The sequence below is a fragment of the Puma concolor genome, chromosome B1, assembly GCF_028749965.1.
Source record: "Puma concolor isolate L17-30 chromosome B1, mPumCon1.1.hap2, whole genome shotgun sequence".
Taxonomy (NCBI): domain Eukaryota; kingdom Metazoa; phylum Chordata; class Mammalia; order Carnivora; family Felidae; genus Puma; species Puma concolor.
In genome coordinates this window covers 34,312,573-34,456,751 of record NC_141670.1, presented here as the reverse complement: position 1 = coordinate 34,456,751, position 144,179 = coordinate 34,312,573, and positions in this window count along the sequence as shown.

Sequence of the window (144,179 nt, the reverse complement as noted above, 5' to 3'; positions counted from 1 at the left end):
TGGATTAAGCTCAGAGAATGTTCCAAAAATATTATCCCCCCTCTTTAAAATGAGTCCAAAAGTTCATTCAGCTGATGATGATCTCATTGCCTGTTGAGTAGAGAGACACCATCTAGTGGGATTTGTGACTATTTCTTCCCATTCTCCTTGGTGTATTTTCAGATATTTGCCCTAATGTTCTCTTTTTGTTCTGGTTGGAAGCATGTTTCTCTTCCAATCTAAGGTTGATGTCTCAAAATCCAGAGATTTCCACCTAAAATTTTGAATCAGTTGTCAATTTTGACCAAAAAACCCCCCAAAACCTGTTGAGATTTTGACTGGGAATTATGGAATCTATAAAGTCATGTCAATTATTGCATTAATAATTATTGGCATATCTGTTTGAAGACTATTTTTTCTGGTATTATAATGGTCATTTCAACTTTCTTTTGATTATTTATTGGCATCCTTTTTCTCTCCTTTTACTTTTAATCTAGTTGCATTTTTACATTTAACATGAGATTCTTTCAGATGACATAAAGTTGGATTATCCTTTTTTATTTGGTCTGAAAAATTACTGTGTTTAAATTGGAGGGTTTAGGAATTTATATTAATGCAATTATTGATAGGATTTGGTTTATATTTACCATCTTACTTTTGTTCTATTTGTTTCATCTGTTCTTAGTCCCATTTTCCTAACTTCCTACCTTCTTTTGAACTAGTTTGGCATTTTATTTCATCTTGGGTATTGCCTTCTTAGTGTTACTCCTTGTTTTATTTTATTTTGTTAAATTTTTTTTTAGTTTATTTACTTATTTTGAGAGAGAGATAGAGAGAGAAAGAGAGAGAGCGAGCAGGGGAGGGGCAGAGAGAGAGAGAATCCCAAGCAGGCCTCACACTGTCAGTGCAGAGCCTGATGCAGTGTTCGAACCCATGAGCCGTGAGATCATAATCAGAGCCGAAATCAAGATTTGGACGCTTAACTGACTGAGCTACCCAGGTGCCCCATTTCTTGTTTTATTTTCTGAGTGATTTTTTAGGGTTTGCAATATTAATCCTTAATTTACCCAAGTCTATGATTTCATGTGTAATTTAAGACCCTTTCTACATTTATTTCTATTTCTTTCATTCTGTCCTTTGACTTGTACAAAGTTTAAATCAAGATTTATTCCTGGGCTCAGGGCCATTGCCACTACACCAGCTGGGAAGATATACCATGATGAATGTCAGGGATACTAAGACATAGGCTCCATCACCCAAGTGCTTACTTGAAAATATGGAACATATTTAAATGGAAAGTAATTATAATAGGGCAAAGAAATACATGTGGTAAAAGTCTAATGACCAGAATAGATACCAAGTACAAAATAAACTGAGGGGGAGATCAGCATGGATTGAAGGGTCCAAGAAAAATCCCAGAAAGAGGAAAGGAACCCAAAAGAAGGATTTGCCAAAAGAAAAGAAGAATTTTATTAGTTGAACAAGAATGAGCAAGATGGCGACTCTGGGATTTTGTAGAAGTAGCTGGGTGAAAAAATAGCTTCACTAGAGGGAGGAATTTAAGCTGCCAACTATAGAATATGAATTTGGAGAGCTTGGCATTTTGTAAAGCTAAGCACAGTATTTCTTGCAGAATGTTATCTCATTATTTGACAAATTGTATTTCTGTAGCTTTGTCCCTTCATGCTATTCCATCCCACCCTTTTAGGGAACAGTACTTTGCTAGACAGCTTTCCAAAAGCAGCTTTACTTTCATAAACCTTGTGTCTCATAACTTTGTTAATGAGTTACTAAAGTGAGGAAAGTAAGAGGCATAGAATGTAAGTGATGGAGAAAGTAATAACGAGTCTAGCAGAGAATATCACTTTTAGTCGTGAGAAAAATCTGCTTGACAAGGAAGGACATATATTTCTTCGTGTCGTTCTCTCTTCCCTCAGTCCCTCCGCTTTACTACATGTTAGATTTGCCTCTCTTTTCAACGTATCTCTAAGTCATCTCTCATGTCACAACTTGTACTGCTTCTCAAGCCTTGATGGATACTTCAGTGACCTACCCAGTGACATCATCTCGGAGTTGTTGCCTGAAACCAGATGTGGAGGCGGTCTATCACCTCTCTGCTGGGATCATCTTGGTGGCCGTGACAGCATTCCCCTCTTTCCTCACTATTTCACGGAACTGATCATCCAAGAATCCTGCATTATTGTCCTTATGCCACATGAGTATGCTGATTATCACAAAGATTAGGTCCAAAGTCAGTGGTGAGTAAAGCCAGGAATTCAACCTAGGTTTGTCTGATTCTAAAGCTCAAGTTGTTTCAGCCATCACAAACAGCCTATCAAGCATCCTCTGTTTAACAATTCATTTTGCAGGGGTGCCTGGGTGGCTCAGTCGGTTAAGCTCCCAACTCCTGATTTGGGCTCAGGTCATGATCTCATGGGAGAGAAAGAGCAAAGCCTGCTTGGGATTGTCTCTCTCTCTCTTTCTCTCTCTCTCTGCCTCCCTTAAAAATAAACTTTAAAAAATAATTCATTTTGCAGAGTCTACACTGGACGCCCGCAGTGCCTATGTCTAAAAGCCTATTATTGATATGTTCACAAATGTCTTTCTGAATGTCTTAATTTCTTTTGTACTGCTTTCATTTTCTTTTTATTTCTTTCCTTGCATTCCAAGTTCAATGTCCGATCTGTGATTCGGAGCCTCTGTGTCAGTTGGTGATCACTCTAGCAAACATTAATTATATTTTAAAAGTGCCTTTTAAGTGTTTATATCACCATTTTCCATGGGAGGTCATGAGATAATAATAAAGATTTGGCACTTAAGTAGCTTAACGTTCTTAGAAGTGTTGACATTTGGCAAATCTAGTTTGAGCCTTTTTTTTGAGGGGAGGGAGATGTGATGGTGCATGACGGTACAGGTTGCTAATTTATTTTAAGCATAGGTACACAGAAACATTACCCCACCAATAAATTCCCAATAGTATTTGCTCTCAGGTTACGCCATATATGTGTTCTTTTCCAAGCACGCTACAGCTGCTTGCTTTAATTATAGTCCATGTTTTGTCACCCTAGGTCTTATTCCATTCTTAAAACTTCTAACTTCTTGGAGATCCATGGTTTCTAACTTCTTGGGGATCCATTTTGTCTTGCTGTGTTTTGAATTTTTATCTTGCCTCCATCAAATGAACAGATACTGTTGGCTTTTGTAGGCAGGGTTGCAAGCTTGACTTTATCCCATCAGGGAGGAATGCTGATCAGTTTTAATCAATCATAGGTAATTTCGTTGTCCTTGACAGTAAATGATTTAAGCATTAGCATTAAATATAATTTTGGTTAATGAGACACGAGGGGAGGTTTTTGAAGGATTTTTGGCAAGCTTTTCGTCATTGGTAAATATTCATACTGAAGCAACTTTCTTTTTCTTCTATCCTCAATATTTTGGTGACTTCTGTGATGCCTGGAACTGCAGCAACCATGTTGTGATGATGAGGGACAAGCATAAGATTGAAAGGAAACAGATCGAAGACGTAATGCCGAAAGCTGGGAAGAACTGGTGTCTTTAAGAACATTTTTGAGCCACTGCGTAACAAATTCCAAGGCTGAACTTTAATACTTATATGAGATAATAATAATAGCAGGGGTGAAATCTGCTGGTGTTTAAAAGCTACCACACTTTGAGAAGTGACCAGTTTTTTTTCTTTTTTCTTTTTCCTTTTCCACAGCAGCACTTGTCAGAGATTGAAAAACCAATAGATCAGTGAGGAAGAGGGTCATTAAGTAGGAAGAGGTGGGGAAATTATTTCATAACAATCAGGATTGAATATCAGCAATCTTGTTGTTGCTGTTCTCACTACACTGAGTGCCTGATGTATGCGTTACTATTGAATGTGATCTAATTATTCTGGCCTTTATGTCCACGAGTATAGAAATTTCCAGAAGGAAAACATGGTGATAAAGTGTTCTGCTAACCTCAAAGTCTTCCACAACGTGTATTAGACTCCTAGCCCCATCAACTCTGCTATATCTGCTTCTTCAAAGGAGCTTCTTGCAAGAGGCATAGTTAAAAAGTTAGTTATTTAAACCTTTGTGACAGAATTCCACATTTACGTCGAAGTTGTTTTGGAGAGAAGAAACAAGAATGGCGTATAAAAGGCTCACTGACATACAGAATTTTTAAGAAACAAATGAACTGATCAGCCAAATGCCATAATTATGTAAGTGACTAGTATGAAGTAATAATAATAGCTAAACAAATAACTAGAACCATGAATAGATGTGCTTTATTTCTTTCACAGGGGCCATACTAGCCAATATTCTTGTTCTCTAGTATTGTCTTCAGGATCTAACTTTTCTAAGAACCGTAGGTCTGTATCTTCTTCCTTTTCTTGTGAAATAATCTGATAAAAATATAAAATCATCTCAACGGAAGTCAGAGGACCTGGGTTCCGGACTCAGGGCCATCACCGACTGATTGCCTAATTATAGACGTGTTAGGTAAGTTCGCTTTATTCATTTTCCAAGTGACATCATCCCAGCGAAATGGAGCTGATTTGGGGATAAGCACAGTATCCTCTGGTAGTAATGAATCACTGAGAATTGACTATAAACTCAAACTTGTCTGGCCAACCATATTGGGCAAATCTAGCACTATTTTCTCACCATAGGTTGTTAAAGGCCCTTAACCTTCAGTGCTAATAAGACACAGGCATAGCTGATCAAGATATGGTCTGGATCCCCGGACCCTGGATCTCTTCATCCCATAAGGACAGGTGACACTGTATTTGTTATTCCTACACCTCCACCAGCTGTGTTTATTGGCTTCGTTGTATATCTGCTTATTATGGGTATTCATGCCAGAAACTGTTGAGACGGCTGCAAGATACTGAGCAAATGCAAAAATGCCATTAACGGATCTGCTCTCGATGTCGAGTTATAGAGCTGAGTACACGCGGCATGTCATTTCTAGGTTAAATGCTGACTTTGAACATGGCAGCAGATCCAAGCTGCCTGTCCTGCTTGTCCATGGTTGATTTATAACCTATTGTCAAGTGATAACTTGATGAGATTAAATTATGCTTTCTAGAGACATAAGCCTGCATTGCCACACCTGAGAAATTTTTATGTCACACTTGTATTCTGGACACCTCACATAAAAATCAAACCTGCTTGTACTGGGCTTTTATTATTTATTGGCAAGGCCTCCATTGGTTCTCTTCACATAGCTCACAAACAAGAGTTTTCATGTCAAGTTCAGACCAGCACAATAGGATGTGTGTTTTAAAGGGTAATGCAAAACCTGCTTTACTTATGACGAAAGGGAGGACTTAGAAAGCCGAGGAGGAGAGGACAGAATGAAGGGCGGAGGAAAAGCAGAACAGATAAAACTATTAGGAAAATTTGTTCTACAGAAAGTGATAGGGAGGAATTGTCTTTTTAAGAATTAGCAGATAATGATGCCCTGTACGTTTTCCCCTTACTTATTCTGGTCCTGCTGTTAGGTTTATGAGGCCAGATAAGTTTATGTGCTGAATTCAAGTATCTCAAGGTCAAGGAAACACGAAGATGTGGAGATTCTTAAGCTTCAGAAGGCAGGGTTTTTGTCTTTGTTGTTGTTACATTTGCACCTGTGGTGGCACCTGTGTTTGAGGCTCTATTCCTGGATATACAGTTGTCACCCAGAAAAACCATAAGGATAAAGTGAGGTGATGGGGTGGAGAGAGAGATTGTTCTTACTAATGTTGTTCAGGCCAATTAGCATGACAGTTTGAATGAACAGAGCTTTGTAGAGAGGATATTATTGGAGGTGTCTTCATTGAGCCACAGAATGACAGAGCAGGAGTGTGGGCTGTCTTTCTCCTTTTATAGACAGAAAAATTGGGGGCTTTTGGTCTGTCTTCATCTTTTTAGAGACAGAAAAACTGGAGTTAAAAAAGAGGAGATGATGTGCTTAAGATCACACAAAAAAATCAGTGTCAGAGTCACTAGGATATTGGAGAGATCAAATACCAACACGTGTGGATATGTCGGTTTTGGAGTTGAACTCTTGGAGCTAAAACCATGGTTCTGTCACCCACCGGCTATATGTCCGTGAATAAATTGCCTAATCTCCCAGGAATCATCCTCCTGATATATAACATGGAGTAGAGTACCTACTCTATGAGTTTGCTTTATCTACTAGGTGAGGTGATTATATATTATGACGTATGTACAGTTATCCATACATGTGAAGTAAATAAATGTATCTTTAGGCAATACCTAGTAGGTGCTCAGTAGATGCTAGCTACTATTCGTTATTATTATAGCAATTAGCACTTTATATTTATTCAAATGGGGATAACAGTAAAGATGATTCAATGTTATAAAGACCACGTGACATTATTTCTGACTGTAAGAAGTTTATGGTCTAATTCAGAAGTCAAGGAATGATGCCTGATTATCTAAACAGCAAGGAAAGGTAGTGATATAAGCTGGCTTGCAAGTTGAGGCAAATAGGGGCCTTTGGGATGATGGAGCTATATAAGTGAAGGTGGCCTTTCAGGGAGCTTTCTTTCAAATACTAGGAATAGCTAGTAATTGAGTATAAGCATTGGAGTGAAGGTATCACAAAACACCCCAAACAAATATGAAGTTTCACAGGGAAAAAGGCTCCAATTTCTGCTGGCCAGAAGGTAGCTTATGTTGGTGCAAGTCAAATGATACTGTTTCTGTTCACTATACTTATTTTCTCATTTTTTTCTCTAACCTCAGAAGAAGGGGTCAGAATTGGCAGCTGGTGTGTGAGGGATAGAAATGAGGAAGAAAGAAGGGTTACCCCCAATCTTTTTCCCAAAGGCAGATGCCTTGTCTTCAATAAGGCTTAGCTTAGGAAGAACGTGGGGATAAGTCTTACTTTTGGTCAATGTAGGTAATGAGGCTGGATAATTTTAATTACCAAACTGAGAGAGTGTTTGTGACTCAGACTGATGATAAGCGTTTTTCCTACCATAAAGCATCTGGGGGAGCTAACTGAATCTCCTTCCAATGGCAGAAAAACCCCTAGCACTTAAAAATTTTTTTTAAACATTTATTTATTATTGAGAGACAGAGAGACAGAGCATGAGCAGGGGAGGGGCAGAGAGAGAGGGAGACCCAGGATCGGAAGCAGGCTCCAGGCTCCGAGCTGTGAGCACAGAGCCCGACACGGGGCTCGAACCCACCAACTGCAAGATCATGACCCGAGCCAAAGTCAGTCGCTCAGCCGAGCCACCCAGGCGCCCCTGAAAAACCCCTAGCATTACCGGACACCATTAAAAGTACAGTGGGATACAAAAATAAAGTTACTTTATGATTATCTGCATAAGTCTTCTGTGTTTGAAAAGTCATTTAACATTGGCCCAGGTTTGCTATCAACTGCCAAATTATCCCATCCAATTTTGTCCGTGGAAGCCCTCATGGTAAAATGGCATTTATTCTTTGAAACCATTTTTAGAACAAAGAGAGGGCAACATTACCCACGTACTTATCTACCTGTATTCATTCATAGGTATATATTTGTATACACACAGCACAATCATCTAGATTTTCCTGTAGTCACTTCTGCAGTGGCCATTTACAATATATGGTATGTGTCAGGCCGGCACTTTGGGTGAAAGAAACAGTACAGAAAGAATATCTGCTTTCATTGGGCAAGCAGTATAGTAAGACAGAAATTTTTGACAGTTGAAAGAAAAGTGAACTAGATATTGAACTTCTGGAGTGGCAGAGTAAAGACATTGGTGAACTTCCTCTTCCTCTAAAACAACACGATTATTGGAAAAATAACTAAGATCAATGAACTAAAATCAAGTGCAAAAATCTGGTAATATTCCAAGGCAGAGAACAAACCGAAGATCATCTCTGCAAGAGAAACTCTTGAAACTCAGTAAGAAAGTAGGGTCTGTGACATTTTAACCTGGAGCTATTTTCTTTCCTTCTCCCTCCCTAGTTCAGTGGTATGGTAGTCAAAAGCTGACAGCATTGCAGATAATGGAAAGATCTGACTGCTTTTTGAGATTTGTTAAAAGTATTATTCCCAGACTACAGTCCTATTCTGTCCAAACATGAAATACTGTGGGAAATCTCTATTCTCACTTTAGTGACTATTTGATTTCACCAGGGTCCAGCTCAGTGTGTGTGTGTGTGTGTGTGCGTGTGTGTGTAGAGACTTACCCCAGATGGTTACCAACACTGCTGGTAAAATCCCAGTTGTCTAAGGGTGTGTATTTCAGCTGGCCAAGCAAGATACTGGGGGAGGAGTTTAAAGGGAAGTTCTGGAAGATGGAACAATCATAGCAAACTCAGATACGTTTTTGGGAATCTAAATGGCTGCCCATGTGCAAAAAGGAAAAGGAGAAGGCACAGTTGTTTACCTCTGGCTAAACTTGAGGTCTTGAACAATTAGAAAGTAAAAGCTAAGACTGTTTCATAAGTGGCCTGAAGTTTTAAGGCTTTTCTTTTCTCACAGGTCCCCTTTGCAAAGGGTGGAAGTTTTAAAGGCAAACTAATGAAATTTTTTGACTAACTATATGTTGGTGACTCAATTATACTGAAACAGATATGGCTTTTAGGAAGTCAGACATAAAAATAAAAACAATAATTCAATAAAAGCTAGCAGAGAATTCAGAGGCCACACACTTCAATGAATACAGGAAGTTGCTAAATAATCAGCAACAAGAAAAACAAGAGTAACAAGAAAACTTGGGGGTGGGTGGGTGGAGGAAACTGATTTCACAGATGTTACAATATATTATTTAGAAAGTTGAATTTAAAACAATAAATTAAGTCTTTTTCTAGTAACTCCCTCAGGAAACCAGAAGTTGGACCTACTAGACAAAGATTATGAATCAGCTTTTTTTTTTTTAACATTTTTTTTAACGTTTATTTATTTTTGAGACAGAGAGAGAGCATGAACGGGGGAGGGTCAGAGAGAGGGAGACACAGAATCGGAAACAGGCTCCAGGCTCTGAGCTGTCAGCACAGAGCCCGACGCGGGGCTCGAACTCACGGACCGCGAGATCATGACCTGAGCCGAAGTAGGCCGCTCAACCGACTGAGCCACCCAGGCACCCCTGAATCAGCTTTTTAAAATAAACTGAAAGAACTATAAGAAACTATGTCTAAAGAATTAAAGGAAATGGTTACAATAGTGTCTCATTAAATAGCAAACGCTATTAGAGAGTTAGTATTAAAAAATGCCAGAGAGAAATCCTGGAGTTGAAAACTACAATAACAGAAGACTCAAAAATCCTATTCAAAGACATAAATTGGTTGCAAGTAAAAGGATGGAAAACAATATGCCACGTAAATCACACTCAGAAAAGAGTGGAGTGCTTATACTAACACTATTCAAAATAGACTTTAAGACAAACAGTGTTATTGGAGACAAATAACATTTTAGGATGAGTGTCAATCCTTCAGGAAGATGTAGTGATTATAGACATGCACCCCTTGGCTCCCCCCAAAACTCCTTCAGATCCTGGGAGCAACAGCTCAGAATTAAAGGCAGACATAGAAAATGTAACAATAATATTCAGAGACTTTAGTACTCCATTTTCAATAACGGGTAGAACAACTGGGCAGAAGATGAACATGGAAATCAAAGATTTGAACAACTATATCTAACAGACATCTATAGAAAATGTTACCCTCTGGGGCGCCTGGGTGGCTCAGTCGGTTAAGCATCCGACTTCGGCTCAGGTCACGATCTCGCGGTCCGCAAGTTCGAGCCCCGCGTCGGGCTCTGGGCTGACAGCTCAGAGCCTGGAGCCTGCTTCCGATTCTGTGTCTCCCTCTCTCTGCCCCTCCCCCATTCATGCTCTGTCTCTCTCTGTCTCAAAAATAAATAAACGTTAAAAAAAAAAAGAAAGAAAATGTTACCCTGTCATGGCAGAATTCACATTCTTTTCAAGTGTACACAGAACATTTTCCAGGATAGATCCTCTTCTAGACCATAAAACATGCCTCAAACGACTGGAAATCGTACAAAATATATTTTCCAACCAAACAGAATTAAAGTAGAAATAACAGGAAAACATTTGGGAAGTTTAAAAATATGTGGAAATTTGGGGCACCTGGGTGGCGCAGTCGGTTAAGCGTCCGACTTCAGCTCAGGTCACCATCTCGCGGTCCGTGAGTTTGAGCCCCGCATCGGGCTCTGGGCTGATGGCTCAGAGCCTGGAGCCTGTTTCCGATTCTGTGTCTCCCTCTCTCTCTCTGCCCCTCCCCAGTTCATGCTCTGTCTCTCTCTCTGTCTCAAAAATAAATAAACGGTAAAAAATTAAAAAAAAAATATGTGGAAATTCAACGACAGTCTTCTAAATAACTAATGGATCAAAGAAGAAATCACAGTGGAAATATCAAAAAATACTTTGAGAAATATGAAAACAAAATACTGAAGCATATGGATAAGAGCTAAAGCCGGGTTTAGAAAAATGTGTAGTTGCTAACAAATATATTAAAAAAGATCTCAAAACAAAAACTAAACCATTCATCTTAAGAAATTAGGACAATGAGGGGCGCCTGGGTGGCGCAGTCGGTTAAGCGTCCGACTTCAACCAGGTCACGATCTCACGGTCTGTGAGTTCGAGCCCCGCGTCGGGCTCTGGGCTGATGGCTCGGAGCCTGGAGCCTGTTTCGGATTCTGTGTCTCCCTCTCTCTCTGCCCCTCGCCCGTTCATGCTCTGTCTCTCTCTGTCCCAACAATAGATAAACGTTGAAAAAAAAAAAAAATTAAAAAAAAAAAAAAGAAATTAGGACAATGAAACAAAACAACTAACTCAAAGGAAGCAGAGAGAAACAATAAAATGCAGAGCAGAAATAAATGAGATAGAACATAGAAAAATAATAAAGAAAATCAATGAAACCAAAAGTTGGTTCTGTGTAAAGGTCAATAAAATGGACAAACTTCTAAGTAGACTGAATGAGAAAAAAGAAGAGATTGAAGTTATTAAATCAGAAATAAAAGAGAAGACATTACTACTGACCTTTCAAAAAAAAAAAGGCTATAATGGCTGTGTGCCAACAATTGAAATAATTTACATAAAATAGATAAATTTCTAAAATGACACAAACTACTGAAAGTGACTCAAGAATAAATAAAAATCTGAATGGATCTATAACACGCAAAATTCACATAGTAATTAAAGACACTTCCAACAAAGAAAAGACCAGGCTTCAAATGGCATAAATTGTGACTTTTACCAACCATTTAAAGAAAAATTAGTACCAGTCCTTTATAAACAAACATTCTCCCACCCCCGGACTCAAAAAAAAAAAAAAAAAAAAAAAAAAAAAGATAAAAAGAGGAGGCATTACATTTTTTTAAAAAAATGTTTATTTACTTTTGAGAAAGAGAGAGAGCACATGTGGGAGAGGAGGAGGAGAGAGAGAGAGACACAGAATCTAAAGTGGGCTCCAGGCTCAGAGCTGTCAGTACAGAGACCAACATGGGGCCCAAACCCATGAACTGTGAGATCGTGACCTGAGTCTAAGTAGGACGCTTAACCGACTGAGTCACCCAGGCCGTCTGAGGAGGTAATACTTCTCAACTCATTCCAAAAGACCAGTATTACTTTGTACTAAAACCAAAGAAATCACAATGAAACTATATACCAATATCCATAATGAATGTCAATGCAAAAATCCTAAACAAAACACTAGCAAGCCAAATCCATATGAAATGATTATACACCACGACCAAGTAGTATTTATTGTAGAAGTGCAGGAAAGTTTCAACATTTGAAAACCAATCTGTGTTCATAGAACTGAATTCATAGAAAAAAGGACAAAAAAAATACATGGTCAACTTTGCAAATGAAGAAAGAGCATTTGATAAAATCCAAAACTCTTTCATTAAAAACAACAACAACAATGACAACCAACCAAACAAATGAAAAAACAACCAACACTCAAAAAAACAGGAATAGAAGAAGTTCTTCAACCTGACAGATATCTACAAAAGACCCACAGTTAACATACTTAATGGTGAAAAAATGGACTACCTTTCTTCTAAGATCAAGAGCAAAACACAGGAGAAGCTAGAGGGAGAAGGTTCAAGATGGTGGTATAGGAAGATCCTGAGCCCACCTCCTCCTCCAAATACAACGAATCTCCGACTACATATAGAATTCCCTCCGAAGGGGCCCTAGACATAAATGCAAAAATTCTCATATATAGCCAAGATATAGAAGCAACCTAAATGTCCATTGATAGATGAACAGATAAAGGAGATGTATTTTGTGTATACAGTGGAATATTAGTAAGCTATAAAAATGAATGAAATGTTGCCAATTGCAACAACATGGATGGGCTTACAGAGTATTACGCTAAATGAAATAAGTTAGAGAGAGACAGAGAAACGGCATGTAACTCCACTTATTGCGGAATCTAAAAGACAAACACAAAGCAAAACAAGCCAGAAACAGACTCGTAGATACGGAGAAAAAGATGATGGTGCCAGAGGGGAGGGGGATGGAGGGATGGATGAAATAGGTAACAGCCAAGATAGAATGAGGAGGTACAGACTTCCAGTTCCAAATAAATAAGATATGGGGATGTAATATACTGATGGAGAATACAGCTAATAATAATTGTTACAATTTTGGGGCGCCTGGGTGGCTCAGTCGGTTGAGCGTCTGACTTCGGCTCAGGTCATGATCTCATAGTCTGTGAGTTCGAGCCCCGCATCGGGCTCCGTGCTGACGGCTCAGAGCCTGAAGCCTGTTTCAGATTCTAGGTCTCCCTCTCTCTCTGACCCTCCCCCATTCATGCTCTGTCTCTCTCTGTCTCAAAAATAAATAAACGTTAATAAAAAAAAATTAAAAAAAATAATTGTTACAATTTTAACAATAGATGATAACTAGACTTACTGTGTTGACCATTTTGTAATGTATATAAATATCGAATCACTGTTTTGTACACCTGAAGCGAATCAATATAGTATTTTACTTACTCTTCAATAATAATAATAATAACTAAAAAAAAAAAAAGAGACAGACAAAGTCAAAGATGCTACTCTTGCCATTTCTATTACACCATGTACTGGATGTTTTGAACAGGGCAATTAGATAAGAAACCAAATAAAAAGCATTCAATTTGAAAGGGAAGGACTATGATTTTCATTGGCAAATGATTCTGTATGTAAGTTCATAATAGAAATTCGTAAGAAATCCACTAAAATGTTTGAACAAACTAGTTCAGCAATGTGGTAGGATACGTGATTAATATACAATTAACTGGGTTTCTACACACAGTAGAAGGAGGAACAATTAAAAAATGAAATTAGAGGCACTTGGGTGGCTCAGTTGGTAGAGTGAATGACTCTGATTTCAGCTCAGGTCATGATATCGAACCCCGTGTTGGGCTCCTCGCTGGGCATTGATCCTGCTTGAGATTCTCTCTTCTCCCTCTGCCCTTTTTTCCTGCTTGCTTTCTCCCTCTCTCTCTCTCTATCTGAAATTAAAAAAAAAGAAATAAAAAATAATCCCATTTACAGTAGCATCAAAAAGAGGAGAATATTTAGGATTTTTTGAATTTATTTTTGAGAGAGAGAGAAGGCACAAGTGAGCAAGGGAGATAGAGATAGAGAGAGAGAGAGAGGGAAAGAATTCCATGAGGAGCAGAGAGAGGGAGAAAGAATCCTATGCAGGCTCTGCACTGACAGTGAAGAGCCTGAAGAGGGGATTAAGCTCACCCAAGTGAGGCTCCAACTCACAAACGATGAGATGGTGACCTGAGCTGAAGTCACATGTTTAACCCAGTGGGCCACCCAGGTGCCCCATGAGGAATAAATTTAATCAAAGCAGTGCAAGACTTGTACCCTGAAAACTTCAAACATTGTTTGCAATAATTAAGGAAGGCCGAAATTAATGTAGACATCTGTGTTCACGTACTTAAAGATTTAATATTGTCAAGACAGCAATACTCCCCAGACTGATCTACAGATTCAACAAAACCCTAGCAAAATCCCAGGGTTTTTTTGTTTTGTTTTGTTTTTATTTTTGTTATTTTTTTTTTGCAGAAATTGACAAGCTGATCCTAAAATTCATATGGAAATGCAAGGGACCCAGAGTAGTCAAAGCAACATTGAAAAAGAACAAACTTGGAGAACTCATGCTTTGCGACTTCAAAACCTACTACAAAAACTTATAAAAATCAAGACAGAGTGGTACTAGCATAAGGATTGACATATGTAGCAGTGGAATAGTATTGAGAGTCCAGAAATAAGCCCTTACATTTATGGAAAATTTATCTTTGTCAAGGGTGCCAAGAAACTGAGAGGCAGAATACTCTTTTCAACAAATGGGGCTCATACAACTTGATATCCACATGCAAAGTAATGAGTGTGGTTCCCTGTGTGACATCATATTCACGAATATTACTCAATATGGATTATAAATGTAAATGTAAGAGTTAAGACTATAAAACTACTAGAAGAAAACCCGGGCATAAATCTTTACAACTTTCAGTTAGACCATGGTTTCATGGGCATATGTGAAAAACCAAAGGCATACATTAAAAAAATGTGGTAAATTTGACTTCATTAAAATCAAAACTTTTGGGATTCAGACACTGTTAAGAAAGTGAAAAGATAATACACAAATGGGATAAATATTTATTAATCATATATGTGATAAGGAATTTGTATCTAAATATATAAAGAACTCATAACTAAACAATAAGAACACACATCACCAAATTTAAAAAATGGGCAAAGGATTTGAATAAACACTTCTCTGAAGAAGGTATGTAAATTGTTCGGGTGCCTGGGTGGCTCAGTTGGTTGAGCATCTGACTTCAGCTCAGGTCATGATCTCGCGGTTCGTGAATTTGAGCCCTGCGTCGGACTCTGTGCTGACAGCTCAGAGCCTGGAGCCTGTTTCCGATGCTGTGTCTCCCTCTCTCTCTGCTCTTCCCCCGCTCATGCTCTTTCTCTCCTTCAAAAATAAATAAGCATTTTAAAAAATTAAAAAAAAAGAAGGTATGTAAATTGTCAAGAGATACTCACACGCTTAATCTTTAGGGAAATGCAAACCAAATCACAGTGAGATATCATTTCACACTTAGCATGATTGCCAAAATAAACAAAAAATGGAAAATAATGTGTTGGTAAGAATGTGGAGAGATGAGAACTATCACACACTGCTGGTGGCAATGTAAAAGAGTGAAGCTGCTTTGGAAAACAGTTTTATGGTTCTCCAAAATGCTAAACATAGGATTTTTATGTGATCTAGCAAGTCCACTCCTACATGTATGTTCAAAAGGAATGAAAGTGTATGTCCATAAAGACTTGCATGTGAATGTTCACAGCAGATTTATTCTAGATAACCAAAAAGTAGAAACACCTAAACATCCAGCCACAGATGAATGGATAAACAAAATACGCATATCTATACAATGGAGGTTTTCCAGCAATAAACAAATAAGATATTGACACATGCTACAACATGATGAACCAACCCCAAAGCATCTTGCTAAGTGAAAGAAGACAATCCCAAAAGATTACCTGTTGTAGGATTCCATTAATGTAAACTGTCTAGAATATGCAAATATATAGAGATCGAGAGTAGATTCATTGTTGCCTAGGGTTGGAGCTGGGTTGGAAGCAAGAATAAGGTGTGACTACTGATATATGTGAGGTTTCTTTTTGGACTGTTGAAAGAGTTCCAAAATAAGAATGTGGTTATGGTTGCATAATTCTGTTAATATAGTAAAAACTACTCAACTGTTTACTTTAGGTGGGTAAAGTTTACAGTATGTGAAGTATATCTCAATAAATTATTTCAAAAATGAGTTGGAATCTCAATTCCTACAGACATCTCTCTTTATGTGTATAGTGAACCTTTGTGAAATTAAATGACTTGTACAATGTTACATATGTAGGATGTGGCATATTCAGGACAGACACTAAATCTGCTAACCTTAGAATTTATGTTCCCAACTGTACCTAGATCTTTCCTAGGTGAAAAGATCTTACCTAATGGAGATAAGTAACCATTTCATCCAGAGTTGCAAAACACTGAGTGGTTTAGAAAGAGCCTTTGGGGGCGCCTGGGTGGCGCAGTCGGTTAAGCGTCCGACTTCAGCCAGGTCACGATCTCGCAGTCCGGGAGTTTGAGCCCCGCGTCAGGCTCTGGGCTGATGGCTCAGAGCCTGGAGCCTGTTTCCAATTCTGGGTCTCCCTCTCTCTCTGCCCCTCCCCCGTTCATGCTCTGTCTCTCTCTGTCCCAAAAATAAATAAACGTTGAAAAAAAAAATTAAAAAAAAAAAAAAAAAGAAAGAGCCTTTGGTATCGACCACACATTATGCTAATGATGAGAGGAAATTGATATAAATCAAGTCTGCTTAAAAAAAGAACATAAATTTTAATTTTCTCTACTCATGATTTAGATTCTCTGTTCCACATTCTTTTCCACATTGATAATGAGAGTTTGATTCAAAAGTTTAAAAACAAAAAACAGTTAAAAAGACCGCATAATAGAGGCGCCTGGGTGGCTCAATGAGTTGAGCGTCCCACTTCAGCTCGGGTCATGATCTCGCAGTTTGTGAGTTTGAGCCCCGCGTCGGGCTCTGTGCTGACAGCTCAGAGCCTGGAGCCGGCTTCTCATTCTGTGTGTGTGTGTGTGTGTGTGTGTGTGTGTGTGTGTGTGTGTTTGTGTGTGTGTGTCTCTCTCTGCTCCTTCCTTGCTCTTGCTGTCTCTCTCTTAAAAATAAATAAAGATTAAAAAAAAAGACTGTATAATAAAGATTCCAACTAGACAGATGTTGGCAAGCACGTCTGCATGCATGGGGTATGAAATGTAGGTTAGTATCTGTTTTTATGTCATTTTTTTTTCTTATTGTGTAAAAAGATAATCTTCCTAGAATTTATTGAATATGGCAGTTTCTTTCCTTTTTTGATTTAAATTTTAGTTAGTTAACTTACAGCGCAATATTGGTTTCAGGAGTAGAATTCAGGGATTCGTCACTTACACACAACAGCCAGTGCTCCTCATGAGTGCCCTCCTTAGTACCCATCACCCATCTAGCATGCCTCCCACCTACCTTCCTCCATTAACCCATAGTTTGTTCTCTAACATTTAGAGTCTCTTGTGGTTGGTTTTCTCTTGTGGGTGAAATCATATTGCATTTGTCTTTCTCTGATTGACTTCTTTTGCTTAGCATAATTCTAGCTCCATCCAGGTCATTGCAAATGACAAGATTTCATTCTTTTTGATGGCTAATATTCCATTGTGTATATATGCCACATTTTCTTCACCCATTCATCGGTCAGTGGACATTTGGGCTCTCTCCATAGTTTGGCTATTGTTGATAATACTGCTATAAACATCGGGGTGCATGTACCCCTTCAAATTCGTGTTTTTGTATCACTTGGGTAAATAAGCCAACAGTGCAATTACTGGATTGGTGGGTAGTTCGATTTTTAGTTTCTTGAGGAACCTCCATACTGTATTCCAGAGTGGCTGCATCAGTTTGCATTCCCGCCGACAGTGCAAGAGGGCTCCTTCTTCTCCACATCCTGGCCAACACCTGTTATTTCCTGTGTTGTTAATTTTCGCCATTCTGACAGGTGTGAGGTGGTATCTCATTGTGATTTTCACTTGTATTTCCCTCATGATGAGTGATGTTGAACAACTTTTCACGTGTCTGTTAGCCATCTGGATGTCTGTTTTGGAGAAGGGTCTACTCATGTTATTCATGTCTTCTGCCCATTTCTTAACTGGGTTGTTTCTTGGGTGCTGAGTTTGATAAGTTCTTGATAGATTTTGGATACTAACCCTTTATCAGATATGTCATTTACAAATATCCTCTCATTGTGTCGGTTGCCTTTTAGTTTTGTTGATTGTTTCCTTCGCTGCGCAGAAGCTTTTTATCTTGATGAGGTCCCAACAGTTCATATTTGTTTTTGTTTGTTTTTAAACCCCTATAACATTCAGTAGAGTAACGTATACATGAAGAACCATCAGCAGCCCCTCCTGCTTATACAATCAAGACAATACATCATTGGTCCAGTATTTCAGGCTTTTTAAAAAAATTTTTTTTACATTTATTTATTTTTGAGAGAGAGAATGAGACAAAGTGAGAGTGGGGGAGGGGCAGAGCGGGAGGGAAACACAGAATCCGAAGCAGGCTCCAGGATCTGAGCCATCAGCACAGAGCCCGACGCAGGGCTCGAACCCACAGACCATGAGATCATGACCTGAGCCAAAATCAGATGCTCAACCGACTGAGCCACTCAGATGCCCCAGTATTTCAGGCTTTCTATTAGTTCATCAACTATTTCATCCTCATTTCCTACAAATGTCCTATAAATGTCCACCTATAAATGTCCACCTCCTATAAATGTCCACCTCCTATAAAATAGCACATGTTATGCGGGTGGTTCTTTGGTCACACCTTGAGTTTTAAAGGTCTTGATCAAGGGCACAACCTCGGGAAATGTTTCTATAGGAATGGGGAAAGTGAAGGAGAAGAGAAGTAGTCTAAGAGGGGTAGCCTCATAGGCAGACTGCAGGTACTTACTGAGTGCCTACAATGTGCTTACCTTGGTAATGTAACAGAAAAAGAAAAATATAGGCAAATGGGAAGACAGACAATTTAATGTGGAAAGACACTTTAATTTGGGGATGAATGGATGACTTAGTGGGGCGCCATTTCAGTAAAGATGAGAAAAACAGACTGATTGTGGTGGATGGTGAATCTTGGAAACATTCAATGCATGAATTTATAAAAGGAAAAAAAAACCCCTCGCAACTAAAAGAGGGACAAAATATTCTGGGAAGGGCTTTTTAGACTGTAAAACAAAGTGTGTTTAAGCAAATTAGGAGGAAATAAAAAAAAATGAAGATTGCAGATTCTGGTTGCAGCCTGTTTGGAGGACACTGTTAACAAGGCCATGGTCAAGGGTTCGGTTGTCATCCAGGCCAGTTAGTCTTATATAATGAATGCTTGTTTTTTTGGACACAGCTGTACCTCTGCCCTTGAGCAACCATTTAACAATCTAATAATTTTTGGCACGAGGAAAGTTGGGCTGGCAAGAGCTGCGAATGGGTTGATGTAGACCCATCTCAACACCTGAAAAGGAAACTTGGACCAATCCTCTACAGAACTAGCAACAGTAAAGTGCTTTAACAATCCCACTAGACTTGGATTACAAAACTTGGATCGCATCCCCCCTGCCGTCACTTGTTTCCTTCACACTACCGGAACATTCCAGAATATTTCAGTGTTCTCATTGCCCTATACAGCTGGAAGTAGCATAAAAGTCCTCATTAAGCCAATCTACTCTGTCGTTTAATAAAAAAAAAAATAGTGGGGCGCCAGGGTGGTGCAGTCGGTTGAGCGTCCGACTTCAGCCAGGTCACGATCTCGCGGTCCGTGGGTTCGAGCCCCGCGTCAGGCTCTGGGCTGATGGCTCAGAGCCTGGAGCCTGTTTCCAATTCTGTGTCTCCCTCTCTCTCTGCCCCTCCCCCATTCATGCTCTGCCTCTCTCTCTGTCCGAAAAATAAATAAATGTTGAAAAAAAATTTTAAAAAAAAAAAGTTACTGCACAATTGGGGCACGACAGAGAAGGTGTAGCAATCCTGGTTCGCCCATTGGCTTATTCATTTAACAACTATTTATTGAGTGTCTCTTTTCTGCCAGACTCGGGACTAATAGGTAAGGAGCACAACAGTTGAGAAGATAGACAAACTCCCAGAAAACCAAATAGAAAATACGTAAACAATAAATAAACATGATTTTTAAGGACTGTGGTAAATTTTATGACGGAAATAAAGTAGGTAATAAATTTGAGTAACTGAGGTGGCCACGAAGGGCCTCTCTCTCAGTTTGGTTACTCCAGAAACATACTCTGAGGTAAGAATTTGAGCTCAGTAACTTATTTGGAAGGTAATCCCAGGAATCACGGGAAGAGTAGTGGGTGAGACAAGGAGGTAAAAAGCCAACCAAGCGTGTTTTATCAACCACATTGTCTCTTGGGCAATGGCAGCCGAATCCCCCTGGGGAGGTCTTGGGAATGACCTTAAACAGGGCCTCTGAGTTTTCTCATCCAAAGGAAGCAGGAGCTCTGCTATTTATAAAACACCATCAGCTATTGGTTGAGAGTTGTTGGGGGTGGAGGGCATTAAAGAGGGCATTCCTTGGCATTTCCTGCCTGCTGTCCACGTGGCTAGAAAAAAAAAAAAAAAAACTCAGGTAGAGAAATGCAGGTGTAAACATTTGGAAACTAGGCCAGCAGGGGAAAGGGGAGGAGCTACGGGTGGGGATGATGGAGTCTTCATAACTTCTAGAATATGAGGGATGAGAATGATGCCATCTCATGAAGAGCTAGAAGAGGCACATTACTGGCAGAGGAAATGGCAAATGGAAAGATCAAGAGGTAGGAAAGGAGTGATATGTTTGAGACTGAAAGGTAGGACATTGTGACTACGTATTGATGTGCCCTCATCATTCTTGCTCAGTGGCTTTGCACATGCACACCCTCTGTTCAGTCACTCTCCCCGTTCTTGCTGCTGGGCTCTTTCTAGGTATGCTCCAGGCCTCAGCTTAAATGTCCCTTCCTTAGAGAGAGGTTTGTGATTCTCCAGGCTGGTGTAAGCCCCTCCCAGAATAGGCTCCCATAACACTAGTGTTTTCTCTGCAATCAGTATTTAGCGTCTGGTTTTCCCTCATGCAGTTCATTACGTATAATCTGAAGACTTCCTGGATCATTTATTTTTTTTTAAAAATCAGGTTTTCAGGGTGCCCTGTGTGGCTCAGTTGGTTAAGAGTCCAACTCTTGGTTTGGGCTCAGATTATGATCTCACGGTTCGTAGGTTCAAGCCCCCTCATCGGGCTCCTCGCTGATAGCAAGGAGACTGCTTGGGATTCTCTCTCTCCCCTTCTCTCTGCCCCTCCTCTGCTTGTGCTCTATCTCTCTCACACACACAATAAATGAATAAATTTAAGGAAATCAGATTTTCAAACCCAATCTCTAGGAGTACTCTATCAGGATCTCGGGGAATGGAGAAGGTGAAATACCATTTTTATCTAGCTCTCCAGGTGCGGTTTATACCTTGCAAGTTGGAGAACCTCTGCCCTAGTCAGCAACATCTGGAGTGCTAGGGTCTGTGTATTTCGTGGTCCCTGTGCATCACCAGAGCCCTTTATGGTGCCTGGAGATGCCAATAAATATTGAAGAAATAAGTTCCTTGGTCATACTCCCTAAATGATAGAGATGAGACAAAGCCTAGGGCTAAATAATAAGGTGAAGGAATGAGATCAGGATACAGGAGAAGAGAGTCAGAGATATTAGTGGTACTTGATAAAGAAATCAGTGAGGGCTCTTCAGTTCTAAGTGACAGAAACCAAAGAGGCTTAACCCAGAGAAGCATTTCGTGGGTCACATAGCTAAGAATTTGGCTTTAAGCATAAATGGATTCACAGGCTCAAGGGCTGTCACGATTTCGACCCAGACTTCTCACGCCAGATTAAAGCTCAATTTCCTATTTAGTGCGGGTTCTACCCCCTTGGTGTTGAAATGGTTACCGGAAGCTCCAGGCTTACATCATTCAACTCAGCAATCTTAGCAGAAGAGGAATGTCTCTTAGGTGTGATCTCAGAAAAAGTCCCGAGTCTGAGTCCATTTGACCAAAGTGTATTTATTTGACTATTCCTCCATTAGTCATGGAATCGATGGAGGGAATTTATTGGCCAGACCAGAAACATGTACTCACTCCTTCAACAGTGGAGCCAAATCTACCTGGTCTGTATGGGTTGAAGGGAAGGGTGGGTTTTCAAAGGAAAATTGAGGATGTATTGAATCTCTATTATTTGAAATTCATCCATCCAATTTGTTAATCCCCGCGCTGTGTGCCAGATTGTTTTATGCATACAGCAGGGAATAAGGCAAATCAAATTCCCTAAATTGGTGTTCTTATGGAGCTTATAGTCTGTCCAGTAAGACAGACAACTCCATTATAATTGCAGTAAAATTGGATGAGTCTTGTAATAGAGGATTAACATGGGGTATTTTTAAAATTTTTAAAAAATATAATCTATTGCCAAATTGGCTAACATACAGTGTGTAAAATGTGCTCTTGGTTTTTGTGGTAGATTCCTGTGGTTCATCGCTTACAGACAACACTCTGTGCTCATCCCAACAAGTGCCCTCCTCAATGCCCATCACCCATTTTCCCCTCTCCCCCACCCCTAAATGTGAGACAGGAAACCATCAAAACCCTAGAGGAGAAGGCAGGCAACAACCTCTTTGACCTCGGCTGCAGCAATCTCTTGCTCGACACATCCCCCAAAGGCAAGGGAATTAAAAGCAAAAATGAACTATTGGGACATCATCAAACTAAAAACTTCTGCACTGCAAAGGGAACAATCAGCAAAACTGAAAGGCAACCGATGGAATGGCAGAAGATATTTGCAAATGATATATCAGATAAAGGGTTAGTATCCAGTATCTATGAAGAACTTAACGTGGAGTATTTATAGAGAGAACTTATTTAGGCTAAAGAAACAAGAAAGACGTCTCGGAAAGAGGGAAGTTTGAGCAGACTCCTGGATATTGATCAGGTGTTATCCAGAATTAGTCAGGGAGTAGAAAAGTTCTTAGGCAGAGAAACTATTCCAAAGAAGAGAGGTCATAACACATCTGAGGACTTGAAATAAGTGCAGTATGAAGGAAAGAAGGTCTCTATTGCTGTGGTCTGAGCTCTTGTGGAACCAGCTTTCCCAGACAGCCTGGCTCACGGGTTCTGGCAATACTACCTATCCCCTGGATCTTTCCTGCTTTCGAGGTGGCATTAATTCCGGCTGGGGTTAAATGTCCAGATTGTTTCACCATCCCTCCTCTGGCTTGTCAGCCTTTCCCATCACTGTGGAACCAATTTCCTTTATTAAATATCTAGAGTGCCTTCTATTTTCCCTATTTGACTGTGGTAGAATTAAAAGCCATGAATAGTTAGCTTGGTTCAGTCTCAGTTCAGGAGCTAAAGGCTTTTTAGAGTGGATTTAAGACAAGAAGAACTCTGTCTACAGTTTTGCTTAGATCTGGTTTTTTTAAAGTTTCCTCACTGATGTGCTGGAATCTGTTACGTATTGATATCCCGATACTAATCTTTTGCCCGTTATATATGTTGCAAATATGTTTTTCAAGGTATTGCTGACTTTTCATTCCTTGTTCGCATTTCTTGAACTTCTCAATTTTTTAAAGTTTTAAAAATGTAAATAAACCATGTTATTTTATGTAATCGGATCTAAGAAAACACTGGGAGTATGTACTCATTGAACAGGTTTTCATTTCTTTCCTTTTTTCTTCCTCTCTCTCTTTCTCACTCTCTTCTTTTAAAGTTTGATCTTTTACACACATAGAATATTTTATGTTATACGGGGTGAGATAGAGAGTTAACTACCCACCCCCAAAGAGTGAGCTAAAATTATTTATCATCACTCTATTCTTGTTCTACTACTGCACATTTGGATCACATTTCTTCATCCAAGTTCCCTAAGGTTGACATTTACTAAAGGTCAATAGAAGAATATTTTATGGAATGGTTTCTATAACTTTAGAAAAACTAGTTGGAGATATTTTATATAAATCACATTAGCAGATACCAAGACATTCAGGGAATAAGTATTTTCCTGAATTTAACTAAAAATGTTTATTGTATTTTCGGGAGATTAACTGGAATGAATTCTTTTCTCAAGATATGAAAATCCATATAACACAGTATATAATTTGACCCAAAAGTAAACATATTTAGCTCTATATTATCTGACATCTAAATATTTAAGGCTTTCTCTTTAGAGGCCTTAGAAAAATATTCTTTCTGTTTCTTTAAGAAAGATTTGGTTCAGGTTACTCTTAGGAGTCATGACTGATCTGCAAACGTCCCTTAAATGAAATAAATTCAAAGGCAACAAATATTAGCAGTAACCAAGTCCCTTAAGGTACCAGTTTCACCATAAGTCATACGCTGAAAGCTTAGAGAGAGAGAATTTTTGCAAATTTCTCAAGTGAGTAGAAATTTGTTTAGCTTGTCTTTTATATAAAGATTTCAATGCTAAAAAGCTCATATGGGAATAATCTATGAACTTAGTATCAATCAAATCAAATTAACAATTTTAAATATCTAGAATGCATTAATTCACTCAGTCAACAAATCAACCAATGATTTTTATGCTTTTCAAGTGATGTTAGGTGCTAGGAATTCAAGAGTGAACAATATATACATGGTCCTTACCTTCAAAGTAATTTCCCATCCGGTGGGGCAAATGACACATTTTCAATGTCATATGAGTAATTAATGGTTGTTACTTACATGGGAAGCATATTTTATCTAGTTTTGGTAGGTCAGGGAATAGGTCTCAGAAGAAACTTGGAAGTCTGAAGGACACAGTAATGCTGGGTGGGATATATATATATTCTAAGACAAAGACAACGGCATAAATAAAGGCCCCATAAGAAAGCCCCTGGGATATTTAAAAAAAAATTTTTTTTAACGTTTTATTTATTTTTGAGACAGGGAGAGACAGAGCATGAACAGGGGAGGGTCAGAGAGAGGGAGACACAGAATCCGAAACAGGCTCCAGGCTCTGAGCTGTCAGCACAGAGCCCAACGCGGGGCTCGAACTCCCGGACCGCGAGATCATGACCTGAGCCGAAGTCGCCGCTTAACCGACTGAGCCACCCAGGCGCCCCAAAGCCCCTGGGATATTAAGAGAAAACTTCAAGTAGTGAGTACAGCTTGGCCAGAGAAGATGATGAAATCGAAGGTAGTGAGTATGGTTTGATGAGGGAGATGACGAGCATGAAACCTGGTAAGTCAAAAAGAACATTTGTCCTGAGGGCAGTAGGGAGTCACTGAAGGTTATAACCACAGGGGAAGACACAATCAGATTTGCTTTTTATAAAGCTCACCTAGAGTCAGCTGAAGAACGGATTGGAGAGGGAAGGCAAGAAAGGAGGCACTTGATTAGGATTTCAGCATGGCCGAATGAAGCGAAGTGGGCAGATTCAAGAGAGCTTGAAGGAGGAGAATCCACAGGGCATGGGGACACATTGGAGATGGAAAGAATTTCGGATTATTTTAGTTTTCAGCATTGGGACAATGAGTGAATAATGGTGCAGTTACCGATGGGGTGACACCAGAAGAAAACGTGTTCCCGTAAGAAGGTGCGGAGTTGTCTCCGGCAGGTGAAATCTCACGTGGCCGGGGGACGCCCAAGGACAGCTGCCTTCTGGATCTCGAACTTCAGGATCGAGGTGGAGATTCAGGAATCGGCAGTGAATGAATGGAGAATGGCATCATGGGAATGTCCACCATGGTGGGCAGGAAGCATCACGGAGCAGATGGCACTAAGCCTTGCCACAGGTTCTGGTTCTGAAGCACAGGTAAGTGGGTAGCATTCCCACCTGAACAGTTTTGCCTGTGAATGAACAGACGAGGGCAAAGCTACAATCTTTTAAATCCTTGGCACGTTTGCAAAATTAGAAAATTAAATCTATTATTAAGAAAAGAGGGGCGCCTGGGTGGCGCAGTCGGTTAAGCGTCCGACTTCAGCCAGGTCACGATCTCACGGTCCGTGAGTTCGAGCCCCGCGTCAGGCTCTGGGCTGATGGCTCGGAGCCTGGAGCCTGTTTCCGATTCTGTGTCTCCCTCTCTCTCTGCCCCTCCCCTGTTCATGCTCTGTCTCTGTCTGTCCCATAAATAAATAAAAACGTTGAAAAAAAAAATTAAAAAAAAAAAAAAAAAGAAAAGAAAAAAAAAAATCAAAACACATTGTGTTTTGCCCAGGGATGTTCCCCCAAACTAGAAGAGTATCTGGCATATAGTGGGCCCTTCCTGAATATTCGATGAACAAATGAATGTTTACAATTGTTAGCCAAAGAAATACAGTTATTTACTCTATCAGTGCAGAATGCTCTCCAGGCTTTTAATGTTAATTAAAATTCAGTCAACGCCTCATGGAGTGTTCCTTTTATTAGAATTTTTAAGTATGATTTTTAAAATTATCATCATTTTTAAGGGTCTAAATAATTTATATCTAAAAAGTGAATTTTAAGAAAACGTTTCAGAGCCTGAGGCACAGAGCCCTAAGTGGCAAAGCTGATCCTTGTATCAAGTCTTGCTTGCACCGGCCCCCACCATCCCTTCCGAGACGCCAAGATCCAGGGAAAGGGGAAAACAGATCCTATCGTTTTCCCACGAAGGCATCCAGAGTTTTCCTCTCTGGTTTCCGGGCCTCGCCAGCCCTCCAGATGCCACCTTTGCGATCTCCGCCTCCTCCCCTCCTTCAGGGTCCGCGAAAACAGCTCTTCACCGCACAAACGTTAGCTCAGGACTTTTATACCAGTTAGGCACGTTTAATATGTTTCGCAGACCTGTTACAACCTCCTGCCCTTTGTTTGAACAGAGCGAAACAGCACGGGCTTTACTTTTTGACCTTTGAGCATTCAGGAGGGAGACAGAGCGGCGAGGCGGCAACGAGGCCTGGGAGAGCCACGGCCGGTCAAGTGCTGTCAGAGTCTGAGCCTCTAAAAGGGCACGCCTGTTGCTAAGGAAACTGCTGCTGCGGGAGGGCGAAACACACAGCGAAATCGCCAGGAAAGGAAGGTACAAACAAGTCAGATGCTTGGGGGAGGGGTGGCCTGGAGCCGCCTGAGAACTTCCATGCCGGGAGCGCGTCCAGGTCTGCGTGAGGCTGGGAGCCCTCAAGCATCTATATCCCTTTCTAGAAAACCGCTAGCTGGAGTCTAAAGGGGTCGTACTCACCTGTGAATTTAATTCTGCCCAGCGCGCAAGCAGGAGGACAACGTGGCTGTCAATTTTCCATCAGTCTTCAGGAGGGTTATAGCGATTTTCAAGTTTAGTCACCATCATTTGTAGGATGCAGCATCACCGGAGCAGATTTAAAGTGCTCAAAAGCCTTTTGATGTGTTTTGCACCCGGTGTTCACCTGAATGGGATAAAATAACTATAGATGTAGCCATTTTGGAAATTAGGAGCTACGCTTTTTTAAAGATTGCATAATTCTCCACCTTTCGTAGATGAATAGTCCTGTTTTTAGTTAGAGAATGATGTTTGACATTTACTTTCTGTTGCTCATTTTTAACACCATGGGTCTTGAATTGCTCAAGTGAATAAATTAGCTAAATTATGAAATATTGGAAAGATTATTTTTAACTTTCTACTAAAAAAGTAGGGAATATAACTTCAAAGCCATTTCCTATTATTATAAAATAAGTCTCCTTTTTAACCAATGAAAAGTTGGATTTTTTATATACAATGAGCTGGCACAACATCTAACATGGACAATCGTTGGTCTTTCCATTGCCCTTGCTTGTAAAAAGATTTGCTTGCATCAATAAACATTTCCTTCCTTCCATCCCAGAATAAAATAAGTCATCAGTTCAGAGATATGCTATCTAGATTGCTACATTATTGAAGCTAGATTGTTGCTTAGAGATCTTGTAATCCAAGCTTTTCCTTCAACATGTGACTATATCTAAATGCAACTTTTGTTTCTTGTTTCTGGGGCCATTTCCAAACACATTTATGAATAGGCGCCGACAAAATTCCAACTTTAAATTCATATGGATACACCTAAAATTTTGGCTTAGAAAATATCCACATCCGTGTTACTATCACTGAGAACCACACAGATTTTCATCTCAAGGCATGTTTTACCAAAACAAGCGTGTGCCACGGGGCCATAGGAATTTTAAAATAAGGAGAATGTTTTGTAAGTAACAAAAAATTAAGCCAAACTGTGCAGGATTAAATGAGAATGTGGCAAGAAGGTCAAGTAGCATTCATGTACCTTGTGCTTATCATCATCTATATAGATGATGCTTGGGTGGAGTGTGTGTGTGTGTGTGTGTGTGTGTGTGTGTGTGTGTGTGTGAATGAAAGAGAAATCAGAGCTATAAACTTAGTTTTGTTGGAACCCAGAATCCAACAAGGTTACTTGGAAGGAAGCCAGCTCATCAACGTGTTTTAATTCAGTAGATGTTTACTTCAAGAGATATGCGAGCAAACTTCAAGCGTGCACTTTGATGAACTCAACATACCAGGTGCTAAAAACCCTCATCCTGATTTGCCTTGACCAGATTTCATTGCCTGTAAGATCAGTATTTGACTTCATTACACAGACGAAGTATATTTTATGGCAAGAGGAGAAGTCTGTTTCCTTTTAAATTGCTGCTAAATTTCTAACTGAATATTTTCTTGGAGATATTTTGAAAGAAGCTTTTGAATTCTTAGTGATATTACTAAGCAGTCTTAAGAAAATCAAAACAGACAAGAATCCTAAATAGTGTTAGCCGATTTAAGTTAATTGTGAAAATGGTAAGGGCAGGAATGACTTAAAAGAAAAAGGAAGGGTAAAGAGTGATTTTTTTTTTTTTTTAGAAGGTGGATTTAGAGAGATACCTGAAAACTTGTAGATTAACTGAGTCAAAGGCAGACTGAAGTTTCACTCATGTTGTTCTTTCTTTTATTCACCATCAAACAATTACTAAGACCTAACCAAATTCCAGGCACTGGTTAGGTACTTTGTGGGAATATGATGTTAGTAAAATCTAGTTCCTGTCTTCACATAGGCCACAATTTAATATGTGAAATAAAGACAGAGTTTATGCTGGTAATAACGTCTAACTTTCTATGGGATTTATTTTCTACTTCATAACATTGAAATACAGAGAAGTATTAGAAATCATCTGTTACAGTTCATTTAAGGAAAGATGAAGATGATATTTGTTGATTAAGAGACACCCGCGTGGCTCAGCCGGTGAAGCATCTGACTCTTGATTTCAGCTCAGGTTGTGATCTCATGGTTCATGAGATCACGCCGACAGCACAGAGCCTGCTTGGAATTCTCTCTCCCGCTTTCTCTCTGCCCCTCCCCCCTGCCCTTCTCTTTCTCAAAATAAATAACACTTTAAAAAAAAGATCATATTTGTTGATTAAATGAAAATCTGTTTTGCAGTGTTCCTTGCTTGGTCAGTTACAGACTTCTGAAAAACATAAGCGACAACAAAAATATATGTTAATCAGGTTTTAGAATATACAAAATATTTTTTCCTGCTTGATTTGCACAGCGTCACGGTAGGATTTATTATTTCATGGTATAGACATGGAAACCGAGGCAGTGAAAGTGCCTGGTGTTCTCAGTCGTTTGGCCACTGAGAATTGCTGAAGAGTCTCTCTCTTTGGGCCACAAATGCTCTTATTTCTGTAATATACACTGCCTCCTGGAGCTCTGTGGGCAGTTTATTTTTCTAAAGAATATTTATTCCGATTCTAAAAAATATCACATTGTATACATTTTAGAGTAAGAGTAAGCCGTATTTTATTATTGACTTTTTAATTAGAATCTAAAATAGACACAACAGGGTATGTAAAGTACCCAAACCATCAGTGTGTACAATCAGTGAAATTTTAAGCATATCTTGTAATCATCATCCAAGTTAATATACAGGATTCTTCCACAGTCCAGAAGTTTCCATAATATGCCTCTGGAGGTGACAACCCCTTTTTTCTTCCCATACCAAACTTCATAAAGATAACCACCATTCTGCATGTTATCCCCATCGGTTAGTTTTGCAAGTCCTTGAACTTTGCACAAATTGAACCCTACTGTATATTAACAATTCCACCTGGATATCCTTGCTCAGCCTTATATCTGTGAGATTCCATCCATGTGGTTGCTAGAATTCATCAACTTTCTTTTTTGTTGCTACATAGTATTTCGTATTATATGAACTATGTTATAGTGTGACCATAGTATAATCTTTAAAAAATGTTTTATTTATTTTTGAGAAAGCGTGAGTGGGGGAGGGGCGGAGAGAGAGGGAGACAGAGGATCCGAAGCAGGCTCTGTGCTGACAGCACCGAGCCTGATGCGGAGCTTGAACTCACAAATCGTGAGACCATGACCTGAGCCAAAGTCCGACGCTCAGCTGACTGAGCCACCCAGGCGCCCCTACAATTTTTAATTTCTTGCTCCTATTGGTAGACATTTCAGTTATTTCAAGTTTTTGGCTCTCATGAGCAAAACTTCTCTGAACATGTTTTCTGGTGGATACACACTTACTTCTCTTGGGTATGTGCCGATGGGCAGAATTGCCAGGCCATAGGGTAGGTAGACGTGAGGTTTCGCAGATGTTGTCAGTTTTCCAAAGCGTTCAAACCAGTTTATATTCCTGCCAACAGTGTGCGAGAGGTCTAATGACTCTGTTTTCTTACCATCTTATGCTGTAATTAGTCTTTTTTACATTTTAGGCATTCTGTTTATAGGGATATCTAATCGTGCTTTAAACTGACACTTCCCTGATGAATACCAATTTTGAGGCCCTTTTCATACGCTCGCTGGCCAGTTAGAAAATTCCCTTTTGTGCCTCTCTTTGCACGTTTTAAGTTGAACTTTTTGTCTTTTCCTTAGTTATTCGTGGAAGTTTTTTTCAATGTACTGGATATCAGTAATGTGTTTCTTTTTTTTTTTTTTTAATTTTTTTTTTTTCAACGTTTATTTATTTTTGGGACAGAGAGAGACAGAGCATGAACGGGCGAGGGGCAGAGAGAGAGGGAGACACAGAATCGGAAACAGGCTCCAGGCTCTGAGCCATCAGCCCAGAGCCCCACGCGGGGCTCGAACTCACGGACCGCGAGATCGTGACCTGGCTGAAGTCGGACGCTTAACCGACTGCGCCACCCAGGCGCCCCTCAGTAATGTGTTTCAATACGTATTGCGAATATTTTCTCCTTGTCTACGGCTTGCCTATTTTTCTCACTTAATTATGTCTTTTGACGAGTAAGTGTTCTTAATTTTGAAGAATCTCCATTCATTAATTTTTCTGGTAGGGTGGTACCTTCTCTGTCTATATTTGCCTAGCCCAAGTTCATGACGACATTCTACAGTGTTTTCTTTCAGAAATTGTCTTTTTTTTATGTTTAAACTTCGTGTCTACAGTACCTGTCAAGTTTATTTTGTATATGTTGCAAAGGAAAACTAATCAGATGGGAAAAAATGTCTCATGTTTTAAGCTTGCTTTTTCCCCCGGCTTACCAATAGTGTTGACAATCTTATCAAATACTTCCATATATTTTGTATTTTTTCAACCATATTAGTTACTCATACTGTGCTAACACCAGCCATAAGTCAGTGAACAAAACAGACAGTTATCTTTGGCTACTTGTATTTCTACTGTGTTTGCTTCTTCATATTCTTTTTCTATTTTTTATTTAGCTCTTTGAGTTTTCAGTTGATTTGATGAGTGCTGATTTTTAATTTTTTGGTTCTTAAACTTGTGTTGTTTGAGTGGAGTACTTTCCCTTAGATTTTCACTTGTCTTTTTATGTGCGATGCGTTATGATTTGCAGAAATTTTAACTTCTTTTGTGGGGCAACCCACCACACTCTGACTTAACCTTCTGGATCTTACCAGGCTTAATGTATCACTTAGAAAGGTTTTCATGGATAAGGAAAGAAAAAAAAAAACCTGACGAACACTGACTTAAGCAAACAGATCCTTGCTTCACTGTATCACAGGACATTTGGGGATAGGCAGTGTGGAGCCAGTGGGGGGACTTAATTTCCTCAGGAGCTCTAGGCCCTTCTCACTTTTTCTGTTCCATCCCGTTTAGCATGTGGGATACTGTTTTGTTGTTGTTGTCGTTTGTTTTAATGTTTATTTATTTTTTGGGGGGCGGGGAGAGAGAGAGAGAGACCACGCGTGCGTGTGCACGAGCGGGGGAGGGGCAGAGAGAAAGGGAGACAGAGGATCTGAAGTGGGCGCTGCACCGTCAGCGCAGAGCCCATATGCGGGGCCAGAACTCAGGACCCATGAGATCATAACGGGAGCCAAGGTTGGACACTTAACCTACCAAGTCACCCAGGTGCCCCTGGGCTACTGTTTTTATGCTTCTATATGGTTGTCAGATGGCAGGTGTAGTTTCCTATCTTGGGTTCATACTCCAGGTGGGGAGATGGGGAGGTGGGGAGGTGGGGAGGTGGGGAGGTGGGGGGGTGGGGGGAAGGAAGCGGAAGTCGTGGCAGCAGTAGATTTCTGTGTACATCTCCTTGGTCAGAATTGTGTCTCATGTACATAGAAAGGTTGGCAAAGGAATTGAACTTTCATAGTTTCATGATAGACGGAGGCGTGGAGGAAATGGGCTAGAAAGGAAAAAAGGATAGCTCAATACACACGGCTGCTAAATGTAGGAAAGACCGTCTATGATGGATTATTTGCAAAAGAATCTTTTAAACCCAACTTGATTTTCACATATGAGTACTTTTAATTTAGAATTGGGTTCTATTTGCTACTATTTGATTTGCATGTAAGTGATATGTTGCTTATTTTTAACACCAGCAACCATTTTAATGTCTTTCGTGTTGAGACAGTTATAAGTAAATAAAGGAAGCGATGGCAGGGACTCCTAAATTAACTACAGGGGGGAGCTGTTAATTCGTGTCAGTTTGTCTCAAATTATCAGATAATACAACTTTCCATGAGAGGTTAGATACCCAGAGTTTTATGTACAGTTTTTCTAATTTTTTTTTAGGTTAATCACAAATTCAAGTGAAAACAAATAAATACGGATATCAATATACCTATGAATATTCTGCAGACAAAACACCATCACTGGCTGGAATCAGTTTGTGATCCACTGTCACTGGCCTCTAACTTTAGTCTCTCTCCCTTCCTTCTTTCCTCCCTCCCTCCTTCCTTCCTTCTTTCCTTCCTCCCTGTCTCCCTCTCTTCCTCCCTCCTTTCCATCCATCCTACATCTCTCTCTCTCTCTCTCTCTCTTTTCCTTTCAGTTTGGGATTCAGGGTTGCTATTAAATTCAGAACTATTTGAAGCCATTTTATCTCTTTCCGCATCTTGAAAGTACTTATATATCATACGCCTTAGCTGTCATTGAAATTTTGGCAATACTTATCTGTGGAATTCAAGGGACTAGTGCCTTTCATGCTTGTTGATTGGTTGGCTTTTTTTTTTCATTTTCTTTATTTTTTAAAATTAATTTATTTAAATGCAAGTTAGTTAAGATACAGTGTAGTATTGGTTTCAGGAGTAGAACTAAGTGATTGGTCACTTAAATACAACACCCAGTGCTCATCCTAACATGTGCCTCTTAATGCCTGTCACCTATTTAGCCCATCCCCCCAACCAACACCTTTCCAGCAACCCTCAGTTTGTTCTCTGTATTTAAGAGTCTCTTATGGTTTGCCTCCATCTCTGTTTTTATTTTATTTTTCCTTCCCTTCCCCTATGTTCATCTGTTGTGTTTCTTAGATTCACACATGAGTGAAATCATACATTTGTCTTTCTCTGACTGACTTATTTTGCTTAGCATAATATACTCTAATTGCATCCACGTTGTTGCAAATGGCAAAATTTCATTCTTTTTCTTAGGTGAATAGTATTCCTGTGTGTGTGTGTGTGTGTGTGTGTGTGTGTGTGTGCACGTGTGTACACAGACATATCACATCTTCCTTATCCAGTTATCAGTTGGTGGACATTTGGGCTCTTCCATAATGTGGCTATTGTTGATAGCACTGGTATAAACATTGGGGCATATGAACCCCTTCACATCAGTATTTTTGTATCCTTTGGATAAATACCTAGTAGTATAATTGCTGAGTCATAGAGTAGTCCTATTTTTAATTTTTTTGAGGAACCTCCATATTGTTTTCCAGAGTGGCTGCACCAGTTTGCATTCCCAACAACGGTGCAAAAGGGTTGCCCTTTCTCGGCATCTTCACCAATATCCGTTGTTTCCTGAGTTGTCAATTTTATCCATTGCTACCAGTGTGAGGTCGTATCTGCTTGTAGCTTTCATTTGTATTTCTCTGATGATGAGTGATGTTGAGTATCTTTGCATGTGTTTATTAGCCATCTGGATGTCTTCTTTGGAATAGTGTCTATTCATGTCTTCTGCCCATTTCTTAACTGGGTTATTTGGTTTTTTTGGGTGTTGAGCTTGAGAAGATATTTTGGGGTTGAGTTTGATAGATTTTGGAGAGGAATCCTTTTTTAAAAAATATCATCAAATACTTTAATTATTATAATTTATTGCTGGAGAGAGAAAGAAAGCAAAATTAAGCCAACATTTTAAAAAGCAGTAGTCTACATTCTAGGAGTGTATGTCTTTGTCAAAAATGGTCAAGTAGGTGGTCCAGAGCTAGTAGACCAGGGGAAGGCATACTCAGTCCTGTTTTTTCATTTTTTATTTGTTTGTTTTCATTTTTTACACATGAGAGCTTTCAAATTATACAAAGTAAACAGAATAGTATACCTAAACATCCATTGATTGGTCACCAATTTTAGTCAATTGTCAACATTCTGCCTTTCCTGTTTAGTTATATAGTCACCCATAATCCACACCCCACATTCACTTTTTATTATAGTTTCGCAAATGTGTATATATACAGAAAATTTCCATCACTCCACAACTTTCTTTACATTTGCTAGTATGCCATCCAGATATCTTTGAGGAAGTGTCTGAATCTTTTACCCATTTATTTTTATCAAAGTGTTTGCTTTCTTTGTATTATATTTTGAAGAAGTCCTTGTATATTCCTGGATGGGGTGGTGGGGGGTAGGGGGGGGGAGGAAGCCCTTTACCAGATATTTTATTTTCAAAATTTCTCCCAATCTCTACATTGTCTTTTTATACTTTTCTGTGTAAGAGTCTTTAGATTTAATGCAGTTCAGTTTATCAATATGTTCTTTTATGGATCTTTTTTTTTTTTTTTTTGGTATAGCATCTAAGAAATTTTTGCCTAACCAAAAGTCCTAGAGATTTTCTTCCTATAGGAGAAGAAATTTCTATAGAAATTTTAGACTTTTAGGCTTTATTTTAACTGAATTATATTGAGATAATGTTGGATGCTAACCCTTTATCTGATATGTTATTTGCAAATATCTTCTCCCATTCTGTTGGTTGCCTTTTAGTTATGTTGATTGTTTCCTTCACTGCACAGACGCTTTTTATCTTGAGGAGGTCCCTATAGTTCATTTTTGTTTTTATTTTCCTTGCTTCTAGAGACATGTCTAGTAAGACGCTGCTGCGACTAAGGTCAAAGAGGTTGCTGCCTGTTTTCTCCTCTAGAATTTTGATGGCTTCATGTCTCACATGTAGGTCTTTCATCCATTTGAATTTATTTTTGTGTATGGTGTAAGAAAGTGGTCCAGTTTCATTCTTCTTCATGTCACTGCCCTGTTTTCCCACCACCATTTGCTGAAGAGACTGTCTTTAGCCACTGGACTCTCTTTCCTGCTTAATTGAAGATCAGTTGGCCATACATTTGTGGGTCCATTTCTGGGTTCTCTATTCTTTTGCATTGATCTATGTGTCTATTTTTGTGCCAGTACCATACTGTCTTGATGATTACAGCTTTGTAATACAGCTTGAAGTCCTGAATTGTGACGCTTCCAGCTTTGGTTTTCTTTTTCAACATTATTTTGGCTATTTGGAGTCTTTTCTGGTTCCATACAAATTTTAGGATTGTTTGTTCTAGCTCTGTGAAGAATGCTGGTGTTATTTTGATAGGGATCGCATTGAATGTATAGATTACTTTGGGTAGTATAGACATTTTAACATGAGCATGGAATGTTTTTCCATTTCTTTGTGGCTTCTTCAACTTATTTCATAAGCTTTCTATGGTTTTCAGTGTACAGATCTTTTACCTCTTTGGTTAGGTTTATTCCTAGGTATCTTATGTTTTTTGGTGCAATTGTACATGGGATCGATTCCTTGATTTCTCTTTCTGCTGCTTCATTTTTGGTATATAGAAATGCAACTGATTTCTGTATGTTGATTTTCTATCCTGTGACTTTGCTGAATTCATGTATCAGTTTTAGCAGTTTTTTTGGTGGACTCTTTCTAGTTTTCCATGAGGACTATCATGTCATCTGCAAAAAGTGAAAGTTTTACTTCTTTGCCAATTTGTATGACTTTTATTTCTTTTTGTTGTCTGATTGCTGAGGCTAGGACTTCCAGTATTATGTTGATCAACAGAGATGAGAGCAGACATCCTTGGTGTGTTTGTTGGTATATAATTTATACACTAAAGATGAACATACTTTATAAAGTTTGATACATGTCACCACCACCACCATCAAAATACACAACATTTCCTACATGCCAAGAGGAGTCCTTTTGCTTCTTCCCAGAAAATTCTTTGACATCTCTGGCTCCAGACAACTGATGATTCACTTTCTACCAATATTGATCTGACTTGTTGTTCTAAGAGATTAATACAAGTGTAATAACACAGTATTATTCTTTTGTGTCGGGTTTGGTTACATTTCATTGCTTAGTAGAATTCCGTGGTATAGATATAGCGATAGTTGTACATTCATCTATCCATGGATATTTGTGTTGGTTCCAGTTTTTATTTTAAATAAAGCTATGATGGATATCCATGTAGAAGTCTTTGTGTGGGTGTGTATTTTCATTGTTCTTGGGTAATTAATTACCTAGGAGTAGACATGTTAGCTCATCTGGAAAGTATATGGTGAACATTATAAGAAACTACCAACCACTGTTTCTCACAGTGGTTATATTATTTTACCGTACTATCAACAATGAATGAGAATTTTAGTTACTTCATATTCTCACCAAAGCTTAATTTTGTCATTTGCAAAAAAAAAAGTTGGTTTTTTTTGTTTTTTTTTTTTTTGCCATCTAATAGATGGATGTCTTATATCACATTATGGTGTCAAACTTCCCTGATGTCTAATGGTTTTCATTTAATTATTGGCATTTTATGTACCATCTTCGTAAACTATCCAAATCTTTGCCTATTAAAAAAATTGAGGCGTTATCTTCTTTTTATTGAGCTATAAGAGCTCTTTACATTTCTAGGTTAAGGTTTCTATTTCTAGATAAAGGTTTTGTTTTGTTTTATTTTGTTTCAAAGATATGCATTGCCAACTTTTTATACAATCTCTGACTTGTTTTTATTTTCTTAACAATACCTTTGAAAATGCAGATATTTTAAATTTTGATGAGCTCATTTAATCATTTTTTCTTTTGAAATGTGGCCTTTTTGTACATTATCAAAAAATCTTTGTCTAGTTCTAGTGTTGTGGAGATTTTCATCTATATTTCCTTTCTCCTAGACATTTTGTAATTTTAGCATTTACATATAACCTTTTGATCCATTTCCAGGTATTTTGTAGGTATGAAAGTAAAGGAACGGTCAAAGTCTTTCATGCATTTTGTTTCTATCTGCATATTCATTTATTCCAGTTCCAGTTGTTAAAAATACTTTTCTTTCCACGTTGAATTGGCTTTTTTTTTTTTTTTTGCCACAAACAAAGTGGTCATATATACATAGATCTATATCCGCATGCATTATCTAACCTATTTCCTTAATTTAAGCATCTAGCCTTTGCCATTATCACACTATTTTCATCACCTAACTTTATAACAACTTAAAATCAGGTAGCATGAGTCTCCTATCTTTGTTCTTTTTCAAAAGTGGTTCATATATTCTAAGTTCTTTGCATTTCCAAGTAAAACGTAGAGTCTATTCATCACGACAAGAAAATTGCAGGGATTTTGATTAAGATTATTAATTTTGATTAAGATTAATTATTAATTTCTTAATTATTAAGATTATTTGATTAAGATTATTATTAGTTATAATTAATAATTAATTATTATTAATATAGATCTTAATTATTAATTAAGATTATTAAGATTATTAATTGGGTAGATCTGTATCTTAGAGACATTGTGTTTTGTGAACCATGGACATAGCCCATCTCTCCTTTTATTTAGGTTCTTGATTTCTCTCGTAAATATTTTATAATTTTTAGCATATAAGTTTTTTGCTTATTTTGTTTAATCTGTCACTGTTTAATATTTTTCATGCTATTGTAAATTATATTAACTTTCAATTCCCAGTTGTTCACTGTGAGCTTATAGAACTACAACTGAATTTTCATTGAGCTGGTATCCCAGCATCTTGCTAAATTCATTTATTAGTTCTAGTAGATTAGATTTTTTTTATAGATTCTTTAGGGTTTCCTGTGCATACAATTATGTCTTCCACAAATAAAGACACTTTTGCTTCTTTCTTTGGCATCTGTATGCTCTTACATAGTTGTTGTGTTTTTTTTTTTTTTTTTTTTTTTTTTTTTGCCTTATTGCAAGGTTTAGGCTCTTAGTTAATTTCTAAATAATAATACCAAGAGTGGCTCTTCCTCCTTTTTTTTTTGGCTTTTAAGGGGGAAATCAGTATTTTACCATTAAACTAGCTGTTATATTTGCATATGTCTTCTATCAAGGTGAGCAAGTTCACTTCACTTGCTGTATTGCTGAGAGCTTTAGCCATGAATGGGTGTTGAATTTTATTACCTACTTTTTCTGTTTTAAAAATAGTTAGAATATATATGATTATATATCTTATGCATATATGATTATATAAGTGTATTATAATTCAATGTGATGAATGATATTAAGTGTTGAATGTTAAACCAACTTTGATTCCTTGACAAGTCTCATTTGATCATGTTGTACTATCTATTTCTAGCTTCAATTTGCTAACGTTTGGATACAGATTATTATGTTTATGCTCACAAGAGATATTATTGGTCTCTTATTTACTTTTTCTTACATTGTCTATTGTCTTATCTGGCTTATTTGTTTGAATTTTTTTTTTAATTAGGGCAATGCTCACTTCCTTCTCCACGATTTTCCTAAAGCATTTGTGGAGGAAGGAATTGGTATTAGTTTTTTTCCCTTCAAATCTTAGAAACAATTCAACAGTGAAGATATTTAGGCTAGGATTTTCATTATATGAAAGTTTTAAATTATAAATTCAAATTACTTAATAAATATAAAACTATACCTATTTTCTATTTCTTGTCTCAATGAGGTTTCCTAGTTTATCTTACTCAATTCAATAGCACAATGTTATTCATAATATTACTTTATTATCTTGTAAGGGATATAAGTTCAGTAGTGATTCTCCTTCTTTTATTTCTGGTATTTCTGAGATATGACATATCTTTTTGTTTTTGTTTTTGTTTTTGTTTTTTTTACTTTCAATCAACATAGAAGTTTATCAATTTTACTGATCTTTTCAAAGAACTAGCCTTTGATTTCATTGATCTTCTCTGTTGTTTTCTGTTTTCAATTTAATTGGTTTCTGCTTTAATTTTTACTATATGTATTATTCTGCTTGTTTTAGCCTGAATTGCTCTTCTCTCTCTTACTGACTATGGTTGAAGCTTATTTCATTTATTTTAGATTTTTCTTCATTTCTAATATATGCATTTAATGGTATAAATTTCTTTCAAAGCACTGCTTCACTGCATTATATGTTTTGATATGTTGTATTTTAATTTTGCTCTAAAATTTTAAAATTTCTCTTGAGATTTATTTCACATATCTGTTATTTAGAAGTATCTGGTTTGATTTCCAAATCTCTGGGAATTTTCCAGCTATTATTTTGTTCTTTATTTCCAGTTTTATTCCATTGTAGTCTGAAAACATAGTTTGTATGATTTCGCTTTCTTTAACTTACTCTTGTTTTAAATTTTGTGAAGGTATGTTTCCTGGTCCAGAATGTGTTCTGCCTTGCACAGGTGAAGCTTAATAAAAATGTGTATTCTGTTTTTGTTGGATGGAATATTCTATAAATGTCAAATTAGGTCAAGATGATTGACAGGTCTTTCAGTTCTATCAGTTTTTGCCTAACGTATTTTGATGCTAAATTGGTAGGTGCTTATATATTTAGAGTTGTTATAATTTCTTTGAAAACTGACCTTTATAGCATTATTTAATTCCTGTCTATCTCTGACAATCTTACGTGTGGTGAAGTATGCTTTGTCTAAAATTAATATAGCTACCTCAGATTTCTTTTCATTACTGTTACTTGGTATATCTCTTTCAATCTCTTTACCTTTAACGTATCTGAGGTTTAATATCTAAAAAGGGTTTCTTGTAGACAATAGATGGTTGAGCCTAATTTTTTTAATCCACTCTGACAATCTCTGTATTTTAATTGGTGCATTTTGGACTATTAACATTCATGTGGTTTGCTTAATGCCTACCAGGTTTGTAACTTTTCTATTTATTGCATTTGTTATTTTTGTTGTTGTTGTTCCTCTTTCTTTCTGCCTTCTCTGCTATTATTTCACATGACTTCATTTTATCTTTTTTCTTCTTAAGAGAGAATCATTTATATTGCTTAAATTTTTTTTTTTTACTGAAACCCTAGGGATATTTTTCCCTTAGAGTTTACAACCTATATTTTAAACTAATCTAACTTCGCCTTCAGAAAATATTTTAGTGCTTCATGTGTAGTGTAGGTACCTTATAAAAAAGTAGTCACAATTTCTTCTATCCTTTGTGATATTACTGTCATTTATTTCATATGTTTGTCATCTCTCTGTCATCTACTTATTATCTAATCATCTATCACCAATACATTATTATAATTTTTTTTGAGATATAATTTACATATAACATTGTGTAAGTTTAAGGTGTACAAGATGTTGATTTGATACATGTATATATTGCAATATGACTAACACTGTAGCTTTAGATAACACCTCTGTCACATCACATAATAATCATCTTTACTGTGGTGAAAATAGTTAAGAAATAGCTTATTAGCAATTTTGAGATAAATAATAAAATGTCATTGACTATAATTACTATGTTGTACATTAGATGTCTAAAACTTACTCATCTTCTAGTTGTAAATTTGTACCCTTTAACAAAATCTCCCCATTTCCCCTCACCTCTCAGCCCCCAGGAACCATCATTCTACACTCTGCTTCTATGCGTTTGGCTTTTTAGAGTCCACATATAACTGATACAATATGTGCCTTTTTCTACCTGGCTTATCTCACTGACCATAATGACCTCAAGTTCTATCCATGTTGTTGAAAATGGCAAGATTTCCTTTTTTTTTTAAGTTTATTTATTTATTTTGAGAGAGAGAAAGCAGGGGAGGGGCAGAAAGAGAGGGAGAGAGAGAATCCCAAGCAGGCTCCTCACGGTCAGCATGGAGCCCAATGTGGGGCTCGAACTCACAGGTTGTGAGATCGTGACCTGAGCCAAAACCAAGAGTTGGATGCTTAACTGACAGAGCCACCCAGGAATCTTTGGCAAGATTCCCTTTTTTTCTCATGGCGGAATAATATTCCACTGTGTATGTATGTATGTATGTATCATTTATCATCTATCATCTATCATTTATCTATCTAATTATCATCCATCCATCATCTATCTTCTTTGTCCATTTATCTGTTCATGGCACTCAGGTTGGTGCCATGTATCTTAGAAATTGTGAAAAATGCTGTAATACACATGGGAGGTTCTGTTTTTATTTTCTTTGGATATATACACAGAAGTGGGATTGCTGAATCATATGGTAGTTGTTTTTAATTTTTTGAGGAACTTCCATATTGTTTTCCATAGTGGATGAACCAAGTTACAATCCCCAAAACTGCACAGGGGTTCCCTTTTCTCCACAACCTTACCAACACTTGTCATCTCTTGTCTCTTGATGATAGCCATTTTAGCAGGTGTTACATAATGTCTCGTGGGGATTTTGATTTACATTTCCCTTATGGTTAGTGATGTTGAGCATCTCTTCATGTATCTGTTGGCCACTTATATTTTCTTTGAAAGATGTCCATTCAATTCCTCTCCCGAATTTTTAATCAAACTGCTTGGTTTTTAGTTATTGATTTATATGAGTTCTTTAAATATTTTGGATAACAACCACATCTGATATACGGTTTGTAAATATTTCTTATATTCAGTGGGTTTTCTTTTCATTTTGTTGATTGTTTCTTTTGCTATGTAAAAGCTTTTCACTATGATCTAGTCCAATTTGTTGATTTTTGCTTTTATTGCTTATGTTTTTGGTGTCATATCCGGAAATATCATTGCCAGGAACAATGTCAAGTATCTTTTCTATGTTTCTGTGTTTTCTTTTAGGAGTTTTGTGGTATCAGGTCTATGTTAAACTTCTTAATCCATTTTGAGTTAAGTTTTGTGAGTGGCGTGAGATAGGTGTCCAGTTTCATTGTTCTGCATGTGGTTAACCAGTTTTTCTGGTAACGTTTATTGAAGAGACTGTCCTTTGCCCATTGACTGTTCTTGGCTCCCTTGTCAAATAATAGTTTACCATATATATTAGACCATATATAGTGACCATATATTTTTGAGTTCTCTATTATATTCTATCGGTTTATGTGTCTTTTTTTTATGCCAGTACTATACTGTTTTAATTACTATAGACTTGTAGTATAGTTTGAAATCAAGACATGTGATGCCTTCCACTTTATTCTTTTTTTTTCAGGATAGCTTTGGCTCCTCAGGGTCTTTTGTGGTTCCTTATAGATTTTAGGAATTTTTTTTTTATTTCTGTGAGAAATGCCATAGGAATTTTAATGGAGTTTGCATCGAATCTACATATGTTTTTGGGTGGTATGGGCATTTTAACAATATTAATTCTTCTGGACCATGTACATGATATATTTGTCTATGTATGTCATCAGTTTCTTTCATCAAAATCTTATTTTTTAAATGCTAATGTTTATTTATTTATTTTGAGAGAGAGCAAGCAAGCAGGGGAGGGGCAGAGAGAGAGAGGTAGAGAGAGAGTCCCAAGCAGGATCTGTTCTATCAGTGCAGAGCCCTACACAGGGCTCGAACTCAGGAACTATGAGATCATGACCTCAGCCGAAATCAAGAATTGGATGCTTAACCGAATAAGTCTTCCAGACGCCCCTCTTTCATCAAAGTCATATCTTTCATTGTACAGATCTTTCACTTTCTTTGTTAAGTTTATTTCATATTATTTTGCAGTTTTTGTAAGCTGTTTCTTTTCCAGATATTTCACTGTTAGTGTATAAAAATGAAACTAATTTCTGTGTGTTGATTTTATATCTTGCAACTTACTGAACTAGTTGTTTAGTTCCGATAGAGTTTTGGTGGAGTCTTTGAATTTTCTGTATATAAGATCATATCATCTGCAAATAATGACAATTTTACTTCTTACTTTCTGATTTGGATACCTTTTTTTTTTTTTTCCTTGCCTAATTCCTCTAGCTAGGGCCTTCAGTACTATGCTGAACAGGACTAGTGAGAATGGGCACCCATATCTTGTTCCTGAACTTAGAGGAAAAACTTTTAATCTTTTCACTCTTAAGTGTGATGTTGTGAGTTTTTTTTATCAATGGTCTTTATTACATTGAGGCATGTTCCTCCTACACATGACTTGTTGAGGAACTTTATCAGGAAAGGATGTTGTATTTGTCAAGATTTTTCTGCAGCTATTGAGATGATCATATGATTTTGGTCTTTCATTCTATTAATGTGATGTTAATGTATTTATTGATTTGCATATGTGATGCCGTCCTTGCATCCCAGGAATAAATACTATTTGTCCTTGGTGTATGATCATCTTAATGTGTTGTTGAATTCAGTTTGCAAATATTTTAGCAAATATTGTTATTTCTTTTAGCAATACTGTCGAGAATTCTTGCATCTATATTCGTCATGGTTGTATTCGTCATGGTTGTTGCTCTACAGTTTTCCTTTCTTGTAGTGTCCTCACTTTGGTCTCAGGATAATGCTGGTCATTCCATTTGTATGGAATATATTTTTCTAGGCCTTTACTTTGAGCTCCTGTGTCTCCTTGAAGCTGAAGTGAGTCTTTTGTAGGCAGCATATAATTGAGTGTTATTTTTTTAAATCCATTCAGTCATGGTGGCTTTTGATTACAAAACTTAAACCATTCACAATTAAAGTAATTACTGATAGGTAAGACCTAATGCCAGCTTATTCATTCATTTCTAGCTGTGTTGTAGTTTCTTTATTCCTTTCTTCCTCTCTTGCTGTCTTTTTTTTTTTAATTTTTTTTAATGTTTATTTATTTTTGAGACAGAGAGAGACAGAGCATGAACAGGGGAGGGGCAGAGAGAGAGGGAGACACAGAATCTGAAACGGGCTCCAGGCTCTGAGCTGTCAGCACAGAGCTCTACACGGGGCTCGAACTCACAGACCGTGAGATCATGACCTGAGCCGAAGTCGGACGCTTAACCGACTGAGCCACCCAGGCGCCCCTCTTGCTGTCTGTCTTAATGAATTGATGATTTCCCCAAGTGGTATGCTTTGATTTATTTCTCTTTGTCTTTTGTGGATCTACTGTTGGTTTTTGCCTTGTGGTTACCACGTGGCTTACATAAAACATCTTATAGATCAAACAGTCCATTTTAAGTGATAACAATTTAACTTTGATTGCATACAAGATCTCCACACTTTTACTTTCTCCTCTTACTATCTGTGCTGCCACAATTTATCTCTTCATATATTGTGTATTTGTTATGTTATAGATGTTATAGTTATTTTTAATATTGTTTTCCTTAACCTTTATACTACAGTTAAGTGGTTAACGTACAATCCTATTACAGATTTAGAGTTGTCTAAATATGACTGTATGTTTAACTTTACCAGTATGTTGTATACTTTTGTGTGTTTTCACATCACTAATTATCATCTTTTTATTTCAGCTTGAAGAACTCCTTTCAGCATTCCTTGAAGAACAGGTCTAGTGGTAATGAACTCCCTCAGCTTTTGTTTGTCTGGGAAAATATTTATTTCTCTTTCATATCTTAAGAAGAGCTTCACCAGATAGGGTATTCTTGTCTGGAATTTTTTTTTTTCTTTCAACACTTTGAATATGTTATTCTCTCCTGGTCTGTAGGGTTTTTGCTAAGGATTTTCTAAGTCTAATGGGAGTTCCTTTTTAAGTTGCAATCTTTTTTTCTCCCCCTCTGGCTGATTTTAGGTTTCCTTTATCTCCGATTTTATACAGGTTCTGGAAGGTCTTTTTACATTGAGATAATAGGGTGATCTGTTAGCTTCATGAAAACTTGGATGTTCAAGTCTTTCCCAGTTTGGGGAAACTGTCAGTTATTATTTCCTTAAATTAACTTTCTGTTCCCAGCCTCCCTCTCATCTCCTTTTGGAAGCGTAATTATTCTAGTATTTGTACGATTGATGAAGTTTCATAGATTATGTAGGCTGTCTTTGCTCCTTTTTATTTTTTCCTTTGTTGTCCCCAGATCAGGTTATACAAAATTTCCTATCTTCCAGCTCACGTATTCAGTCTTCCATTTGGTCTGCTTTGCTGTATATTCTCATTTGCATTCTTCATTACGTTCATTGAATCCTGCGGTTCCAGGTTTTCTATCTGGTTCTTTTTTTACTTCTACGTTTTGTTACATTTCTCGTTTTGCTTATGTGTTGATTTCCTGTTTCTGTTGAATTGGTTTTTTTGTTTGTTTGTTCTTCTAGCTCATCGAACTTGTTCAAAGCAGCTATTTTGAATTGCTTTTCAGTTAGATCACCAAATTGCAGGCTTCGATTTTGGCTATTGGAGGATTGTCGTTACATGTGGTGAGGGCATAGCTCCTTGATTTTTCATATTCCTGGTAGTTTTGCATTGTTACTTTTGCCTTTGAAGTAGTAGACATCTTCTTAAATCTTGACTAGTTGCCTCTAGGTAGTATGCTGTCCGTTCGTACTGCTCTATCTGGGTCTTTCTCTGACTTTCTGTTGATAAACCTGCTCCACACCTGCTACTCCCTCTTGTGGCAGAATGTTTAAGTTTTTAAATTTTCTCTGGTTCTTACAACTCACCAGGCCCGAGAGGGACACTAGAGCTGCTTGTGGTTTCTCCTTGCCCGCAGAACCGGTCTGTTTCCCAGAAAGCACTCTGTTTTCTGGTGTTTGCTCTCACTGCTGCACTAAAGAGTGTGCCCAAGGAGTTGGGGGAGGTGTGGGTTTAGTGCTACGGGTGCTGGGACTTCCTGCAGGCCAGTGGGGAGATCTTCAGGTAAGGCTCTCCCAGCGGCTTGAGGGTGGACTTCTGCCGATGTCCCGAGTGCCGTCGACAGGACCTGCAACCCCTTCCTGACTTTTGATGTTCCTATCTGCCTCTCTTCCAATCTCTTCCCTCTCCCCAGTCATGGAGCTCCCACCTCAGTACTCTGGGTGTTGTTCTTCAGCCGCGTCCTGCAGAGCTGGGGTAGCCAGGCACTCGCTCACCACTTTTCTTTCCCCCACGGGAGAGTTTGCTGCTGGTTAGTTCGGCCTCGTTCTGTGTCGCCTTAGGGGAGGGGCAGTGATGGCAAAATTCCTCTTACCCTCTCCAACGTGTATGTGTGTGCGTGTGTGTGTGTGTACACATATAAATATTTATATTTACATATAAATATTTGCATATATGTTTTTTCCCGTCTCCCACAACATGGTGAAATCTCCCTTCTGGAAGGCTGGACTTATACAAGGTCTCTCTTATGGTGGGTGTCTTCCTAAGTCGGTGCTTTCCAGGTTTTCTCTAACTATGGCTGAGAGGGGTTGGGGCAGGTTCGTCTGTCCCTGCTGGGTCTGCAGCCCATAGGTAGACAACCCAAGGTCTGTCTGCCTATTATCGGACGCACAGATGGGCGAGACTCCTCCCAGGTCCCTTGGTATACGATGCTGGATCCTACAACTCCCACAGAAGCACTTCTGTTCGTGAACGGATGCCTAACTAGTTGTTAAAAATGGGAACAAAAAGGAAGGATATCTTACTCCATCATGACGCTGATGTTGCTGATGGTACCTTAATGATATTTTAGATCAATTAACAATGAGACAAAAATTTTATTTCGCTCTCATTTATTCTTTCTACAGTGCACTTCTTTTCTTCATGGAGCCCCAATATTAGACTTTTATCATTTTCCATCTGGCCCTAAAATTTTTCCTTCGCTTTTGATGGGCAATTTTGGTGGATAGTTGGTGGATGTTTTTTTTTTTTTTTTTTTTTTTTTTAAAGTTGAATCTTTTTTAAAAAATTCACTCTCTTATTGCTTGGGCTATAGCTCTTGTCCTCCTTTCTCTATAGGTAAGTTGTTTCTCCCAGCTCTGGCTTCTTTAAAGGATTTTGTCCTTGCCTTTTTTTTTTTTCCTGCAGTTTGAATACCATATACCTAGGTGTAGATATTTTTGGTATTTATTCTTCTTAATGTCCTCTGAACTTTCTGGATCTGTGATTTGGTGTGTCATTAATTTTGGGAAGCTCTCAGCCATTATTCTCCCTTTCTCTAAGTGCAACATTCCCAATCTATTTCCTTGAAGCCCTGATGAAGCCTTAATTCTGTTTTTTCCCACTTATGTGAGACAGGAAGGCCAGAGGGGCTAGAGCAGGAAGAATGTCCGGTCCTCCATCTGGGAAAGGCTCTGGAAAAGTCTTTTCACCAGGAGAGTAAAACTGTGTTATGGAGAAAGGTCTTCCCTTCACCCTTGTCAGAACCACAAGAAGATCCTCCTGGTTGGTGTTCCTGGTAGTACAACCCATGCAATTGTGAGAGGTCCCCTAATACTGCATTCCCCAGTAGTATCCTCACTCTCACTAGCCTACGTTCAGACTCGAGCAATTCATCAAAATTGCCATGAAGGAAAAGTATTTCTTTAATATATCTGTGATGACAACCTTCTTTAAGTGACAGGCTGGCTCTTGAGATGAGACAACCACGCCAACCGCCTCTCATATTCAGCAGGCAGCTCGTCCACATCTAGGATAAACTAGAAGCAATCCCCAGAATAGAAAATTTGCTTTATCAAAACTCTAGTTTCTCTGAGGCTTCTTTAAGACCTTAGAAATATATTTTCCCCAAACAACTACCGTATGAATTTACCACTCCAAAGTAGGATAGCAAAGATGTTATGCTGGTAGATTATTCCATTTATTTTTCTGGTGGATGTTCAACCCTCACCAATCTGAGATTGACTAACTCTCCAACTCTGCTTTTACTTGGCCTACATTTCTCATTTTCTGTAAGTATATAGATTTCCATTATTATTTATTATTATGTTTCCCTTTATTTACCGTAGAAAAAATAGGAAGTGGACAGAGAAGGTGATGGTTTTTAATCCTGTGGGCCCAGATTCCCATCTTGATCTTTGAATATTTTCTTGCCCACCCCCCTCCCACCTCCCTCCCCCCACCCCCCAGTCTCTAGGCCAAATCCCAGGTTCAGGGCTTTTCAAGTTACTTGATGAAGTAACTTGATGAAGTTGAACTTGATCAAGTTACTTGATGAAGTTTATACTTACAGCGTATTTAAAAATTTTAGAGATTAACAAAGCAGCCCCCTCAATGTTAGTTAGAACAAAGCAATGAATTTCAGTTTGCCTCCATCTGCCTGCCTTCTCACTTGCAAATAGACACGTAACTTACGAAAAGTTCTGTGTTTCACGACCCTTACATACATTGAGATGGTCTGCCAGGAGGAACCCAAATATTTGATTATCGTGAGTAGAAATGCAAGAATTGCGAAGTGTTCACCATGTGTTAGACTTCATAGTAGTTCTTTGCACGTGTCTTACCTTAAAATGAAATCTTTCATGACATGTAGCTCTGAAATTTCAAATTTTGCTATTGCAAAAGCTCCTAAAGTTAGAGAATTTATATATAAACTTCTAAATTTTACATTTTTCCCAGCCTAGCCTTTGTCAGCCTGGAAAACTTGTCAGAAAAAAAAAAAATTAGAAATAGCTTCACAGACCAAATTGAGAACAGAATTTGGCAATATATCTTGGTTGCCTGCCTAATAATATTGCTTGAGAGAATGTGTGCTTTTAATAAAAAATAGATTTGTGAAGCGAAGGAAAATTTGAATTTTCCCCTTGGTCAAAATTAAGGATACGGGTGAAGGATAAAGCTATAGTTTGAATCTGTATACCTATGCAATATTGAAGATCTTCTCTGAAGTCAACACATTTTATGCCTTTAAAAAGTGTACCCCTTATTTTATTCCTGTCCAACCAAACTGAGACTGGACTGGCCTTGAGAAAAACTGAGAAGGTTATTTCCAACTACTCTGTAGTAACTAAGAACACATAATGCTTCTAGAGCTGGGGAGAACACTAAGTACATCTTTCTGAGCTCTAGATTCTCATCTCTAAAATGAAGAGAATATTACCTGGGTCCTAGAACTTTTGAAAGGATTAAATGAGATTATATATGGAAAATACCCAATATTGTGCCACTTACTGAGTGGTGGCTCAATAAATGCCAATTTTTACTGTGTTTATCATATTTATTAATAAATGCAAGTTCCTTTGCCCCATTTCTTTTCATTTAAGTGCCCAAAAATGTATCTAGAAGAAGGAAGTGAAAAGAATAGAAAAAGCTTAGGACTAACAGGAGACTGGCTGTTTTTGCTTTAGACTGATGAGAAAGCAGAGAATCCTCAATTGTCTGTTTCTACACGACACGAAGCAAAACAGCCAGAAACAAACCAGCAAACGAAAACACACAGAAAAAACTTTGTGGCATGGCAAAAGAGTCAACGATAATAGCCAGTAAGTTTGCATGATAGTCAACCGGATGCAGTTCTAAATGGAAGGACATCTCAAGTTTAATTCTAATAATTTGAGAAACTTCGATGGCCAGATTTTTCCTTATTGTGGTGGATCTTTATCTATGTGGGTGCCTGATGGATGCATCAATTACAGGATGGTCCTTTTAATAGAACTGAACCTTTCCTTGAGCACGTACCAGCATGAGGTACAGGCTAAAGAAAGAGATCAGCTTTTATAACACTAGCAATTAAATTTAGTTCATTGCATTCCACCCGTGTTCTCCGTTTTTTGGATCAGGGCTGTAGTTTGGCTTGAGTTCAGAGGGAAAGGTTTTTCAGAAGTTGTGTTGTTTATATGATTTCAGGAATTTGTGTAAACCCATGGGTTGTTTGCTACAGCCTCCTTTTATTCACACTCCTTTTAGAACAAAGTGAATCCTTTTAATGTGGCCCATCAGGCCTCTTCTCTCTTTCCAGCTGCATCTCTCACTGTCTTCCCTTAGAGCCATGCGACTTGGCACTTTTCAAACTTCTTTCAATTCTCTGAACCTGTCACATCCTCTCTTGTGCTCTTTCTTCTACGTCCTCTTTGCTTTGCCTTGCCCACTCAGCTTTCTGGTCTCAGTTTACAAGTCACTTCCTCCAGGAAGCTTTCTCTGACCACCAAGTCAGGATGAGCCCCCCTTCTCTGTGTGTGCACATTTACATTACAAAACACAACAGATTGGGCTGCTATTGGCCGTCTGTAACACCCCGTTTCCTGTATCCCTATGTGCGTGGAAATCATATTCATTTTTGTGTCTTTATTGCCAGAAATAGTGCCTTGCACATAGGAGAAACCCAACAAACATTTTGTTAAATGAATGCCCTTGATCCATATCTTCAATAATAAACAGGAAGTTTGTGAAGTACTGTTAGCCCAATTATAGGTTTTATTTGCCTCTTAGCTATGCCTCGTCCTTTCTTTCCACACCTCTATTCTATCTGTTTCTGGAATGTGGGTTTTAAGTAAAATATTAAGGACCTTCACAGACAGATCTGTTTAAGGGTATCGCTAGCTGAAATTTACAGTGTATATAATGGGAAGGCAAAATAGCTTCAACGTGCCAGATTTAGAGGTAGGTGAATCTGTGTTTAAATCTACCTTTACAGGTGGTGATTCTCAACAATTTACCTTATCTATGCAAGACTGTCATACTCTACAAAGTCAGAATGATAAGGCATAAGCCATAGGATTTCATGACAGTTTCATGAAATACCTTATGTGTAATTGATTTATCAAACCTCATGGGCTCAGTAGGGCACAAACAGAAAGCCACTTAATTAATTTTTTTTCATCATTCCTTTAAAAACTTGTCCTGTTGACGCCTTCATTTCCCCTGGATGAAATCTCAAGCCGATGACCACAGGTTTCCTGATCATTCTTAAGCATTAATATATAGTCTCGTTCTTGAGACATTAAAAAGTCCAGTCCATTTTAATATCAAAACTTCCGTTTCTCGGTTAATTTTGAATTGTTTACCGTACCCAGCTTGAGGTGGCCGCAGGTGAGAAAAACCGTGATTGGGAGGAGGTTCTGGTGAACTTGCCCAGTATTGTCTCATGTTTCTCTTTTCTCCTCTCCCCCTCATTGGCCCCACTGCCTCTGCTCTTGCAAGGCTCTCCCTGAGGAAGGAAAGACAGCAAAAGAAGGGTTCTTTCTCACTAGCACGGTTTTCCCTGGTGTTGGTGCCTTGCTGATGTAACAGAAGAAAATCCTGGCCATTTCTTCTTTGGATTCTTTTTTTGTTTGTTTGTTTCTCAGAGGATCTTGGTTTGGGGAATCTTCCATTTGCTCATCCCTGAGTCTTCATGGCTGGCTGTTTAGAAGCTCTCTCAGCCCATTTCTGTCTACTTCAAACACCTTTTTTTTTAGTCACCTTAACCCTCCAAACCTACGTTTTGGACAGGGCTCCATTCAAGCTGACCCATGTCTGGCTCCTCTCCTTAGTGCCTACATTTTTTTTTCTTGTCCTTGAAACTCTAGAAATTCTCAGAATGCCAGATGTTCTTAATATGATCTCCTCATTTCTCTGTCATGCCATGCTGCTCTGAACAGTTTCTTGCCTTTAGATTTTTTGAGGACTGGTTAGATATGAAACCAAATGCCTCCCCCACCCCCTGCAACTTTAGGGGACCCATGTCAAGATTTCTGAAACCTAGTTTATTTGAATGGGGTTGGGGGAGGGAAAATAGAGCACCTTGAGATGTTCCTGCTAAAGAAACATAGACTTCTCAGAACCTTCTCTTCAGTGGTCAAGGATCCCTGGTTGTTTATGGCCTCTAGGTGGCTCAAGGTTTGGTAAGCTTGTTTGCTGGACCACCTGTTAGATGGTCTGATATCTCTCTTTAGAGTTTTAGATACTCATCACCATTTGGTTTCAAGTTTTGGGGTATCAGTACAAATTAACATGATGGGAAAACATCCCATTGCTGTCCTGTTGCACATGTAAAGTTTACATGTAATATAGTTAATTAATAAGTGGTTGTAGTAATTATCTTGTTATTAAAGCAAATCAGATGTGTCAGCATCTGTCATACTGAGTCATTCTTCCTTTTAAGGGTAGTGGGAAGATTTAAGAGCTGGATGTCAAGTAAAATGAAAGATGAAAGGGAACTATGTCTACTCTTCCATAAATGCCAGCCTAGTATCTTCCTACTCCTGTTAGAGAAGGAGGTAACAGGAACAGATTTCCGTGTCCTCCAGTATGTTGGGATTTGATTCCACATACTATTGATTTGGCCTGGAATCCCTTCCACATACTATTTTGAAGCTTTTCCCATTCTATCTGAAGAGATAGTCTTGCTCCATACTCTTTTTTTAATTTTTTAAAAATGTATTTTGAGAGTGAGAGAGTACAAGCTGGGGAGGGGCAGAGAGAGAAGGAGAGAGAATCCCAAGCAGGCCCTACACTGTCAGTGCAGAGCCTGATGTAGGGTTCGAACCCATGAACTGTGAGATCATGACCTGAGCTGAAATCAAGAGTCTGATGCTTAACTGACTGAGCCACCCAGGCGCCCCTTGCTTCATACTCTTATAATGCGCCATGCAGACCTTCGTTCGACAGTTGGCAGAATGTACAATATAGTTTTGTATTTGTGAGATTCTTAAGAGTAAGAACCACACCTTATCATTGTTTCTCAGGCATTTGGCATAGTCCAGAGGACCCAAGTTGGCTTTCAATTAATATGTGTAGAGTAAGATAAATCGGTCACAGGTAATTTGCTCATGTGAGCTCTCTGAAATCAGAATGTTAAACACAAGTTGGAAAATGCAATAGCGCTTTGGCTGGAATGTAACATTTGTGGAAATTTCGTGGTTAGTCTGAAATCTACTGTAAGAGATATTTAATTGGTGTCTCTGGTATAACTATACTTTCTACCTTTCTTGTCAAGAAGCACTGCAGCCCATCTCAACCTCAAAAACCATTTCAGGCATGCTGGCAGGGATTTTCAGTAAGTAGAGCCAATATATCCAGACCTTGTTTTATACAACAGATAGCTTAGGGGGAGATATTTTCTACTTTTGGTAAAGGATTTGTAATATGGTTTGCAGTAGGACCTTCATTATTATTTAGATCAATGTAAATAATACACTTAACATTTCCAAAAAATGCTGCTGTTTACAAAAACACTGTTACAGCCATTACCTCACTTAGTTCTTTCTACCATATGAGGTAGTGAGTTTATCATCTCATTATGGGAAAATTGAAGACCAGAGAGTTTAATTACTTGCCCAGCATCACTTAAGTAAGACGTAATTTACAGGTTCATTCTTCAAATCAGTTCTACCGACTGAAGGTTCCATGTTCTTTTCATTTTCTAAGGCTTAATTTGTATGTTATACAATTAATAACAACAGATATCTATCTATCTATCTATCTATCTATCTATCTATCTATCTATCATCTATCTATCTATCTATCTATATGATTTATCTGGAACAGACCTACTGCATAAATCTATTTATAGGTACCCCTGCCAGGCAAACAAAAATCAATACAAGAAATGATGTTAAAATAAGTCCTAAATGTTATACCAAATTTTAATATTTATATAGCACTGAGTACTTTGTTTTATTGACTGTATTCCCTATGCTATACTTTTCATCTCTGTGACTTATTTCTTTTATAACTGGAAGCACTTAAGTACTTTTTTAAAGTATTTTGATTTCCCAGCTGCTTCTCACAATAATCTACACGCTCAGGCATGTTCTTCCTTCATTATTTTATTAAATCATAAATATTCTAAAAATAGACATAAATTCAAGTATTTTGTGACATTTCATAATACAGAAACTCGATTACAAGGTTCTGAGAAACTGAAACCATAAATTACAATGCCATTTATAGCTTTGAAACAGACATCTTCTTTACACATTCTAGTGGTAAAACTACCATTCATCAATTCATTCACTAATTAATTGTGCTTCTATCATAGTCCAGGAACAGGCTTTAGACCTGCAAAAGACATGAAAATTGACAAAGCTTATTGTTTGTTCTCCAGTGTATTATACTTGAGATTAAAACATATATGACATAAAAATATATGTAATGCAAGTATTTAGTAGGAAAAGATAAAAGACTAAAGAAGTATTGATATTTTGTGGAAAATCAGTATACCACCTCAGGGAATTAAGAAGGACTTTAGAGGAAAGACGGCATTTGAACGGGACCCTGGATGATATAAGTGAGTGCAAACAAAGTGGCAGAATCTCTTAGTCTCATTAAATTATAAGATCAAAGGCAAGATAGGAAAGTCCAGGCTGAGCTCTGAAAATGATTGGTTGAATTACGGAATGTGTTAAAAGGAGTAGAGGAAAATAGGTCTTACAAGGTATTTGAGGCCGGATAGTGAAAAGCCTTGAACATCAAGGAAGGAGGTAAATATAATTTAGTGGACTGTGGGAACCTCCTGGTGGATTTTGATTAGGAGAGCATCACAAGGTGGGAGCTGTCATTTGTAAATTTTTGATATTTAAAAAGTGGAAGAGGTATCAACCCAAATGATCATAATGATAGTTCTGATAGTGTCACTTTCACTGTTGTACGTTTCGGTGGTTTTCTGTTATCTTTAGGAAAAAGTAAAAACTCCTTAGCATTCCTGGGATGATCCCATGTTCTTCTCTTGTCTACATGCCCTTCACTTATTGCCAGATGCCTGACTCTGTTGCTCAAGACACCTTCACATACATTATTTTCTCTGCCAGGAAAATGCTTTCCTGTCTTCTTCCCTGACTAATTTTTTTTTTAATTTTTTTTTCAACGTTTTTTATTTATTTTTGGGACAGAGAGAGACAGAGCATGAACGGGGGAGGGGCAGAGAGAGAGGGAGACACAGAATCGGAAACAGGCTCCAGGCTCTGAGCCATCAGCCCAGAGCCCGATGCGGGGCTCGAACTCACGGACCGCGAGATCGTGACCTGGCTGAAGTCGGACGCTTAACCGACTGCGCCACCCAGGCGCCCCTCCCTGACTAATTTCAAGGATATGTGTAAACTCATTACTTCAGGAGATTGCTTTGTCCTCTGTTAAGATCCCCCCTCTTACAGTCCCCATAACACCATGAACTTTTGTTCTGATGTGTATTGCATTTTATCATGATTAGTTGTTTCATTGTGTGTCTTTCCAGTTAGACTACCAGCTCTGTGGGAACAGAAACAATGACTGTCTTTTTGAACCATGTACCCCTAGCACCGTGCCTGGTCCACGGAGGTTGCTCTACAACTCTGTGGAATAAATGTGTATATATATGTATACCACATATGAAAGAAATCCGAGAGCATCAGCAAAGATATATATGCTGTTTTATAACTGAGGCTAAAAATGCTAATAACAAATAAACATTTTCTCCTGGTATGTTCTTCCTTATACAGATTAAAGTTACCAAGATTTTTGGTTGAGCAGAGTCAGAGCATTATTCTTCTGTCCATGGTGCTAAATATTAATATTTTACTCTTGAGAACTGTTATTTCTCTGGGAGTTACGGGACAGGAAATGTGCTCCTTTTCTCTTCTGCATGAATGCACATGGACGTGCCCTCTTTTATCATCACCATTATCACTACCATCACCATCATCATCATCATCACTGCTTTCATTTTCTAAGCACCTGCAGTCTCTTTGCTAAGAATTTTGTCTGATTTCACTTAATTTGAATACTATGAGAGAGTCTCTGTTTCATGCAATGTTATAATGAAAAAAACTGACACATCAGAGAGATTAAATAACTTGCTCAAGATTACAGCTAAAAAGTGGCCAAGCTGGAATTGAAAATGACATGTCAGAGACCCCTAAAACTTCTCTTAAACACGTGTAATGTGGCTTCCATCCGTGTAGTCGCTTATCATCTCAACACGACAACTCTGTCCTTCTTGGTCATTCTAGCTAAGAGCAGTGTCTTCCTACTCAATGCTCATGACATTCTTTACTATGTCTGTCAAACCTCACAGTTTATAAATCACTTTCACAAACTTGATTTCATGTAATAATCAATGTGTAAAATTGGTATGGTCGATATACCTTATGTATAAGAAAACCAGGGGTCAGAAGTCAGATGTCCAAGGTCATACAGTAATTGACAGATATTCCAGATGCCCACGTTCTTTGACAAATTCGTTTCTCCCTCTATGTTTCCTACATGTCTGTTCACGTAAATCTGTTTGCATAAAGTTTAATGGACACAAAAGTTAGAGGAAGAAGCATCAGCTCCACGAACATTTTCCTTTTCACGCCATAACAAAACAAAACTGTTCACAAAACAACAAACCTGATTTATTTATCTTGTATTTCCCTAAGTTTGTGTATGAGGCAGCAGCTGTTAGCTTCTGGCCTGATATTAATTCTACCCTCATCTTTACTAATAGAGCTCAGCGTTTTGTTGGATGGAGGCAGCATGCCAGCTATAAGGTCTATACGTAAGTCTCCCTTGTAGACATGGATGGACTTGTACACAGCGCATGTAAGCTAGCAAATTGGGAAAAATACTGTTTTGTTTAATGTTTCACATGGGCTGGACCAAACCCTATGAATGAATGACAAGCTGTATGGGAGATGATTGTCACCTGATTTTTAAATCGTGAAAATTGAGGCTCAGAGAGGCCAAAAGACTTGCTTTAGGTAACGTAACTTGTAGGAAAACTGGGACTTGGATTATTAATCTTAAATCCATTCCAATTATGTTTCTCCTCTCTTTTTCTCTCTCTCTATGCTTCTGTCTCCATCTCTTTCTGTCTCTCTGTCTCTGTCTCTTTCTCTCTCTTCACTCTTCTGTTAATTTTTAAATAAAGATTACAGGAACTCTAAAATGACATTGGTTTAGAATTTAATTTTCACGGGATTTGTAGAATTACTTCTTCAGCACTATTTGTACTCAACTATATGCCTCTGTAGTAGTATCTGTGAATACCATTGGCTCTTTGAAAATGGTTTCGTAATTTTTTTCTTTCTACAGAAAGATAGAAAGATCATTTAGAATTTCCTCTGGCATGGTGGATCAAAATTAATTTTTTTTTTAATTTTTTTTTTCAACGTTTATTTATTTTTGGGACAGAGAGAGACAGAGCATGAATGGGTGAGGGGCAGAGAGAGAGGGAGACACAGAATCGGAAACTGGCTCCAGGCTCTGAGCCATCAGCCCAGAGCCCGATGCGGGGCTCGAACTCACGGACTGCGAGATTGTGACCTGGCTGAAGTCGGACGCTTAACCGACTGCGCCACCCAGGCGCCCCAAAATTAATTTTTTATAATCGGTAGTTTAGAAAAGTTCACTTTAGCTCTATATCTCATTACTAGTAAAGCCACCTGTGCAACTTCCTTCACATTTTCTTACTTAGAGACAAACCCTGGCAGGACTTCAGCTTGTTTGTATCCCTGGGCGTGATTCCTGCCACATAAGCTGGTTCACATTGTCCAGGTCCCTCTCCCTTTTTTCTACCTGCTCGATGTCTGTTCTGTTGTCGAGATAGTGTGAAGCTCCAATTTAATGGTTCCTAGCGATTCCTTCAGCAATTCCTCCGAGGGGTAAAATAGATGGTCTGGTCACTTGGCTGAGGTCCAACAGAGACAGACTATGGAAGGAAGTACAGAGAATGTGGAGTTGGTACTGGCCGTTGGGAACACCAGCATGGCCCAGCAGCCTCAGGTGCCAAGCTATGACTGCTGCTTCCTCCCCATGTTCATGGGATAAAAGAAAGCAAGGCTTGGGAAGGGCTATGCAAGTGGGGCTTTCGTTTCTCATCAGCTTCTAGGGAAATCCATCTCTGTATGGAATGTAGGAGGGTAACACAAACCATTCTTGTTTTCTGGCTCGATTTACCTTTAACCATCTATACAGAGGACATTTTGGATGGGGAATTGGTAGTGTTCTTCTATCCATCATCTCCTTGCACCTCTTCCTCATTAACAGTTCACTCTTCTCTCCAGAGATGAAACCTCTTATCTATGAAATTTTCTTCCTCAATGGATTCCACAGTGTCTTAAGCCATCTGTTTCCCTCTACCAACATTCCCTCCCACCCAGGTCTGAATTCGGCCTCTTCCCCACCTCACCCCTTCCTTCTCCTCCTCCTTCTTCCTTTTCTTCTCCTTCTCCTTCCTCCTCCTCCTCCTCCACTTCTTCTCCTTCTTCTTCTTTTTCCTCTTCTTCTTCTTCTTCTTCTTCTTCTTCTTCTTCTTCTTCTTCTTCCTTGATGCTTTTTTATTTTAAGAGTGTGGGAGAAGGGAAGGGGCAGAGAGAAAAGGGGAGAGAATCCTAAGCAGACTCTGTGCTATCAGTGTGGAGCTTGCAGTGGTGCTTGATCTCATGACTGTGAAATCATGACCTGAGCCGCTATCAAGCATCAGACACTTAACCGACTGAACCACCCAGGCAGTCCAAGCCTGTTTTCTTCTTGACCTCAGAAGTCCAATGACCTGGACGTTGGTGTCCAGGAGTGGACCTCAGATCAATGAAGCTGAATACGGGTATGAGGGGAAGTGGACCTTTTTGATCTGGGGCCAGAATCAAGCATCAGAACTCTTTAAGGTGTCTCTTTTCTCCTCTTTGACTTTTATAAAAAACGATATAAAATGGACAGAAGGTGAAAGTGTAGTCCATGGATAGCTAGGCCTTAGACTCCAGGTTGGCACTGAGAGTGAGACAGAACTCAATTTCACAAGGTGATCGGGGAAGAACCTGATAGGGACAAGAAAGGACATGGTCCTCAAATAGGAAAAGAATGAAGACACAGGGATTGGAATAAAGACTTACAGAGAAGGCTAAGACCAAAGCCTAATTAAGTGAACTAGAGCCTATAGTGATGGTAAATGGCATGAGACCCAAGGATACTCTGGGAACCAGGAAGAGGCTGAGTTTTATAGTGGAAGATAGGCATTCAGAGTGGTAAGAAATGGGCAACAGCAGAGAGTGAAATCAGACAAAAGAACTACATTCAATGAAATAAACTATGTCTAACTTGTAATTTTAAATGTTTGGGAGCTTACACTAGATGCTAGATGCTAAATGCAGTGGCAGAGACATTTACGTGTATTTTACTTTGCTTGATCCTCTTACAGCTACAAGTGATGCTATTGCCCCCATCTTTTCAGATGAAAAAAAGCACAGTTTGCAACATTATTCTTGATTTCAGGCAGAAAGTGTTATGTTAAAGTAATACGAGAAAATATGATGAAACAGCAGTTTCCTTTTTACTCCGATCATTTTAGATGTGAAAACTGTCACTATCTTTCCGAGATTTCATAAGTAGCCAGAATTCTTTGGAAAAAAAAATCTAGCTTAGTCATTGTTTGATGCCTGGAAGTAGTTTTTCCTTAACACCATGCCAGAGGAGATTTTTGTTCAATGAGCTGTTGCTATGCTAGCCTTAGCCCTAGGATCAAACACTTTACATGTGTTGGCCCTGGGAGGGTGCCCATACCCTCAAATTGTTTGGTTTAGTCAAAGCTAGTGTTTGAACTCAATGATGGGTTCATCTGCTTGACCATGGTTAAGATTAACATAGGCTCGGGGTGAGATCAAGAATTTGCAACTATCTGCTCTAAAATTGAGTATTGAGAGATGAACCTCACTTGTCCTTAGAATAAATCTATGCAGTGAGCAGGTTTTTGGTTAGTCTATGGCCATCTCCTTATAGAATTATCAAAACTTGGATAGCAGAATTGAAACATTTGGAAGACAGGGAGATTATGAAAATCTTAAGATTTTTCTCATCCATCTTATTCTTCATGGTCATATTATATTATCAGGGGACTGAATGTCACAAATGTTAAAGTATTTTGTTTCTATGTAGATTTTTTTTTCCTCCTGAGCAGAAAATTATTTTGTCAGGATGCCTAGCATTGTGTTGATGAATGAAAGTTCCTGGATTAGAGTATGTGTTTCTGTGCAACAAACTGTACTGCAATATAAAGTTACCTATGTATTGAGGGAAGAACTCAATAGAAAATTTGGAAGAATTCAGTGGAAAATTTGGCTCAAGCTCTATCAGAAGTTACTTGCCTCCAGGCAGTAATTTGGGGTGATTAATAGTAAGCAACAAAGGAACTCAATCAGTACACTAATACGTCTTTATTCTTGGACTGTTTTTTTCCCCTGCTTAGAAAATGGCTTCCTAAAGTTTAGGATAATGAACCATAACTGTGTGGTAATGTAAGAGAGTCATGGAGTAGGTTGGATCTTAAAAAAATGTCTCTGAACTATAAGACTTGGTTTTATAATTTCTAAACTCTGGAAGCAGTACGTTCAACATGTTATGTTTTCCAGACCTCTATGTGATAGATTTTTCTTAAACCAGGGAGATAAATGACTACTTTATAGCCAGATAACATTTTTCCCATCACAATCATAATTACAAAATTATAATAATGTCAGAAGATAGTTGGTGAATATCTGGGATGAGAGATGGAGAGGTTAATAGAGCATTCCATACATAAATCATCTTAAACTCAAGTTATTCTGGAAGCTTGCTATTGACCAGTGGGAGGAAAAGAAAAAAGGTTAGGTAGAGAAAGAGCAGAGACATTTATAAGGATATATGAATGGCATCTAAAAGTTTTCCATCTTTGTCCAATATAGAGTCAACAAAGAATCATGACAAATGTGTGCTTTTATTCTGGCTTGAGTAAACATCCAAGATGGCACAATTTAATATGAGATATATGACAATAAAACATTTGCGGTATCAGTAATACTTTTATTTGGGTAGATGGCAGCATTGGTTTCCATGTACTTAGAATGCTTGGAGTAGGATCAGGGAGAAGCTAAAAGTTTAGGAAGCAGGTGCTGACCTTCTGGAGAAAGGCACTGATAAGACAGCTTAGTAGAATGTCTAAGAAATATTCAACCCAGCTGGAAATGAAGATAGATCTGTAGGCCCAGCAGTTATCTTAAGTGCCAGGTAGGGACCATAAAACAAAAATCTAGTTAGTGCAACATAGTAAGGAGAAGAAAAATCTTCCACAGGCTACAGAAACTATCCAGTATATTAGGAACACAATGAATTCTTAAATTTCTTTGCTGCCGAGGCTGAAGTTTCTAAAAGGCTCCTGGTCCTGAAAGGAATCATGTTTGTGAAAGGTTTTAGAGCTTAAAATTAGTGTTTTTCAAGCTTTCTGTTTAAAGATCCTGTACCACTGTCTCCCACCTACCTTCTATTCCTGCTTTCTAAAGGAGCTTCTCCCCTCCCCGCCAAAAAAATAAAATAAAGGAGATTCTCCGTATTTTTTTCTAGAAGTTTTATAGTTTTAGGTTGTATGTTTAAGTCTCTAATCCATTTTGAATTACTTTTTGGGTACAGTGTAAGATAAGGGTTGAATTTCATTCTTCCATTTGTGGTTATCCAGTCAATCCAGCACCATTTGTTAAAGAGATGATCTTTTCACCATTGAGTAGTCTTGAATCTTTTAGCAAATATTAGTAGACTGTATATATGTGAGGATTTATTTTTGGGATATTTATTCTATTAAAATGATAGATTTTTATGCCAGTACCACTCTCTTTTGCTTACTGTAACTTTGTCGTATTGTGTGAAATCAGGAAATAAAATACCTCTGGCTTTGTATTTCTTTCTCAGGATTACTATGTCTATTCAGGCTCCTTTGGGGTTCCACGGAAAGTCTAGAATTCTTTTTCTATTTTTGTAAAAAGTATCATTGGAATTTTCCTAGGGATTTCTTTGAATTTATGGATGGCTTTGTGTTGTATGGACATGTAAAAAGTATTAAATCTTCTGATCAATGAACATGGGATACTTTTCCATTTATTTGTGTCTTCTTTAATTTTTTTTTTGTCAAAGTCTTACATTTTTTGGTGCATTGATCTTTCACTTTTTTGGTTATATTTATTCCTATTTATTTTATTGTTTCTGATGTTATTGTGAATAGACTTGCTTTAAAAAATTTTTAGATCCTTTATTGTTAGTGTGTAGAAATGAAACTGATTTCTGTATGTTGGTTTTGCATACTGCCATTTTATTAAATTTATTGTAGTTCTAACAGTTTTTAGTTTTTTGGTGGAGGCTTTAGGCTTTTCTATAAATAAGATCATATCTTCTGCAAACAAAAATAATTTTACTTCTTTCTTTCTAATTTGAATGCCTTTTTGTTCATTTTTCTTGACTAATTGCTTAGGTTAGTGTTTCTAATACTGTGTTGAATAGGAGTGGTAAGAATGGAGATCCTTGTCTTGTTCATGATCCTGGAGAAAAAGCTTTCAACCTTTCACCTTTGAGTGTAATATTAGCTGTGAGCTAGCCATGTATAGCCTTTATTATGTTGAAGTATGTTCCTTCTATACTCAATTTGTTGAGAATTTTTATCATGAAAGAAATGTACTTTGTAAAATTTGGGGGCAATCTATTGTGAATCATATGGTTTTCATTTTCTTTCTATTAACGTGATACATCACATTGATTTGTGTATGTTAATTATCCTTGCATTTCAAGGATAAGTCCAGCCTGATTATGGTATATCATCTCTTTCTTCATTGTGTTGTTAAAATTCAGTTTGCTAGTATTTTGTTGAGAAATTTTGAATTTATATTTATCAGGGATTTTGGCCTGTAGTTTTTGTTTGTTTGTTTTGAGTTCCTTTATCTGCATTTGTTATCAAGGTGATGCTGGTCTCATAAAGTAAGTTTGGTAATATTCCCTCCTCTTCAAATTTTTGGAAGAGTTTGAGGTTTATAGTACTTATTTAAATACATGGAGGAAATTATCTGGTTCTTGGCTTTTCTTTTTTGGGAGATTTTTGATCATTGATTCAATCTCCTTACTCATGATGGGTCTGTTTAGGTGTTGTTTCTTCTTGATTCAGTCTTGGTAGGTTGTATGTTCTAGGAGTTTATTCATTCCTTCCTGATTATCCAGTTTGTTTCCATAAAATTGTTTATAGTAGTCTCCTATGATCCTTTGTTTTTATGTGGTATCAGTTTTAATCTCTTCTGTTTCATTTCTGATGTTGAATACTCTCTCTCTGTCTCTGTCTCTCATTTTGTTAGTTTAGCTAAATGTTGGTCTAGTTTGTTTTTTTCCCTGAAAAAACAAGCTCTTAGTTTTGTTGATTTTCTTTATTGTTTTCTTGTCTCTATTTCATTTATTTCTACTCTGCTCTTTACTATTTCCTCTCTTCTGCTAATTTTGGGCAACTTATTCTCTCCACTACTCCCCTCTCCCACCAGTTCCTTGAAATATAAAGTTAGGGTTTTTTTTCTTATTACTTATTTTTTCTTTTCTTAATGTAGGCATCTACAGCTATCATCTTCCCTGTTGGAACTGGTCTTGTTGCATCACATTTGTTTTGGTATGTTGTGTTTCCATTTGTTTTGTAATATTTTTTGATTTTCCTTGTGATTTCTTCGTTGACTCATTAGTTGTTCAGGAGTATGCTGGTTAATTTCTACATATTTGTGAATTTTCCAGATTTCCTCCTGTTCCTAATTTTTTAGTTTCATACCATTATGGTTGTAAAAGATACCTGGCATGATTTAATTTTTTTTTAAATTTGTGAAGGCATGTTTTGTGAACTAACATATCTATCCTGGAGAGATGTGTGCCTGAATGTGTATTCTGCTGCTGTTAAATGGAATGTTTTGTATATATCTGTTGATCCATTTGGTCTAAAGTATTGTATAAAATCTTCATTTCCATATTGATTTTCTGTCTGGATGATCTATCCATTGTTGAAATCGGAGTTTTAAGGTTTCCTACTATTACTGTATTATTGTTTATTTCTCACTTCAGACCTGTTATTCTTTGCTTAATATATTTAGGTGCTCTGATATTGGATGATTATATATTTGCAATTGTTATATCTTCAGAATGAATTGACATTTTTATGGTTATATAATGACATTTATTATTATTATTATTATTATTATTATTATTATTATTTTAAATTCACATCCAAGTTAGTTAGCATATAGTGCAACAATGATTTCAGGAGTAGATTCCTTAATGCCCCTTACCCATTAGCCCTTCCACCCTCCCACAACTCTTCCAGCAACCCTCTGTTTGTTCTCTATACTTAAGAGTCTCTTATGTTTTGTCTCCCTCCCTGTTTTTATATTATTTTTGTTTCCCTTCCCTTATGTTCATCTGTTTTGTCTCTTAAAGTCCTCGTGTGAGTGAAGTCATATGATTTTTGTCTTTCTCTGACTGACTAATCTCACTTAGCATAATACCCTCCAGTTCCATCCACATAGTTGCAAATGGCAAGATTTCATTCTTTTTGAAATATATATATATATATATATATATATATATATATATATATATACACCACATCTTCTTTATCCATTCATCATTGATGGACATTTAGGCTCTTTCCATACTTTGGCTATTGTTGATAGTGCTGCTATAAACATGGGGGTGCATGTGTCCCTTCGAAACAGCACACATGTATCCCTTGGATAAATGCCTAGTAGTGCAATTGCTGGGTCGTAGGGTAGTTCTATTTTTAGTTTTTGAGGAACCTCCATACTGTTTTCCAGAGTGGCTGCACCAGCTTCTCCTCCCACCAACAATGCAAAAGAGATCCTGTTTCACCACATCCTCGCCAAATCTGTTGTTGCCTGAGTTGTTAATGTTAGCCATTCTGACAGGTGTCAGGTGGTATCTCATTATGGTTTTGATTTGCATTTCCCTGATGATGAGTGATGTGGAGCATTTTTTCATGTGTCAGTTGGCCATCTGGATGTCTTCCTTGGAGAAGTGTCTATTCATGTCTTTTGCCTATGTCATTATTGGAATATTTGTTTTTTGGGTGTTGAGTTTGATAAGTTCTTTGTAGATTTTGGATACTAACCCTTTATCTGATATGTCATTTGCAAATATCTTCTCCTATTCTGTCAATTGCCTTTTAGCTTTGCTGATTGTTTCCTTCGCTGTGCAGAAGCTTTTTATTTTGATGATGTCCCAATAGTTCATTTTTGCTTTTATTTCCCTTGCCTCTGGAGATGTGTTGAGTAAGAAGTTGCCACGGCCAAGATCAAAGAAGTTTTTGCCTGCTTTCTCCTCGAGGATTTTGATGACTTCCTGTCTTACATTGAATTCTTTCATCCATTTTGAGTTTATTTTTGTGTATGGTGTAAGAAAGTGGTCCAGGTTCCTTCTTCTGCATGTCGCTGTCCAGTTTTCCCAGCACCACTTGCTGAAGAGACTGTCTTTATTCCATTGCATATTCTTTCCTGCTTTGTCAAAGATTAGTTGGCCATATGTTTGTGGGTCCGTTTCTAGGTCCTCTATTCTGTTCCATTGATCTGAGTGTCTGTTTTTGTGCCAGTACCATAATGTCTTGATGATTACAGCTTTGTAATACAGCTTGAAGTCTGGGACTGTGATGCTTCCAGCTTTGATTTTCTTTTTCAAGATTGCTTTGGCTATTTGGGGTCTTTTCTGGTTCCATACAAATTTTAGGATTATTTGTTCTAGCTCTGTGAAGAATGCTGGTGTTATTTTGATAGGGATTGCATTGAATACATAGATTGCTTTGGGTAGTATCAACATTTTAACAGTATTTGTTCTTCCTATCCAGGAGCATAGAATGCTTTTCCATTTTTTTTGTGGCTTCTTCAATTTCTTTCATAAGCTTTTTATAGTTTTCAGTGTATAGATTTTTCACCTCTTTGGTTAGATTTATTCCTAGGTTTTTTGTGCAACTGTAAATGGGATTGATTCCTTGATTTCTCTTTCTGTTGCTTCATTATTGGTGTATAGGAATGCAGTTGATTTCTGTGCATTAATATTATATCCTGGGACTTTGCTGAATTCATGGATCAATTCTAGCAGTTTTTGGTGGAATATTTTGGGTTTTCCATATAGAGTATCATGTCATCTGTGAAGAGTGAAAGTTTGACCTCCTCCTGGCTGATTTGGATGCCTTTTATTTCTTTGTGTTGTCTGATTGCTGAGGCTAAGACTTTCAATACTATGTTGAGTAACAGTGATGAGAGTGGACATCCATGTCTTGTTCCTGACCTTAGGGGGAAAGCTCTCCATTTTTCTCCATTGAGGATGATACTAGCATTGGGTCTTTCATATATGGCTTTTATGATCTCGAGGTATGATCCTTCTATCCCTACTTTCTTGAGGGTTTTTATCAAGAAAGGATGCTGTATTTTGTCAAATGCCTTCTTTTCATCTATTGAGAGGCTCATATGGTTCTTGTCTTTTCTTTTATTGATACAATGTATCACATTGATTGTTTTGTGGATATTGAACCAGCTCTGCATCCCAAGTATAAATCCCACTTGGATGTGGTGAATAAGTTTTTTAATGTATTGTTGGATCCAGTTGGCTAATATTAATCTTGTTGAGGATTTTTGCAGCTATGTTCATCAAGTAAATTGGTCTATAGTTCTCGTTTTTAGTGGGGTCTTTGTCTGGTTTGGGAATCAAGGTGATGCTGGCTTCATAGAAAGAGTTTGGAAGTTTTCCTTCCATTTCTACTTTTTGGAACAGCTTCAGGAGATAGGTGTTAACTCTTCCTTAAATGTTTGGTAGAATTCCCCTGGAAAGCTATCTGGCCCAGGACTCTTGTTTTTTGGGAGATTTTTGATTACTAATTCTATTTCTTTACTGATTTCTTTACTGATTATGGGTCTGTTCAAATTTTCTATTTTTTCCTGTTTCAGTTTTGGTAATTTATATGTTTCTAGGAATTTTTCCATTTCTTCCAGATTGCCCATTTTATTGGCGTATTTTATTGGCTTATAATATTCTCTTATTATTTTTTTTTATTTCTGCTGTATTGGTTGTGATCTCTCCTCTTTCATTCTTGATTTTATTTATTTGGGTCCTTTCCTTTTTCTTTTTGATCAACCTGGCTAGGGGTTTATCAATTTTGCAAATACTTTCAAGGATCCAGCTTATGGTTTCATTGATCTGTTCTACTGTTTCTTTGGTTTCGATAGCATTGATTTCTGCTCTAATCTTTATTATTTCCTGCCTTCTGCTTATTTAGGGTTTTATTTGCTGTTCTTTTTCCAGCTCTTTAAGGTGTAAGGTTAGGTTGTGTATCTGAGACCTTTCTTTCTTCTGTAGGAAGGCCTGGATTGCTATATACTTCCCTCTTATGACCACCTTTGCTGCATCCCAGAGATTTTGGGCTGCAGTATTATCATTTTCATTGGCTTCCATGTACTTATTAATTTCTTCTTTAACTTCTTATTTAGCCCATTCATTCTTTAGTAGGGTTGTCTTTAGTCTCCAAGAATTTGTTATCTTTCCACATTTTTTCTTGTGGTTGATTTTGAGTTTCATACTGTTGTGGTCTGAAAATATGCACGGTATCATCTCGATCTCATTGTACTTATTGAGGGCTGATTTGTGTCCCAGTAGGTGACCTATTCTGGAGAACGTTCCATATACACTGGAGAAAAATATGTATCCACTGCTTTAGGATGAAATGTTCTAAATATATCTGTTAAGTCCATCTGGTCCAGTGTGTCATTCAAAGCCTTTGTTTCCTTGTTGATTTTATGTTTAGATGATCTGTCCATTATTATAAGTGGGGTGTTAGAGTCCTTTACTATTATGGTATTATTATCAATGAGTTTCTTTATGTTTGTGATTAATTGATTCATATATTTGAGTGCTCCACATTTGGAACATAAATGTTTACAATTTTTATGTCTTCTTGGTGGATAGACCCCTTGATTATGATATAAGGTCCTTCTTCATCTCCTATTACTGTCTTTATTTTAAAGTCTAGATTGTCTGATATAAGTATGGTTACTCTGGCTTTGTTTTGTCAACCATTAGCATGTTAGAAGGTTCTCCATCCCCTTACTTTCAATCTGAAGGTGTCTTTAGGTCTAAAGTGGGTCTCTTGTAAACAGCATATAGATGGATCTTGTTTTCTTATCCATTCTGTTACCCTATGTCTTTCGATTGGAGCATTTAGTCCATTGACATTTAGAGTGAGTACTGAAAGAGGTGAATTTATTGCCATATGTTGCCTGTCGACTTGGAGTTTTGGGTGGTGTTCTCTGGTCCTTTAGAGTCTTTGTTACTTTTGGTCTTTTTTTTTTCTTTTTTCATTTTTTCTCCCCTCAGAGAGTCCCCTTCAAAATTTCTTGCAGGGCTGGTTTAGTGGTCATGAATTCCTTTAATTTTTGTTTGTCTGGGAAAACCTTTAATCTTCTCTATTTTGAATGACAGCTTTGCTGAATAAAGAATTCTTGGCTGCATATTTTTCTGATTCAGCACATTGAATATATCCTGCCACTCCTTTCTGGCCTGCCAAGTTTCTGTGGATAGGTCTGCTGCAATCCTGATCTGTCTCCCTTGTAGGTTAAGGATTTTTTTTCTTCCTTTTCTGCTTTCATGATTCTTTCCTTGCCTGAGTATTTTGTGAATTTGACCATGGTATGCCTTATTGATGGTTGGTTTTTGTTGAATCTTATGGGAGTCCTCTGTACTTCCTGGATTTTAATGTCTGTGTCTTTGCCTAGGTTAGGAAAGATTTCTGCTATGATTTGCTCACATAACCCTTCTACCCCCTTTTCTCTCTTCATCTTCTGTGACCCCTGTGATTCTGATGTTGTTCCTTTTTAATGAGTCACTGAATTCTCTAATTCTTAAATCATGCTCTTTTGCCTTAGTCACCCTCTTTTTTCCTGCTTCATTATTCTCCATAAGTTTGTCCTCTATATTGCTGATTTACTGCTGTGGCTCATCCATCCTTGCCGCCGTGGCATCCATTTGACAGTGCAATTCATTTATAGCATTTTTTATTTCATCCTGACTAGTTTTACTTCTTTTATCTCTGCAGAAAGGGATTCTAAACTATTTTCAACCCCAGCTAGTATTCTTTTTATCGTTATTCTAAATTCTGGTTCAGACATCTTGCTTGTATCTGTGTTAAGTCCCTGGCTGTCATTTCTTCCTGTTCTTTCTTTCTTTTTTTAAATTGTTTTTAAACACTTACTCATTTTTGAGAGACAGAGTGTGAGTGAGAGAGGGGAAGAGAGAGAGGGAGACACAGAATCTGAAGCAGGCTCCAGGCTCTGAGCTGTCAGCACAGAGTCCAATGTGAGCCTTGAACTCATAGAGCACAAGATCATGACCTGAGCTGAAGTCAGATGCCTAACTGACTGAGCCACCCAGGTGCCCCTCTTCCTGTTCTTTCTTTTGGGGTGAATTCCTTCATTTCATCATTTTGAAGAAATAAAAGGAATTAATAAAGTAAAAAAAAGTAAAAAATTAAAAACAACACAAAAAGGTCAAATGAAGGATGCTAGATCCTAGGTGTGTTTGGTTCTGATTGTTGAAAGGAGCTTGATAGACTACAGAAAAGAGGGATAGATAAGAAAAGAAAATTTAAAAAAGGAAGAAAGAAAAAAAAGAAAAAAGAAAAAGAAGAAAAGGAAAATGTTTGAAAATTTGAAAAAATGTGTACAAGAAAATAGAATAAAATGAAATGATGGAAGAAAAAAGAATTTTAAAAAATTACAAAAAAAGTAAAAAATATAGTAGCAATAAGTTAAAGAAAAACCTTTCTAATAAAAATGGAAAACAAAAATAAATTTTTTCTCTTTCTGTATTCAAGAATAAGAAAAGAAATGAAAAAGAAAAAAAAATTGAATAGATGGACCAGCAAACAGACTGAAATACGTTTGAAATTACATTGGTTTCCTCTAGAAGTCGAACTATGAAGCACTTTATAGTCTGGAAACTAAGCAGGCAGAAAGACTTGTGGTGTTCCTGAAGTTCCTGTGTTGGCCCAGCTGGGCGGGGCTTAGTGTAATGGCTCTGTTCTCCACTAGATGGCATTGCTTAGCTTACTGGGGTGGATTGTTGTGGTGCATGTAGGCGTGTATGCGCATGCATGGAAGGGGTGAAAATGGCATCACCCAGCTCCCCAGTCTCTAGTATCAGAACTCTGTGCTCTCCCCTTCCAGCAATCAAACACAGTTCCTTTGTCTCCAGCTTTTGTCCACTTCCCGCTTTTACACTCTTCGTGACCAAGCCAGGCAGTGCCTCTCTCCTGAGTTTCATCTCAGATGCAGCTGTGTTTCCCAACCCCTCACTTCAGAGGGAATGTGTCTTTGATCCATTCCAACCCTCTGGGGGAGGGTCTCAGCAAGCAATGCACTGGTGCCTGCCCATTCCCAGGAACATTCATGAGACCCTGCCTCTGCCGCCCAGCCCCAGGAACATTCACAAGACAATGCAGCTGCCGCCCACCACTAGAAACATTCAGAAGACCGTGCTGCTTTTGCTGCCCACCCCCAGGAATGTTCTTGACACCATGCCACTGCTGATGCCCAGAGACCACTGCTGGGTGTTGTACATCCCTTCACTTTAAGCCAATGTGTATTATAGGCTGAAGCTGAAGGGGGTTTTTATAGGCAGCATATAGATGAACTTTATTTTTTATTTATTCAGCCACTTTTGATTGGAGAACTCTTTTGATTGGAGAACTCAATCCATTCACATTTAAGTAGCTATTGATAGTAAGGACTTATTAATGCCCTCTTATTGATTTTTTGATATGTCTTTTGATTGGAGAACTCAATCCATTCACATTTAAGTAGCTATTGATAGTAAGGACTTATTAATGCCCTCTTATTGATTTTTGGGGGCTGTTTTGTAATTTATTCCTTTCTTTCTTTCCCTTTCTCTTGTTGTCTTTTTTGGAGAATTCCTGATTTTCCTCAGTGATATGCTTTGATATATTTTTCTACCTTTTGTGAATCTACTGTAGTTTTTTTGCTTTATGGAACCTACATAAACAAGTTATAGTTATAATAGTTTACTTTGAACTGATAACTACTTAACTTTTATAACATACAAAAACTCTACTTTTTTACTCCTCCACTGACATTTTATATTTTGATGTAATTTAAAACTTTTAATATTGTGCATCTATTAACAAATTATTGTAGCCATAGCTATTTTTTTAATGTTTATTTATTTTTGACACAGAGAAAGAAACAGAGCATGAGTGGGGGAGGGGCAAAGAGCGAGGGAGACACAGAACCCAAAGCAGGCTCCAGGCTCGGAGCTGTCAGCACAAAGCCCAACGCGGGGCTCAAACTCAGACTGCGAGATCATGACCTGAGCCAAAGTCGGATGCTCAACCGACTGAGCCACCTGGGCTCCTCTATATCTATTTTTAATACTTTTATTCTTTAACCTTTATGGTAGAGTTAAGTGACTAATACATCACCATATTACAGCATTGGAATATTTTGATTCTGACTATATACTTACCTTTATCAGGATGTTTCATATATTCATGTGCCTTCATGTTACTAATTAGCATCCTTTAATTTCAGCATGAAGAACTCCTTTTAGCATTTCTCGTAAGGCAGGTCTAGTGGTGCTAAACTTCCTCACTTTTTGTTGGGGAAAAACCTAACTCTCTCCTTCATTTCTGAAGGACAGCTTTATTGAGAAAAGTGTTCTTGGTGGTAGGTTTGTTGTTGTTGCTTTTAAACACTTTGAGTATATCATTCTAATATCTCTGGGGCTATATGGTTTCTCCTGAGAATTCTGCTGATAGTTTATGGAGGTTTCTTGTATGTGAGGACTTTTTTTTCTCTTGCTGCTCTCCAAATTCTCCGTCTTTGATTTTAGACTTTTTTAAAAAGTTTTTTTTTAATGTTTATTTATTTTTGAGAGAGACAGAGACAGAATGTGAGTGGGTTAGGGGCAGAGAGAGAGGGAGACACAGAATCCAAAGCAGGCTCCAGGCTCTGAGCAGTCAGCACAGAGCCCGACGTGGGGCTCGAATTCACAAGCTGTGAGATCATGACCTAAGCTGAAGTTGGACGCTCAACCAACTGAGCCACCCAGGTGCCCCTGATTTTAGACTTTTATTATCACGTGATTTGGAGAAGATCTTTTGGGGTCGAAAATCTGTGAGGATCTGTGAGTCATGAACTTAGATGTCTAGAACTTTCCCCACTTTGTGAAGTTTTCAGCCATTCTATAGTTAAACAAGCCATTGATCCCTCCCCTCCCTCAGTTTGTCTATCTCTTTTCTTCCTGGGACTCTGATAATGTGGAGCTTGTTTCTCTTAAGGCTATCCATAATTTATGTAGATTTTCTACACATTAAAAAAAATCCCTTTTTCTTCTCCTCTCTGGATAATTTCAAATAACTTACCCTTGAATTCATTGATTGTTTTCCTTCTGTTTGGTCAAATCTGCTGTGAACTTTCTCTTGAATTCTTTGGTTCTGTTACTGTATCCTTCAGCTCTAGGATTTCTGTATTTGTTTCTTTGTTTTTTAATTTAATGGCTCCTATTTCTTTGTTGAACTTCTTATATTGTTCCTGTGTTGTTTTCCTTGTGTTTTAAGCTGTCAATCTGTGCTTAATGTAGTTCACTGAATTTCTTTTAAAGAATTATGTTTTTGCCTCATAGTTCATAGACCTCCATTTCTTCAGAGCCAGTTATGGGAGCTTTATGAGTTTCCTTTAGCGGTTTTACATTTACTTGATTCTTTGTGATCCTTGTATCCTTAGTATCTGTGCTCTTGAGGAAGTGATTTTGTCTTCCAGCTTGTTTCAGTCGCTGGGTGGGGCTTCTGACTTGTTTTTCTGCCCTAGGAGGCTGTAAGACATGCTCTGCTGCTACCCAGTGTCTCTGGCTAGGCTTCCCTGTTTGGCAAAGTTGGAGGATATGCTCAGCATTGATTGGAACCAGTGATTTTCTTCCCTGTTCACGTGGGGCTCTAGAATGGGCTGTATGGCCAGGATGGCTTGCCAGCTGGAGACCCAAATCGAACAGCACTGACAGGTTCCACGGCCAGACAAGGCCATGGACTCAGGTCTGCAGGTGAGCAGAGCTGCTTGTTGAGCTCTTTATTCAAGTGTTGCTACCAACAGGAACACAGTCTGCCAAGATCTGTGTGCCGGTTGCTGTGAGTCCCATCCCCCTCTCCATCTCTAACTGATTCCCCAGTGATCCCTGTGATCAATATCTATTTGGGCTCCTTGTCTCAGACTGCTGGGGAAGCTGGGTGTCTACCTTAATTCTGCGTTTCTCACTGGAGAAACTTCAGGCCCAGCCAGACCCCTTAGTGTGGTGGTATACTGGTCTGGGGGAAGGGTGATGCAGTCAAAGTGAAACTTTCTCTTTTCCTTCTTCGTTTGTTTTCTTGTTCCGTGGAGGTCTTCTGCCTCACCTCTGGGTTGTAGAATCTTCACAAAGGTTTTTTGTCTACAGAGAGTTTCTAGTCGTTCTTTCTGTGAGGGGTCTTGAGTTAGAACCACCTCTTTTGCCATCTTGCTGGTCTGTGATCTCTTGGTCATTGAAAATAATTCTCTTAATAAATTAGTTAAATTATCCTCATTCGATGGATAGATAAAAGGGTGTGAAATGGAAATAATTCCATACAAAATCCTAAGAAATAAATTGTATTTTTTTGGTTGTTTGTTTTAGTTTGAGATCCTCTAAATTTCCCCTTCCGTCCACCATTGGGCTGGACGTCATAGTTGGGGAAGGACTATTAAGATGAATAACACTGTGCAAAGCGGGTGCTGAGAGCTAGATCCTGCTACCAATATCAGGTGCTTCTATGGCTATTCTAGGATTCTGTGATGCTAATTAATTTACAAACATCTTCCAGTTTTATTGCGAGTTTCCCATTAACAATACTCTCTCTGTAACACTTACCTGTCAATACTTAAGATTTCCGTGATATTTACCTCTTACCTCCACATTTACCCTTCTCTAATATGCTCTATTGATCTTGTGGTTGTTGCTGCGAATTACGTTGCCTTTATTCCTTTTTTGGCTAACTTCTTTGCCAGTCTCTGCCACTAAGACACAGCAGAGGAAGATGCTAAGGAGAACTAGGGAAAAGGGACTCTCTTTCGGTATTCTTGCTGTTTTCTTTACTGTAGCCTTAGCAGCCGCACATCTACAGAGCAATAGGCACGGGCTTAATCCTGCAGCATCTTTAGGAGTTTCTAGAACAAGCGTCAGTGAAACTCTCCAGAGGCACACCCATCAGCTTGGCTGAACCCTTCCTAGTCCACTGATCTCAGAGGACTTCTAGGTTCCCAGCTTCTTCCCTTTGTTTCCCCAGCCCTAGGGGTAGGAGCTAATTCTTGTCGTTATCTGTGTTGTACTTTCTGTCGTTTTGGCAAGGCTGATAAATTACATTAGCATTCAGCTGACGTATTCCTAGCCACTTCTGGATTAGAGATTTAGGAACTAAATCTTTTTTGTCAATACATTATCTCCGGTCTAGGAAGCTGTGGTTCCATGTGCATGGTTTATATACCACTCTATTTCTCTGCTTTGTACGTTTTACTGATTTTCACAAGCATGTAACAAATTATTAGCAACCGTCTCTATGGGAGCAATGTATCCTATTGGGAGTCAAACCCGTGGTACTTTCCTATAGGAAAGATCTTAGTCTTATCTTGTCGCAGTGTATTGGTGAAAACTAAGATAACTTATAGTCAGTTATTTCTGTTCTTCAGGAAATAAGAATAAGAATAAGAATAAGAATTCTGAACTCCATTCCATAACACTGAATCGTACTCAGAGACGATGGTTCAAGAGACTTAGGCTGGCCAAAGTTCTTTGGGAGGGGCAATAAGAATCTTTAACTTAAAAAAAAAACAAACATATTTTTTTTTCTTAGTTGTATTGGATAAATATGGAGCAAAGTAAACCTTGATGGGATGGACCAACTTGAACAAACTTTCAGAACGCGGTTTCCAACCACCATTAATATTCTGGATAACTAAGAAGCGATCACTGCTGCAGAGTCATATAGCTCTGCCACCTTCCCTTTGCTTTATTTTCTTTCTACCTGTATTTCCTAAAAATGAATTTCAAATTTTAAAAAGAAGTCATTACCTACTTTGATTCCCTTACAGACTTGTGCACACAGCTTTATTGAGGTATAACGAATATCCAATAAACTGCACATATTAAAATTTGGCCAATTTCAACATGTGTGTATACCCACGAAACTATCACCACAGTTACTGCAAAAGCCATTTCCATGAATTCCTAAAGTTCCCTAATGTTCCTTTGTAGTTCAACTCTTCCATCATCCCCGCCCCCAAACAGTCACCTGCTTTCTGTCATGATATATTAATTGATTTTTTTCCCCAGATTTTTACATAGATGGAACCATATATTATATACACTGTTGTGGGTGAAAGGGACCTGGCTTCTGTCGCTTAGCATATCTGTCTTGAAAATTTCCCATGTTATTGTCTGGATCAATAGTTTGCTTTTTTAAAATTACTAAGTAGTATTCTATCGTGTGACTGTACCGTGGCTTCTTAATTTACTTGTTGACTGCCATCTGGGTTGTTTTGTAGCTTTTAGCTTTTTTTTTTTTTTTTTGTAGCTTTTAGCTTTTAATAAAACATCTCAAATAAATCTCCTAAGGACATTTATGTATAAACAAGTCTGTGTGGAAATAGACTTTCATTCCTTAATTTTCCATTTCTCTAGAAGTGGAAATGCTACATCATAGCCTAGTTCTATGCTTAATTTTGCAAGATTCTGTTGGACAATTTTAAAAAATGGTTGAACTATTTTATGTTACCACCAGCAGTTGTTCCACATCCTCACAAACACTTGATATGGTCATTGTTTTTAATTTTAGCAATTCAAATGGGTATTTTATGCTGGTTTAAATTTGCACTTCACTTTTGACTAATGATGTTGAACATCTTCTCATATGTTTATTTCCTATCAGTAAATCTTCCTTGCCAAAGTGTCTGCTCAAATATCTCTTTTTTTAAATTAGGATCTGTGTCTCCTTCCCCTCCCTTCCCCTCCCTTCTCCTCCTCCTCCCCCTCCCCTTTCTTCCTCTCCTCCTCCTCCTCCTCCTTCTTCTTGTTTTTATTTTAAATCTTGTTAGTTCACATACAGTGTCATATTAGTTTCCATTCTAGAACATAATAATTCAGCAATTACATACAACACCTGGTGCTCATCACACATGCACTCCTTAATCCTCATCACCTATTTTACCCATCCCCCCACCCACCTCCCCTCTGGTAACCATCAGTTTTTTCTCTATAGTTGAGTCTGTTTCTTGGTTTGCCTCTATTTCTCTCTTTTCCCTTTGCGCATTTGTTTTGTTTCTTAATTTCCATGTATGAGTGAAATCATATGGTATTTGTCTTTCTCTGACTAATTTATTTGGCTTAGCATTATACTCTCTAGTTCTATCCATATCATTATAAATGACAAGATTTCATTCTTTTTATGGAAGAATAGTATTTCATTGTATATATATTTGTGTGTGTGTGTGTGTGTGTGTGTGTGTATAGTGTATATACACATATACACTAATTCTATATCCATTCATCAATTGATGGACCCTCGGGTTGCTTCCATATCTTGGCTATTATGAATAATGCTGCAATAAACATGGGGGTGCACGTACCCCTTTCAATTAGTGTTTTTGTATTCTTTGGGTAAATATGCAGTAGAGTGATTGCTGAATCATAGGGTAGTTTTATTTTTAGCTTTTTAGTTTAATTAACTTTATTTATTTATTTTTGAGAGAGAGAGAGAGTGAGTGTGAGTGGGGGAGGGGCAGAGACAGAGGGAGGGAGAGACTCCCAATCAGTCTCTGCATTGTTAGCATGGAGCCCGACATGGGGCTCGATCTCACGAATCCCGAGATCATGACCTGAGCCGAAATCAAGAGTTGGATGTTTAACTGACTGAGCCACCCAGGAACCCCTATTTTTAACTTTTTGAAAAATGTCCATACTGTCTTCCCCAGTGGATGCACCAGTTTGTATTCCTACCAACAGTGCAAAAGGGTTCCTTTTTCTCCACATCCCTGATAACACCTGTTGTTTCTTGTGTTGTTGATTTTAGCCATTCTGACAGATGTGAGTGAGGTGATATCTCATTGTAATTTTGATTTACATTTCCCTGAGGGCAAGTGATGACCATCTTTTCAGGTGTCTTTTTACCACCTGGATATCTTCTTTGGAGAAATGTCTGTTCATGTTTTCTGCCCTTTTTTGATTAGATTATTCATTTTTTAGGTGTTGAGTTTTGTAAGTTCTTTATATATTTTGGGTACTCTTAATTAGATATGTAATTTGCAGATGTATTCTCCCATTCTGTCGGTTGTCGTTTAGTTTTGTTGATTGTTTCCTTCACTGTGCAGAAGCTTTTAATTTTGACGTTAATGCCAATAGTTTATTTGTGCTTTTGTTTCCCTTATGTCAGGGGAGAAAAAATTTGCTGTGGTTGATGTCAGAGAAGTTACTGCCTGTATTATCTTACAGAATTTTTACGATTTCCTGTCTCACCTTTAGGTGTTTAATCTATTTTGAATTTATTTTTGTGTATGGTGTAAGAAAGTGGTCCAGTTTAATTCTTTTGCATGTTGCTGTCCAGTTTTCCCAACACCATTTGTTGAAGTGACTATCTTTTTCCCATTGGATATTCTTTCCTGCTTTGATGAAGATTAATTGATCGTGTAATTGTGGGGTTATTCCTGGGTTTTCTATTGTGATCTGTTGATCTATGTGTCTATTTTTGTACCAGCACCGTACTGTTTTGATTACTACAGCTTTGTAATATAACTTGAAGTGTGGAATTGTGATGCCTCCAGGTTTGCTTTTCTTTTTCAAGATTGCTTTAGGTATTTGGGTCTTTTCTGGTTCCATACAAATTTTAGGATTGTTTGTTCTGGTTCTGTGAAAAATGCTGTTGGTATTTTGATAAGGATTGCATTAAATACATAGATTTCTTTGGGTAGTATAGACATTTTAACAATACTTGTTCTTTCAATCTATGAGTATGGAATATCTTCCCATTTTTGTGTCATCTTCAATTTATTTCATCAATGTTTTATACTTTTCACAGTACAGATCTTTCACCTCTTTGATTAGTTGTTTTTCTAGGTATCTTATTATTTTTGGTGTAATTGTAAATGGGATTTTTTTTCTTAATTTCTCTTTCTGCTGCTTCATTATTGGTGTATAGAAATGCAACAGATTTCTGTACATTGATTTTGTATTCTGTGACTTTATTGAATTCGTTTGTCAGTTCTAGGAGTTTTTTGGTGGAGTTTTCAGATTTTCTATATATAGTATCATGTCATTCAAATAGTTAAAGTTTTACTTCTTGCTTACCAATTTGGATGCCTTTTATTTCTTTTTGTTATCTGTTTGCCGTGGGTAGGACTTCTAGTACTATGTTGAACAGAAGTGATGAGAGTTGACACCTTTGTTTTCTTCCTAACCTTAGGGGAAAGTTGTCAGTTTTTCACCATTAAGGATGCTCTTAGCTGTGGACTTTTCATACTTGGCTTTTATTATGTTGAGGTATGTTCCCTCCAAAGCTACTTTGTTGAGGGAATGGATGTTGTACCATGTTAAAAACTTTTTCTGCATCTATTGAAATGATCATATGGTTCTTATCCTTTCTTTTATTGATGCGATGTATCATGTTGATTGATTTGGAAACATTGAACTATCCTTGCAACCTCGGAATAAATCTCACTTCATGATGGTGAATGATTTTTTTAATGTATGGTTGGATTTGGTTTGCTAATATTTTGTTGAGGATTTTTGCGTCTATGTTCATAGGAGATATTGGCCTATAGTTCTCTCTTTTTGTGGCGTGTTTGTCTGGTTTTGGTATTGGTGTAATGCTAGCTCCATAGAAAGAATTTGGGTTTTCCTTTCTTTTCTATTTTTTTTTTTGAATAGTTTGAAAAGAATAGGTATTAATTCTTCTTTAAATGTTTGTTAGAATTTACTTGTGAAGCCATCTGGTCCTGGACTTTTGTTTTGGGAGTTTTCTGATTACTCATTAAATTTCTTTGTTGGTAATTTGTTCAAACTTTCTACTTCTTCCTGTTTCAGTTTTGGTAGGTTATATGTTTCTAAGAATTTATCCATTTCTTCTAGGTTGTCCAAATGTTGACATGTAGTTTTTCATAATATCCTGTTACAGTTGTTTGTATTTCTCTGGCGTTCGTTGTTATTTCTCCTCTCTCATTTGTGATTTTATTTATTCGAGTCCTTTCTCTCTTTTTCTTGATAAACCTAACTAGAGGTTTATCAATTTTATTGATTTTTTTTCAAAGAACCGGCTCCTAGTTTCATTGATCTGCTCTATTTTTTTTCTATATCACTTATTTCTGCTCTAATCTTTATTATTTCCTTCCTTCTGCTGGCTTTAGGTTTTGCTTGTTATTCTTTTTCTATCTCCTTTAGGTGTAAGGTTAGGTTGTTTATTTGATATTTTTCTTGCTTCTTGAGTTAGGCTTGTAGTGCTATAAACTTCCCTCATAGAACCACTTTTGCTGCATCCCAAAGGTTTTAGACCATTGAGTTTTAGTTTTCATTCATTTCCATGTACTTTTTTATTTCTTCTTTGATTTCTTGGTTGACCCATTCATTGTTTAGTAGTATGTTATTTAAGCTCCATATATTTTTGGTCTTTCCAGACTTTTCTTCTGGTTGACTTCTAGTTAATAGCATTGTGGTCAGAAAAGATGCATGGTATGACTTTGATCTGTTCGTATTTGTTGAGGCTTGTTTTGTGGCCTAATATGTGATCTCTTCTGGAGAATGTTCCACGTGCACTTGAAAAGAATGTGTATTCTGCTGTTTTGGGATGGAATGTTCTGAATATATCCGTTAAACCCGTCTGGTCCAGTGTGTCATTCAAAGCCATTTTTTCCTTGTTGATTTTCTGTCTCGATGATCTGTCTATTGATGTAAGTGGGGTGTAAAAGCTCCTTACTATTATTGTATAATTATTGATTATCCCTTTATATTTTTTTATTAGCGACTTTTTATATTTGGATGCCTCTATTTTGGGTGCATAAATATTTACAATTGTTATATTTTCTTGTTGTATTGCCCCTTTATTATTATATAATGTCCTTCTTTGTCTCTTTACAGTCTTTGTTTTTGTATCAATTATTTCTGATGTAAATATTGCTACTGTGGCTTTCATTTGACATCCATTTGTGTGACAAATGATTCTCCATCCCCTCATTTTCAGTCTGCAGGTGTCTTTAGGTCTAAAATGAGTTTCCTGTAGGTGGCATATAGATGGGTCTTATTTTTTTTTTTTAATTTATTCTGTCATCCCATATCTTTTGATTGGAGAATTTATTTGCACTCAAGACGATTATTGATAGATATATGTTTGTTGCCATTTTATTATTTGTTTTGTGGTTGTTTCTGAAGATTTTCTCTGATTCTGTCTTGTGTTTCTTTCATGATTTTTTGGTTTTCTTTAGTGATATTTGGATTTATTTTTCTTATTCTTTAAATATTTATTAATGGTTTTTGATTTGTGGTTACCATTAGGTTTGCATGTAACACCTTTTGCAAATAGCAGTCTATATTACGTTAATGGTCATTTAAGTTTGAACCCATTCTTTACGCCTCCCTTTCCCATTTGTTAGGAATATGAGGTCACATTTTATATCCTTTTATTTTGTGACTTCCTTGGCTAATATTTTCCAAAAACATTTATTTTTACTGCTTTTGTGTTTCCTACTTTCATATTGTCACTTTTGGTCTTTCCTGCAGGGCTGGTTTAGTGGTCACAAACTCCTTTAATTTTTATTTGTCTGGGAAACTCTTTATCTTTACTTTTATTCTGAATGATCACCTTGCTGGATAGAATATTATCAGCTGCAGTTTTTTTTGCCATTCAGCACTTTGAGTGTATCATGCCACTCCCTTCAGGCATGGAAAGTTTCTGCTAAAAAGTCCCCTGATAGTCTTATGGGGTTTTCCCTTGTATGTAATTGTCTTACTTAGTTTTACTGCTTTAAATTTTTTTGCTTTATCATTATATTTTGCCATTTTAGTTATGATATGTCTTGGTGTGGATCTGCTTTTGGTGATTTTGTTGGTGGTTCTCTGTGCCTACTTGATCTGGATATCTGTTTCCTTCCCCAGTTTAGGGAAGTTTTCAGCTATTATTCAAATAAGTTTTCTGCCCACATTTCTCTCTCTTCTTTTTCTGGGACTTCTATAATGTGAATGTTATTACATCTGATGTAATATCTGATGGAGGCACTGAGTTCCCTAAGTCTGTTCTTGTTTTGCATAATTCACTTTTCTCTCTTTTGTTCAGCTTGATTACTTTCCATTACTCTGTTTTCTAGGTCATGAATTCATTCCTCTGATTCTTCCAGCCTGCCGTTCATTCCATCAAGTGTGTTTCTCATTTCATTTATTGAGCCTTTTATCTTTGCTGTTATTCCTTATCTCTGTCTTAAATATCTCACTCACATCTTCTACTTTTAAGTCCAGTGAGTATCTTTATGATCATTACTTTAAATTCTCTATCAGGCATTTTACTTATATATATTTCACTTAGATCTCTGGCCATGGCCTTATCCTGTTCTTTCATTTGGGACAAATTCCTCTGCCTTCTCATTGTGGCTAAGTCTTACGCCTGCTTCTCCATGTTAGGAAAGTCAGCTACTTCTCCTGTTACTAAGGATAATAGCCTTAAGAAGAATTCCCAGGTTGGGAGAAGTGTTGTTGGCAGGGGTTTGGGCTAGTTTTCTGGGAGGGAGCGTGCTGTACTGGGACTGAGGCAAATATGACTGGGTGGGGTGGCTCCACTGGAGAATGGGGGGGTGTAGGGCTTTGTGGAAGCAAGTTAGGTAGCCAGTGTCAGCACTCTGCTGGTTCCTGCAGGTGGTCCTGTACTTATGCTGAATGGCAGGGGAGAGACATGGCACAGGTCAGTTTCTTTCTTCCCAGAGGGATCTCTCTGTGAATTCTACCTCTCTGAGACAAGCTCCAGGATGAGCAAATAACGTCCCTACTCTGTGCCCCAGCACTCTTCAGATCCCTGCTTCCATACTGTATGTCCTTCGGCTGTTTGCCTGCCTTCTCTCCAAGAGCAGTACAATGCCCTCTGGGCTCTCCCTGAGCCAAGTCTGCTTTTAAAACTCCAGGCTTTAAGCCATACTGGTTGCAAGAACTCATGAAATTCAGCCCCTTTCACTTTCCAAGCCAATTGCAATGAGGATTTGTCTTCTCTGTGTGTGCTCCTGTGTGTTAGTCCGTCTTGCCCTTTTCCATGACCTTGGCTCACTCCTCACTGCAGTGGGCAGGATCCATTTCTCTCCCAAACTATGTCTCCACACTTCCTACCTTCTTTGATGTTGTCTCTTCTCTACTTTTAGTAGTGGAGTTGTTCTGCCAATCTTCAGGTTGATTGCTGGGGTATTTGCGATGATTTGCTAGTTACCTAGTTGTATTCATTGGATGAGGTGAGCTGAGGGTCCTCCTACTCTGCTGCCATCTTCCCTGATCTCCATTTGTCTTATTATTATTGGGCTATATAAATTATTTACATATTCTGGATTAAAGCTCCTTATGAATTACATAGTTTCCAATATTTTCCCCCAGGCTGTGGTTTGCTGTTTCATTTCCCTAAAAATGGGTGTTAAAGATCAGGGTAAGTTTGTAATTTTGATAGAGTCATATTTATCAATTATTTTCTTTCATGGATCATACTTTAGTGTTTTTTTCTAGTGTTTTTTTTCTTGATGTAAAGTCACAAAACTTTTCTCCAATCTTTTCTTTTTTTTCTTTTTAGTTTTTAATTTCTTAATTTTTTATTTTTTAAAATTTACATCCAAATTAGTTAGCATATAGTGAAACAATGATTTCAGGAGTAGATTCCTTAATGCCCCTTACCCATTTAGCCCATCCCTCCTCCCCAAACCCTTCCAGCAACCCTCAGTTTGTTCTCCATATTTATGAGTGTCTTTTGTTTTGTTCCCCTCCCTGTTTTTATATTATTTTTGTTTCCCTTCCTTATGTTCATCTGTTTTGTCTCTTAAAGTCCTCATATGAGTGAAGTCATATGATTTTTATCTTTCTCTGACTGACTAATTTCACTTAGCATAATACCCTCCAGTTCCATCCACGTTGTTGCAAATGGCAAGATTTCATTCTTTTTGATTGCTGAGTAATACTCCATTGTATGTATATACCACATCTTCTTTATCCATTCATCATTGATGGACATTGGGCTCTTTCCATACTTTGGCTATTGTTGATAGTGCTGCTATAAACATGGGGGTGCACGTGTCCCTTCAAAACAGCACACCTGTATCCCTTGGATAAATGCCTAGTAGTGCAATTGCTGGGTAGTTCTATTTTTAGTTTTTTGAGGAACCTCCATACTGTTTTCCAGAGTGGCTGCACCAGCTTGCATTGCCACCAGCAATGCAAAAGAGATCCTCTTTCTCCACATCCTCACCAACATCTGTTGTTGCCTGAGTTGTTAATGTTACCAATTCTGACAGGTGTAAGATGATATCTCATGGTGGTTTTGATGTGTATTTCCCTGATGATGAGTGATGTGGAGCATTTTTTCATGTGTCAGTTGGCCATCTGGATGTCTTCCTTGGAGAAGTGTCTATTCGTGTCTTTTGCCCATTTCTTCACTGGATTATTTGTTTTTTGGGTGTTGAGTTTGATAAGTCTTTGTAGACTTTGGATACTAACCCTTTATCTGATATGTCATTTGCAAATATCTTCTCCCATTCTGTTGGTTGCCTTTTAGTTTTGCTGATTGTTTCCTTTGCTGTGCAGAAGCTTTTTATTTTGATGAGGTCCCAGTAGTTCATTTTTGCTTTTGTTTCCCTGCCTCCAGAGACGTGTTGAGTAAGAAGTTGCTGCGGCCAAGATCAAAGAGGTTTTTTCCTGCTTTCTCCTCGAGGATTTTGATGGCTTCCTGTCTTACGTTTAGGTCTTTCATCCAATTTGAGTTTATTTTTGTGTATGGTGTAAGAAAGTGGTCCAGGTTCATTCTTCTGCATGTTGCTGTCCAGTTTTCCCAGCACCACTTGCTGAAGAGCCTGTGTTTATTCCATTGGATATTCTTTTCTGCTTTGTCAAAGATTAGTTGTCCATACATTTTTGGGTCCATTTCTGGGTTCTCTATTCTGTTCCATTGATCTGAGTGTCTGTTTTTGTGCCAGTACCATACTGTCTTGATGATAACAGCTTTGTAGTATAGCTTGAAGTCTGGGATTGTGATGCCTCCTGCTTTGTTTTCTTTTTCAAGATTGCTTTGGCTATTTGGGGTCTTTTTTGGTTCCATACAAATTTTAGGATTCATTGTTCTAGCTCTGTGAACAATGCTGGTGTTATTTTGATAAGGATTGCATTGAATACATAGATTGCTTTAGGTAGTATCGACATTTTAACAATATTTGTTCTTATCCAGGAGCATGGCATCTTTTTCCATTTTTTTGTGTCTTCTTCAATTTCTTTCATAAGCTTTCTATAGTTTTCAGTGTATAGATTTTTCACCTCTTTCGTTAGATTTATTCCTAGGTATTTTTTGTTTTTTTGTGCAACTGTAAATGGGATCGATTCCTTGATTTCTCTTTCTGTCACTTCATTGTTGGCGTATAGGAATGCAACCGATTTCTGTGCATTGATTTTATATCCTGCAACTTTGCTGAATTCATGCATTAATTCTAGCAGTTTTTTGGTAATATGATCTTGAGGTATGCTCCTTCTATCCCTAATTTCTTGAGGGATTTTATCTTTTTATCAAGAAAGAATGCTGTATTTTGTCAAATGCTTTCTCTGCATCTATTGAGAGGATCATATGGTTCTTCTCCTTTCTTTTATCGATGTGATGAATCACGTTAATTGTTTTGCACATATTGAACCAGCCCTGCATCCCAGGTATAAATACCACTTGGTCGTGGTGAATAGTTTTTTTATATATTGTTGGATCCAGTTGGCTAATATCTTGTTGAGGATTTTTGCAGCTATGTTCATCAGGGAAATTGGTATATAGTTCTCCTTTTTAGTGGGGTTTCTGTCTGGTTTTGGAATCAAGGTAATGCCAGCTTCATGGAAAGAGTTTGGAAGTTTTCCTTCCATTTCTATTTTTTGGAACAGTTTCAAGAGAATAGGTGTTAACTCTTCCTTAAATGTTTGGTAGAATTCCCCTGGAAAGCCATCTGGCCCTGGACTCTTGTTTTTTGGCAGATTTTTGATTACTACTTCGATTTCCTTACTGGTTATGGGTCTGTTCAAATTTTCTATTTCTTCCTGTTTCAGTTTTGGTAGTGTATATTTTTCTAGGAATTTGTCCATTTTTTCCAGATTACCCATTTTATTGGCATATAATTGCTCGTAATATTCTCTTATTATGGTTTTTATTTCTGCTGTGTTGGTTGTGATTTCTCCTCTTTCATTCTTGATTTTATTTATTTGGGCCCTTTCCTTTTTCTTCTTGATCAAACTGACTAGTGGTTTATCAATTTTGATAATTCTTTCAAAGAACCAGGTTCTGGTTTCATTGATCTGTTCTAATGTTTTTTGCTTTTGATAGCATTAATTTCTGCTCTAATCTTTATTATTTCCTGTTTTCTGCTGTTTTTGGGTCTTATTTGCTGTTCTTTTTCCAGCTCCTTAAGGAGTAAAATTAGGTTGTGTATCTGAGAACTTTCTTCCTTCTTTAGGAAGTCCTGGATTGCTATATACTTTCCTCTTATGACCGCCTTTGCTGTGTCCCAGAGGTTTTGGGCTGTGGTGTTATCATTTTCAATGACTTCCATATACTTTTTAATTTCCTCTTTAACTGCTTGGTTAGCCAATTCATTCTTTAGTAGGATGTTCTTCAGTCTCCAAGTGTTTGTCACCTTTCCAAATTTTTTTCTTGTGGTTGATTTTGAGTTTCATAGCATTGTGGTCTGAAAATATGCATAGTATGATCTCGATCTTTTTGTACTTACTTAGGGCTGATTTGTGTCCCAGTATATGGTCTATTCTGGAGATGTTCCATGTGCAGTGGAGAAGAATGTATATTCTGCTATTTAGGATGAAGTGTTCTGAATATATCTGTTAAGTCCATCCAGTACAGTGTGTCATTCAAAGCCATTGTTTCCTTGTTGATTTTTTTGTCCATTGTTGTGAGTGGGGTGTTGAAGTCTCCTACTATTATGGTATTACTATCGATGAGTTTCTTTATGTTTGTGATTAATTAATTTATATATTTGGGTGCTCCACATTTGGCTCATAAATGTTTACAATTGTTAGGTCTTCTTGGTGGATAGACCCTTTGATTATGGTATAATGCCCTTCTGCATCTCTTGATACAGTCTTTATTTTAAAGTCTAGATTGTCTGATATAAGTATGGCTACTCTGGCTTTTTTTTGTTAACCATTAGCATTATAGATTGTTCTCCATCCCCTTACTTTCAATCTGAAAGTGTCTTTAGGTCTAAAGTGGGTCTCTTGTAAACAGCATATAGATGGATCTTGTTTTCTTATCCATTCTGTTACCCTATGTCTTTTGATTGGAGCATTTAGTCCATTGACATTTAGAGTGAGTACTGAAAGAGGTGAATTTATTGCCATATGTTGCCTGTAGACTTGGAGTTTTGGGTGGTGTTCTCTGGTCCTTTCTAATCTTTGTTGCTTTTGGTATTTATTTATTTATTTATTTATTTATTTATTTATGTCTATCTATCTGTCTATATCTATGTATCTCTATCTTTATCTCTATCTCTATCTCTATCCATCTCTATCTATCTCTATCTCTATCTCTAATGTATCTACATCCATCTTTTCTCTCCTTAGTGTCCCCCTTAAAATTTCTTGCAGGGCTTGTTTAGTGGTCATAAACCCCTTTAATTTTTGTTTGTCTGGGAAACTTTTACTCTCTCCTATTTTGAATGACAGCCTTGCTGGATAAAGAATTCTTAGATGCATATTTTTTTAATTCACACACTGAATATATCCCGCCACTCTTTTCTGGCCTGGCAAGTTTCTGTGGACAGGTCTGCTGCAAACCTGGTGTGTCTTCCCTTGTAGCTTAGGGAATTTTTTTTCCCTTGCTGCTTTCATGATTCTCTCCTTGCCTGAGTATTTTGTGAATTTGACTATGATATGCCTTGTTGATGGTCGGTTTTTGTTGAATCTGATGGGGGTCCTCTGTGCTTCCTGGATTTTGATGTCTGTGTCTTTCTCCAGGTTAGGCAAGTTTTCTGCTATGATTTGCTCACATAACCCTTCTACCCTTATCTCTCTCTTCCTCTTTTGAGACCCCTGAGATTCTGATATTGTTCCTTTTTAATGAGTCACTGATTTCTCTAATTCTTTTTTTTTTTTTTTTTTTTTTTTTTTTTTAAATTTTTTTTTTCAACATTTATTTATTTTTGGGACAGAGAGAGACAGAGCATGAACGGGGGAGGGGCAGAGAGAGAGGGAGACACAGAATAGGAAGCAGGCTCCAGGCTCTGAGCCATCAGCCCAGAGCCCGACGCGGGGCTCGAACTCACGGACCGCGAGATCGTGACCTGGCTGAAGTCGGACGCTTAACCGACTGCGCCACCCAGGCGCCCCGTGATTTCTCTAATTCTTAAATCGTGTTCTTCGGCTTAATCTCCCCCTTTTTTTCTTTTTTTTTTTTTTTTTTTTTTTTTTTTTTTTTAAATTTTTTTCAACGTTTATTTATTTTTGGGACAGAGAGAGACAGAGCATGAACGGGGGAGGGGCAGAGAGAGAGGGAGACACAGAATCGGAAACAGGCTCCAGGCTCTGAGCCATCAGCCCAGAGCCTGACGCGGGGCTCGAACTCACGGACCGCGAGATCGTGACCTGGCTGAAGTCGGACGCTTAACCGACTGCGCCACCCAGGCGCCCCATCTCCCCCTTTTTTTCTGCTTCATTATTCCCTATAAGATTTTCCTCTGTAACACTGATTCTCTGTTCTGCCTCATCCATCCTGGTTGTTGCTGTAGCTCAGTTATAGCATTTTTAATTTCATTCTATTTTTTACTTCTTTTATCTCTGCAGAAAGGGATTCTAATCTGTTTTCCACTCAAGCTAGTATTCTTATTATCGTGATTCTAAATTCTGGTTCAGACATCTTGCTTTTATCTGTGTTGGTTAAATCCCTGGCTGTCGTTTCTTCATGCTCTTTCTTTTGGGGTGAATTCCTTCGTTTTGTCATTTTGAATGGAGAAAAGGAATTAATGAGATAGAAAAATTAAAGTTAAAAAAATTAAAATTAAAAATATATTAAAATTAAAAATTAAACACACACACACACACACACACACACACACGAAAATCGAATCGAATAGGTGATGCTATCCTAGGTGTGTTTTGGTCTGGGTGTTGAAAGTGGTTTGACAGAGTAGAGAAAAAAAAGGGGAGGGAGAAAAAAAAAGAAAAAAAAGGAAATCGTTTGAGAATTTGAAAAAATGAATACACTGAGGTAGACTAAAACGAAATGATGGGGGTCAAATAGAATTTGAAAAGATATACACAAAAGTAAAGAATATAGTAGAAAAAATTTTAAAAATATTTTTAATAAAATTAAAAATAAATATGATTTTTTTGTTTTCTGGATTTAAGAAAAAAGAAATGAAAAAGAGAAAAAAGATAAAAAAAAGAAGAAAAGGAAATCGTTTGAAAATTTGAAAATGTGAATAGACTGTAGTAGACTAAAATAAAATGATGGAAGTAAAATAGAATTTTACATAAAAGCAAATTTTATGTAAATTTTTATGTAAAAGAAAAAATTTACATAAAAGCAAAAAATATAGTAATGAAAATTAAATAAGGATATTTTTAATAGAAATTGAAAGTAAAAATGATGTTTTTCTCTTTCTGCATTCAAGAAAAAGAAAAGAAATGAAAAAGAGAAAAAAGAAAAAGAAAAAAAGGAAATTGTTTGAATATTTGAAAAGGTGAATACACTGAAGTAGACTAAAATAAAATGATGGAAGTAAAGTAGAATTTGAAAAAATTTACACAAAAGTAAAAAATATAGTAATAAAAATTAAAGAAAGATATTTTTAATAAAAATTGAAAATAAAAATGAATTTTTTCTCTTTCTGTATTCAAGAAAAAGAAAAGAATTGTAAAAGAGAAAAAGAAAAAAGAAAAAAAAAGAAAGAAAATTGAATAGATGAACCTACTAACAGATTGAAGTAGGACTGAAATTGCTTCATTTTCCCCTAGAAGTAAGTCTATGTAGCTCTTTATAGTCCATAAATTGAACTGGCGGTGAGACTTGTGTTCTTGAAGAGAGAAGTTGGCCCAGTTGGGCGGGGCTCAGTGTAACAGCTCTGCTCTCCACTAGATGGCGATGCCAGCCTACTGGCGGAGCTCATAGGTGCATGCACGGGAGCGGTGAAAATGGCGCCACCCAGCTACCCAGTCTTACTGGGCCCTTCCGAAGAATTGCAGCTTTGACCTGTTCTGCCCTTCTGTGGGAGGGTCTCAGTGAGCAATGGTCGAATGAGCAATGTCTGAATACCAGCCGCACCCAGGAATGCCCGCTGAACCCTGTTGTTGCCGGTGCCCTGAGACTGTGGCCGGGTGCCAGCCCGTCCCAGAAAATGTTCGGGAGACAATGTAGCAGGCGTGTTTCAGGGATTATGGAAAATCACAACACACATCTGGCACCAGGCTTCACCCTTAATGACCTTGCCCCAGCACCAGCGAATGTGGCCACCTTCTGAGGTCTGCTGGGACCAGGTGGCTTCAATGGTCTCTACCAAATGTCCTTCCAGCAGTGGAACTGCTTTTCTCCATGTGGCCCGAGAATCTCCTGGACCCACTCTGTTCCTGGGGATTCGCCCTTCCCACCAGAGCACTGCCAGGTGTTGAGCTGCAGAGCTGTAGCCTTTGTGCTCCCTTCGTTTACAGTCTTCATGGAATTTAAACCCTCTCCTTTCTCCTTTCTCCCTCTTTAGTTTAGCCCCTGTGGCTGTTTCCAATTTTCCACATTCTCTCCAGCTGCTTTTGGGGAGGGGTGCTTTTCCCATATTCTCCCCCCCTCCCTAGTCTCTGTCCTCTCTCTGCCCACAAAAGCGGTTCCCTACCTTTCACGGCTTCTCGTTCACCAAGTTCAGCTCTCTGTGCCGCATATCTGCTGAATTCTGTGGTTCAGGTTGTGCAGATTGTTGTGTTAATCCTCCAATCAGTTCTCTAGTTGTGTAGGATGGTTCAGTGTTGGTCTGGCTGTATTTCACGGACGCGAGACACACAAAAAGCTTCCATGCTGTTCCGCCATCTTGGCTCCTCCCCCTAAAATCCCAACAATCTTTTCTTATAAAAGCTGTGTAGTTAGTCCTTATGTTTGGATGAATCATCCACTTAAACTTAATTATTAGTGTGTATATGGTATGCATATGGCATGAGGTGAGGGTCCATGTTCAGTATTTTGCATATGGATAACCAATTTTTGCAGCAGTATTATTTTTCAAAGATTATTTTTTCCTCATTGCAAATTGCCTTTCAGCGTTGTTAGAGATCAGTTGGCAATAGAGATGGGTTGATGTCTAGACTCACAACTCTGTTCCATTGTTCAGTACATCTATATTTGCACCAATACCACATCATCTGGATTACTGTAGTTTAATAAGTCTTGAAATCATGTAGTGTAACTCCTCCAATTTTGTTCTTCTTTTTCAAAATTGATCTGTTATGGGGCGCCTGGGTGGCGCAGTCGGATAAGCGTCCGACTTCAGCCAGGTCACGATCTCGTGGTCTGTGAGTTCGAGCCCCGCGTCAGGCTCTGGGCTGATGGCTCGGAGCCTGGAGCCTGTTTCCGATTCTGTGTCTCCCTCTCTCTCTGCCCCTCCCCCGTTCATGCTCTGTCTCTCTCTGTCCCAAAAATAAATAAACGTTGAAAAAAAAATTAAAAAAAAAATGTTTAAAACAAAATTGATCTGTTATAAGAAATTTCCGTTTTCTTATAAATTTTAGAATCATCTTGTCAATTTCTACCCAGAAAAGGCTTCTGATATTTTGATGTTTATTTCTTTTTGAGAGAAACAGAGACAGAGACAGAGTGCAAGTGGGGGAGAGACACAGAATCTGAAGCAGGCTCCAGGCTCTGAGCTCTCAGCACAGAGCCTGACATGGGGCTTGAACACATGAACTGTAAGATCATGACCTAAGCCGAAGTCAGATGCTCAATCGACTAAGCCACCCAGGTGCCCCTAGGCTTCTGATATTTTAATTGGGATTGTATTGGGTTATAGATCAAATTGTGGAGAATTGATGTCTTAACAATAATGAATCTTTTAATAAAGGGACATGGTTTATCTCTTCATTTATTTTTTATCTTTTAAAATTTCTCTCAGCAATGTTTTGTATCTTATTGTAAGGGAATTGAAAATATTTTATCAAACTTATCCATTAGTACTTCATATTTTAATGATATTGTATGTATTTTAATTTTTTCTCTCCAAATAGGGCTTTATTCTTTGTGTATATGTGTGTGTTTATTATTTTTTTAAAGTTAAATCCAAGTTTGGGAACATATAATGTAATAATAATTTCAGGAATAGAATTTAGTGATTTATCACTTACATATAACACTCAGTGCTCATCCCAACAAATGTTCTCCTCATGCCCCTCACACCCTTAGCCTTTCTCCCCACCCAACACCCCACCATCAACCCTCAATTTGTTCTCTGTATTTAAGAGTTTCTTACAGTTTGTCTCCTTCTCTGTTTTTATATTATTTTTGCTTCCCTTCCCTATGTTCATCTGTTTTGTGTCTTAAATTCCACATATGAGTGAAATCATATGATATTTGTCTTTCTCTGACTGACTTATTTTGCTTAGCATAATTCATTCTAGTTCCATCCATGTTGTTGCAAATGGCAAGCTTTCGTTTTTTTGATCGCCAAGTAATATTCCTATATATATGTGTGTGTGTGTGTGTGTGTGTGTGTGTGTGTGTGTGTATGCCAATACCAGTCTTCTTTATCTATTCATTAGTTTACGGACATTTCCATACTTTGGCTATTGTCAATAGTGCTGCTATAAACATTGGGGTACATGTCCCATTTGAATCATCACTCCTGTATGCTTTGGATAAATAGCTAGTAATGCAACCAGTGATATTAGTTTTGAAATTTAAGTTGCCAGTTGTTTGTTATTATTATATAGAAATAAATTAGAGTTTTTAACTGGCCTTGTACCCTCCAACAGAGCTTTTATATGAATTTCTTATGCATTTCTACATATGCAATTATGTCATGTGCAAATAAAGATATTTTTCCTTCTTCACTTTTAAGCTGCATACTTTTTATTTTTCCTGACTTTTGCTCTGGTTAGAATCTATAATGCAGTTGTCAATAGAAATGGTGAGAGTAAATAGATGTTTATAATCATACTTGTTTATGATTGTAGGAGGAAACCATTCAAGTCTTACTATGATGTATTATGTTAATTTTAGGTTTTTCAAAGTTCACTGTATCAGTTTGAGAAAGCTGCTTTCTATTTTTAGTTTACTGATAATTTTTACCATGGATAGGTATGGAATTTGTTGAATGCTTTTTCTGCATCTATACAGCCAGCTGTATGGATTTACTTATTTCTTCTGTTAATTTGGTGAGTTACATTGGTTGGTTTTGGAATGTTGAATTAGCCAGATATTCCTGGAGTGTACCTCACTTGATTGTGGTGTATCATTCATTTTTATTTATTGTTGGATTAACTACACATGGTTCAAAGGTTTTAATAGGTTCATGGTCTATAGATTTAGTTGATAGATTCATGGACTATTTGAGTTATCTACTCCTGTAGTGAAATTGATAATTTTTCTTTCAAGGACTTGATCCATTTCACTTACGTTGAAGAATTTTTTGGCCATAAAATTGTTAGTAAGATCCTTTATTATCTTTATCGTATTTATGGGATCAGTAGTGATGTTCTTTTCTTTTCCTTTCATTTCTTATATTAGTAATTAACATCTTTCTATCTCCCTCTCTCCCTTTCTTGCTTTTTGTTTCTTTCTCTTTCTTTCTTTTTCCTTCTTTCTTTTTCTTTCTTTCATTCTTCTTTCTTTCTTTCTTTTCTTCTTTCTTTCTTTCTTTTGTTCTTTCTTTCTTTCTTTCTTTCTTTCTTTCTTTCTTTCTTTCTTTCTTTCTTCTTCTTTCCAGTCTGACTAGAGGTTTATCAATTTTGTTGATCTTAAAAAAAACCCAGCTTTTACTTTCATGAGTTTTCTCTCTTTTTTTTAACCTTTACGGTTTTATTGATTTCTGCTTAATCTTTATTATTTCTTTCCTTCTGCTTACATTTGGTTAATTTGTTATTATTATTCCAGTTTATTATGTGTAAACTTATGTCATTGGTTTTAATGTCATCAACTTTTTTATCATATGCATTTATTGCCCCGATTTCTCTGAAACCATTGTTTTTCTTAATCCCATAGACTTTTAATGTTTTATATTCCTTTTCATTCAGTTCACAATATTTTCTAATTTCCCTTGTGGTAATTTCTTTGATCCATTTATTTAGAAGTGAGGTATTGAGTTTCCAAACAAATAACCAGTTTTAAGATTTCTTTTTGTTGTGAATTCCAATGTAATTGTATGCAATTATATTTATAATTTTAATAATAAAAATTTATATTTATTGAGGATTTTTTATAACTTAGAATATGGTCTATCCTGGAAATTATTTCATGTGTTTCTCTCTCTCTCTTTATATATATATTATATATATACATGTGTATATATATACATGCATACACATGTATATACACGTATATAGACATGTATACATATATATGTATATATATATGTATACATGTATATATATACATGTATATATATATATACATATATACATATATATGTGTATATATATTTTTTTAAATTTGTATTCTGATGGTGGAAGTGGAATGGTCTATAAACATCAGTTAAGTCAAATTTCTTGACAGTACTGTTCAAGTTTTCTATAACATTTCTGGCTTTCCCTCCACTTCTTTCTATCAATTATCAATGGAAGAAATTTGAAATCTCTAACAGTAGTTGTGGATTTAAATAAAATTATTTCTTTTAGTACTTTCAGGTTTTGTTTGACATATTTCAAAGCCATGTTAATAAGTGAGTAAATTTTTAAGATACTTATTTCTTCTTGATTAATTAAATGGTCCCTTTATCACTGCAGTAATCTTCTGTAATTGTTTCTGCTCTGACTATAATTTGATATTAATGTAGCTACTTTTGTTTGTGTGCATATGTATGTGTATATATGCATGGTATATTTTTTATATTTATGACCTGTATGTGTCTTGTACTTAATGCCAATTTCTTATAGATAGAATATAGTTTCATTGTCCATTTTCATCTAATCTAACTCCATCTTTTAATTAGTATATGTATATCATTTGTAGTTAATGTGATTGTTTATATACATGTGTTTAAATCTACCATCTTCTTATTTGTTTTCTATTTGTTCCATCTGTTCTTTAGTCCTTTGTTTTTCTCCTTTTCTGCTTTCTTTCGAATCAATTGAATATGTTTTCCATGACATGATTTTTATTTCCTTAATTGCTTTCTTTGTCTAGGGTTTACATATATGTCACCTTTAACTTATAATAGTCTATATTTGAATAGTAGCATATCTCTTCATGCATGTTATAAGATAATAAGATATTTTGCTGGGTATAGAATTTTATATTGCATTTGTTCTAGTTTTCCAGTACTTTAACAATGGTGTCTTACTGCATTTTGGCTTGTGTTGTTTCTGCTTAGAAGTCTGCCATCCTTCATCATTCTTACCTTTGTTGTCTTGTGTGAAGTGTGTCTTCTTTCTATCATTGCTTTTGAGATTTTCTCTATCATTGTTTGGTGACAGTTGGATTATGATGTGTCTTCTTGTGATTTTCTTTATGTTTCTTTGGTTAAAATTTTTTGAGATATGTGGAATTATAGTTTTCTTTAAATTTTGAAACTTTTAGCAATTATTTCTTCAATTTTTTCGTTCCATTCTTAGTCCTTTTAGTCTAGGATTCCAATTATATATTTGTTACACTGCTTCATATTGCCCATAGCTCACTCTTGCTGTTTACTTTTCAGTCTCTTTTTTTTTTTTGGCCTCTGAGTTTCATTTTGGACAACTTCTCCTGCTATGTCTCTAAGTTCCCCCTCCTCCCCCCGCCTTCTATAATATCTAATTTATCATACAGGGTGCTTTTCATGTCAGACTTTACATTTTAATTTTTAGAAGTTCAATTTGTGGCTTTTAAAAACCTTCCACTAATCTTTCTATCATGCTCATGCTTTTTTCTACCTTCCTGAACATATTATTTTTTAGTTTTTGAGTGAGAGAGAGAGAGCATGAGAAGGGGACAGGCAGAGGGGGAGGGAAAGAGGGAATCTTAAGCAGGCTCCATACCCAACATAGATCCCAATGCAGGACTAGCTCTCACAACCATGAGATTATGACTTGAGCCAAAACCAAGAGTTGGACACTTAACCGACTGAGTCACCCAGCTGCCCCAGACCTTCTTGAACATATTACACTATATTTATAATAGTTATTTTGACATCCTTATCTAATAATTCTATCATGTATTATTTCTGGATCTTCCCTTCTCAGTTGACTTTTTTCCTTGTTAATGGTCATATTTTCTGCTTCTTTTCACGACTAGTAAGGCATAATTACATTCTTGGCATTGTAGATTTTATGTTCTTGGATTCTAGGTTTTCTTTCATGGTTTTTCAGTGTTTTTGGTCTATATTCCGGGGCATAGGTAAATTACTTAGAAGTTTGTTTTTAAGCTTTGTTATATGCATCAAGAATAGCTATTAGTTTAGGGCTAATTGGGTCCAACTACTGAGGCAATACACTTTTGAGGACTCTACGAGCTGGCAAACATTTTCCTCTCAAGGGCCAGATATAAATATTTCATATTACATGGAATAAATGCTCTTTGTTTCAACTATTTAATTTTACCATTATAGAATAGATAATATGCAATAGCTATAGATAACATGTAAATGAGTTAGCATGGCTGTATGACAATAAAATTTTACCTACAAAAAAGTCCCCACAAACAGATGGCAGGCTAAATTTGTTTTTTTTTTTTTCAACGTTTATTTATTTTTGGGACAGAGAGACACAGAGCATGAACGGGGGAGGGGCAGAGAGAGAGGGAGACACAGAATCGGAAACAGGCTCCAGGCTCTGAGCCATCAGCCCAGAGCCTGACGCGGGGCTCGAACTCACGGACCGCGAGATCGCGACCTGGCTGAAGTCAGACGCTTAACCGACTGCGCCACCCAGGCGCCCCATGGCAGGCTAAATTTGACTTGTGGCTGCGTTTTACTGGCTCTTATTCTACTTAATGCTGTGTCAGGAAATATTTCCAGAATGGCTGTTGGGAACATGAACTATTCCCACCCTTTTGTGAGCTCTGCAAGAACATTCTCATTGTTCTGTTCCAGTGCTTTCCTCTCTAGCTCTAGCAATTATTTTAAAAACGTGCAAGGTCCGTACTCAGTAAGCAAGTCTTGAGAGAAAAATTCTGATGATCTCTGATGCTCACTCTCTCCTCTCTGGTAGTCTGCCTCATAAATTTGAGAATGCATAAACTCCTTGAATCCTGACCTCTGCTTCTTCAAACTCAGACAGTTTCCAGGTTCTGCTTGGGCTTTCCCATGTTAGGCTGAAAGCTTTTTCCAGGTTTAAGCTGGGGTAATCACAGGATTCTTTTAGTTATTCAGCAGTTTGACTCTTCAGGAATCATTTTTATGATTTCACTTGTTGTCCAGTGTCTGAAAGCTGCTGTTTCCTATCTTGTCTGTTTTTATAAGGTCAAGTGTATAAATCTAGTCCCTATTACTCCATCATAACTGGGAGCAGAAGTCACTTCCTTAAGTACTTTTTACTTACAAAATCTCAATAATATACATATTCTCTTTCTATTGGGATTCGAAGGGAATGGAGTCTAACCTTTAAAATAGGTTTTGTTCACTTTATTTCCATTAGGTACATTTTGCTTACAAGTTGAGATTTGGGGAGTCATCATTTACTACAGTAAGCATTTGTTAAAGTTTCTGACTCTTTCAACCTTATTTTCTTTGAGCTCATCAAAACTTTTAAATGTAAGTGGAAATTTATCTGCCTTGCTTTCACTTCTCACGTTTCCCCGCAAAGCCTATCTTAAAACTTAGTCTACTAAAACTACTCTCGAAACCTACCATTTTCTATACATATTAATGGAGTTTGATTAAGACTTATCATGTTATATCCTCCATGAATTTCGCAGGGAGTATTTTCCAGTCAAATCCTAGCTTTAGGCTGAGAAGGAGGGAGGTTGAGAGGGTTTGGCACAGCTTAGGCCTTGCAACATAACTTCAAAATTCAAATAAGTGAGTGGCAATGAGTAGAAATTTAAGACAGACACAACAAAGCAAGTCAGGTTGACATTTTCATGTGGGGTTACACACAGGGATGAAGGTAAGTAGAAAGTGTTGGTAGGTAAGTATCAAGGTGTCCTTAGGTGGACAGCAGGACAGAGCTGTGACTGGGCTGTTGGTTTCAGTCTGATCCTATTTGTACTATGTTTAGTAGGACTTTGATATTTGTGAATATGGATTATACTCTTCTGATGTTCACAGTTCTGATGGTCTTGTCCTCATGCTTTTCATCCCTTTGGTTATTTTATCCTAGACATGACTTGGAAGAAAGAGGTTGGGTAGGGTCTGCACCTTGAGGAAAAAAAAGAATCGGCTGTTCTGAGCCAGTTTAAAATCTTATGGGGTTACATATTATGACACATTTCAGCTGCTATACCAATTAAACACTTCATTCAATCAATATGTACTGGGTACTTGTTATTTGGTAGATGCTGCACTAAGTAATGAGAAAAGAGGGGTGAATACTACATACCCTTTATCTTTGTGAATGTCAGTTACTCGTTGGGAGTCTAGACATGTAAATAATTCACTGTACTTAGTATCTTTAGTACTAGGGGTATATGTGAGATGCTCAGGAATCCAGCAGAGCAATCAGTGATCCCTAGAGAATACATTCGCAATAATACTAGAAATCTTTATCATGCAATGTGCCATAATGCACCTATTTTGACTGATTATGCTTTATTTGCATTTTACTAACAGAAAATGACACAATGCTATTTTCTTCCTTGAGCTACTGATTTTCCTCTCCTCCTCCTCCTCCTCCTCCTCCTTCTTCTTCTTCTTTTTTTTTTTTGGTATATTATGGAGCGAATCATTATTTTGTTTTTCCTTGACTTTGATCTAAACATGTTTTGGAAGTGGCACTTTTTAAATATAAATTTTAATATTCTACTTTTTTGAGTAGTTGGAAAAAATATTTCCAGTTATACTTACCCATGGAGAACTGATTGTCATTTTTAGCACCTTTGTGGCATGAGAGAGATTTTTCCTTTATTTAATTACTAGTCATCTGACACAGACAGATGCTGACTTAGTAGGAAAGGATCATCAGATAATTTCAGGACTAGTTTCAGGCAGTTTTTTTTCTGTTGTCAACTTATGAACTAGTGTGAACCCTTTTTCCTCCTCCTCCCCCCACCCCCGCCCCATTTCTTTTTCTTCTTTGGGGCACATTAGGTTAAGTTAGTCTGTCTTCCGAGGCACAGTATTGAGAAAGCTAATTGTATCTGTCTTATGACAGAATACATATGAGAGTATTAGGATATTTGAGAATAGTTTCCTATGAAGAATCCACCAAGATGCTTATGTTTGCAGTTGTCTTTGGAAGTCTGGTACAGGATGAATTTGAGAGCCTAAGGATAAGCTCAGGTTTTTTTCCACAGTGGTAGTTGTAGGGTGTAGAACAACAACAACATCTGAATTAAAACAAAACAAAACAAAACACTTTGAGAGATGGAGTCTGTTTTACCAAAAGAACACACGAATTCCTGTGACATCTCAGATTTTCCATTTATCCACCCTGACATTTGTTCTTTAATAACCTCCTGTAATGCGTCTAGTGGTGTCCTTCCTCACAGCATGTTCAGATGGTATGCATGCTGGGGAGTGTGCAGTCAGACCAATGAGAGAAGAAACAGACCAAATCATGCTGCTGGCACCACACGGGCAATCAGGAAATCCAATGCGAAGTGGACAGACACACTCTGCATAGTACCAGCAGGCATCTATATTTGAGAAGCCCTAATCCAGCAGGTTGGGTCTAGCATTAATGTCCAGGGGACAGGGGGCATCTGAAGTCGGATGGTCTGCAGCTGAAGGTATGAGGGGCAAGACCAGCCCTTCAGGGAGGCTTTCAAGGAAGTCAGAAAACCTACAGCAAAATATCCAAGATTAGACCAGCACAGTAGGCTAGGGATAGGGGGAGGCTCTTAGTGTATATACAGTGGGACTGGGAGAAGGCAGGAATGCACGAATATGAATAGAACACCCCAGACATTATTTTATGAATGTGAGACTGCTTTCAGTGGCTACTGCTGACATGTTCTCTTTCCATTTTCACGTAGGCTTAGAAACTAATGGGGCTGGGCCTGCAAATGAGAAGTTGAGGCAGCCAGAAGTGGACTAATGTAATACAATCGACTGTTAGTGCTCATGCCAAAAGAAAAAAAAGGCGGTTGGGGGGTGGTCTTACCTGCATATCTGATTTGGGTCATATTCATTATCCTTATTCCCTTTAAATCTTTATATTTCCTACTTTCTGCTTAGATTAAATCTTGCTGGTAACAATTTCCTGTGAAAAATAAAACTCCTTTTTATCTATCTTACACAAGAGTTAAATGAATAAATATCAGTAAATCTCTTCTAGCTCTAAACATCTATGATCTGGAATCTCTGACTTTCTCTCTCTATACACATATGTATATGTACAGAGAGAGAGAGATACTCTCATACTGCATGTATTACATATGTATATATATGTGTATGTATATATACATATGTATAGAGAGAGATCTAGAGCTAGATATCTAGAACTAGGAGAGATCTTACTAATATCTATTAAGTTCATAAAAGTAAGTTTCATACATATGAAGGTTGTATATATCTTTATATGTAAATATATATATATGGAAAATATATATGGAGAGAGAATAATATTTACATTATTTAACAAACATATTTTAAATCACTCTCCTCAATAGCAGGTATTTATGGCAGCAACCTTTAACACTGTCAATTTCTGCCTGTCCCTAGCCTGGCTGCTAAGGGTCATTCATTGATTTTTTTTTTATTCAACAGTGTGACTAAGTACCTACTACACTGTGGGCCCAGAAATGGGCTCAGGAATACGAAGATTAATAAGATATGGCCATGATCGAAGTCTTGCAACTAATAGACACAAACGTTTGACTTGTCTCCGTGTCGAGACCAGATGGGCCTCCTTAATCTATAATTAAAGCATCTGCTGATGTTACCGATGCTGCCAGATGACCAGCCGCCTTTGTTGCCTAATCCTGGGCCAGCCCCTTCAATGAGCCCAATAGATGCTTATTCCAGATAAGATTCATGTTTGGTTGATTTGGACAGATGATCTTTTCCTGGATGGGGACAATCCTTCTTTCCTATTCAGCATGTCCTGGTTTCACCTAAAACTAGTCCCAGCTTGCTCTCTCATTTTGGCTGGAAGTGCCCACTATGCTGTGTGGTTTTAACAAAAAACTATATTGATAAAAAATGATAACATTTTATTTGTAAGCTGTGGAGAGGAGGAGGAGCATGCCATTTTTATAAAAGTTAAAGTCATTTTCATTCTATACATATACGTTATTTCTTTTTTTTTTTTTTTTTGGTATCTGATTATTTACCTTCCTCCTTTCAGACTGAAGAGTGAGACGCAATGTTTTGGTTGGGGTTCATTCAGAGAAGCAGAGCTGTGAGTGATAAAGGGTGAGAGATTTATTATAAGATTTAGACCTCATGCAATGGTGGGAGCCGGTGGAGGAGTCTTTGCAATGCGGGTGGGAACCTGCGTTGATCTGGTTGATCATCATGGGTCATTCAGACGAAAAGCTGCGGCGAGAAGTTGGACATATACAGGGGCCAGGAAAACTGGAATCAGAAAGGGTGAGCCTGTAAGAACCAACCTATGCTTGTCTCTCATTGCTTAGAGCTGTTCCCATGGGTGATCATGGGCGAGAGAAACTGGCCCTTGGTGCGTTGGGTTGTGCGGGATCTCGTTGCAAGGCTCAGGGCAAGAGAAGATCTGGCAGGATCAAGGGTTGCTGTGGATTCAAGGGCTTCCACATACCAAGCAGGTGACCCATGACAATGTGTATCATTGATCATGTCAGTGCACTACAGCAGCACCTGGCCTCTCGCCGACCTTCAGAGGGTAGGAACGAAATGACTGTGGCTGCACTTCCGCTTTCCAGATCTTGTGAAACATTGGCCAGTTCTTACTTAGAGCCGTAAAAAGAGAGAACCCTGGGAAATACAGCTCTGGTTTAGCTAAGTTGACACAGTACAAAGCCACCACCTTCTACCACTCGTCAAATCGGTACCCACATATACTTATTTTAACCACATTTGACTTTGAAGTAAATACAGTGTCAAATCATGTTTTAATTTAATATGACGCAACAGTCTCAGGTACGACTGGAAACACACTAGTCCTGTCTCCAAGATAGGATACGAAATTCTTTTATCCATCTTTGATATTCATTCCTTCTCTGAATTCTACCTCCCTTTTGATATTCTGTGGTTTTCATCCTGCTCGGTAAACTTCTATTTACATATCTTATGTTAGATGGTAGGGAGATGAAGAAGGAAAAAAAAAAAAAGAATGGGTTATATATACAATTATATTCACATTAAAATAAAAAAAAAAAAGAACTATAATGATTAGTGCACTCCTCATTTCTGCAATGGATCATGTTGCTATAGCTGGTATCAGAACTTTCTTTTTCTACTAGCTATTCTGCTCTCAGCAGGAAACTCAACTGGTTGTAGTTCCTTACTGGTCCAGTGACCCCAGCCTTTATTGTTGAAGTGTCTGAGTGAGCAGTCTTGCCTGTATTATATTGCCATAGTTTCCACTAGTTTTAATCATAGCATATGGGAGTACAATCAAATCATCCCAGGGGATCTCCTGCTTTATGGACACAATCCTCAGTAGTCCTGTTACGTTGTAGTGACTCAAGTTCCCCTTGAGGTAAAATTAATAACCCCAGCGAGTACAGTAACCTTCTCTTTGCCTGTCTACTCCCTGGAATGAGGAGGCCAAGTGTGGCCAGGTGGGTAGTTTTGACTTTGTTTCATAGAACTATTGCTATGTTTTCTGATGGACGTGCTCCTTCTTTGGTAATGAAGATCTCTAGTCCAGCAAAAGTCAAAGTTATAAGGACGGGAAGCAAATGTTTTACTCATGTGTAGATCCTTGGAGGTGATAGTTTGAGAAGCCATGCTCATTTCCACCTCTTGACTTCCAGATCTATGAATCCTGGCAATAAGAGAAATAGTGCCATACATTGGCCACTAATTTAGAGCATATATCATATTCTAGTGGCATTTACCCCAGCCCTACAGGGTGTTGCCATGTATCTGGCACTATGACTAAGTTTTCAAAAGGCCCTTCTACTGGGGCCTTCTACGTCCATCAGATGTTCAGAGCGATAGGAACATGGTAAGCCCAGTGAGTTCCATGGGCCCTTCTACGTCCATCAGACATTCAGAGTAATAGGAACATGGTAAGCCCAGTGAGTTCCATGGGCAAGGGCAATTGCCACACTTTATTTACCATAAAATGATTTCCTTGGTCAGAAGCTATGCTATCTAGAATATCATGACTGTGAATAAAGCATTTTATAAGTTCATGAATGGTGGTTTTGGCAGAAGCGTTGTAGGCAGGAAGGCAAATCCATATCCAGAATAAGTGTCTGCTTTCTAGTGAGAACAAAGTGCTGCTCTTCTATGATGGAAGTGGTCCAATATCATCAGCCTAGTAGCTGGCTACCAGGTAGCTGGCTAATCCTTTCTGGGAATGTAATACTGGAGGATATTATTGGTCTCTGCTGTTGGCAGGTCGACCACTAGATCAGCCATGGTGGGTGTATTTACAGTTCTCCACAGACACACAACCAATAAGTTGTGTTGTGGAGACTGAGAAGACTTCACTGGTCTGCCATCCACAGGTTGGAGATCTGGCAAAGCTAGTGGTGTAACTCAGTCTGAATCTGAAAACCTGAGATCCAGGAACAAAGACAATAGGAGAAGGTTGATGTCCCCGCTGGGCAATCAGGTAGAAGTGGCCAAATTCTTTCTTCCTTCACCTTTTTTGTTCAATTCACGCCCTCAGTGAAACAAACGATGGTCACCCACACTGGGGAGGGCTCTCCGCTTTACTCAGTCACCAGTTAAAATGTTAATTTTATCTGTGAGACACAGTCTCCCAGACCCACCCAGAAATAATATTTAGCCAGATATCTTGGCACCCTGTGATGCAGCCAAGTTGACACAAAATGAACCATCACAGTGCATTGAAGTCCATGGTGCTAAGCACATGCACAGTCTACATAATGCTGCCTTAGTTACTTTGTTTATCAGCCCCCTGGGCAAGGAAAATGGTGGTTGGTGATTGGTGTCCATAAAAAAGAATCATTTTATCCATGTTATTATTAAGGTCCTCCTCAGATGAGGGCATTCTTTGGCGAGCATTTATATGGGCCAAAAATATCTTTACACTTTTCCCATTTGGAGGGCATTTTGTCCAAGTACCTTTTCCTAAGATCTCTATGGACAGTTTTCTAATCTTGTTCCTTCAAAGTTCTTGATGGTTCAGCTAAGCCGTTAGTCACTATCCATGAATCAGATACCTCTGGCCGTCTCTCCCTTATGCCTTCAGGATTTGCTTAAATTTACTTTTTTAGGGGCGCCTGGGTGGCGCAGTCGGTTAAGCGTCCGACTTCAGCCAGGTCACGATCTCGCGGTCCGTGAGTTCGAGCCCCGCGTCGGGCTCTGGGCTGATGGCTCAGAGCCTGGAGCCTGTTTCTGATTTTGTGTCTCCCTCTCTCTCTGCCCCTCCCCCGTTCATGCTCTGTCTCTCTCTGTCCCAAAAATAAATAAACGTTGAAAAAAAAAATTTACTTTTTTAATGACATTTTCATTTGATTATGGAATGCTACTGTGCAGACCTAACTTTTTGGCTTTGTAGGTCAGACAGCCCCAATAAAAGATGGCAGCTCAAGTCACATGGTAACTTAACGGCCCATGATTAAGCATTCAGTCACAATCAAGCTTCAGTAGTAAGGGCAAAGTTGTTTCTCAAAAAAAAAAAAAAAAAAAAAAAAGGGTTATTGACAGATAGTGGCACAGCTTTGCTCCAAAATCCTAAAGATCTGCACTGTGATTCACCTAAAAATTCCTACCAAAGGCTCCTTGCAGCATGAGTATCTGCCTGAGACATTTAAAATACTATCATATCTGCTTATCACACAGACTGAAGGACAGAGGAGCTTGTTGACAGTCTGGACATATCACACCACCTTAAAAAAAAAAAATCTGTGCCCCATTCAGTATGCTGACAAACAAAAAAAATCTGAGCTTAGGCTGATGGACACAACTGGATTTTAAAAATTCAGCAGGTTACGGATCCCCATGAAGTCTTTAGAAAAATAACGAGTCAGCTTTTTCCTTGCCAATGACACACTCATAGTGCTTTTTCTGATCACTTTGAGGGGTTTTTAAAAGTTATTTTGTGGTTTTTGAATTTCCTTATCAACTAAAATCTTTATTTTTAAATGTTCATTTATTTTCGAGAGAGAGTATGCACAGGAAAGGGGCAGAGAGAGAAAGAGAGAGAGAGAGAGAGAGAGAGAGAGAGAGAGAGAGAGACAGTATCCAAGAGAGGCTCCAGGCTCTGAGCTGTCAGCACAGAGCTGTCCCCATGAGCCAGGAGATCAGGACTTGAGTCGAAGTTGGATGCTTAACCGACTGAGCCACCCAGGTGCCCCTCAACTAAAATCTTTAGAGTGTTTTTAAGATGAATTTTTATAGAGCAGTTGGGTCTGGACAGTTCTGCTAAACCTTGGGCACGTGGTCAATTCCATAAATTTGTTAAATTAATCTTTGAACAAAAAAAGAACCATAATGTATATGGGACAAATGCTCATATTGTATGAAGAGGCAGAAGATATGAATTAAATATATATGATAGTTTCTTTAACCACTGATACTTTTGGGCACCCAAAGAAATTATTCAGTTTTTCTTTATCATTTTTGAGGTTTTCCTTTAAATTGTGATTTGTATTCCATTATACAGAATGAATGTGAATATAGATATAATATTTTATATAATATATTACATTTATATTATATATATACTATACTACATTTAGTAATCATGTCTACTTGGACTCTTCTCGGCTGTGACTATTTCTCAGTTTTTAAAGACCTTGAAAGTTTTGAGCTTAGGTACCTGCTTAGGTAATTGGTAGAATGTTCTTCAATTGGAACTTGTCTGATATCTTTCTCATGAGTATATTGGAGTTATTTTGGAGGCAGGGGGAGACCATAGAAGTAAGATGCCATTCTCATCACATTATCTCAAGGATACATGCTGTCAATTTGACTTATCACTGTCAACATTAACCGTGATCATCTGACTGAGGTAGTATTTGCCAAGTTTCTCCATTATAAAGTTATCCCTCGACCCCCTTTCCATACTACAATCTTGGGAAGGAAGTCACTATGCAAAGCCCACATTTAACGTGTGGAGAGTTATACATTCCCCCTCTGAGGGTGGAGTATTTATATAAATTGGAATTCTTCTGAATGGGAGGCTTATCTCTCCTCCCTCACTTACTGTTTGCAGTACTTTATTGAAATCAGTATGTGTTCATGATTATTTATTTTGTACTTTGTGTTATATCCAATTCTATGTTTTGTTATTCATATCGTTTCGTTTTTGGCCACTGGGAGCTCTTTCAGCTGGCCTCTTTGGTCCTTTGCCATACCATGATCCTTGTGGGTTTTCTGAGTACTTCCTCGCTTTCTGCCACTACAAGAGGTTCCAGGTTCATCTTGTGTATTTCCTATCTCAGTCCTAGAACCATACATTTCTCCAAGGAGCCTTGGTTACTTTTATTGGAGAATGGTATTAGAAACCAAGATCTGGGTACCAGGTGTACACAATAGTTCTGTGATGCCATTGTTTCTAGGCCCTTCTCAACTGACAGAGCAAGGAAATACATATGGGTATACTGAACTGTCTACATATGCATATTTGTACATATTTCTATATATAGCCATAGGCATCTGTATTAAGCTAATAATGAACTCTCATCTTTTCCACATGCATCATTTTAGGCTTCTGTTGCTTTTCTGTAAAATCCCACGCCAAATGTGAGAAATCTACTCCTACCTTCTGTAGTATATTTACCTATTCTATTAGGGCATATATGTGTTATGGACTGAATGTTATTGTTTCCCCCCAAATCACATATGGAAACCATACTTCCCAATGTGACTGTGTATGAAGGTAGGATTTTTAAGGAGACAGTTAAGGGTAAGGGAAACCGTAAGTGCGGGGCCCTAGTCTGATAGGATTGGTGTCCTTATAAGAAGAGGAAGAGACACCAGATCTCTCTCTGTCTCTGTCTCTGTCTCTGCACACATGCAGAGAAGAAGCCAGGTGAGGGTACAGTGAGATGGTGGCCAGAGAGATCCCAACAGAAACCAATCCTGATGGCACCTTGATCTTGGACTTCTAGCCTCCATAACTATGAAGAAGTGACTCTCTGTCATTGAAGCCACCCAGTCTGTGGTATTTTGTCACAGAAGCTGGAACAGACTAATACGTGTATAGTGTGTTCAGAATTGTTAACCCATATCTCCACTGGGCCAACTTCATTAACCAAAGTGCAGGGCTCATATCCCTTTTCCTATGCTTTAGACTCACTGTTACTTAGGGCAGTACTTTTCTTCCATACTCCCTTCAAGGAAGGAAGAAATTACTCCACATATTTGCAATACAGTTAGATTCTTTTGTTATAGTCTTTTCCACCTTAGGATCCGTCAGTGTGCTAAGTGATTTTTACGTGTTTACATACACCAAGGTTTACTCTCTGTGCTGTGAAGTTCAACGGATTTTGACAAATGTGTAGTATCATGTGTCCACAATTATGGTGTGAGATAGGACAGGTTCATGAAAAAATCTCCTGTGACTCACCTATTCATAAACTTCCGGTAACCACTGATCTGCTAACTCACTCTATAGTTTACCTTTTCCAGAGCATCATATAAATTGAATTACAGAGCCTCTTCAGACTGTTTTCTTTCACTTAACAATTTGCACTTAAGAGTCATCCATGATTTGCAGGGCTTTAGTGTAATAACCGTGTTTCCTAGTTTCTGTTTTTGATGCGTGGAAGGATTGCCTCTATGGGGATTAGCTAATCCCCACAGATAGCAAATCACCTTTGAGAAGACCAATGAGCAAACTAACCAATCCAGAACCCATACCCCCGACCATCTTTTTTTGTTAGGCCCTCACATTTCAGTGAGAACTATCTTCCTAATCACTCAGGGACAGGTATCATATAACGAGGGACAATCTTCATACCCCACAGCCCACTGATATTATTGAAACTAGCTAGTCCTAAACCTGCTTAGCCCTCTTACTCTTCCTTGATCACTCCTTCCTGTGAAAACCATAATAAAAACCTTTGCCCACATTTTCCCTTGTTCCTTCTGCCTCTGATGCTAGTGTTTCCCCATGTGGTCCCCCATAGTATGCCATGACCCTTCCTTTTAAGATCTGAATAACCAGCTTTTTATTTTTATATTCAACATTTTTTATTGGTTTATTTATTTTGAGAGAGAGAGAACAAGCAGAGAGAGAGAGGGGGACAGAGGGTCTGAAGAGGGGTCTGTGCCGACAGCAGTGAGCCTGATGTGGGACTCAAACTCTTGAACTGTGAGATCATGATCTGAGCCAAAGTCGAATGCTTAACCAACTGAGCCACCCAGGCATCCCAAGAAGCTATCTTTTTTTTTTTTTTTAATGTTTATTTATTTTTGAGAGAGAGAGTGAGACACAGTGTGAGTGGGGAAGGGCCAGAGAGAGGGAGACACAGAATCGCAAGCAAGTTCCAGGTTCTGAGATGTCAGCACAGAGCCCAACGCGGGGCTCGAGACAAGATCCGTGAGAACGTGACCTGAGTCGAAGTCGGATGCCCAAGAGACTGAGCCACCCAGGCGCCCCCCAACAAACTATCTTTTTAATGGCAACCATCTCCTAATATGTTCTCCTTACCATAGCTGAATAATAGTGAAATTTGCATTGTAAAACACATAGCTCACTCCATTTTATTACTGAATAGTATTCAATTGTATAGATTCACTACAGTTTATTCATTCATTCACCTACAGAAGAACATGTTAGTTGCTTCTCCTTTGGAGCAATTATGAATAAAGCTGCTATTAACATTCAGGTGAAGGTTTTTGTGTGGGCACAAGGTTTTAAATCAGCTGGGTAAATATCTTTGAGCGCAATTGCTGGATTATAGGGTAAGACCATGTTTTGCTTTGTAAGAAACTACCAAACTGACTTCCAAATTGGCTGTACCATTTTGCATTCCCACCAGCAATGAATGAGAGTTCCTGTTGTTCCACACTTTGCCAGAATTGATATTTTTATTATTTTTTGAAAACTTAGCCATTCTAATAAGCGGCTTCTTTTAATTTGCATTTCCTAATGAAAAATGATAGTCAGCACCTCTAATAAACTTTGTCATTTGTGTATATATATTTTTTGGTGAGGTGCCTATTTATATCTTTTGTTCATCTTATAATTGGGTTGTTTATATTCTTATTGTTGATTTTAACAGTTCTTTGTATATTTTGGCTATAAGTACTTTATCAGATTGGTGTTTTGGAAATAGTTTTTCTCCCATGTTGGTGGTTTATCTTTTCATTCTCCTAACATTGTATTTCACATAGCAGATGATTCTAATTTTGATAAAGTCCAACATATCAATTTTTTCTTTCATGGATCATGTTTTCTTGTTGTGTACCTAAAAACATCACTAAGCTCAAGTCACTTAGATTTTCTTCAGACGTTTTATAGTTTTAAATTTTACATTAGGTCTATGATCCACTAGAGTTAATTTTTGGGAAAGGTGTAAGTTTTATATTTCTCTTCCTTTCTTTTGCATATGGATGTCCAATTGTTCTAGCAGCCTTTGTTGAAAGACCATCTGTTTTTTTTTTTTTTTAATGTTTATTTATTTTTGAGAGAGAGACAGAGTTTGAGTGGTGGAGGAGCAGAGAGAGAGGGAGACACAGAATCTGAAGCAGGCTCCAGGCTCTAAGCTGTCAGCACAGAGCCTGACGTGGGGCTAGTCGGACGCTCAATCGACTGAGCCACGTTGGAGCCCCACGCTGGAGCCCTAAAAGACCATCTTTTCTTCATCTCTTGCCTTTCCATATAAGCTTTCAAATCAGTCCATTGATATCTAAAATACAGTTTGCTAAGACTGGGATTCTGTTCAATCAATAGATCAGGTAGAGAAAAATTGACATGTTAATACTATTAGGCCTTGTCAGTCCATGAACTTGGAATGTTTCTCCATTTATTTCGATCTTGGACATTCTATTCTTTTTCATTATTGTTCATTTCTTTCTCTTTACATTTCAATTTGAGAAGCTTCTAGTGACCTACCTGGAGAATCAGCCCACTGATTCTTTTATCTACTGTGCTCAGTCTACCAGTAAGCTGATTAAAGTCATCCGTTTAGGTAGTATTTTGTGAAAGCTAGCATTTCCTTTGATTCTTTCTTAGAGTTTCCATCTCTCTATTACCTATCCGTTCTTGTATATTGTCCATTCATATCATAGTTATTTTAAATTCCCTGTTAGATCATAAATCTGAATTGTCTCTGAATCTAATTCGGATGCATGCATTCAAACTGTGTTTGTACTTGCCTCTCAGCATGCTTTCTAATTTTTTGTTGACGGCCAGACTCTTTATAGAGTAATAGGAACTGAAATAAATTGGCTTCTGGTCTGATGCATTAATCTGCATAGGTATTGGGTTGTGTTTACTATTTTCCCTAGCTGTTGGTGCCAGAGGCTTCAAATTCCTATAGTGTCTTTGTTTATGTCTTCCTTATTTTCTTTGGGTTACTGTAGGAACTGTACTTTAAGTAGAGTTCATCCCTTTGTGCTTTCTGAGTTGCAACCAACTCTTATTTATAATAGATACCTGTTGTGTAAGGTATGGTCTCATGTGAAGTGTGGGGAGGCATTCCATAATCTTATAATTAAGTCTCAGTCTTTTAGTGGGCCTGTCTCCTTGGGCTGTGACCTTCACAAGTGTTTCTTAGCTCCCCTGCTTTAGGTTAGACAGTAATTTTAGAGGGGGGGGCTTGAGTCAGAGAAATGGCCTTACCTTACACAGGACGGGCTTTGGTAAAGTCTTTTCTTCTGGAGAGTAGGCTTTGCTACGGAGAAAACCCTGGGTGTATTTCATGGTATTTATTCTTTCTTGACCCCTGACAGAGTCATCTTCCTTGGATGTTCACAATGAACAGGAACCTTGTGTGTTTCCTGAAAATAAAGCCCAGGAAAGTGTGGCACCCCTATAAGATCATGACTTCCAGGAGTTTCTCTCTTTCATTCTGGTCTATATTTAGCTTCCAGGAATTCATCCAAGTTGCCATTGAAGTGTTCCTACGAGTTTATGGCTCCAGAGGCTCCTGCTCAGGGTAAATGGGCATCGATCCCAATTGTCTCGGTCTGTCTCTCTAGATTTGGTAGTGGCAGTTTGCTGTGAAACTTGTCTTATGCATCCAAGAGAAGACATTGGTTTTTAATTGTTTTAAGGGTGGGCATGACTTCCAAGCTCTTTACATGCCATAGATGAAGCCAGAAGTTGTGGTCCTGTAGGTTTAATTGCTCGTGGTTTTATTTTTGAAATTACAAAGTAATGTTGAATAATGGCTATTATTCCCTAAAGAATGTATTCTCTGAGGAATTAGAGTCATTGTGCAGCATATTTGTTTTGGGGATATTTTATTTGGTGTTCTGATTTTTAGTGAAAAGGATATTGATTCCTTCCCAAATGGCGTGCTTAGCTATTACCTTTCCTTGAACTGAAGTACTACTTATATCCAAGATGTGAAAAATCTTTATCCCTTAATATGCTCTTCTGGCTTGGATTATAGCTCTGGGAAGTGGCTACAAGTCTTGGTAACTGAGTAAAGTGGCTTTTTCATAAAGTTTATTTTTTTTTTTATTCTATAAAAGTTAAATGTGCTGTAGAAGTAAAGGAGAAAGAGGCCAGAAGAACTGAATCTAAAAACTGATCAAAGTTATGACGGGAACACTTGACCACTTTTTCTATGTGGTGAAGCATACATCTGTGTCTTTATTAAATGGAATTACTGTCCAGAAGATCATAAAATTACATGATATAATTTCCCTGTACTACAGAACTTCCTATGACTCACAGATATGAACTGCCTTGTGTTTAACTAGTACTTTTTTTTCTAATGCAAACCAAGAGCCAAATTAGTTATTAAGATTCCAGGAAAATGAACAAGATTGTCTTTGCTCTTATTCTGTCTCTTTAAAACCACAAATTTACTTGGTGTTATTCTTTTTTTCTTTTCCAATAAGAATTCCTTGCCAATTTTGATAAAAATCCAAAGCCATTGGCAGGCATTGATATTTTCTCCCTCCTCTGCATGTCTCAGGAAAATGACCCACCAATATGGCTCTGTGTAATTTACTTCGCCATCTCTGGAAACACCATTAGTAACATTAGCACTGTTTGAAGAAATAGCAGTTTCTTATCCGCTAGCTTAGCAATAGTAGAGCTGAACAATATTCAGTATTCTTTCTGGTTACAAGAATTTTACTTATATTGTACCCTTGCTCGTGGAATACCAGACTTTTGTGTGTATCTTTAACAGTACAATAGCCATGGTCTTGATTTACGATACAACTCCACTCTTCTAGAAATTTTACTTGTATAATGCTCTCATTTAAATTTCACTATAATGTTGTAAGTCAGAGGACTCACAGGGCTGAGATTCAGCAGGTCCACCCAAGTAAGGCTAGATGGATTGTTTTGAGCACCACTATTTCATTTTATGGGTGAGAAAACTGTCTGGAGATTAATTATCTCTATTAATCGGTATCACAGAGATAAGTGTAATTTTTTGATACAAAAATGGGAAAAGAGGAATAGATGAGATTCATCTACCAGGGTATCAAAAGATACCCATTTAGATTTCTTGGCTAAAATATGTGAGCAACTTTCTTGCCCTCTGAAGTTTCTCTCCCCTCCCTCCCTCCGTCCCTCCATCCCTCCCTTCCTTCCTTCCTTCCTTCCTTCCTTCCTTCCTTCCTTTTTCTAATTTTCTTTTCCTTTCTTCCTTCTTTTCTTTCTTCCTCCTTTTCTTTCTTTCTTTCCCTCTCTCCCTCCCTTCCTTCCTTCTTTCCTTTTTCTGTCTCATTTTCTTTTTCTTTCTTCCTTCTTTTCTTTCTTCCTTCTTTTCTACCTTCCTCCCCCCCTCTTTCTTTCTTTCTTTCTTTCTTTCTTTCTTTCTTTCTTTCCCTCTCTCCCTCCCTTCCTTCCTTCTTTCCTTCCTTCTTTTCTTTTTTCTTCCTCACTTCCTTTTCCCACTTGACCCTTTGTTTTTTCTTCTAGTGAAAAACTATAAAGAGGAATTGCACTTGGATGAGTGTGCTACCAGTTGTTAATGCAATGCATTTTAAGTACTAGAGCATGGGTCAGCATCTTATGGCCCATGGGCCAAATCCTACCCACCACCCATTTTTGTAAGACCACACGAGTTAAGAACGATTTTTACATTTTTAAATCGTTAAAAAAAGGAGAAGAATCTTTTGTGACACATGAACATCATAGGAAATTGAAATAAATAAAGTATTTGGGAACACAACCATGCTCATTCATTTATCCATTATTTCTGCCCAGTTGCGAGCCAGATCAGAGTAGTTGCCCTGGAGACGACATAGCCTGCAAGCCTACATTATTTACTATCTGGCCCCTTATAGAAAAGTTTTTAGAGGGCCAATTTTCATCCCCCAAATCTTCACACATGCTTGGAATTCAACCATCAGACCTTCCTAGTTTAGATGGAGGTGTTACTGTTTTTTTTTTAATGTAGATTTTTCTGCAAGGCAAATATCCCTTTCATGCATTTAGAGTTGTAAGACTACTGATTAGATCCTAGCATACATCTAATAATTTAGGACTACTAGTTTAAAGATTTGAAAAAGCATAAAGTTTTCTCTAAATCCTTATAACAAGATAGGGTAGACAGGCTTTAAGTGGGGTGGTGAACATAGGCTGAAAAATATAAAACACATTTACTATGGGTTTAAGACTAAGGAGTCAACACAAGTCTATCAATTCCCCCACGGCCATGATCACACATAAGTTTCTTTTTCACTATTATACAGCTTTACTTAAAACTAGCTCTACTTACATTATTGTAATATTAGCCTAATTCCTTTATTATCAGATTTGCACTTTTAATAATCCAAAACACTTGAAATTCAAAAACAATTTCATGAGCCGCAACCTGATATACCCATGAGACATCAAAAAAAATGTATATTCAGTATTGAAAAAAATTTAGGAAAGTCTTGTGGATTGAAAAGAGGCTGAGTATGTTGTTGGGGGAGTGGGTTGCAAATCAGACGCTGATCTCTCTTACTTTCTTTACTACTTTCTATTTGTATCCTGAGCCATAGTTTCCTACAACATCTATTATGTATACCTATTCTCCAAAAACCCAGTGGACCAGAATAAGTGCTTCTCTTTATTTGGATTGATGTTCTATTACAATGGAAGTTGTACGATCAAATGTGTGTGTGTGTGTGGGGGGGTGTTTGTATCTTTACTCATCTCCTAAATTAAAGATGGAGCATATTCCAGATTCATTGGACTTAATTCTCACGCAATTTTCTGACCAAATGCCACAGATCTCATATTGACTTCTTATCTAAAATTAGAGGCAATTGAAATGAATTATAAGGTGTTTCATAAGATGCTTTTAAAAATAATTCTTACCTCTGCTTGTACTTCCTCATAACATCCTTTCTCCTTCGTCTCCACTCTGTGTAGATTCTCTCATATTCTAACTTTTTTTTTTTTTTTAGCTTTTCATTAATTCTGGGCTACTGCTCCTAGTTTAAATTGTGGTTTTACTTTTTCCTGGTTAAAAAAAAATAAAACAACATGTAAGGTAAGTTATCCATACAGATGACTCAATGTTTACAGATCGTTTGGTGGAGAAAAAAAAAATCCCTGCCCATTGGCACAGGACGGAGGCTTAGGGGCAGTGGGGACCTTGAGAGTGGAAGAGAAATTTCCAAATCACTTCAGGCTGTGGGCTTCTGGGGAGAATCAGTATTGCTAAACTTACACAAAACCTGCCTCTGAAGCTTTGCTCATCACAACTCAAACGTGGTTCATGAGAACCAGATTTCTCAATCAAGGTAGAGAAATGAGCAGCTTTGAGTACTGGGTTGACCTATAGGTAATTTCAGCTTTCCCTATTAGACTCATGTGACAATTAGTTGCCATCTCTGTGTTCAGGGTTAGATTGCAAACACAGGTGTTTATGCTTATGATTAAAATTCACAAAGGAGATTTTGTTGGTCATTTTACCTAAAATGTACTATTTAACTGGAAAGCAAATATACTGATTTCCTGTTGATTCTTGGTCTCCCTAACGCTATTATTTATTTTATTTATTTATTTATTTATTTTTAACATTTATTTATTTTTGAGACAGAGAGAGACAGAGCATGAACAGGGGAGGGGCAGAGAGAGGGAGACACAGAATCTGAAACAGGCTCCAGGCTCTGAGCTGTCAGCACAGAGCCCGACGCGGGGCTCGAACTCACGGACCGTGAGATCATGACCTGAGCCGAAGTCGGATGCTCAACAGATCAAGCCACCCAGGCGCCCCTAACGCTATTGTTTAAAACATGATGGCCGTTCAGGATATACAATGCATTTTAGCACTGTATATTAAGCAGATAATAATACTAAGTAAAGCCCTGACTTAGCAGGGTGTGGAGGTTTACTGAGGACTCAATATTTTCTTTTTTTCACCCCAAGTATTGGAGGCATGAAATAGTAGATAAAAACAAATGTCAAGAGCTGTCAGCCTTTTTTTTTAAATTTTTTGAAAAATATTTTTTACTGTTTTATTTATTCTTGAGAGCGAGAGAGAGAGAGAGCGTGAGCGAGGGAGGGGCAGAGCGAGAAAAGGACACAGAATCCGGAGCAGACTCCGGGCTCTGAGCTGTCGGCACAGAGCGCGACGTGGGGCTTGAACTCACGAGCCGTGAGATCATGACCTGAGCCGAAGTTGGACACTCAACCGACTGAGCCACCCAGGCGCCCCAAGAGTAGTCAGTCTTAATGAAGAAAAGAGGTCATAGAGAGTGGGATCTGTGAAAGGACAGGGTGGTAAGGCATTCCGGCTCCAATTTTCAAAACCCTAAGTCATGTGTCAACTTCTCCAGAAGCAGAAGTGCACAGTGTATAAGCTGGCTGGACACTGAAGATTAGCGAGGCAACTGTGCCTGTCAAGCTGCCCTCTGACTGTCAATCTGAGAAGCAAATCCAGCCATTGCACAAGTAGACAAGGAAGCGTACTGGTCAAAGAAATTGAAAATGTTCCAGAAGTGTGTTGGGTCCCGAAAATTTTTATGATTTTTCCCCACACATTGAGAAACACACATGTCCATACCATTTAATCTGGTTATTTTACTAAATCATTATAATACAGATAATACCTTTCAGCAGAAGGAAGCTGCATGTATGAAGGGAAATGCAGGTGAAATTCACTAATGAATATACAGTCAATGTTTCATACTAGGCACTAGGATTGACTGGTGCACAGATTACTGACAGTAAAGGTGGAAAGCGCCTAGAATCCATCCATTCGCCTCCTCACTGATGCTCGGTGAACAGCAGCAGCTGGAGAAAGGGATTTTTGTGGGGGGGGGTTGGGGAAAGAATCAGTGCAAATTCTAGAGATGGAGAAGGACGTGTGTGAGGCTGGCTTGCTTGTGGATTGGTTAAGGGGCTATGGAAGTGGAGTGACTAAGGGGGGAGAGCAGAAAGATAACAGGGAATTGGAAGTCAGGGGCTCTTATGCCACTCAAGTGCCACGTCAGGACCAGCAACATCCGTCTCCACTGAGTGCATGCTGGAAATGCAGAATCTCAGGTTTCACCCTGACCTATTGAATTACAATCTACATTTTAACAAGGTCCCCAGGCAATTCTCAGACATGTGAAAGTTTAAAGCACTGTCCAGTGTTAAGACTCAGGGACGATGATTGGCTGCACAGCAGTAGAATGTGGGGGGTTTTAAAACTAATTATGCCCTACTCCCATAGCAAGAGATTCTAATTTAACTGGTTGAGGGTAAGCAACTGGTTGAGCATTGGGGTTTTAATTTCTTTTTATATAATAATATATTTATTCATTCATTTGTTCCTTCACAATCATTCCACACACGTGCACTGAGTACCTGGAGTGGGTTTTTCACATAAACTGAATGCCCTTGAAAGTTCACACCTATGTCCATTTTACTACAAGCAACGTGGTAATCCCTAATCTAACGTTTGGGTTTCTGTTTCCACATTTGGGTACATGTATAAGAGCTAATGGCCCAAATTACAACACAATCTTGAATGGTTTGAGCCTTGTGTGGCAATCTGAGCTGGGCCTTTTCTACGGCTGGAAAATTTTCTCCAGGAGTCTGTTGCATCATCTATAGCAATTTCTCTAAACTTGCCCTTTCTTGAGGCGGGGGTGGCGCCTGGGTGGCTCAGTCAGTTGAGCGTCCGACTTCAGCTCAGGTCGTGATCTCGCAGTTTGTGAGTTCAAGCCCCACATCAGGCTCTGTGCTGACAGCTCGGAGCCTGGAGCCTGCTTCGGATCCTGTGTCTCCCTCTCTCTCTGCCCCTCCCCCACTCACACTCTCTCTTTCCTTCAAAAATAAATAAACATTAACAAAAAAACTTGCCTTTTTTTTCCAAACCCCTCAATTCCACCGCTATGCCTTTTACTTCTTGCCAGTGACCTATAGAGATGTTAAGAAATTCAAGGTTATTTCTAGCAAACGGCCTGAGCTTTTTCCTGTCCTTCTCAACACTGGGTGTCTGTGAACTTTTCTTCCCTTCTTCCTTCTCTCAGAGAAGCAGATACCGCTCTTTGCAACAGCTAATCCATTCCCTTCAGTTCTTGATCCTGTTCAAGTTCCGTGCTTTATCAATTTCTGTTGTTCTCTCCTTCTCATCTGGCTCCTTTATTCCTGGCAGAATCAAAGCAGCACCTTCTTCCCGTTTCCTGCTGGTCACTAACGCCCATTGTTGTTAGTGTGTCAGCCGGAGTTCTGTCTTCCAACTGAGTCTCATATCTGTTCTTTTCTTTCCTAAAGTATTGGAAGGTTATAACATAAGCTTGTAATCCAGCCTCGTTTCCTGTGCGTCCTCCATGGTGGCTCACTGGCCTTTTGAGGAGTAGATAGCATCTTTGGAAGGTAAACTCTTAAAGGACAGAGATGGTTTCTTTACATAAATGTCCAGCACATGCAAATCCTGGAAAAGCACACAGTAAATACATGAACATGAAAGCTTCTTTATAAGCTAGGCCCTATTTTCCATGTGGACTACCTTTCTTAAAATATTGTGTGATTTTTTTTTTTTTTGAGATTATTTTACAGCCCAAACATTTTGTTTTACTCAGAGTGTACGAAATCTACACGCAACTAAATCTACTTCTGAGTAAATAGGCTAACTTATTTACTCGTAATGTGCAGTGAAACTCTGAGCTGTTTCAAAAATAATTAAGATATCTTTTACTTCCAAATGTTAGATCTTTTGGTGGAAAAGACATGATTAGTTTGGGAGAGCATTGGGATTTTTAAATGCTTCTAGTGATTCTATTGTGTGGTAAGGGTTGATCATGGCAGCTCCAAGTAATGTAATATGATTTTCCATGACAAAAGATCACTCTTGCTGCTGTGTTAAGAAAAGGCTGTATGAGGGGCACCTGAGTGGCTCCGTCAGTTAAGCGTCTGACTTCAGCTCAGGTCATGATCTCATGGTTTGTGAGTTCAGGTCATGATCTCATGGTTTGGGAATTCGAGCCCGCATCGGGCTCTGTGCTGGCAGCTCAGAGCCTGGAGCCTGCTTTGGATTCTGTGTCTCCCTCTCTCTCTCTGCCCCTCTCCCACTTGTGCTCTGTCTTTGTCTATCAAAAATAAATAAACATAAAAAATAAAAAAATAAAAAAAGAAAGAAAAGGCTGTATGAGGACAAGATTTTTAAGTTGGTTAGGAATTACATGAAGACCTTAATAATGATTTGGAAAAAATAGGGAAGATTCATATCGTCCTCTTGGATAGAAAAGTTCAGATTGTAAAGATATCTATTGTGTTCTTATTGATATATTCATTTAATTCAGTTTTCATCAAGCTTCCATAAGATTTTGTTGAAACTTGATAAAATGTTTCCGATACTCATCTAGAAGCTTAATAAATGTCAAATTAGGAGCTTACATTTTGATAAAAAAGTGATGTAGAGAAAGTAGTTCTAGAAGGTGTTAAAGCCTTCTATCAACTATCTGTAGTTATTTCAACAGATATATCAGTGGAGATACAGTAGAAGTTTGAGGAACCGATATAAGTATCTATAAGAATTTAATATTTTAAAAAACTGATTTTTTTTTAGTTTATTTATTTTGAGAGAGAGACAGACAAAGCACATGAGCAGGGGAGGAGCATAGAGAGATGGAGACAGAGAATCCCAAGCAGGCTCTGCACTGTCAGCACAGAGCCTGACATGGGGCTCATGACTAAGCCAAAATCAAGAGTTGTACACTCAATCGACAGAGCCACCCAGGTGCCCCAAGTGATGTTTTGTTTTGTTTTATTTTATTATTTATTTATTTATTTATGTTTATTTATTTTTGAGAGATAGAGCACAAGCGGTGGAGGGGCAGAGAGAGAGAGGGAGACACAGAATCCAAAGCAGACTCCCGGCTCCGAGCTGTCAGCACAGAGCCCAACACGGAGCTTGAACCCACAAACCATGAGATCATGACGTCAACCGAAGTCAGCTGCTTAACCGGCTAAACCGCCACCCAGGCACCAACCCCCCCAGGTGGTATTTTAAAAAAATGCTTTGATGGCCCCTCTGGCATTATCTTTTGGGAGGTCTATCGCTTATGCATTGGGATAAATTCCAGATGGAAGAACTAAAGATGTATATGTAAAAAAATCCTCCCCCCCCCCGCAAAAATTGTGCATATGTATATGTATGTGTAAGTGTATTTTAGATGTGGGTTAGTATTTTTCAAACATGATATAGACAGAAAACATAAAAGAGAAAATAAGTTTGCTTAGACAAAACTAGCCATAAGTAAATGAAAATGAAAATAAGATTCTGTGGGAAATATTTGTTACTTATGTGTTAGAGAAAAGGGTAACATAATTATATATATATATATATTATATACACATATATAATATATATACACATACACTCACATATATGTATACATATATATATATAGTACAAATTAATGATCAAAATAATAAACACTCCAGTAACACAATTTGAAAATGTTAACCCAGAACATTTAAAAGAACTACAAATGGACAGTAAATATACTGACATATGTCAAATATTCCTATATTTTCAAGCAATTATGTTAAAAGTATGATTTATCAGTTTTGCCTGTTGAATTAAAAAGACATTATAAAACTATCTCATATTAAAATAATGATGTTTCATCTGGGAAAGGATATAGCAAAATGAGCATTCTCACATACTTCTTTTCAAAATGGTCATCCCATTAATTCAAATGATAACTTTAGAGGAACTTTTATTAAGATAATAATCTTAAATTTTATTAAGATAATCATCACGGCTATAAAAAAAATTAGTCCCCTGATATATTTTCACGGCATATTTTTTAAATAATGAAAAATAGGGGCACCTGGGTGGCTCAGTCTGTTAAGCGTACGACTTTGGCTCAGGTCATGATCTGGAGGTTCGTGAGTTCGAGCCCCACATTAGGCTCTGTGCTGACAGCTCAGAGCCTGGAGCCTGCTTCGGATTCTGTTTCTCCCTCTCTCTCTGCCTCTCCCCTGCTCATGCTCTGTCTCTCTCTGTCTCTCAATAATAAATAAACGTTAAAAAAATAAAAAAAATAATAAAAAACAAACAACATTAAAATTCTACGATTGTTTAATGTTCCAATAATTCAAGAGAGATCTGAGCAGTGCAACCCCATATCAACATTTTGTAGGGCATATGGCTGAATGTCAAAAGGATAAATGTTCTATGTTAATATTTGACGTGCAAATATACTTACTACACACATTAGGTAAGAAAAAAATGTGAATATAATGTATGCTGCATGAATCAAAGATATCTCTTTACAGAAAAATCTAGGAATGCCAACATTTTGGCAAGTCATCTTTCAGTTATACCTTCACATTTATGCTTATCTGTAATTTCTCGAAAAAATATGTCACTTTTGGAAAAAAAAAACACCTTTCAGGTTGGGATGATTTTAGATTTACAAAAAATTACGAAGATAGTAGAATTCCCATATATGGTTCACGTAGTTCCTCTTGGTGTTAGCATGTTATGTAACTATGGTACATCTGTTAAAACAAAATGTTAACATTAGTACATTGCCACTACCTAAACTACAGGCGCTTTTTGGATTTCACCAGTTTATCGACTAATGTTCTTATTCTATTCCAGGATCGAAGCCAGGATCCACGTGGCGCTTAATGTATTACTTGTCTAAAAAGGAAAAGCTTCCAAAGCTCATTGAAAAAGAATAACAACAACACAAATTGAGGAACAATGGCATAATTGAGGAAAACCATGGCATTTGAGCATAAAATGGCTTCTTTTCTAGGCTTTCTATTGGCCAAGAAGAAGAGGGAAAGCTGATAGGGAACATAATGATTCACCATCTGGTACTGTGTTCCCCCTGCATCTTTGAGGCACGTAACAGATGGTGGTGGAGGAGTTGAGGGAAGAGATCCACACCACTTTTCCAAGGATTCCAACAGAAAGATGTTATTTCCCTACGTGAAGGGCACCCATAGCAACGGAAAGAGTAAAGACTCAGGTTGAAACTGTACCAACCACGTCTGGTTTAATTTTGCTCAGACACTCTGATTGGCTGTCATATCTGATTCATAAGTGACTAAAATTCGTTTATTAAGTGTAGCTTGGTAGATTTTTGTGTCCCGGGTGGGGGGGGGGGGGAGCAAGAAAAGGGATATTCGGTAGTCAAATGTTTAGGACTACCTGTGGCCTAGAGAAGTGTTTTGGCCAAGTCTTACCTAAAGGCAAATGAATCGTGCTGGCCCATTCCATTTATCTTGCTGGCTGCCGAAGAAAAGAGGTGTATCTTCGTAAGGTAGCCAGTGCGAGACTCTTGAGAGTAAAGTTTAAGGGTGGTTCAGGTTTTACATCTCTAACACCTATGTTATTAACGCATTCAGTACCCAAGGAACTCACTCCTGCAGCCTTTCACTGAATTTATTCAATAACAAAGTAAGATGTATCACGTCATCCCTTGTTGCCCGGCTATAAGTGCTCTGTGCTTTGGGATAGTGCTATTAATCCCCTGTAGCTCAGAATTTATCTGGCTTCATGAAACAGAGGATTCAACAGGAAAAATCTAGTCAACCTTATTGACTTAGCCATAACTTACACCAGGGTTCTTGAATTAATGAGGACAATCAGAAACTGTCTTTGTAGAGTCAGGCTAAGTGGTTGAATGTCAGATGTATCTATTGGGTTCTCTGTAAAAAATGACCCGTCTCTGGTACAAATCACCGTGCTGATTTCTCTGGTGCCTCACCCCTTGTGATTATATCTAAGCTTTTTTTGGTATGTCTGGGTGGTGTAATTCTGGATAGAGCATAGGTAGCAAACAATAGACTCTGGAACCTATGAGTGAGCACTGCGGCGGCAAAGGCATACTTGTAAAACTCATCTTGGTAAGAAGGACCCACTGGGTAATGGACCCAGCGCTGGCTTGGTTGGGAATAAGGTAGAGCTGGATTCAATCTGGCTCTGTCACGTGATTGCTGTGGGATTTCAGGTTCTCATCTTCACTCATGCGCCATTGCCTTGCTTATGAAATGGGGATCCGAATATCCTCTTTGCAAAGTTGTGAAGACGAAATGGAATAATGTATGAAAACATTTGATACATAACAGCCATTCAAGTTGGATGCTTTATTCTCTTACTGGTCATGCTCATTCCCTGAAAATCCTGCGGCCGTGATCCCAAAGATCCAAGTCTTATGCAATCATTTTGTTTTGAAGTTAAGAAAAGGTTAAAAAAAAAAACAAACCCTCCGTATAAAGACATGCCCATGGGATTTCAGAAAGATAGGGTAAAATTATACTGTGACTTGTGTTCCCATCAAATTAAATTTTCAGAACCAGTCACTCTGTAGATGCTTAGTGTTGATGACTCACTTTCTAGATTCATTTGATCAGTTTTCCCAATAAGCCAGGACTAAATGAATCCCAAATGGCTTTCAGCTATTCTAGGACAAGTGTCATTTTCCTTAAAGCCAGTCATTACATCTCTTCCCCTGATGTGTATTTCATATTTTCCTGCCAAACAATTTCTGTAATAAAGATTACCAGAAAGTGAAAAAGAGGTTTATTTTCAAAATACTTCAAGTTATTTTAATTGAAAGAAGATGAGATGTAAATTCATTTGATCTAAGTACACACTAACATTAATATGATGTAGTTAAAGGTTCTAAAATGATGTAGAAGTAAAGAATTTAATTGCATTTTATTAGAGGTAAGAGATTAACTTTGTGTTTCAAGTGCTTTTTTTTAAACTTTTTTTTAAACTAATGCATTAGCTCTTAATGACCTGTATATCTAACCATTGAATGAGTTGCTTAATTTAAAATGTGAATTCTTAGGTTTCACTAACAAAGATTTTGAATCAGATGTGCTGGGGTGTTTCCCCTGCAACATGCCTTCAAGCAAGCATGCAGGTGAATCTCAGGCAGATTTTCTTTGTGCAATATTTTGTGAAACAATTGAAGAATGGAATTCTATTGGTGTGGAGGTATTCGGGAAATTCAGGTCCACTCGCCTATAATTCTGAATTGTTTCAGCCATCGTTATTTTAGTCTTCTGTAATTCTCATATGCCAAGGAATTCAAGATGTTCTGAACTTTAAAATGAAGCCAAGGTAAGTATAAAATTCCAGAAATAGTAACCATCCTTATTTAGGGAATATGGGAATATTTTAATTATTTAAAAATTACTGTGTATCAGACTATAGAGACTCCTCAGAGCTAGCAGAATGAGTACATGAGACAAATATTTGACTAAAATTACCTAGAAGTATCACTGATACTAGCGAATGGCATCTTACATATTGAATCTAGTGTTTACATTATTTCAATTTTCAACCTAGAGACGGGTGGTATAGACCAGTGCTTCTCAAAGTGTTCTGAGGACTGATGCCTAGATATTAAGAGTAAGCTTTCAGAAACTTTAATAGCATTCTGAAAGAGTACATTTATGCTTGTTGTATCTAATAAGTAAAATAAATTTGGCTTGCATTTTGTATGTCTTTTCCTCAAATTTCACTTTTCTAATGATTCATTTTGACTGTATTTTACAAAGGTATTGGACCTAGATGAATTGGAAATTTTAAATAAAATTGCACTTTCACAGGTGAATATATAGTAAAGGTAGCTGATTAATAACATAAAACTAGTATGGAGATTAAAGGACAAACTAGTAAAATTAACTATAACCCAAATAACTAGTTGAGGAATACACAAATAAAAAGATGTAATATATGACATTAAACACATACAGTGAGGAGTAGCAAAATGTAGAGTTTTTAAAATAGCATTCAAATTTAGTTGCTATCAACTTAAAAAAAATATATGGTATTATATGGAAACTTCATGGTAACCACAAAGCAAAATCTATAGTAGATCCACAAAAGATAATTAGAAAGGCATCTAAATATAACTCTAAAGAAAGATGTCAAGCCATGACAGAAAAGAGATACACAAGAATAAAGGGACAGAGTGGAACTGCAAAACAGCCAGAAAACAATGAACGGAATGACAATAAGTGCATACTTGTCAATAATTACTTTAAATGTAAGTGGACTAAACTCTCCAATAAAAAGACAGAGTGGCTGAATGGATTAAAAAAACAAGACTCGTCTGTATGTTGCCTACAAGAGACTCGCTTCAGATCTAAGGATGCACACAGACTCTAAGTGATGAGATGGAAATTTGTATTTCCATTTGTATTCCATGCAAATGGAAGCAAAAAGAAAGCACGTGTACCTATACTTATGTCAGACAAAATAGACTTTAAAACAAAGACTGTGATAAAAGGCAAAGAAGAACATTACATAATGATAAAGGAATCCAACAAAAAGAAATAACATTTGTAAATATTTGTGCACTTAACACAGGCGTACCTAATATGTGATGCAAATGTTAACAAACATAGGTCGAGAAGTTGTCAGCAATACAATGTAGGGATATTTAATATAACACTTACACCAGTGGACAGATCACCCAGGCAGAAAATTAATAAGAAAACATCAGCCTCAAATAACACATTAGACCTGATGGATTTAATAGATAGATACAGAAAATTCCATCCAAAAACATCAAAATATGCATTTTTCTCAAGTGAATATGGAATATTCTCCAGGTTAGATCATATATTAAGCCACAAAGTAATTATCAATAAATTTAAAACAATTGAAATAATATCAGGCATCTTCTCCAACCACAATGGTAAAAACACTAGAACTCCATTAAAAGAAGGAAATTGAAAAATCACAAATATGTGGAGATTAAACAATACGCTATTGCCAACCAGTAGGTCAATGAAGAAATCAAGGGGAAATCAAATATTATCTTGAGACAAATTAAAAGGAAAATGCAGTAGAACCTTCGATTGCGAGTAAGTCATTCTGTGAGTGTTCCACAAAACAAGCAGACATTTCTAATAAATTCTAACTTGATGACTAAGTGATGTCTTGCAATATGAGTAGTACATGATGCCGAATCTCACATGATCACAACAGAGTCAAGAGTTCTTGAAATTCACTTTGATATGCAAGTGCTTCAGATTACAAGTATGTTTCCATGCGAATTTTGCTCGCACACCACAGTTTTACTGTATAGCAATCTAAAATCTTGGGATGCAGCAAAAACTGTTCTGAGAAGGAGGTTCATAGAGATACAGGTCCACCTTAAGAGACAAGAAAAATCTCAAATAACCAACCTAACTTTACATCTAAAGGAACTAGAAAAGGAAGAATAAATGAAGCCCAAAGTTAATAGAAGGAAAGAAATAATAAAGATCAGAGGAGAAATGAATGAAATGAAGACTAAAAAAAGAAACCAACAATTGAAAAGATCAGTAAAACTAAGAGCTGTTCTTTGAAGAGATATTAAAAAAGTATTTAGACAGACTTACCAAGAAAGAGAGAGGACTCAAATAAAATCAGAAATGATTTGAAAGAACTTACTACTGATAACCACAGAAATGCAGGTTGTAAGAGACTACTCTGACCAATTATTTTCCAACAAATTAGACAGCATGGAAGCAATGGATAAATTCCTACAGACTTATAATCTTCCATGACTGAATCATGAAGAAATAGAAAAAGTGAATAGACTGATTACTAGTAAGGGTATTGAATCAGTAATCAAAAACCTTCCCAACAAACAAAAGTCCAGGGCCAGAGAACTTCACTGGTAACTTTGACCAAACATTCAAAGATTTAATACCTATCCTTCCTAAACTCCTTCCGAAAAACTGAAGAGGAGGGAATATATCTAAACCCATTTTTTGAGGCTAACATTACCCTGATACCAAAACCAGACAAGGACACCACACACATGTTCACACACAATTACAGGTCAATATCTCTGATAAACATCGATACAGACATTCTCCACAAAATAGTAGCAAAATCAAATTTAACAATACATCAAAAGGATCACATCCCACTAAGTGGGATTTATTTCAGGAATGCAGGGATGGTTCAACATCTGCAAAATCAGTGTGATACACCATCTTAACAAAACATAAAAATTATATGATAATCTCCATAGATGAAGAAAAAGTATTAGACAAAGTTCAGTATCCTTTTATGATAAGAATTCTCAACACAGTGAGTACAGAGGAAATGTACCTCAGAATAATAAAGGCCTTATTATGTCTGGATGCCTGGGTGGCTCAGGTAAGCGGCTGACTTTGGTCCAGCCCATGATCTCATGGTTCATGAATTCAAGCTCTGCACTGCAAAGACTGCTTGGGATTCTTTCTCTCTCCATCTCTCTGCTCCTCCCCAACTTCTGCTCCCTCTTTCAAAATAATAAATAAACTTTAAAAGAATACAGGCTTTATATGACAAACTCACTGCGAACATCATACTCAATGGCAAAAAGCTGACAGCTTTTCCTCTAAGATAAGAAACAAGACAAGGATGCCCTCACTTGCCACTTTTATTCTACATAGTATTGGAAGTGTTAGCCGTAGCAGGTAGGAAGGGGGAAAAAGGCATCCAAATTAGAGAGGAAAAAATAAAATTGTCGCTACTTGTAGATGAAATGCTACTGTATATGAAAATATCCTAAAGACTCCACAAAAAGCTGTTAGAATAAATGAATTTAGTAAAATTTCAAGATACAATATCAATTTACAGAAAAAATGTTGCAATTCTATACTAGTGGAAAAAAGAACTATTAGAGAGATTAAGAAAATACTCCCACTTGAATCACATTCAAAAATGTATGGAAATAAATTTAACCAAGGAAGTGAAAGACCTGTACACAGAAAACTATAAGACATTCATGAAAGAAATTGAAGAAGATACAAATAAGTGGAAAGATATTCTGTGTTCATGACTTGGAAGAAATAAATATCGTTAAAATGTCTATACTATCCAAAGCAATCAATCTACAGATTCAAGGCAATCTCCCTCAAAATTCCTATGGCATTTTTCATACTAGAAAACTAGAAAATACTTTTTCTACTTTCATACTTTTCAAACTAGAAAAAATAATTCTAAAATTTATATGGAACTACAAAAGGGCCTGAATAGTCAGAGCAATATTGAGAAAGAAAAAAGCTGAAAGTATCAGGCTCCCTGATTTCAATCTGTACTACAAAGTTATCATGATGAAAACAGTATGCTATTGGCATAAAAGACAGACACATAGATCAGTAGAACAGAAGAGAGAGCCCAGAAATAAACCCATACATATATGGTCAATTAATTTATGACAAAAGAATAAGAATATACAATGGGTAAAAGACAGTCTCTTCAGTGAATGGTGTTGGGTACATTAGACAGCCACGTGCAAAAAAAAAAAAAAAAATGAAATTAGACCACCATCTTAAACCATACACAAAAATTAACTCCAGTGAGTTAAAGCTTTGAATGTAAGATCTGACACCATGAAACTCCTAGAAGAAAACATAATTAGTAAGCTTCTTGACATCAGTCTTCGTGTTGAATTTTTGGATCTAACTCCAAAAGCAAAGGCAACAAAAGCAAAAAAAAAAAAAAAAAAAAAAAAAAGAAAGAAAGAAAAAGAAAAAAGAGTGGGACTACATTAAATTAAGAAACTTCTGTGCAACAAAGGGAACCATCAATAAAATGAAAAGGCATCCTACTAAATGGGAGAAAATATTTGCAAATGATATATCTGATAAAGGATTAATACCCAAAATATAAAAAACTCAAGCAACTCGACAGCAAAAAACAATCCAATTAAAAATGGGCAGAAGATCTGAATAGAAATTTTTCCAAAGAAAACATCCAGATGGCCAAAAAGCACATGGAAAGATGTTCAGCATCACTAATTATCAGGGAAAGAGAAATTAAAACTGCAATGAGCTATCACCTCACACCTGTTAGAATGGTTATTATCAAAAAAGACAAGAAATAACAAGTTTGGGGGAGGATGTGGAGAAAAAGGAAATCTTTGTACACTGTTGGTGAGAATGAAAATTGGTGCAGCTGGCTATGGAAAACACTATGGAATTTCCTCAGAAAATCAAAAATAGAACTACCATATCATGCAGCTATTCCACTTCTGGGTATTTGTCCAGAGAAAACAAAAATCCTAATTTGAAAAGATTTATGCACCCCTGTGTTTATTGCAGCATTATTACAATAGCCAAAATCTGGAAACAAGTGTCCATCAAGGGATGAATGGATAAAGAAGATGTGATTGATATATACACAATTAAATACTACTTGGCCAGGGAGAGGAAGGAAATCTTTGCAATGTGCAACAACATGAATAGACCTTGAGGGTATTATGCTAAGTAACCTAAGTCAGATGGAGAAAACCATACTGTATGATTTCACTTATATGTGGCATCTAAAAAACGAAGCAAATCAACAAACAAAAAAAGTCAACATTCATGGATACAGAGAACAGATTTGTCGTCATCAGAGAGAAAGGGGGCTGGAGGATGGGAGGAATGGGTGAATTTTATGGTGATGGGCGGTAACTAGACTTGTGGCAATCACTTTACAGTGTTTACAAATATTTAATTATTATGTTGTATGCCTGAAACTACTAGAATGTCATATACTAATTTACCTTAACAAAAAAAATTGCTCTTTAGTCACAGGTAGTTTGAGAAACAGTGGTCAAGATCACCTTGTTTGTAGGTCCTCTTTGTTTACAGTTTTCCTGGAGATGGTGATTTAAGATTACTCAGAAATTGACAACTTCTCTCATTCCATAGCTCACACCATAGCTGTTGATATACCCACTTTGTTCCAAAAAGGATTTAAGGAGGCTGGCTCCGGGGCGAAGAATGGTGACATGGAGTGAGGCTCTCTAAATTTGGAAGACATTTTCTGTTTTCACAGAAAGGTTCTAATGGTGTTTGGATGGGGAGGGGCCTCCTTCCGTTCCCCCCACCCTCTGATGGATGATTAGCAGGTGGGAGCTGGTCTTTCTTGTCTCATGTTTGAGTCTGTGTGAGTCTCAACGCTTGTGGGTTCTTGTTTTGATTATGTGTAAAGCCACTTGTCAGGTGGAACACAGGAAAAGCTACTCTAAGATTTAAGTGTGAATCTCGTTATGTTTTATTTACTCGTTGACCTGGACCATTTGCAATTTATAACTCCAAGATATTAAATTTTGAGAAGAGAAACTTTATCTATTAATCCTGATGAGAAAGCACACATTCATTATGCCTGAATGTCATTCCTCACCTAGCAGCTGTCCCACGTAGATGAAGTGGGTGGTGGTGGGAAGTCCAAGGTCAAAAATAGTATTTTCAGCATTCATTCAATGCTTCTCATTGACCTGCAAGGGCCGGGCAGATCTGACTACCAATTCTCCAAGAGATGGTTCTACCTAACACTGCAAATACTCCACTTTTCTCTGGCAGTAAATTTGTTCTTCCTATCGAAACAAATTCGCACAGATTTACTGGCTTAAAACAAATATATTTATTCTCTGGAATCTGAAGTGAATCTTTTGAGGCTAAAATATAGGTCCCGGCAAGACTGTTTCCTTCTGAAAGCTCCAGGGGACAATCCTCTCTTTGCTTCTAGTTTCTGGTGGCTGCCATCATTCCTTGCCTTGTGGCTGCAACATTCCAATCTCTTCTTCCTTCACTGCATTGCCTTTTCCTCTTCTGTAGTATTATCTCCCTTTACTTTGTGTGTGTGCACTCTTGTGTGTATGTGTGCGATTTTATTGGCTACAAATTTAATATCGAAGCAAAAACGTGGTTAAGACTATTAACTCTAGGCTTAGACCATATGGTTTAAAATCCTAAACACTCACAGCTATTTAACATTGGAATGAATCTCTCTGCATTTTACTCATCTCATTTGTAAAATGGATAATGACTGTACCTACTTCATAGGCTTATTTTGAGGATTAAGTGAATTTACATAAATAACTTAAAATAGTATCTAGAAACTACTTACTGTGTTTCTATTCTTACTGTGTTACTATTCAATAAATATTAGCTATATCTTGCTATTATTAGGTTAATATCTACTGACTCACCTTGGGTCAGACACTGAGATCCTAGGGATTTTTTTTTTTTTTCGTATTTTCACATGAGTGTTTCATACTCATAGAAGTTGTGGTGAATATCGAGGGTTGGCTTTCTCAACCTCTCTTCTACGTACTACTGTTAACATGTCTGTTTAAGTCAGGTTCCTTAGAGAAGTCACATTCTTAGGTGAACACTTGGCTGTGGGAAGTTTATAATGGATAGTGACCATTAAATGGATAGCTGTGGGGAATGAGGGTATAGGATTGGGCTGAGGAAGGAGTTGAACTGTAACGCAGTCACAATGAAGGACACTGTCAATTCCATGAGGATCAGCCACGGAAATCAGCCACCAATAATCTCAGCTCTGTACAACTCAGCGTCTGGAGTCAGGTGGTGCCAGTCCTGAAGGGGTATCTGGTCGACCCGCCCGGACAGCATTGTCAACAGTGCCCTGCTAAGGTGGACATGCCAGAAGTCCAAACCTCAGGGTCTTCCACTCCCTTGCTGCTAGAGACCTGCATGTGATTTGGGTTCTAGCAATAGAGGTACCCCTGGGGGAATTTTGATTCAGAACGGAGTTAAGCAGGGGAAAAAGCAGGCAATATACGTTGATTTTGCCGAGTAGGGGTGTGGCACAGACATGGTACTTTTTCAGGTGGTGGCTTCCCGATGTGGCACCTTCTTGCTTGGGTAGTGACTGCTGTCCCGCTATTATGGCAGAGACGACATGATGCTGGGGCCTGGGAGGTGTGCCAGGAAGTCAGCCTAGAGCTGAGTCTTCCGGCTTTCCTGTGGTTTTGTAAGCCACTTAACTCCTGATGATAAGTTATTACTTCTTCATTTAGCCAGAGGCTAAATATTTTGCAACGGTACCCCGACAAATTATAATACTCTTGTCTTTTGTTTTGTAGATAAGAAAACTGAGTGTCATAGAGTGGAGTGATGTGCATAGGATTACACAGCTTTTAAGTGGCAGAGCCTGGATTCAAATTTAGATACCCTGGCTCCAAATGCTGTGTTCTTCACCTACGACAAAGTTAGAAAATACACATTATGTGTCACACCCCTCAACTCTCCTCCCATGTCCAGAAATGGGCTCATAATCCTTAGCACAAAGCTCCAGAAAGCCACTATGAATGGGTAGGAATTAGATATAGATAAAATCTATTTTGAACTGGGCTCTTTATCACACAAAATATAGCTATACAGAAGGAAGTTTTGTTTCTTGATTCTCTTTCTACCTTTCTTTCTTCTTCTCTTTTAATATATTTTGTAATTTCTCCCCAATTTTATGCTTTCAGACATCGATAGCTCTTCTCCATTGAAAAGATGTTGCCAATCTAATGTTTTATCAATCACACCATTGATTTTGACACGTAAAGGAGGACCTTCAGCAGGAAGAAGGCAATGCTTAACCCTAAAGAAGCAACTATTAATAAAGGCAGTTTAAACCACTTGGTGATGTTTCAGTAATTTCTGGGGACTGGCACTTCCCCTAATACAGCACTTTGCATCATTTTGCTGCAATAAATATTTTTTGATTACATGCTTTTCTAATTCATCTGCTAATGGTTGTGTGGGCAAAGGCAGAAGACTTGGATTCAAAACAAAGAGCACCATTAGGGTTAAAATGATTTCTTCCAGGGACAGCTCCCAGAGTAATATTCTAGAGCATAAATTTAGCTTGGCTGATCTTTTGTGAAGGAAGTAGAAGAGTCTTTATTTATTTTGAAATGCAATAGCCAAGGATTCAGCCTTTGATTTCTCTCCAGATATGGCTGGAAGTCCTGAAAAGGTCTTCTGGGTGCCTTGATCTTGCTGCCCCAATGCGAATCTTCTTGGTGTCTCTCCTGGGTAGCTATAATCTGCCTTTGATCTCTCTCCCTATTTCTGAGTGTGTGTGTGTGTGTGTGTGTGTGTGTGTGTGTGTTGCATTTGTAGTTGTAGATTTGTTTGCTTCCTTCTGTTGGCCCCCCAGTTGATCCATTTTTCAGCTGAGGGATCAATAACCCAAAGCTACCATATGTGGTGTGAATGCCACCCACCCCATTCTGTAAGTGAGCACATGTGTGTATTAAGTAAACAGAACAGCATTGCCATCACTGGGGAGTTTTTGCCAAAGCTATATATTTATTCAGATGTATTAAATGAAATGTTCCTTAACTACATTGGTGGTTTAACGAGGATTTAACCTCAAAGCAACCCTACTGAGGCCTCATCTAGCAAGGAATGAGTAAAAATGCTAACATTTATTGAACCTTAATTATGCTAGACCTTGTGATAGGCATTTGAAATAGACACAATGTCACTTAATCCTCACACTGTTTTGTGAGATAATTGTTCTGAGGAGTGGGGCAACCCAAGGGAGGGCACAGAGATTTGGATCCCTTGTGACTGATTTCTCAGAACATCATTTTGCCTCTAGGTGGTTCCAGATAGAAGTTCACCAGCTGGAGGAGAACCATGGAGGTCCGTGGACCAAGGATGGTCCTAGATTTTACCTTCACTTGTATCTTCTATTTATGCCCACGTAAGTGCAAGAAAAAGTGAACCGGGAGTGAGAAACTATGAATTTTCGTCCTAACACGGTCATTACCTTGCATTACAAAATACTTCACTTGTTTGGGTCTCTTTACTCATCTCTAAAGGAACGATTTGGGCTAAATATTGACCCATTCTTCCACATAGCTCCCCTAGGCTGCCTGGACATGGACGGAGAATGTTTTATGGATGTTTCGCTTGGTCTGAGCCTTTATGTAAGCATAGGAGTTTACCAACAAAGAAGGAGAATAATGGATTTAGTGGGAGAGAAAACAGAATACTTGCCTCTGTGTGCACGCTGTGATAGATACGTGCTTGGAGAATGGTGAGAAACTGAGTATGTGTGTCGAGTGCACACTGAGCTGTGGAGACAAATGAAGCTCCTGAAGTAGTTTGGGCGCTGGCCAGAAAGTGCTTTGGATGCCAACTTAAGGAGTTCGGATTTAATCCTGCATGTAGGAGATCCATAAGCATCTTAATTCGTGGAAGCCATCACCAGAACTGTGTTTTGGAAAGATCACCCTGACAGCGACACTGAAGGTGGACTGGAGGGAGGAGAAGTGAGATGGAGACAGCAACAGATTTAGCACAGTCATAGCCCAGGCCAAAGATGATGAGGGCTTAAATTAAGATTCCCACGGAAGGAACAAAAAAGGGGACATGAATTCCTAAAGAGATAGCGGAGGGACAATATTTTCCCTATCATACTGATATCAACTGTCTCAGATACTTCCTAGATTCTAACTGCATGCTTAGAACGTTTAAAAACAGTTGGGATTTATCTTACTCTTGGTTTATTCTGATTTAATTGGCCCCGTATTTCCTTTCTTTCTAAATATATGAAAGTAATGGTGACTGAAATAATCTATGGTGTCTTACATATAATGAAATAAATAATGTTCCAATTATTTCATGTACACTTTCTACAGTCTCCAGTCCAGTCTAGCTTAAAAACACAAAACAAAACAAACAACAACCACAGAAAAGGCATTTCCTTTTCTTTGTTAAGGGGAACAAAGTAAAAAAAAAAAATCAATTTGGCTCTCTTTAACACACGATCAGTTGTTTTGTTTGTTTAGTATATAAACCCATCGTCTATCGTAGCTATTTGTTTTTAGGTGAAGTCTATTCTCCTCATTAAATGAAGCAGCCAAATGACCGGATTCCTATCGAGAAGATCTGTGGGGAAAAAATGTCAAAACTCTGATTTTGAGTCCTGCATTTGGGGCACCTTAGGCAAGTCATTAAAACTGCTCAAGCGGGTTAGTTGCCTCACCAGTGAAACGGAGTCACAAGACCACTCTCATAACATTATCGGGGAACTCAGATCAGAAAACATGTTCGCGAAGATGATACAATGGAGCTTTCTTTGTTGATCCATTATCTTATGTGAGTATTTGGTAGACTTCAACTTACTGTGCAGAACTTGGGTGTTATTTGCCGGCCATATTCGAAGGCCCTCGTGGATGCTCACAGCTTATCTACACCTAGTATCTCAGACCTCCAGAAAGTCGTCCTGTCTAACCTGTTTTGTGATTTGGCTCAGAAAGCACATTTTGGTGGCGGATGTGGTATTACGAATGTTCTAGAGGGGAGAAAGTCGTTTGCCAGGAAGCGTTGCCAATTGAAAGCAAAGTGAAAATTCAGAATTACGGAGGTTTAATTTCCTGCTGAATAATTCTCCACAAGCTGTGTAAACTTCTTTTCACTGAACAAATACTCATAATAAAATACCTTAGATGCTCTTTTCCTTTTTAATAAGAAAATGTTCATATTATTTGAGAATGGGGCCAAGGGAAGAAGAGGGTCTGGTGCTCCTGAGCTGAGTTTGTAGAAGCCATCAAGAAGCCTCCTGTGCCTTTGACCTGTGGAGTTTCAAAGTTTGGGTAAGGGCTTTTCCTGCAAGAACCCTACAGATTGTTCATTGGCTAGTTTCTTGCCCTCTGCTTATCATTGTTGAATGGATTAACCATTCATAGAGGATACTTTAAAATAGTGCTTGTGCACCTATGATGTGCCAGCCCTGGGGTAAAGTGAATAGCAAAATAGATATGGTCCCTGACTTGCCGGAACATAGAAGAGGATCAATCAATAAGTATTCACATAAATAAGCACAAAGGTAAAAACTGTGATAGAGGTACCTGGGTGGCTCAGTCGGTTAAGCCTCCAACTTTGGCCCAGGTCATGATCTCACAGTTTGTGAGTTCGAGCCCTGTGCTGACAGCTCAGAGCTGGGATCCTGCTTTGGATTCTGTCTCTCTCTCTCTCTCTCTCTCTCTCTCTCTCTCTCTCTCTGCCCCTCCCCCACTCACACTCTGTCTCTGTCTCTTTCAAGAATAAATAAACATTAAAAAAAACTGTGAGAAATGTTAGTTTATATTAGTGCATCAGGGAAAAACTCTTTTAGGAAGGACGTTTGAACCAGAACCCAAAGTGAAAGTGAACGTTGTCTAGCGGCGAAGTGCGTAGATGGTACCAGTCAATGGTAGTCTGATTTGCAAAATCCTTCAAGCGGGGAAAGACTTTGGTGCAAGAGAAGTAGAAAGGAGGCCAGTCTGGCAGGATGTAGTGAATAGGAAGGAGAAAGATACAAGATGAACAATAGTTCTGGCAGGACGTAGTCAATAGGAAGGAGAAAGATACGAGATGAACAATAGTCAGTTCTCAGATATTACAGCCCTTGTGGACCTAAGTACATTAGGAACCCACAGAGGGGTTTAATTAAGGGAATAACCTGATCAGACTCTGTTTAGGAAAGTCACTTTGCCTGCTGAGTGAAAATCCACTGAAGAAGACAAAACCACACAAACAAGGAGACTAGTTAGAAAGCTCTTGTGGCTGAGGCGGAATAATTTGGTAACAGAGGTGACGGAGAGCAGTGCATCGAGATGTACTTTAAAAGTTAGGAGAGCATGACTTGGTTCTGAATGAAATGGGACGAGTGAGGGAGGGCGAGTAGTCAAGACCGAATCGCAGGTTTCCAGCTGGAACACTAGCTGAGTTTATGGTGAAGCCATTTTTGAAACTCAGTTACATCGAAGGGGGCAGGTTTGAGCAAAGAGCTACAGCTTGGCTTTGACCACATTGAGTTTGAGCTTCCAAGTCTTCCAAGTGGAGTGCATGTTATACACATTTGGAGCTTTCAGCAGAATTCAAGGTTGAAGTTATAAATTACAGTATTGATATTCTTCCAAATACAGATAGTCTTGGTGCACCTGGGTGGCTCAATCGGCTGAGCAGCTGACTCTTGGTTTTGGCCCAAGTCCTCATCTCAGTTTGTGAGTTCAAGCCCCTCATTGGGCTCTGCTCTGACAGTGCGGAGCCTGCTTGCGATTCTCTCTCTCTCTTCTCCTCCCATGCTCTCTCCCTCTCCCTCTCTCAAAATAAATAAATAACCTTAAAAAGTACATACTCTTTAAATTCATCAGAGTATAGATAGTCCTGAAAGCCATGGAATTATGGGATTCCAGAGCATCATCAGTAAAACAAGTTGTGGGCAGGTGCTTCTCTCTGAGTCAGTATGTTAGGATCAGTAGATGAGGTGAGGTTATTGGGAACCCAGGTCATGATCAAGGTCAGATTTATCACAAAACAATGAGAGCAATTAGAAGTCAGGCACAGTATCCTGTTTTCGTTGTTGTTGTTTTGTTTTTTTATTTTATTTTTATTTTTTTATTATTTAAAAAAAATTTTTTAACGTTTATTTTTGAGACAGAGAGAGACAGAGCATGAACGGGGGAGGGGCAGAGAGAGAGGGAGACACAGAATCGGAAGCAGGCTCCAGGCGCTGAGCCATCAGCCCAGAGCCCGACGCTGGGCCAAACTCACGGACCGCGAGATCGTGACCTGAGCTGAAGTCGGTCGCTTAACCGACTGAGCCACCCAGGCGCCCCTGTTTTTGTTTTTAAAGCAGCTCTCTTATATAAAAGGGATGATAAAATTCTGATTAATCATGAAGTGCGTAACAAGCACTATGCAAGGCATTTTATAAAAAATTTTCCGATTTCAATGTTTTTTAAAAGTTGGTATTGTTGTAAAAATTAGATAGACGTATGCCCTATAGATTATCAACAAAGATTATTAAAAAACAACAGCTTCCTCTGCCCTGTGTTTTTCCATCTCCCATTCCTCACAGGCAACTGCTTTAAATTATTTTAGCTTTGTCTCTTGATATTAACATATATGTGTCGATAATGTGTTTATCATGTTAATTCTTAATTTTGTTATTTTTGTGTGGGTCGGGCATTGTATCTTGGTTTTTCACTTCAAGATGAGAATTTAGCCTTTTTCATCAAGCCCCTTCTCCAAAACATATGCTCAGAAGTTCTATACAGTGTAGAATAGAATGCATTTTAAAAGCCTCTCTGGTCGAATTTGAATTGTTACCTGAGTCTTTAAGGAAGAGACATGGTTTGCTGGAAAGTAAGGACATGACAGAAACGTGTCACCCAGAGAGGCAACATGTCACCTGGAGAGGTGTGGTGAAAGAGACAGAAAGGTGATGGCCACAGCACCTTACATTTCAAGGGGTTTATCTCTTCACAGTACATTTCCACACTGAATCTCTAAAGGGTGCCAAATATTCCAGTGAAGCAGAAGGACAGATATTATCAGGGTTTTTGGGTTTTTGTTTTTGTTTTTTTTTTTTTGCCTCAGAGAAGAAATTGAGGCTTAGATTGGGCTCTGCTCTGCCAGTGAAGAGCCTGCTTGGGATTCTCTCTCTCTCCACCCTTACCGTGCTCTCTCACTCTTTCTCTCTCAAAACAGATAAATAACCTTAAAAAAATAGATCGTCTTTAGATTCACCAGAGTATATATAGTCTTGAAAACCACGGAACTGTGGGATTGCATAATGGGTAATTTGAAGCCAAAATAAATGGCCATTGAGTGGCCACTCACAGTGGCCAAATAAGAGAGCCAAATAAGTGGCCTCTCACAGCAATGAGAGAAATAATTGGTAGATAAATATTAAATGAATGCATGGGTAATGTTTATGCTTCCAGTAATCAAGAAATATCAATCATATATGTCTATACACGTATTTGTATACAATATAAAAATATATAATATACACATAATATTTGCATATAAATTATATAGGTATATAATTTCATTTACTGTTACCTTGTGTGTGTGTGTGTGTGCATGTTGGTATATGTGTGTATATATATGTGTGTGTGTGTGTGTGTGTGTATCTATGTATATATATGGCATAAATTGGTGCAAACCTGGAAGATAATATGAAAAAGTAATTTAATTGGGAAGATCAGACTGTGAATGATGTCTAAAAACTGATTTTCTCCTACTGTAGTTATAGTTATATTTTCAAAACAGATTGAAAAGTGGTGGGACTTAGGTGTGCCTGGGTGGCTCAGTCAGTTAAGGGTCCAGCTCTTGGTTTCAGCTCATGTCATGATCTCATGGTTCATGGGATCAAGCCCCACATCAGGATCTGCACTGACAGAGAGACACTGCTTGGGATTCTCTCTCTCTCTCCCTGTCTTTCTGCCCCTTGTCTGCTTGCAAGTGCTCTCTCTCTTTCTCTCTCTCTCTCAAAATAAATAAATAAACATTTAAAAAAAGTGCTGGTACTTAGTAGGGATTGAGACTAATTTCTCAGAGTTTGGATTTACCATTAGAACTATTATAGGCTGTTGTTTAGAAATCCACATGGATAAAAAATTTTTTTAAAGAAGATATGATTATAGTATAAGAAAGAGTAAGTCTTTCTTCTTTTTCCAGTACTCCCTCTCCAATTCTTATTTCCCTACATATTTAAAAATGGTAATTTGGGAGGCGTATGTTAGCCCGTGAATCATGATTATCCACGAATGAGCCGTGTAAACTCATGAAGAGATTTATCATTGTCCTCTCCAACGTACACAGCCACGTGCGCATGCTTTTGTCATAGTGCCCTTCTGGAGCGCAGTCATGATAATCCTGGTTGGGAAAAAGCAAGTGTAACCAGGGAGAGATGTCATGAATTAATCATGACAGTGATAACTAGCTGAATACCCATATGGGTATAGGTAAGGCGAGAGTTTGAAGATATATATTTTCCCCAAAGTTGGTTGGAAAAATCGGTATTCTGAAAACTGCTTCATATATGATGATTCCTAAAAATCTGGGGCAGTATAGCAGGTATGCCTTTGGAAAACAATTAACCGTGGGAAGTAGAGAGAACACAAGCCCCCTTCCGTGTGTGTATTGTCTATGAAAAATGCAATGATCCTTTTTTTTTTTTTTTTTTGGATTTAAACATAAACTGTCTAATCCAAAATCTTTTGTGAGAGCATAATGCCTGCAAATGTGACATAAAGAAAGAGTCTTGGAAGCTAAACTGCAACTTACTAGCATGGCTAATAGAAGAGTGAATCGAGGAAGAAATGAAACCACCATGCCTGATTTCAAAATGGATATGACATGCATTCAAATGGAAGCCCACACTCTGGGTCACATAGGCAGGACTGATGCTCCCAAGCCCAGGCAAATGGCTTCTGCTACTTTGTCCCCTGTGATATACTTACCTCTTGCTGATACATGCATCATTTATCTTTATAATGCCATATGATTACTTTAAATGAATTTTTTCCCTCTAAATAAGAGTATTTCCTTATGCACTCTATTTTCTCCCCATGTGAAAATTTGATTTGATGGGAAAGTTGCTTTAACAATGTCTGAATGAAAAAAATAAGCTAAAAGCTAAGAGTGATCAAGGGGTTTTGCATTTTATTAATCTCTCCTTGTTGCCTTAGAGATAAATTTTCATCGACTTTGAATTAAAACCTGGGGTTTTTTTTTGACCAACACTTCACATTTTAATATAAAGGTGATATAAAATGTTCATGTCTTTCTTTCCTACATTATTAATAAACACTTGTCAGGAACCATCAGATCAAGAGTGTTCCTCTATGGACTTGTCCGTCCCCTTTCCCAGCTGTGCCTATGCCTTTTCAAGGTTTCTGTGTCACAAGTTATTCGCCTGCAGTCGAGTAGATAGAGGGAAGAATGAGAGCACCATGCTGAATAAAATGGGCGCAGAGAACTGTTAAGAATGGAATCAATCACAAGTTCCTTGGACCAGACCCTATGACCTCCTGAGCCAGAACCAAAAGATGGTTTGGGTTTTATGTCACTGGATTAGGGAGAGGTAGAGGAATTGCCCACAGGACAGTAGACAGGGGAATCTGTTTATGCTCCCAACTGAACAACCCAAGGGGTCTTTATGAAAATCTTGAACTATAGAATTAGGTGACAGGGGTTCCTCATTAGGCCTATGGAAGGGTCACAGATTAAGGCCACTGTCTGTTCAGTAGCATGACTTTCATCGGGGGTGACCTTTGCACAGGCTCTCTCCGCAATGAGTAAGCCTTTCTTCCTTTGTTGTGGGTTTTACAATCATGGCAAAAATCAAATGGTTGAAGAGAATTAAAATGCTCTCAGCACTTTCTTTCTCAACAGGCTCTTCCAGTCCTCCATTTGTCCAGCCAGTACTATTTTCAGGCCAACATGTGTTTGTGCTTTTTTTGGGTTTAATATCCACAATCTGGCCTAGTTCCCTGGCTATTAGCCCCTTCCTTCTTTGCTCTTCCAGCAGAAACAGAGCTGCTTTTCACCTCTTTCCTCTTTGTGACTTCCTGGGGACAAGTGCCCAGCCACACTTTCAGAGTCTGCATTGCTCCACTATAGGAAAATAAGATTTAACGCACACACACACACACACACACACGTGCACATCTAGGTCCTTGTTGCTTATGGTTACAGATCAGAATTCAAGTTCAATGTTTTCAATTTCTAAGCGGCTCTCTTAAAAGTGTTAATGATCCATTTCTGAAAGCATCCATTTTCTTGATAAGCTACATATGACAATGTGCCTGTGTGTGTGTGTGTGTGTGTGTGTGTGTGTGTGTGTGTTTAAATTTCACGAGTGTGAATCTGGGCTTCCTACCAAAAATGTCTTTACAGACATTTTTCCTTAATGCAGCTTCTCCCTGCTTATCCCCAAGGATATACCTTCCGGTCCCTGGCTCCACCCAGATTTGAGCATAAGCTACTGAATTTGGATTTGACAAGTCTGTAGATGCTGCAGGCTGGGCTTTATTCCACCTCAATTACAATATCACAATGAACAACTTATTTTGGAGTCTTAAAATCAGTTAAGAATGGTAGGAGAGGAGCTTCTGGGTTGGTAAGCGTGTGGAATTGTGGGGAGAATGGCACACCCAGAGAGGGCACAGAAGCTCTGCGACCCTTTCCACATACCTTGCCCTATGCATTCCTTCCATCTGGCTCTTCCTGAATTATATCTTTTTTTAAAATAAAGCAATAATCCAGAAGAAAACCCAAAACATGTTTGAACACATGAGTAACTCTAGTAGGACTGTTTTCTGTGAACCTAGGCAAACCTTAACAATCTGAGCATGGCTCAGTACTTGACTTTTGACCTTTGCCTTGGGAGAGCTGGGCTTCATACTATTCTTAAGAACCCGCAGGGAGGTTGAGGGAAGAAATGAAAACAAAACTGACAATTTCACGCAGGAGGCTGAAGTTTGAGCAGTGTCTTCTCAGCTCAATTTTTTCTTAAAACTCTGAACTATTTATATTTATGGCTGACTCCCTTTTAAAATATAATTCATCTTGATTTAAAAAGGAAAACACATTTACTTCAGAACACTTGGACCACATAGTAAAGCTTAAGAAGAAAATAAAAGTCATTTGTCACCCCAATTTTAGAAACAATCACTGTTATTTTGATGTATATCTTTGTGGTATCTATCCACTGTATAAAACAATGTTTATATGCATAAGTGTATTTGATTATACTGATATATATGTTGGATTATACTGTACACACACACACACACACACACACACACACACACACACACAAATATATATATGCTGTATATAGTGCCATGTTTTTTCAGATTTTTGCTCTTTTTGTTGGTAGTTTCTCTGCTTCAAATGGCTTCCAAGTGTAGTGCTTCAGTACCGTCTAGTGTTCCCAAGTGCAAGAAGGCTACGATGTGCCTTATAGAGAAAACACATGTGTTAGATAAGCTTCCTTCACACATGAATTACAGTGCTTTGGCTTTGAGTTCAATGCTAATTAAACATTAAATAGTTACATATATACATATATATAATAATTGTATATATAAATATACATTTTATATATTTAATATAACATATATATTTATGTATACTTATAAATATATATATGTGTATATATGTGTATGTGTATATATATATATATATATATATATATATATATATATGAGATAAAGTGTATTTAAACAGAGATACACGTTTAAAAAGTTATGTATTGATTAGTTGATGAAATACCACCAGAGGCTTGCAGGAATGTGACCCTATAGTTCAGATTCACTAGTTCAGTGTTGGAAAATTTTATAGAAAATAATTACTACAAATATTTAGATTTGACTGCACATCTTTCAGAGGCATTGATCTTTGGACCATGGAATATGTCCTCTCTACCATTCCCTTCCTTCCTTCCTTCCTTCCTTCCTTCCTTCCTTCCTGCCTTCCTGCCTTCCTGCCTTCCTTCCTTTCTTTCTTTCTTTACCTTTTGATCAGTCAGTTTTGTTTGACAGTTTTGAAATTTTGGCTCCACACCATAGGTTCAATTTTTTCTACAGCATTAAATCTGCTTTTTAATGCTTCCTATGAGGATTATTAGCTTTTGGTGCTGTTCCTGTGATTTTTCATCTGCTTGTAACTTTCTGGCCATTAATGTGAAGAATCAGAAGTCTTACCAGACCTTGCTACAGAGATGCCATTTTGAACTTGAAATCTGCAGATTATTTTGGTTTTGTTTTTAGTTGTTTGATGTGTCATGAGGCATAGCATACCACAGTGATGTGCAGACACAAAGAAGTTTTCTTCATTCAACTTGTTTAATGATAGAAAAGAGGCTACACAGAATATACCAACCAGCGAGAAAAAATGTGATTTTATCCTAAAATTGACTTGTTTATGCATCCTCACTATGGTTCTACTTTTAGAAAACGAAAGCCAATGATTATCCTTGAAATTAATCAATCCACAGCAACACTACTCCTCTTTGAGTGTCAGGCAAGGTGAAGGTAGGGCAAGGAAGGCAACCGTGAGATTATTTTACTAAAGAACTCGTCTTTATTGACCATTGTTAGGCATTTAAAACATATTATCTTAGGGGCGCCTGGGTGGCTCAGTCCGTTGAGCGGCCGACTTCGGCTCGGGTCATGATCTCACGGTCCGTGAGTTCGAGCCCCGCGTCAGGCTCTGTGCTGACAGCTCAGAGCCTGGAGCCTGTTTCAGATTCTGTGTCTCCCTCTCTCTGACCCTCCCCCGTTCATGCTCTGTCTCTCTCTGTCTCAAAAATAAATAAACGTTAAAAAAATAAAAAATAAATAAATAAATGAAACATATTATCTTAATAATAATTACACAAACTAAATAGTATAGGCATTTCGATTGTTGGTGAATTAGAGTATTTAGGAGATGGGCTTTGGAGGGCACTGCTTATATTTTAACCCTGGCTCTGTTACTTAAAAGAATAATAATGAGGGGCACCTGGGTGGCTCAGCCAGTTAAGTGTCCGATTCTTGATTTTGGCTCAGGTCCTGATCTCATGGTTTGTGGGATAGAGCCCCATGTTGGGCTCTGTGCTGACAGTGTGGAGCCTGCTTGGGATTCTCTCTCTCTCTCTCTCTCTCTCTCTCTCTCTCTGCCTCTACCCACCCCCCCAACTAAATAAATAATCTTAAAACAAAGAATAATAGTGAGATCTGCCTTATAAGGTTATTATGAAATTATACAAATTAATCCATGCAAAGCTCCTAAAAGAGCTCCTGGCATAAAATGCATAGTATATAAATATTATTTTTGTTAATTTCAACCATTTTTCAAATGAAAAAACAAAACACCTCAAGCTCAGAGAGATCAAGAAATTTTTTGAAGGACACAGCAAATAAATGGGAGCACCGAGACTCCGATGAAATGTACCTGTCTTTAGACTCCTTATCTTTCTTGTGCTAATTCCTATTCCTCAAGATAAATACTACAAACCTATATTTGTATTATAAGTGCACTTGCTGCAGGACTTCACAAAGGTGATGATCAATGTATTCTTCAAAATGGTCACTTACTTCTTAACAATAAATATGACAAATGACTGTTCATTTAAAAGGATTACTGGTATTAGGTAAATGTGCACATCTGAAATTATGTGCTTTTTTCTAATTCCCTCTTCACGGTTTTGCCTGTCACCTATTGACCCTGCCATGTTGCAGGGATCTGCCATTCCTTCTGGAAGTTGGGAACTCAGTAACCTTTTCAGCTGGAGGGATGCACTGAGGCACAATCTCGATAGAGTTTTCTGTGCCGTGACCCTGTGTTCCCCAGTGTGAGTATTTAATGAAACCCATTTTGAAATCACTTGTGCTCCAGACACAGACATTTTAAGTCTTACAGATATTGTGAAACAAATCAAATTTTGGTAGAGATCTTGGAAAATTGTCTCCAGATCTTCACATCTGTTTCAGCGCTTGATTTAACCTTCTGTCCAGACTTTGGACTTGATCGGCAGAGGTATAAGATATCCAGAAGACTACGGTCTTTGGAGGCAATAAAACCGTGATTCTGGCCACCCAATAACTATGTGACCTAAGCATATTATGTAATTTCTCTGACACACAAACTTATCATCTTAACACCAGCATAATGGTGCTAATGATATAGAACAGTTGCAAGGATTTTAATGGGACAATACATATAAAGCACACGAATCTGTATGTATGTAGTAAACGTACTCTGCTCCGTATCCTTCTGTTATGATGCACTGTCCCAGCCGTGTGCAGAGCATGGTCTCGAAATGCCTCATTTCTCATATGAAGCTGGA